At 43.8% G+C, this 131,294-nt stretch overlaps 1 protein-coding gene across 2 annotated transcripts; it reads right to left on the bottom strand.

Moving 5' to 3' along the window:
• Nucleotides 1-42,771: 42,771 nt before the first annotated feature.
• DNAAF11 (dynein axonemal assembly factor 11) lies at nucleotides 42,772-131,039 on the bottom strand. Of its 2 annotated transcripts, none has more exons than XM_066578780.1 (12): nucleotides 130,980-131,039; nucleotides 129,061-129,228; nucleotides 127,561-127,638; nucleotides 126,697-126,869; nucleotides 118,069-118,292; nucleotides 109,884-110,054; nucleotides 103,274-103,351; nucleotides 93,375-93,455; nucleotides 91,537-91,606; nucleotides 90,046-90,141; nucleotides 78,161-78,237; nucleotides 42,772-44,747 (listed from the first exon to the last, which is right to left on the bottom strand). In XM_066578780.1, exons 1-12 carry the CDS (start codon nucleotides 131,032-131,034, stop codon nucleotides 44,567-44,569), a joined length of 1,452 nt encoding a protein of 483 aa, XP_066434877.1. In that variant the 5' UTR covers nucleotides 131,035-131,039; the 3' UTR covers nucleotides 42,772-44,566. The 2 variants fall into 2 exon arrangements, with proteins under 2 accessions (XP_066434877.1, XP_066434878.1); XM_066578781.1 differs by having other exon boundaries at nucleotides 93,375-93,440.
• Between the last annotated feature and the right edge of the window lie 255 nt (nucleotides 131,040-131,294).

The raw sequence follows: 131,294 nt of genomic DNA, 5'->3' as shown, positions 1-131,294 counted from the left end.
CTTATGTACAAGAATATAACGACTATAATACTGCCCCCTATGTACAAGAATATAACTACTATAATACTGTCCCCTATGTACAAGAATATAACTACTATAATACTGCTCCTATGTACAAGAATATAACTACTATAATACTGCCTCCTATGTACAAGAATATAACTACTATAATACTGTCCCCTATGTACAAGAATATAACTACAATAATACTGCTCCAATGTACAAGGATATAACTACTATAATACTGCCCCCTATGTACAAGAGTATAACTACTATAATACTGCCCCCTATGTACAAGAATATAACTACTATAATACTGCCCCTATGTACAAGAATATAACTACTATAATACTGCCCCCTATGTACAAAAATATAACTATTATTATACTGCTTCTATGTACAAGAATATAACTACTATAATACTGCCTGCTATATAGAAAAATATTACTATTTAAATACTGCCCCCTAGGTACAAAAATTTAACTACTATAATACTGCTCCTATGTACAAGAATATAACTACTATAATACTGCCTCCTATGTCCAAGAATATAACTACTATATTACTGCTCCTATATACCAGAATATACCTACTGTAATACAGCCCCCCTATATACAAGAATATAACTACTATAATACTGCCTCCTATGTACAAGAATATAACTACAATAATACTGCCTCCTATATACAAGAATATCACTACTATAATACTGCCCCCTATGTACAAAAATATAAACTACTATAATACTGCCCTCTATGTACAAGAATATTACTACAATATTACTGTCCCCTATGTACAAGAATATAACTACTATAATACTGCCCCCTATGTGCAAGAATATAACTACTGTAATACTGTCCCCTATGTACAAGAATATAACTACTATAATACTGCCCCTATGTACAAGAATATAACTACTATAATACTGCTCCCTATGTACAAAAATATAACTACTATAATACTGCTCATTATGTACAAGAATATAACTACTATAATACTGCCCCTATGTACAAGAATACAGCTACTATAAAACTACCCCCTATATACAAGAATATAACTACTATAATACTGCCCCCTATGTACAAGAATATAACTACTATAATACTGCCCCCTATGTACAAAAATATAACTACTATAATACTGCTCTTTTGTACAAGAATATAACTACTATAATACTGCCCGCTATGTACAAAAATATTACTACTTAAATACTGCCCCCTATGTACAAAAATTTAACTACTATAATACTGCCCCAATGTACAAGAATATAACTACTATAATACTGCTCCTATGTACAAGAATATAACTACTATAATACTGCCCGCTATGTACAAAAATATTACTACTTAAATACTGTCCCCTATGTACAAAAATTTAACTACTATAATACTGCCCCTATGTACAAGAATATAACTACTATAATACTGCTCCTATGTACAAGAATATAACTACTATATTACTGCCTCCTATGTACAAGAATATAACTACTATATTACTGCTCCTATATACAAGAATATAACTATTGTAATACAGCCCCCTATATACAAGAATATAACTATTATAATACTGTTCCTATGTACAAGAATATAACTACAATAATACTGCCTCCTATATACAAGAATATCACTACTATAATACTGCCCCCTATGTACAAGAATACAACTACTATAATATTGCTCTCCTATGCACAAAAATATAACTACCATAAAACTGACTCCTAAGTGCAAGAATATAACTACTATAATACTGCTCCTATATACAAGAATATAACTACTATAATACTGCCCTAATGTACAAGAATATAACTACTATAATACTGCCCCCAAAGTACAAGAATATAACTACTATAATACTGCCCCCTATGTACAAAAATATAACAACTCTAATACTGCTCCTATATTCAAGAATATAACTAATATAATACTGCTCCTATGTACAAGAATATAACTATTATAATACTGCTCTCCTATGTACAAGAATATAACTACCATAAAACTGCCTCCTAAGTACAAGAATATAACTACTATAATACTGCCCCCTATATACAAGTATATAACTACTATTATACTGCTACTATGTACAAGAATATAACTACTATAATACTGCCCCTATGTACAAGAATGTAACTACTATTATACTGCTACTATGTACAAGAATATAACTACTATAATACTGATCCCTGGGTACAAGAATATAAGTGCTATAATATGGCCCTCCTATGTGCAAGAATATAACTACTATAATACTGCTCCCTATGTACAAGAAAATAACTACTATAATACTGCCAACTATTAACAGGAATATAACTACTATAATACTACCCTCCTATGTACAAGAATATATCTACTATAATACTGCTCCCTATGTACAAGAATATAACTACTATAATACTGCTCCCTATGTACAAGAATATAACTACTATAATACTGCCCCTATGTGCAAGAATATAACTAGTATAATACTGCTCCCTATGTACAAAAATATAACTACTATAATACTGCTCTTTTGTACAAGAATATAACTACAATAATACTGCCTCCAATATACAAGAATATCACTACTATAATACTGCCCCCTAAGTACAAGAATATAACTACTATAATACTGCCCCTAACTACAAGAATATTACAACTATAATACTGCCTCCTATGTACAAGAATATAACTACTATAATACTGTCCCCTATGTACAAGAATATAACTACTATAATACTGCCTCTTATGTACAAGAATATAACGACTATAATACTGCCCCCTATGTACAAGAATATAACTACTATAATACTGTCCCCTATGTACAAGAATATAACTACTATAATACTGCTCCTATGTACAAGAATATAACTACTATAATACTGCATCCTATGTACAAGAATATAACTACTATAATACTGCCTCCTATGTACAAGAATATAACTACTATAATACTGTCCCCTATGTACAAGAAGATAACTACAATAATACTGCTCCAATGTACAAGGATATAACTACTATAATACTGCCCCCTATGTACAAGAGTATAACTACTATAATACTGCCCCCTATGTACAAGAATATAACTACTATAATACTGCCCCTATGTACAAGAATATAACTACTATAATACTGCCCCCTATGTACAAAAATATAACTATTATTATACTGCTTCTATGTACAAGAATATAACTACTATAATACTGCCTGCTATATAGAAAAATATTACTATTTAAATACTGCCCCCTAGGTACAAAAATTTAACTACTATAATACTGCTCCTATGTACAAGAATATAACTACTATAATACTGCCTCCTATGTCCAAGAATATAACTACTATATTACTGCTCCTATATACCAGAATATACCTACTGTAATACAGCCCCCCTATATACAAGAATATAACTACTATAATACTGCCTCCTATGTACAAGAATATAACTACAATAATACTGCCTCCTATATACAAGAATATCACTACTATAATACTGCCCCCTATGTACAAAAATATAAACTACTATAATACTGCCCTCTATGTACAAGAATATTACTACAATATTACTGTCCCCTATGTACAAGAATATAACTACTATAATACTGCCCCCTATGTGCAAGAATATAACTACTGTAATACTGTCCCCTATGTACAAGAATATAACTACTATAATACTGCCCCTATGTACAAGAATATAACTACTATAATACTGCTCCCTATGTACAAAAATATAACTACTATAATACTGCTCATTATGTACAAGAATATAACTACTATAATACTGCCCCTATGTACAAGAATACAGCTACTATAAAACTACCCCCTATATACAAGAATATAACTACTATAATACTGCCCCCTATGTACAAGAATATAACTACTATAATACTGCCCCCTATGTACAAAAATATAACTACTATAATACTGCTCTTTTGTACAAGAATATAACTACTATAATACTGCCCGCTATGTACAAAAATATTACTACTTAAATACTGCCCCCTATGTACAAAAATTTAACTACTATAATACTGCCCCAATGTACAAGAATATAACTACTATAATACTGCTCCTATGTACAAGAATATAACTACTATAATACTGCCCGCTATGTACAAAAATATTACTACTTAAATACTGTCCCCTATGTACAAAAATTTAACTACTATAATACTGCCCCTATGTACAAGAATATAACTACTATAATACTGCTCCTATGTACAAGAATATAACTACTATATTACTGCCTCCTATGTACAAGAATATAACTACTATATTACTGCTCCTATATACAAGAATATAACTATTGTAATACAGCCCCCTATATACAAGAATATAACTATTATAATACTGTTCCTATGTACAAGAATATAACTACAATAATACTGCCTCCTATATACAAGAATATCACTACTATAATACTGCCCCCTATGTACAAGAATACAACTACTATAATATTGCTCTCCTATGCACAAAAATATAACTACCATAAAACTGACTCCTAAGTGCAAGAATATAACTACTATAATACTGCTCCTATATACAAGAATATAACTACTATAATACTGCCCTAATGTACAAGAATATAACTACTATAATACTGCCCCCAAAGTACAAGAATATAACTACTATAATACTGCCCCCTATGTACAAAAATATAACAACTCTAATACTGCTCCTATATTCAAGAATATAACTAATATAATACTGCTCCTATGTACAAGAATATAACTATTATAATACTGCTCTCCTATGTACAAGAATATAACTACCATAAAACTGCCTCCTAAGTACAAGAATATAACTACTATAATACTGCCCCCTATATACAAGTATATAACTACTATTATACTGCTACTATGTACAAGAATATAACTACTATAATACTGCCCCTATGTACAAGAATGTAACTACTATTATACTGCTACTATGTACAAGAATATAACTACTATAATACTGATCCCTGGGTACAAGAATATAAGTGCTATAATATGGCCCTCCTATGTGCAAGAATATAACTACTATAATACTGCTCCCTATGTACAAGAAAATAACTACTATAATACTGCCAACTATTAACAGGAATATAACTACTATAATACTACCCTCCTATGTACAAGAATATATCTACTATAATACTGCTCCCTATGTACAAGAATATAACTACTATAATACTGCTCCCTATGTACAAGAATATAACTACTATAATACTGCCCCTATGTGCAAGAATATAACTAGTATAATACTGCTCCCTATGTACAAAAATATAACTACTATAATACTGCTCTTTTGTACAAGAATATAACTACAATAATACTGCCTCCAATATACAAGAATATCACTACTATAATACTGCCCCCTAAGTACAAGAATATAACTACTATAATACTGCCCCTAACTACAAGAATATTACAACTATAATACTGCCTCCTATGTACAAGAATATAACTACTATAATACTGTCCCCTATGTACAAGAATATAACTACTATAATACTGCCTCTTATGTACAAGAATATAACGACTATAATACTGCCCCCTATGTACAAGAATATAACTACTATAATACTGTCCCCTATGTACAAGAATATAACTACTATAATACTGCTCCTATGTACAAGAATATAACTACTATAATACTGCATCCTATGTACAAGAATATAACTACTATAATACTGCCTCCTATGTACAAGAATATAACTACTATAATACTGTCCCCTATGTACAAGAAGATAACTACAATAATACTGCTCCAATGTACAAGGATATAACTACTATAATACTGCCCCCTATGTACAAGAGTATAACTACTATAATACTGCCCCCTATGTACAAGAATATAACTACTATAATACTGCCCCTATGTACAAGAATATAACTACTATAATACTGCCCCCTATGTACAAAAATATAACTATTATTATACTGCTTCTATGTACAAGAATATAACTACTATAATACTGCCTGCTATATAGAAAAATATTACTATTTAAATACTGCCCCCTAGGTACAAAAATTTAACTACTATAATACTGCTCCTATGTACAAGAATATAACTACTATAATACTGCCTCCTATGTCCAAGAATATAACTACTATATTACTGCTCCTATATACCAGAATATACCTACTGTAATACAGCCCCCCTATATACAAGAATATAACTACTATAATACTGCCTCCTATGTACAAGAATATAACTACAATAATACTGCCTCCTATATACAAGAATATCACTACTATAATACTGCCCCCTATGTACAAAAATATAAACTACTATAATACTGCCCTCTATGTACAAGAATATTACTACAATATTACTGTCCCCTATGTACAAGAATATAACTACTATAATACTGCCCCCTATGTGCAAGAATATAACTACTGTAATACTGTCCCCTATGTACAAGAATATAACTACTATAATACTGCCCCTATGTACAAGAATATAACTACTATAATACTGCTCCCTATGTACAAAAATATAACTACTATAATACTGCTCATTATGTACAAGAATATAACTACTATAATACTGCCCCTATGTACAAGAATACAGCTACTATAAAACTACCCCCTATATACAAGAATATAACTACTATAATACTGCCCCCTATGTACAAGAATATAACTACTATAATACTGCCCCCTATGTACAAAAATATAACTACTATAATACTGCTCTTTTGTACAAGAATATAACTACTATAATACTGCCCGCTATGTACAAAAATATTACTACTTAAATACTGCCCCCTATGTACAAAAATTTAACTACTATAATACTGCCCCAATGTACAAGAATATAACTACTATAATACTGCTCCTATGTACAAGAATATAACTACTATAATACTGCCCGCTATGTACAAAAATATTACTACTTAAATACTGTCCCCTATGTACAAAAATTTAACTACTATAATACTGCCCCTATGTACAAGAATATAACTACTATAATACTGCTCCTATGTACAAGAATATAACTACTATATTACTGCCTCCTATGTACAAGAATATAACTACTATATTACTGCTCCTATATACAAGAATATAACTATTGTAATACAGCCCCCTATATACAAGAATATAACTATTATAATACTGTTCCTATGTACAAGAATATAACTACAATAATACTGCCTCCTATATACAAGAATATCACTACTATAATACTGCCCCCTATGTACAAGAATACAACTACTATAATATTGCTCTCCTATGCACAAAAATATAACTACCATAAAACTGACTCCTAAGTGCAAGAATATAACTACTATAATACTGCTCCTATATACAAGAATATAACTACTATAATACTGCCCTAATGTACAAGAATATAACTACTATAATACTGCCCCCAAAGTACAAGAATATAACTACTATAATACTGCCCCCTATGTACAAAAATATAACAACTCTAATACTGCTCCTATATTCAAGAATATAACTAATATAATACTGCTCCTATGTACAAGAATATAACTATTATAATACTGCTCTCCTATGTACAAGAATATAACTACCATAAAACTGCCTCCTAAGTACAAGAATATAACTACTATAATACTGCCCCTATGTACAAGAATGTAACTACTATTATACTGCTACTATGTACAAGAATATAACTACTATAATACTGATCCCTGGGTACAAGAATATAAGTGCTATAATATGGCCCTCCTATGTGCAAGAATATAACTACTATAATACTGCTCCCTATGTACAAGAAAATAACTACTATAATACTGCCAACTATTAACAGGAATATAACTACTATAATACTACCCTCCTATGTACAAGAATATATCTACTATAATACTGCTCCCTATGTACAAGAATATAACTACTATAATACTGCTCCCTATGTACAAGAATATAACTACTATAATACTGCCCCTATGTGCAAGAATATAACTAGTATAATACTGCTCCCTATGTACAAAAATATAACTACTATAATACTGCTCTTTTGTACAAGAATATAACTACAATAATACTGCCTCCAATATACAAGAATATCACTACTATAATACTGCCCCCTAAGTACAAGAATATAACTACTATAATACTGCCCCTAACTACAAGAATATTACAACTATAATACTGCCTCCTATGTACAAGAATATAACTACTATAATACTGTCCCCTATGTACAAGAATATAACTACTATAATACTGCCTCTTATGTACAAGAATATAACGACTATAATACTGCCCCCTATGTACAAGAATATAACTACTATAATACTGTCCCCTATGTACAAGAATATAACTACTATAATACTGCTCCTATGTACAAGAATATAACTACTATAATACTGCATCCTATGTACAAGAATATAACTACTATAATACTGCCTCCTATGTACAAGAATATAACTACTATAATACTGTCCCCTATGTACAAGAAGATAACTACAATAATACTGCTCCAATGTACAAGGATATAACTACTATAATACTGCCCCCTATGTACAAGAGTATAACTACTATAATACTGCCCCCTATGTACAAGAATATAACTACTATAATACTGCCCCTATGTACAAGAATATAACTACTATAATACTGCCCCCTATGTACAAAAATATAACTATTATTATACTGCTTCTATGTACAAGAATATAACTACTATAATACTGCCTGCTATATAGAAAAATATTACTATTTAAATACTGCCCCCTAGGTACAAAAATTTAACTACTATAATACTGCTCCTATGTACAAGAATATAACTACTATAATACTGCCTCCTATGTACAAGAATATAACTACTATATTACTGCTCCTATATACCAGAATATACCTACTGTAATACAGCCCCCCTATATACAAGAATATAACTACTATAATACTGCCTCCTATGTACAAGAATATAACTACAATAATACTGCCTCCTATATACAAGAATATCACTACTATAATACTGCCCCCTATGTACAAAAATATAAACTACTATAATACTGCCCTCTATGTACAAGAATATTACTACAATATTACTGTCCCCTATGTACAAGAATATAACTACTATAATACTGCCCCCTATGTGCAAGAATATAACTACTGTAATACTGTCCCCTATGTACAAGAATATAACTACTATAATACTGCCCCTATGTACAAGAATATAACTACTATAATACTGCTCCCTATGTACAAAAATATAACTACTATAATACTGCTCATTATGTACAAGAATATAACTACTATAATACTGCCCCTATGTACAAGAATACAGCTACTATAAAACTACCCCCTATATACAAGAATATAACTACTATAATACTGCCCCCTATGTACAAGAATATAACTACTATAATACTGCCCCCTATGTACAAAAATATAACTACTATAATACTGCTCTTTTGTACAAGAATATAACTACTATAATACTGCCCGCTATGTACAAAAATATTACTACTTAAATACTGCCCCCTATGTACAAAAATTTAACTACTATAATACTGCCCCAATGTACAAGAATATAACTACTATAATACTGCTCCTATGTACAAGAATATAACTACTATAATACTGCCCGCTATGTACAAAAATATTACTACTTAAATACTGTCCCCTATGTACAAAAATTTAACTACTATAATACTGCCCCTATGTACAAGAATATAACTACTATAATACTGCTCCTATGTACAAGAATATAACTACTATATTACTGCCTCCTATGTACAAGAATATAACTACTATATTACTGCTCCTATATACAAGAATATAACTATTGTAATACAGCCCCCTATATACAAGAATATAACTATTATAATACTGTTCCTATGTACAAGAATATAACTACAATAATACTGCCTCCTATATACAAGAATATCACTACTATAATACTGCCCCCTATGTACAAGAATACAACTACTATAATATTGCTCTCCTATGCACAAAAATATAACTACCATAAAACTGACTCCTAAGTGCAAGAATATAACTACTATAATACTGCTCCTATATACAAGAATATAACTACTATAATACTGCCCTAATGTACAAGAATATAACTACTATAATACTGCCCCCAAAGTACAAGAATATAACTACTATAATACTGCCCCCTATGTACAAAAATATAACAACTCTAATACTGCTCCTATATTCAAGAATATAACTAATATAATACTGCTCCTATGTACAAGAATATAACTATTATAATACTGCTCTCCTATGTACAAGAATATAACTACCATAAAACTGCCTCCTAAGTACAAGAATATAACTACTATAATACTGCCCCCTATATACAAGTATATAACTACTATTATACTGCTACTATGTACAAGAATATAACTACTATAATACTGCCCCTATGTACAAGAATGTAACTACTATTATACTGCTACTATGTACAAGAATATAACTACTATAATACTGATCCCTGGGTACAAGAATATAAGTGCTATAATATGGCCCTCCTATGTGCAAGAATATAACTACTATAATACTGCTCCCTATGTACAAGAAAATAACTACTATAATACTGCCAACTATTAACAGGAATATAACTACTATAATACTACCCTCCTATGTACAAGAATATATCTACTATAATACTGCTCCCTATGTACAAGAATATAACTACTATAATACTGCTCCCTATGTACAAGAATATAACTACTATAATACTGCCCCTATGTGCAAGAATATAACTAGTATAATACTGCTCCCTATGTACAAAAATATAACTACTATAATACTGCTCTTTTGTACAAGAATATAACTACAATAATACTGCCTCCAATATACAAGAATATCACTACTATAATACTGCCCCCTATGTACAAAAATATAAGCTACTATAATACTGCCTCCTATGTACAAGAATACAACTACTATAATACTGCTCTCCTATGTACAAAAATATAACTACCATAAAACTGCCTCCTAAGTGCAAGAATATAACTACTATAATACTGCCCCTATATACAATTATATAACAACTACTATACTGCAACTATGTACAAGAATATAACTACTATAATACTGCCCCTATGTACAAGAATATAACTACTATTATACTGCTACTATGTACAAGAATATAACTACTATAATACTGATCCCTGGGTACAAGAATATAAGTGCTATAATACTGCCCTCCTATGTGCAAGAATATAACTACTATAATACTGCTCCCTATGTACAAGAATATAACTACTATAATACTGCCTCCTATGTACAAGAATATAACTACTATAATACTGCCTCTTTCGTACAAGAATATAACTACTATTAAACTGCTACTATGTACAAGAATATAACTACTGTAATACTGATCCCTGGGTACAAGAATATAATAGCTATAATACTGCCCTCCTATGTACAAGAATATAACTACTATAATACTGCCCCCTATGTACAAGAATATAACTACTGTAATACGGCTCATATGTACAAGAATATAACTACTATAATACTGCCCCCTATGTACAAGAATATAACTACTATAATACTGCCCCCTATGTACAAGAATATAACTACTATAATACTGCCCCCTATGTACAAGAATATAACTACTATAACACTGCCCCTAAGTACAAGAATATTACTACTATAATACTGCCTCCTATGTAAAAGAATATAAATACAATAATACTGCCCTGAATGTACAAGAATATAACTACTATAATACTGCCCCGGATGTACAAGAATATAACTACTATAATACTGCTCCCTATGTACAAGAATATACCTACTATAATACTGCCCCTATGTACAAGAATATAACTACTATAATACTGCCTGCTATGTACAAAAATATTACTACTTAAATACTGCCCCCTAGGTACAAAAATTTAACTACTATAATACTGCTCCTATGTACAAGAATATAACTACTATAATACTGCCTCCTATGTACTAGAATATAACTACTATATTTCTGCTCCTATATACAAGAATATAACTACTTTAATACGGCCCCCTATATACAAGAATATAACTACTATAATACTGCTCCTATGTACAAGAATATAATTACAATAATACTGCCTCCTATATACAAGAATATCACTACTATAATACTGAACCCTATGTACAAAAATATAAACTACTATAATACTGCTCCCTATGTACAAGAATACAACTACTATAATACTGTCTCCTATGTACAAAAATATAACTAACATAAAACGGCCTCCTAAGTGCAAGAATATAACTACTATAATACTGCCCCTATATACAAGTATATAACAACTATTATACTGCTACTATGTACAAGAATATAACTACTATAATACTGCCCCTATGTACAAGAATATAACTACTATTATACTGCTACTATGTACAAGAATATAACAACAATAATACTGATCCCTGGGTACAAGAATAAAAGTGCTATAATACTGCCCTCCTATGTGCAAGAATATAACTACTATAATACTGCCAAATATTTGCAGGAATATAACTACTATAATACTGCCCTCCTATGTACAAGAATATATCTACTATAATACTGCTCCCTATGTACATGAATATAACTACTATAACACTGCTCCCTATGTACAAGAATATAACTACTATAATACTGCCCCTATGTGCAAGAATATAACTAGTATAATACTGCCCCCTATGTACAAAAATATAACTACTTTAATGCTGCTCTTTTGTACAAAAATATAACTACAATAATACTGCCTCCTATATACAAGAATATCACTACTATAATACTGCCCCTATGTACAAAAATATAAACTAACATAATACTGCCTCTTATGTACAAGAATACAACTACTATAATACTGCTCTCCTTTGTACAAAAATATAACTACCATAAAACTGCCTCCTCAGTGCAAGAATATAACTACTATAATACTGCCCCTATATACAAGTATATAACAACTATTATACTGCTACTATGTACAAGAATATAACTACTATAATACTGCCCCTATGTACAAGAATACAACTACTATTATACTGCTACTATGTAAAAGAATATAACTACTATAATACTGATCCCTGTGTACAAGAATATAAGTGCTATAATACTGCCCTCCTATGTGTAAGAATATAACTACTATAATACTGCCTCCTATGTACAGGAATATAACTACTATTGAACTGATACTATGTACAAAAATATAACTACTATAATGCTGATCCCTGGGTACAAGAATATAAGTGCTATAAAACTGCCCTCCTATGTACAAGAATATAACTACTATAATACTGTCCCCTATGTACAAGAATATAACTAATATAATACTGCTCATATGTACAAGAATAAAAGTACTATAATACTGCCTCCTATGTACAAGAATATAACTACTATAATACTGCCCCTATGTACAAGAATATAACTACTATAATACTGCCACCTATGTACAAGAATATAACTACTATAATACTGCCCCCTATGTACAAAAATATAACTACTAAAATACTGCTCCCTATGTACAAGAATATACCTACTATAATACTGCCCCGATGTACAAGAATATAACTACTATAATACTGCCCCCTATGTACAAAAATATAACTACTAAAATACTGCTCTTTTGTACAAGAATATAACTACTATAATACTGCCCCTATGTACAAGAATATAACTACTATAATACTGCCCCTATGTACAAGAATATAACTACTATAATACTGCCACCTATGTACAAGAATATAACTACTATAATACTGCCCCCTATGTACAAAAATATAACTACTAAAATACTGCTCCCTATGTACAAGAATATACCTACTATAATACTGCCCCGATGTACAAGAATATAACTACTATAATACTGCCCCCTATGTACAAAAATATAACTACTAAAATACTGCTCTTTTGTACAAGAATATAACTACTATAATACTGCCCCTATGTACAAGAATATAACTACTATAATACTGCCACCTATGTACAATAATATAACTATTATTATACTGCTTCTATGTACAAGAATATAACTGCTATAATACTGCCCGCTATGTACAACAATATTACTACTTAAATACTGCCCCCTAGGTACAAAAATTTAACTACTATAATACTGCTCCTATGTACAAGAATATAACTACTATAATACTGCCTCCTATGTACAAGAATATAACTACTATATTACTGCTGCTATATACAAGAATATAACTACTGTAATACGGCCCCCTATATACAAGAATATAACTACTATAATACTGCTCCTATGTACAAGAATATAACTACAATAATACTGCCTCCTATATACAAGAATATCACTACTATAATACTGCCCCCTATGTACAAAAATATAAACTACTATAATACTGCCTCCTATGTACAAGAATACAACTACTATAATACTGTCTCCTTTGTACAAAAATATAACTAACATAAAACGGCCTCCTAAGTGCAAGAATTTAACTACTATAATACTGCTCCTATGTACAAGAATATAACTACTATAATACTGCCCCCTATGTACAAGAATATAACTACTATAATACTGCCCCCCAAGTACAAGAATATAACTACTATAATACTGCCCCCTATGTACAAAAATATAACAACTATAATATTGCTCCAATATACAAGAATATAACTAGTATAATACTGCTCCTATGTACAAGTATATAACTAATATAATACTGCCCCCTATGTTCAAGACTATAACTACTATAATACTGTCCCTCATGTACAAGGATAAAACTACTATAATACTGCCCCTATGTACAAGAATATAACTACTGTAATATCGCCTTATGTATAAGAATATAACTACTATAAAACTGCCCCTTATGTACAAGGATATAACTACTATAATACTGCCCCCATGTACAAGAATATAAGTACTATGGTACTGCCTCCCATTTACAAGAATATAACTACTATAATACAGCTCCAATGTACAAGAATATAACTACTATAATACTGCCTCATATGTACAAGAATATATCTACAATAATACTGCCCCCTATGTACAAGAATATAACTACTATAATACTGCCACTATGTACAAAAATATAACTACTATAATACTTCCCTTTATGTACAAGAATATAACTACTATAATACTGCCCCCTATGTACAAGAATATAACTACTATAATACTGCTCCTATGTACAAGAATATAACTACTATAATACTGCTCCTATGTACAAGAATATAACTACTATAATACTGCCCCCTATGTAAAAGAATATAACTACTATAATACTGCCACTATGTACAAAAATATAACTACTACATTAGTTCCCTTTATGTACAAGAATATAACTACTATAATACTGCCCCCTATGTACAAGAATATAACTACTATAATACTGCCCCGTATGTACAAAATTATAACTATTATTATAATGCTTCTATGTACAAGAATTTATCTACTATAATACTGACGGCTATGAACAAAAATATTACTACTTAAATACTGCCCCGTATGTACAAGAATATAACTACTATAATAATGCTTCTATGTGCAAGAATTTAACTACTATCATACTGCCCGCTATGTAAAAAAATATTACTACCTAAATACTGCCCCCTATGTACAAAATATTACTACTATAATACTGCCCCTATTTACAAGAATATAACTACTATAATACGGCTCCTTTGTACAAAAATATAACTACTATAATACTGCCTCCCATGTACAACAATATAACTAATATAATAATGTTTCTATGTACAAGTATATAACGACTATAATACTGCCCCCTATATACAAGAATATAACTACTATAATACTACCCCCTATGTACCAGAATATATCTACTATAATACTGCTCCTATGTACAAGAATATAACTACTTTATTACTGCCCCCTATGTACAAGAATATAACTACTATAATACTGCCTCCTATGTACAAGAATATAACTACTATAATACTGCCCCTATGTACAGGAATATATCTACTATAATACTGCCTCCTATATACAAGAATATAACTACTATAATACTGCCCCCTATGTACAAGAATATAACTACTATAATACTGCCCCCTATGTACAAGAATATAACTACTATAATACTGCCACTATGTACAGGAATATAACTACTATAATACTGCTCCTATGTGCAAGAATATAACTACTATAATACTGCCTCCTATGTACAAGAATATAACTACTATAATACTGCCTCCTATGTACAAGAATATAACTACTATAATACTGCCTCCTATGTACAAGAATATAACTACTATAATACTGTTTCCTATGTACAAGAATATAACTACTATAATAATGCCCCCTATGTACAAGAATATATCTACTATAATACTGCCGCCTATGTACAAGAATATAACTACTATAATACTGCCCCCTATGTACAATAATATAACTACTATAACACTGCCCTCTATGTACAAGAATATAACCACTATAATACGGCCTCCTATGTACAAGAATATAACTACTATAACACTGCCCCCTATGTACAAGAATATAACTACTATAATACTGCCCCCTATGTACAAGCATATAACTACTATAATACTGCCTCCTATGTACAAGCATATAACTACTATAATACTGCCTCCTATGTACAAGAATATAACTACTATAATACTGTCCTCCTATGTACAAGAATATAACTACTATAATACTGCCACCTATGTACAAGAATATAACTACTATAATACTGCCCCTATGTACAAGAATATAACTACTATAATATTGCCTCCTATGTACAAGAATATAACTGCTATAATACTGCCCCCTATGTACAAGAATATAACTACTCTAATACTGCTCCTATGTACAAGAATATAACTACTATAATACTGCCTCCTATGTACAAGAATATAACTACTATAATACTGCCTCCTATGTACAAGAATATAACTACTCTAATACTGCTCCTATGTACAAGAATATAACTACTATAATACTGCCTCCTATGTACAAGAATATAACTACTATAATACTGCCTCCTATGTACAAGAATATAACTACTCTAATACTGCTCCTATGTACAAGAATATAACTACTATAATACTGTCCTCCTATGTACAAGAATATAACTACTATAATATTGCCACCTATGTACAAGAATATAACTACTATGATACTGCCCCTATGTACAAGAATATAACTACTATAATATTGCCTCCTATGTACAAGAATATAACTGCTATAATACTGCCCCTATGTACAAGAATATAACTACTATAATAATGCCCCCTATGTACAAGAACATAACTACTATAATTCTGCCTCCTATATACAAGAATATAAGTTCTACAATACTGTCCCCTGTGTACAAGAATATAACTACTATAATACTGCCTCCTATGTACAAGAATATAACTACTATAATACTGCCCCTATGTACAGGAATATATCTGCTATAATACTGCTCCTATGTACAAGAATATAACTACTATAATACTGCCCCCTATGTACAAGAATATAACTACTATAATACTGCCACTATGTACAGGAATATAACTACTATAATACTGCTCCTATGTGCAAGAATATAACTACTATAATACTGCCTCCTATGTACAAGAATATAACTACTATAATACTGCCTCCTATGTACAAGAATATAACTACTATAATACTGCCTCCTATGTACAAGAATATAACTACTATAATACTGTTTCCTATGTAGAGAATATAACTACTATAATAATGCCCCCTATGTACAAGAATATATCTACTATAATACTGCCGCCTATGTACAAGAATATAACTACTATAATACTGCCCCCTATGTACAATAATATAACTACTATAACACTGCCCTCTATGTACAAGAATATAACCACTATAATACGGCCTCCTATGTACAAGAATATAACTACTATAACACTGCCCCCTATGTACAAGAATATAACTACTATAATACTGCCCCCTATGTACAAGCATATAACTACTATAATACTGCCTCCTATGTACAAGCATATAACTACTATAATACTGCCTCCTATGTACAAGAATATAACTACTATAATACTGTCCTCCTATGTACAAGAATATAACTACTATAATACTGCCACCTATGTACAAGAATATAACTACTATAATACTGCCCCTATGTACAAGAATATAACTACTATAATATTGCCTCCTATGTACAAGAATATAACTGCTATAATACTGCCCCCTATGTACAAGAATATAACTACTCTAATACTGCTCCTATGTACAAGAATATAACTACTATAATACTGCCTACTATGTACAAGAATATAACTACTATAATACTGCCTCCTATGTACAAGAATATAACTACTCTAATACTGCTCCTATGTACAAGAATATAACTACTATAATACTGCCTCCTATGTACAAGAATATAACTACTATAATACTGTCCTCCTATGTACAAGAATATAACTACTATAATATTGCCACCTATGTACAAGAATATAACTACTATAATACTGCCCCTATGTACAAGAATATAACTACTATAATATTGCCTCCTATGTACAAGAATATAACTGCTATAATACTGCCCCAATGTACAAGAATATAACTACTATAATAATGCCCCCTATGTACAAGAACATAACTACTATAATTCTGCCTCCTATATACAAGAATATAAGTTCTATAATACTGTCCCCTGTGTACAAGAATATAACTACTATAATACAGCTTCTATGTACAAGAATATAACTACTATAATACTGCCCCCTATGTACAAGAATATAACTACTATAATACTGTCCCCGATGTACAAGAATATAATTACTATAATACTGCCCCCTATGTACAAGAATATAACTACTATAATACTGCGTCCTATGTACAAGAATATAAATGCTATAATACTGCCCCTATGTACAAGAATATTACTACTCTAATATTGCTCCTATGTACAAGAATATAACTACTATAATACTGCCTCCTATGTACAAGAATATTACTACTCTAATATTGCTCCTATGTACAAGAATATAACTACTATAATACTGCCCCCTATGTGCAAGAATATAACTACTATAATACTGCCCCCTATGTACAAGAATATAACTACTATAATACTGCTCCCTATGTACAAGAATATAACTACTATAATACTGCTTCTATGTACAAGAATATAACTACTATAATACTGCTCCCTATGTACAAGAATATAACTACTATAATACTGCTTCTATGTAGAAGAGTATAACTACTATAATACTGTCCCCTATGTACAAGAATATAACTACAATAATACTGCCTCTATGTACAAGAATATAACTACTATAATACTGCCCTCTATGTACAACAATATAACTACTATAATACTGTCCCCTATATACAAGAATAAAACTACTATAATACTGCCCCCTACGTACAAGAATATAACTACTATAATACTGCCCCGTATGTACAAGAATATAACTACTATAATACTGCCCCCTATGTACAAGAATATAACTACTATAATACTGCCTCCTATGTACAAGAATATAACTGCTATAATGCTGCCCCTATGTACAAAAATATAACTACTATAATACTGCCCCCTATGTACAAGAATATTACTACTCTAATATTGCTCCTATGTACAAGAATATTACTACTCTAATATTGCTCCTATGTACAAGAATATAACTACTATAATACTGCCTCCTATGTACAAGAATATTACTACTCTAATATTGCTCCTATGTACAAGAATATAACTACTATAATACTGCCCCCTATGTGCAAGAATATAACTACTATAATACTGCCCCCTATGTACAAGAATATAACTACTATAATACTGCTCCCTATGTACAAGAATATAACTACTATAATACTGCTTCTATGTACAAGAATATAACTACTATAATACTGCTCCCTATGTACAAGAATATAACTACTATAATACTGCTTCTATGTAGAAGAGTATAACTACTATAATACTGTCCCCTATGTACAAGAATATAACTACAATAATACTGCCTCTATGTACAAGAATATAACTACTATAATACTGCCCTCTATGTACAACAATATAACTACTATAATACTGTCCCCTATATACAAGAATAAAACTACTATAATACTGCCCCCTACGTACAAGAATATAACTACTATAATACTGCCCCGTATGTACAAGAATATAACTACTATAATACTGCCCCCTATGTACAAGAATATAACTACTATAATACTGCCTCCTATGTACAAGAATATAACTGCTATAATGCTGCCCCTATGTACAAAAATATAACTACTATAATACTGCCCCCTATGTACAAGAATATTACTACTCTAATATTGCTCCTATGTACAAGAATATAACTACTATAATACTGCCTCCTATGTACAAGAATATTACTACTCTAATATTGCTCCTATGTACAAGAATATAACTACTATAATACTGCCCCCTATGTGCAAGAATATAACTACTATAATACTGCCCCCTATGTACAAGAATATAACTACTATATTACTGCTCCTATGTACAAGAATATAACTACTATAATACTGCTCCCTATGTACAAGAATATAACTACTATAATACTGCTTCTATGTAGAAGAGTATAACTACTATAATACTGTCCCCTATGTACAAGAATATAACTACAATAATACTGCCTCTATGTACAAGAATATAACTACTATAATACTGCCCTCTATGTACAACAATATAACTACTATAATACTGTCCCCTATATACAAGAATAAAACTACTATAATACTGCCCCCTACGTACAAGAATATAACTACTATAATACTGCCCCGTATGTACAAGAATATAACTACTATAATACTGCCCCGTATCTACAAGAATATAACTACTATAATACTGCCCCCCTATGTACAAGAATATAACTGCTATAATACTGCCCCCTACGTACAAGAATATAACTACTATAATACTGCCCCGTATGTACAAGAATATAACTACTATAATACTGCCCCCTATGTACAAGAATATAACTACTATAATACTGCCTCCTATGTACAAGAATATAACTGCTATAATACTGCCCCTATGTACAAAAAAAACTACTATAATACTGCCCCCTATGTACAAGAATATTACTACTCTAATATTGCTCCTATGTACAAGAATATAACTACTATAATACTGCCCCCTATGTGCAAGAATATAACTACTATAATACTGCCCCCTATGTACAAGAATATAACTACTATATTACTGCTCCTATGTACAAGAATATAACTACTATAATACTGCTCCCTATGTACAAGAATATAACTACTATAATACTGCTTCTATGTAGAAGAGTATAACTACTATAATACTGTCCCCTATGTACAAGAATATAACTACAATTTTACTGCCTCTATGTACAAGAATATAACTACTATAATACTGCCCTCTATGTACAACAATATAACTACTATAATACTGTCCCCTATATACAAGAATAAAACTACTATAATACTGCCCCCTACGTACAAGAATATAACTACTATAATACTGCCCCGTATGTACAAGAATATAACTACTATAATACTGCCCCCTATGTACAAGAATATAACTACTATAATACTGCCTCCTATGTACAAGAATATAACTGCTATAATACTGCCCCTATGTACAAAAATATAACTACTATAATACTGCCCCCTATGTACAAGCATATTACTACTCTAATATTGCTCCTATGTACAAGAATATAACTACTATAATACTGCTCCTATGTACAAGAATATTACTACTCTAATATTGCTCCTATGTACAAGTATATTACTACTCTAATATTGCTCCTATGTACAAGAATATAACTACTATAATACTGCCCCCTATGTACAAGAATATAACTACTATAATACTGCCTCCTATGTACAAGAATATAACTGCTATAATACTGCCCCTATGTACAAAAATATAACTACTATAATACTGCTCCTATGTACAAGAATATAACTACTATAATACTGTCCCCTATGTACAAGAATATAACTACAATAATACTGCCTCTATGTACAAGAATATAACTACTATAATACTGCCCTCTATGTACAACAATATAACTACTATAATACTGTCCCCTATATACAAGAATAAAACTACTATAATACTGCCCCCTACGTACAAGAATATAACTACTATAATACTGCCCCGTATGTACAAGAATATAACTACTATAATACTGCCCCGTATCTACAAGAATATAACTACTATAATACTGCCCCCCTATGTACAAGAATATAACTGCTATAATACTGCCCCCTACGTACAAGAATATAACTACTATAATACTGCCCCGTATGTACAAGAATATAACTACTATAATACTGCCCCCTATGTACAAGAATATAACTACTATAATACTGCCTCCTATGTACAAGAATATTACTGCTATAATACTGCCCCTATGTACAAAAATATAACTACTATAATACTGCCCCCTATGTACAAGCATATAAGTACTATAATACTGCCCCCTATGTACAAGAATATAACTACTATAATACTGCCCCCTATGTACAAGAATATTACTACTCTAATATTGCTCCTATGTACAAGAATATAACTACTATAATACTGCCTCCTATGTACAAGAATATTACTACTCTAATATTGCTCCTATGTACAAGAATATAACTACTATAATACTGCCCCCTATGTGCAAGAATATAACTACTATAATACTGCCCCCTATGTACAAGAATATAACTACTATATTACTGCTCCTATGTACAAGAATATAACTACTATAATACTGCTCCCTATGTACAAGAATATAACTACTATAATACTGCTTCTATGTAGAAGAGTATAACTACTATAATACTGTCCCCTATGTACAAGAATATAACTACAATAATACTGCCTCTATGTACAAGAATATAACTACTATAATACTGCCCTCTATGTACAACAATATAACTACTATAATACTGTCCCCTATATACAAGAATAAAACTACTATAATACTGCCCCCTATGTACAAGAATATAACTACTATAATACTGCCCCCTATGTACAAGAATATAACTACTATAATACTGCTCCTGTGTACAAGAATATAACTACTATAATACTGCCCCCTATGTACAAGAATATAACTACTCTAATACTGCCTCCTATGTACAAGAATATAACTACTATAATACTGCCCCCTACGTACAAGAATATAACTACTATAATACTGCCCCGTGTGTACAAGAATATAACTACTATAATACTGCCCCGTATCTACAAGAATATAACTACTATAATACTGCCCCCCTATGTACATGAATATAACTACTATAATACTGCCTCCCATTTACAAGTATATAACTACTATAATACTGCCTCCTATGTACAAGAATATAACTGCTATAATAGTGCCCCCTATGTACAAGAATATAACTACTATAATACTGCCCCCTATGTACAAGAATATAACTACTATAATACAGCCCCCTATGTACAAGAATATAACTACTATAATACTGCCCCCTATGTACAAGCATATAACTGCTATAATACTGCCCCCTATGTACAAGAATATAACTACTATAATACTGTTCCCTATGTACAAGAATATAACTGCTATAATGCTGCCTCCTATATACAAGAATATAACTACTATAATACTACCCCCTATGTACAAGAATATAACTACTATAATACTGCCCCCTATGTACAAGAATATAACTACTATAATACTGCCCCCTATGTACAAGAATATAACTACTATAATACAGCCTCCTATGTACAAGAATATAATTGCTATAATACTGCTGCTGTTGATTATGTTCAGAGGAGAGTAATAATTGTTTGTAACTTTACCAGAAATGTTGCTTTACTCTGAAGATGTACTGAGTAGTCTGAGGGTATAGATACAATTAAATTTGGTCATTGCTTGCAGCTTGAGACTCCGGATGGTAGGTATAAGATCTTGGGCTTGTGGCCGCGGTGCCAGATGTTAGCAGCACTGGACATGACATTAGTGGTAGAGTATTGTATATAATGTATGTTGATGAGTGTAGTTGGCCAGTTAGTCAGCGACTGACAGGATCTTCTAATCACTGGTTCAGAGTTACATGATTAGATTCCATCCACAAGATGATGAGTACCGTGTGGATGTGAATCCTCTATTTTCCTGACTTTGTTAAATCAGGTGCCAGCAGGTGCCGAGGCGTCACATGAAGGCAAACTTCCTTTCAGCTCTAATTAGCAGGCAGCCACAGACTGCCGCCCCCCGCTGAGTCCATCTATTCTGCACTGTAGTGACATTGGAGGCGCAGCCACATAATAACAGGTGAAACCTGCTGCATGTTGCCTCTTGTCTAACTGCGGCCGGTTGCCTCTTGTCCACCTGCGGCCGGTTGCATCTTGTCCACCTGCTGGAGATTGCCTCTTGTCCACCTGCGGCCGGTTGCCTCCTGTCCACCTGCGGCCGGTTGCGTCTTGTCCACCCGCTGCAGGTTGGCTCTTGTCCACCTGTTGCAGATTGCCTCTTGTCCACCTGCGGCCGCTTGCATCTTGTCCAACTGTGGCCAGTTGCCTCTTGTCCACCTGCGGCCGGTTGCCCCCTGTCCACCAGCGGCAGGTTGCCTCTTCTCCACCTGCGGCAGCTTGCCTCTTGTCCACCTGCGGCCGGTTGCCTCTTGTCCACCTGCAGCAGGTTGTCTCCTGTCCATCTGCGGCAGCTTGCCTCTTGTCCACCTGCGGCTGGTTGCCTCTTGTCCACCTGCTGCAGGTTGCCTATTGTTCACCTGCTGCAGATTGCCTCTTGTCCACCTGCGGCCGGTTGCCTCTTGTCCACCTGTGGCCGCTTGCCTCTTGTCCAACTGCGGCCGCTTGCCTCTTGTCCAACTGTGGCCAGTTGCCTCTTGTCCAACTGCGGCCGGTTGCCTCTTGTCCACCTGCGGCCGGTTGCCTCTTGTTCACCTGCGGCCGGTTGCTTCTTGTCTACCTGTGGCCGTTTGCGTCTTGTCCACCTGCTGCAGGTTGCCTCTTGTCTACCTGCTGCAGATTGCCTCTTGTCCACCTGCTGCAGGTTGCCTCTTGTCCACCTGTTGCAGATTGCCTCTTGTCCACCTGTGGCTGGTTGCCTCTTGTTCACCTGCGGCCGGTTGCCTCTTGTCCACCTGCGGCAGGTTGCCTCTTGTTCACCTGCGGCCGGTTGCCTCTTGTCCACCTGCGGCCGGTTGCCTCTTGTCCACCTGCGGCCTGTTGCCTATTGTCCACCTGCTGCAGATGGTTGCGTCTTGTCCACCTGCGGCCGGTTGAGTCTTGTCCACCTGCTGCAAATTGCCTCTTGTCCACCTGCTGCAGGTTGCCTCTTGTCCACCTGCTGCCGGTTGCCTCTTGTCCACCTGCAGCCGGTTGCCTCTTGTCCACCTGCGGCCGGTTGCCTCTTGTCCACCTGCAGCCGGTTGCCTCTTGTCCACCTGCAGACGGTTGCCTCTTGCCCACCTGCAGACGGTTGCCTCTTGCCAACCTGCTGCAGGTTGCCTCTTGTCCACCTGTGGCCGTTTACCTCTTGTCCACCTGCTGCCGGTTGCCCATTGTCCACCTGCTGCAGGTTGCCTCTTGTCCACCTGCTGCCGGTTGCCTATTGTCCACCTGCTGCCGGTTGCCTCTTGTCCACCTGCGGCCGGTTGCCTCTTGTCCACCTGCTGCCGGTTGCCTTTTGTCCACCTGCTGCCGATTGCCTCTTGTCCATCTGCGGCCAGTTGCCTCTTGTCCACCTGTGGCCGGTTTCCTCTTGTCCACCTGCAGACGGTTGTAAGGCACTTAAAGAGACAGAGAGCTCAAATAACAAAGGAAAAGCCCTGAGAAATCAGATCTTTTATTTTACGTCAAGTAACTCCCTCAGCATTGTGGGCTATTCTTGTTCTAAGGACATGACAATTTACGGGATTTTCTTCCCCAATTGTCAAGAGCCATAACTTTTTTTTTTCTCCGTCAATATGGCCGTGAGGGCTTGTTTTTGCGTGGTGAGCTGGAGCGTTTATTGGCACTATATTTTGGTTACATATAATGTATTGCATCTAGAGATGAGCGAGCACCAAAATGCTCGGGTGCTCGTTACTCGGGACGAAAATTTCGCGATGCTCGAGGGTTCGTTTCGAATAACGAACCCCATTGAAGTCAATGGGCAACCCGAGCATTTTTGTATTTCGCCGATGCTCGCTAAGGTTTCCATTTGTCAAAATCTGGGCAATTCAAGAAAGTGATGGGAACGACACAGCAACGGATAGGGCAGGCGAGGGGCTACATGTTGGGCTGCATCTCAAGTTCACAGGTCCCACTATTAAGCCACAATTGCGGCAAGAGTGGGCCCCCCCCCCCTCCCAACAATTTTTACTTCTGAAAAGCCCTCATTAGCAATGCATACCTTAGCTAAGCACCACACTACCTCCAACAAAGCACAATCACTGCCTGCATGACACTCCACTGCCACTTCTCCTGGGTTACATGCTGCCCAACCCCCCCCCCCTGCACGACCCAGTGTCCACAGCGCACACCAAATTGTCCCTGCGCAGCCTTCAGCTGCCCTCATGCCACACCACCCTCATGTCTATTTATAAGTGCGTCTGCCAGAGGAACCGCAGGCACACACTGCAGAGGGTTGGCACAGCTAGGCAGCAACCCTCTTTAAAAGGGGCGGGGCGATAGCCCACAATGCTGTACAGAAGCAATGAGAAATATAATCCTGTGCCACCGCCATCAGGAGCTGCACACGTGGGCATAGCAATGGGGAACCTATGTGCCACACACTATTCATTCTGTCAAGGTGTCTGCATGCCCCAGTCAGACCGCGGGTTTTTATAAATAGTCACAGGCAGGTACAACTGGGAATCCCCAACTCCGCAATGGGAATTCCGTGTGCACCCACAGCATGGGTGGCTCCCTGAAACCCACCGGCTGTACATAAATGTATCCCATTGCAGTGCCCTGGACAGCAGAGCTAACGTCAGATTAAATGCAGGTGGGCTTCGGCCCACACTGCATGCCCCAACCTGACCGGGCTTTTTAATTCATAGACACAGGCAGCTACAACTCCCTATTGTGAAGTCCCTGTGGACCGACAGCATGGGTGGGTGCCAGGAAGCCACCGGCGGCACATAAATATATCCCATAGCATTGCCCATCACAGCTGAGGTAATGTCATGTTTAATGCAGGTGGTCTTCGGCCCACACTGCATGCCCCAGTCAGACTGGGGTTCTTTAGAAGTGGACACATGTAGTTACAACTCCGTGTGGACCGACAGCATGGGTGGGTGCCAGGAAGCCACCGGCGGTACATAAAAATATCCCATTGCATTGCCCAACACAGCTGATGTTACGTGAGCTGTAATGCAGGTGGGCAAAAAATTAATTGGATTACACTGTAGGCGAGGGCCCCAAAAAATTGGTGTACCAACAGTACTAATGTACCTCAGAAAAATTGCCCATGCCCAACCAAGAGGGCAGGTGAAACCCATTAATCGCTTTGGTTAATGTGGCTTAATTGGTAACTAGGCCTGGAGGCAGCCCAGTTAAAATAAAAATTGGTTGAGGTGAAAGTTTCAACGCTTTAATGAGCATTGAAACGTATAAAAATTGTTTACAAAAATTATTTGAGTGAGCCTTGTGGGCCTAAGAAAAATTGCCCGTTCGGCGTGATTATGTGAGGTTTCAGGAGGAGGAGGAGCAGGAGGAGGAGGAGGAATATTATACACAGATTGATGAAGCAAAAAGGTCCACGTTTTCTATGGTGATAGAGAACGATGCTTCCATCCGCGGGTGCAGCCTACGTATTGCTTACGTATCGCTGCTGTCCGCTGGTGGAGAAGAGAAGTCTGGGGGAATCCAGGCTTTGTTCATCTTGATGAGTGTTAGCCTGTCGGCACTGTCGGTTGACAGGCGGGTACGCTTATCCGTGATGATTCCCCCAGCCGCACTAAACACCCTCTCTGACAAGACGCTAGCCGCAGGACAAGTAAGCACCTCCAGGGCATACAGCGCGAGTTCAGGCCACGTGTCCAGCTTCAACATCCAGTAGTTGTAGGGGGCAGAGGCGTCACCGAGGACGGTCGTGCGATCGGCTACGTACTCCCTCTCCATCCTTTTACAGTGCTCCCGCCAACTCAGCCTTGACTGGGGAGCGGTGACACAGTCTTGCTGGGGAGCCATAAAGCTGGCAAAGGCCTTGGAGAATGTTCCCCTGCCTGCGCTGTACATGCTGCCTGATCTCTGCGCCTCCCCTGCTACCTGGCCCTCGGAACTGCGCCTTCTGCCACTAGGCTGTCGGATGGGAATGTTACCATCAGTTTGTCCGCCAGGGTCCTGTGGTATAGCATCACTCTCGAACCCCTTTCCTCTTTGGGTATGAGAGTGGAAAGGTTCTCCTTATACCGTGGGTCGAGCAGTGTGTACACCCAGTAATCCGTAGTGGCCAGAATGCGTGTAACGCGAGGGTCATTAGAAAGGCATCCTAACATGAAGTCAGCCATGTGTGCCAGGGTACCTGTACGCAACACATGGCTGTCCTCACTAGGAAGATCACTTTCAGGATCCTCCTCCTCCTCCTCCGGCCATATACGCTGAAAGGATGACAGGCAAGCAGCATGGGTACCCTCAGCAGTGGGCCAAGCTGTCTCTTCCCCCTCCTCCTCATGCTCCTCCCCCTCCTCCTCCTCCTCAACGTGCTGAGATATAGACATGAGGGTGCTCTGACTATCCAGCGACATACTGTCTTCCCCTGCCTCCGTTTCCGAGTGCAAAGCGTCTGCCTTTATGCTTTGCAGGGAATTTCTCAAGAGGCATAGCAGAGGAATGGTGACGCTAATGATTGCAGCGTCCCCGCTCACCATCTGGGTAGACTCCTCAAAGTTTCCAAGGACCTGGCAGATGGCTGCCAACCAGGCCCACTCTTCTGTAAAGAATTGAGGAGGCTGACTCCCACTACGCCGCCCATGTTGGAGTTGGTATTCCACTATAGCTCTACGCTGCTCATAGAGTCTGGCCAACATGTGGAGCGTAGAGTTCCACCGTGTGGGCACGTCGCACAGCAGTCGGTGCACTGGCAGATTAAACCGATGTTGCAGGGTCCGCAGGGTGGCAGCGTCCGTCTTGGAGTTGCGGAAATGTGCGCTGACCCGGCGCACCTTTCCGAGCAGGTATGACAAGTGTGGGTAGCTTTTCAGAAAGCGCTGAACCACCAAATTAAAGACATGGGCCAGGCATGGCACGTGCGTGAGGTTGCCGAGCTGCAGAGCCGCCACCAGGTTACGGCCGTTGTCACACACGACCATGCCCGGTTGGAGGCTCAGCGGCGAAAGCCAGCGGTCGGTCTGCTCTGTCAGACCCTGCAGCAGTTCGTGGGCCGTGTGCCTCTTCTCTCCTAAGCTGAGAAGTTTCAGCACGGCCTGCTGACGCTTGCCCACCGCTGTGCTGCCACGCCGCGCGACAGCGACTGCTGGCGACGTGCTGCTGCTGACACATCTTGATTGCGAGACAGAGGTTGCGCTGGAGGAGGAGGAGGAGGAGGGTGGTTTAGTGGAGGAAGCATACACCGCCGCAGATACCACCACCGAGCTGGGGCCCGCAATTCTGGGGGTGGGTAGGACATGAGCGGTCCCAGGCTCTGACTCGGTCCCAGCCTCCACTAAATTCACCCAATGTGCCGTCAGGGAGATATAGTGGCCTTGCCCGCCTGTGCTTGTCCACGTGTCCGTTGTTAAGTGGACCTTGGCAGTAACCGCGTTGGTGAGGGCGCGTACAATGTTGCGGGAGACGTGGTCGTGCAGGGCTGGGACGGCACATCGGGAAAAGTAGTGGCAACTGGGAACCGAGTAGCGTGGGGCCGCCGCCGCCATCATGCTTTTGAAAGCCTCCGTTTCCACAAGCCTATACGGCAGCATCTCCAGGCTGATCAATTTGGCAATGTGCACGTTTAACGCTTGAGCGTGCGGGTGCGTGGCGGCGTACTTGCGCTCAAACAGTGGCGCTAGCGACGTCTGGACGCTGCGCTGAGAGACATTGCTGGATGGGGCCGAGAACAGCGGAGGTGAGGGTGTGGGTGCAGGCCAGGAGACGGTAGTGCCTGTGTCCTCAGAGGGGGGTTGGATCTCAGTGGCAGGTTGGGGCACAGGGGGAGAGGCAGTGGTGCAAACCAGAGGTGGTGAACGGCCTTCGTCCCACCTTGTGGGGTGCTTGGCCATCATATGCCTGCGCATGCTGGTGGTGGTGGCTCCCCGGCTGATCTTGGCGCGACAAAGGTTGCACACCACTGTTTGTCGGTCGTCAGGCATCTCTGTGAAAAACTGCCACACCGTAGAGCACCTTGACCTCTGCAGGGTGGCATGGTGCGAGGGGGCGCTTTGGGAAACAGTTGGTGGATTATTCGGTCTGGCCCTGCCTCTACCCCTGGCCACCGCACTGGCTCCGCCTGTGCCCACACCCTGACTTGGGCCTCCGCGTCCTCGCCTGTGTCCACGTCCTCTAGGCCTACCCCTACCCCTCAGCATGCTGTATTACCAGTAGTGCAGAAACAGAACGCTGTAATTAAATGTGCCGCTTATTGGCCTGTGGTTGGAGGCTGACTTCGCTTACGGAACGCACAGCAGAGCCAGGAAATAATTTTGCGCAAGCCTGCTGTAACACTTAGCTGGCTGCGTATGAATTAGGACAACTACCCCCAGCACAGACCCAGTACACTGAGGACGGTCACTGGCAGCCCAAATAGATTTTTTTTCCCAAATGTTTTTGGAAAGGCCCACTGCCTATATACACTGTATATGTCTTCTCTCTCTGCGTCTCCACTACTGGCCCTGGAGTATGTAAAATAACTGCAAACTGCTGCACTGTGGACTGGAATACAGCGGTGATGTAACAGCCAACACAGAGCCAGGAAATAATTTTGCGCAAGCCTGCTGTAACACTTAGCTGGCTGCGTATGAATTAGGACAACTACCCCCAGCACAGACCCAGTACACTGAGGACAGTCACAGGCAGCCCAAATAGATTTTTTTTCCCAAATGTTTTTGGAAAGGCCCGCTGCCTATATACACTAAATATGTCTTCTGTCCCTGCCTCACCACTACTGGCCCTGGACAATGTATAATTACTGCAGGGCGCAATGCTCTGCACGGCCGATATACAAAAAAAAAAAGTGCAACACTGGAAAAAGCAGCCTCCACACTACTGCACACGGTCAGATGTGGCCCTAAGAAGGACTGTTGGGGTTCTTGAAGCCTAAAATACTCCTAACGCTCTCCCTATAGCAGCTCCGGCACCAACAGCACTTTCCCTCCTCTATGTCAGAATGCATCTGTGGCGAGCCGCGGGAGGGGCCGATTTATATACTCGGGTGACACCTGATCTCGCCAGCCACTCACTGCAGGGGGGTGGTACAGGGCTTGAACGTCGCAGGGGGAAGTTGTAATGCCTTCCCTGTCTTTCTATTGGCCAGAAAAGCGCGCTAACGTCTCAGAGATGAAAGTGAAAGTAACTCGAACATCGCGTGGTACTCGCCTCTAGTAACGAGCATCTCGAACACGCTAATACTCGGATGAGTACGCTCGCTCATCTCTAATTGCATCATTTTTATAACATTTTTTTGAAAGTCTGAAAGAAAAAACACTTCAGTTCCACCATTGACTTTCTGTTGTTTTTTCTACACCTGGGAAGTGCGATATCGCGCTCGCCAGCTTTCGTCTCCGCGCCGATGTGAGGCATTATTCAGGCAAAACCTCCTGTAATCATTTCTGTGCAGTAGTGATCCTCCGGCGCAGCTGTCAGCCGTTATAGAGGACCGGCAAGTGTTTCCAATGGGAAAACTCACCTCACATCGCGAGGAGAACGCGCACCGTCTGATGTGTTTTACTGTCCCATCGAACACAATGGGCGATGCATTTTGAGGAACGCGAAAGGATAGGACATTCAGCAATTTTTTCCAGCACCGCATCACTCATGAATATGACTTCATTCAAAAGAATTAGAATCATATGCCCCCGTGATCTGGGCGTCTTGCAGCGCTCAAATCTCATGCGAGTTTATTGGCCGTGTGAAACCCGTCTTAATTAGGAAGCATAAATTATTTGTGAAATTTTTTTTTGTAGGTAAGTCCAATTATGAAAAGACCAAAGTTATACATTTTTTTAGCTTTTTCCACTTTTGCACAATTAACACGCCTTTTTTGGAAATTATTCTTTTTATTACATCAAAGTCCCATTGTTTTCTTTCCCCATGGGCGGAGCTTTGTGCGGGCTTGTGTGAGAAGCTGTAGTTTTTATTGGTGTGGGGTTTTTGATCCCTTTTTTTTTTTTTTGGGCAAATGAACAATAAAGCATTTTAACATCATTTGACATTATGCAGGATGACAAGTGTGATTAATTTATAGTATGGGACGTTACGGATGTGGCAATACCAAATGTAGGTTTTTTAACTTTTCTTTTAAACGAAGAGGGAAAGTGCGCAAAGGATTATTTTTTAAATTTCCTAATGTTTTTACATCTTTTTTTTTTTACTATTCATGTTTAGTTGTTTTACATTTTTTATGTCCATGTAGGAGACTTGAACCTGTGATGCTATGATAATATATTGCAGTACCTCTATACTGCAATGCATTATCGCTATTCATAGTGATCATAGAACATGCCAGATCCTATCGGCCCTCTGCAATTACATGATTGAGGGCCAATGATATCACACAGGTGGCGCTCTGTGAACCCTTTATATGCCGCAATCAGTATTGATCACAGCATATAATTAGTTCACAGTGTTCTCCTCGCTCTCTGCTGTTGCAGTGGGAGGCTGACTGTCGGCTTCTGAGCCCATGTCATCCATAGGACGTAAGTTTACATGTAAACTTACAGCATACAATTTGCGGGAATGCCTTCCCAGCCAGGACATAAACTTATGCCCTAGTGACGGAAAGTGGTTTTACGCTTTGATGACTTATTATTAGGATAGAAGATAAGCAGAGGTCCTCTGCTCTGATAATGTAATGGCCCCTCTTTAAGCCCTTAATGGCGCGGCCCTTTTTTTTCCCCATTTTCGTCTTTTCCTCCCCCCTTTAAAAACTCGTAACTCCTTTATTTATCCATCGATGTCACTGTATGAGGGCTTGTTGTTTTTTGCTGGACGAGTTGTATTTTTCAATGGTGCTATTTACTGTACCGTATAATGTACTGAAAAACTTAAAAAAAATTCTAAGTGGAGTAAAATGAAAAAAAAAACCAAAACACATTCCGCCATCCTTCAGTGCGTCTTGTTTCTACGGCGCACAAACTGCAACAAAAACTACATGATACCTTTATTCTATGGGGCGGTACGATTACTACGATACCAAACTTGTATGGGTTTTTTCCTTTTTTTTTTTTTCAAAGACATTTAATTTTTTTCAATTATTTTCTGCGGTCATCTTGCCGCAATAACTTTTTTATTTTTCCGTCGACGTAGTTCAGCGAGGGCTTATTTTTTGCGGAATGTCCTGTAGTTTCCTCCTCCCTGTCAGCTAAACTGTCTTTTACTTGCACGAACGAGTAAGCTGTATTCTGTAGTCTGATGTAAAGTTTGCCAGTCACTGCCCGTTCCCAGTGATTGAGGTTCTCAAATTTAACCGTGTGTGAGCTCTCTTCAGTAAGAAGGAATGGTGACGTCATGAGTGACAACTTCTACAGTCTACTACACACCTATACAGGTAACCTCTGCCTGAGAGTTGCCTGGAAGAGGCCTAGCAGTACCTTGACCGGGGTTGCATGTGTCCCTCCAAGGAGGAGTCTGTAGAGCCATTGTGACAAGTGCCATCTCTACCCCGCCAGCTCCTCAGCATAGGCCTCGTGTCTCGTTGCTGCGGGACATTACAGTAACCCTCTTCTTTTGGCGTCACCAACAGGATAAGACACCTCTGTGTCACATCTACGTTCTTGCGTTACCGCAAAGAATCAAGAAAATTTCTTCTCGTGAGTTTGGGGAAAAAGTTAAGTCTCCGTGTCACGTTTCTGCCATGTCTTTGCTTCTACTACAAGGAAATTCGTCTCTAGCTACAGTTGCTAGAAAATACTATGCCGTGAGAGATGATAATGTTGTTGGACCATGTGCATTTGCTAGACTTTATTGGAGAGCCCCACGTGAGTTCCAATATGGACACCCAAAATGGCGCTTAGTCTCCCTGCCTTCTTCCTTCACAGGGTGTTCCCGCCAAAAAGTTTCACCAAAAATCTCCCACCCAGAAGTTTCTGCCTTGGCTATCCATAAAGTAGGGGAGAGGCCTATCCCTAACAAAGTGTCTTGGCGCGAAACTCAGGACCACCCCCAGGAGGTGAAGTTGATTTCTAAATAAGAGCCACTGGATCTCTCAAGACAGAACACCTTCAGCCTCTCAGCAGCTAAGCTCCTCATTCCCCTCTGTTGGAGGGAAAAGGAACCCCCTCAAATTTCCCATTGGTTGGAAAGGGTTGAACAAATTTTCAGATTCAAGGAGGTTCTGGCTTGGGAATTGGGCTCAAGAGACGAATTTACAACCCTATGGGCCCCTTGGATCGGATACCGAGGTAAAAGGGACAACCCTCCCTAACAACCTTCTGAGTTGCCTAGAATTGTACAAGAGTTATTAGACCTACGCCTCTCTGCCTTTATTTGAAGAGTAAACAAACGCACTCGCTGTTTGTTATTCCCCCTTACTCACCCTTGCTCACCCCCCTCCCTTACCTACACCAAGGTTTTTTCTTGTCCTTTCCAAGTCTTACCTTTTCAACTTTGTTTTCTTTATTTTTAGAACTGCTGCTAGAGGATCCATATAACTTGCAGAATTGTTTTGGGTTGTTTTCTGGTCCTACTGGCTGAATGATTATGTTATTGTGCAGGTTCTATTGAGGTCCTGCGTGACCCAACTGTTTTAAATTGCTTTTCCTGCAATACTTTTCAATAAAAAGAGAATGTTTAAAAAAGAACACCTTCAGCCATCAAAGAGACCAGATGTTTCCCCCACGCAGAGAGCTCAGGCTACGCCCAGTCCAGGATGCACCATCTGGATTTCCCTCAAGGTGCACTCAATACTATTGGGGATAGGATCCGCAGCTTTTACCACTGCTGCCTCGGACTCACCCCCTTCCCCTCCACCGGAGGAGCACCTGAAAGAGCCTTCAGGGAGGAGCAAGTGCTGCTCCTGGGTCTGTCCACCCAATGTATGTTTTCAAAGTGCTGGAGGCCATCGTCCAGGCGGATCACCCTTCTTGGATCTTGATCCTCAGCAATAATGCTGCAGTGAAGGACTGCCTTCCAGAATTTCTAAAGTAGTTTGTCTACGAATATGTGGATCAGAATTTTTCATTCTACTTTATGGGAGCACGACACAGAGCGTCGAATCCTCCCATGCAACAGCCTCATCGTGGAGCTACCACCTTCCCTATTGTCATCAAAGACACTTCTTCCTCGGAGGAGGAATCCTTAGCTGGATCACACTCTACTTCCAGCTACGCTGTATCAGATGCTATGGATGAGTGCGACGAGGAGGTGCGTAGTATCACTCAACCCAGTTCTTCTGAAAGTTCAGTCAACAATGTGATGCAGCAGCCAAAAAGGCAAACACAATTCTGGGATGTATTAAGAGAAGCATAAAGTCTAGATCATGTGAGGTCATTATCCCCTCTACTCCTCCTTAGTCAGACCTCATCTGGAATACTGGGTCCAGTTCTGGGCACCCCACTTTAAAAAAGACAGACAAACTGGAGCAAGTTCAGAGAAGAGTTACCAAGATGGTGAGCGGTCTGCAAATCATGTCCTATGAGGAACGGTTAAAGGATCTGGGAATGTTTAGCAGAAGAGAAGGCTAAGGCCTCCTTCCCACGAACGGATTTACGCCGCGTAATTCGCGGCGAAAATCCGCTGCGTTGCCCGCTGCTATTAGGTTCTATTGAACCTAATAGCACAATGCTCACGATGCGGAATTCCACCGCGGAATTTCGCACCGTGAAATCTCCCGTCCTCACCCGCGGCATGCTCTATTTGCCGCAGGTGTACGCGCTGACGGCTTCCATTGCAGTCAATGGAAGCCGTCCGTTCACGCTATCTCCCGCTGTAACACAGCGGAAGATAGCGTCACGTGACACGGCCGGCCGCGTCATGTGACGCGGTGGGCGTGTCACATGACACGGTGGCGGTGGGTGGGGAAGCGTCTTCACGCTATCTTCCGCTGGTAAGTATGGGGTCTCTGGGGGGCGCCGTGACGGGCTTCGCTGAGGAATATTCCGCGGCGGAGCCCGTCACGCTCGTGTGAAGCCAGCCTAAGAGGAGACTTAATAGCTGTCTACAAATATCTGATGGGCTGTTACAGTGCAGAGGGATCAGCCCTATTCTCATCTGTATAAGGAAAGACTAGAAGCAATGGGATGAAACTGAAAGGGAGGAGACACAAATTAGATATTAGACAGTGAAGGGATCAATGAGTGGAACAGGTTGCCACGGGAGGTGGGGAGTTCTCCTTCAATGGAAGTGTTCAAACAAAAGCTAGACAGACATCTGTCTTGGATGATTTAGTGATCCTGCCCTGAGCAGGGGGTGGACCCGATGACCCTCGAGGTCCCTTCCAACTCTACTGTTCTAGGATTCTATGATAGTAGTGAGCTCTGGAGAGAGTCGTCCGACGCCGAATCAGTATTATCGATTTGGAGAGCGACGATTTCCAGCTAATTCTACTGCATCCAAGGAACTGTTTCCAGTTTTTTTAAAAAGTACTCTGTGTAAGAGACATTTTCCCCAGTTAAGCCCCCTTAATATTTAAGGACTGCTAAGTTTATACTTCCTCTTTTGCATAGCCCAATGCTATTATGCCATGTTTTTGTTATTTTCTATTGAAAATGTAATGCAACGTTTGGTTTAAGATAATGTGAGGAGGAGGAAAAAGTAAAGTAATTGTGGTTACAAAGCTCCTGACTGAATATGACCGTGTGAATGACATGAGTGATACGTGTGTAAATGGAGGTTTTGTTCCCTTCCCCCATCGCGTCTTTTGTGCGTGTCTGTCTACCATTCTAGTCTGTCTCAGTAGGCAGGGCATCCTTTTCACCTCATCTTCTAGTCCCGGACAAGGGGGACTTAAACTACTACCCAAAGTGATGGTCATTCCACTTGTCTCTTGTTTTTCCTACCAGTTGCTCTTCTCTATTTTGTAGTATTCCATTAGTGATGTATTCTCTTTTGTCAGAGGAAGTGATGTTCATTCCACTTGCCTCATATCTTTTGTCTTTTGGGAGAAGAGTCATGTAGTTGCCCCATAGCTATACTAGTGAATCCTGAATTCAGTTCAGCCTATTAGTAATCCTCTCATGGTTTTGGCCAAACCATTGCATACACACTGTCATTATAAAATGCCTTATCCAGAAAGCGACATTCCTAAAGTAGTCTCAGAACACCAGAATGGGTTAATCTTTTATATAAGTAACCGGAGGGTAGGAGCTGTGTTTACAGGTTCCGCCTTGCACACTCCGTGACTGTGTAGAGTTCCTAGAGGTGAACTGGAGTAGTACACTGAGATATCCCTTCTCCGGATATAACACTCTGTTTTAGAGGCGCAGGGGTCGGCTTATTTTAAGTAGGAGTGAACTGTAGTGGCCCGAAGTCTATATATCTGGCTCCTCCACAATTGCTATACATATCATGTCTTTTATGTGGATGCACTGTGAAAAATGTCTTGTCTGCTGTTATGTGTATTGCACAGCTTCAGCATGCAATAGGTTAATGTCTGAAAGTGGCTGGGATATGTCTGGAAAAGTATCAATATCTGTCTAGTCACGTGGTGTTGAATGATTAAAGGGGTTGTCCCGCGCCGAAACGTTTTTTTTTTAATTCAATAGGCCCCCCGTTCGGCGCGAGACAAACCCAATGCATGTGTTAAAAAAAAAAAACGTTTAGTACTTACCCGAATCCCCGCGCTGCCGCGACTTCTTCCTTACCTTAGCAAGATGGCCGCCGGGATCTTCACCCACGATGCACCGCGGGTCTTCTCCCATGGTGCACTGTGGGCTCTGTGCGGTCCATTGCCGATTCCAGCCTCCTGATTGGCTGGAATCGGCACACGTGACGGGCCGGAGCTACGAGGACCAGCTCTCCGGCATGAGCGGCCCCATTCACCAGGGAGAAGACCGGACTGCGCAAGCGCGTTTAATCGGGTGATTAGACGCTGAAATTAGACGGCACCATGGCGACGGGGACGCTAGCAACGGAGCAGGTAAGTGAATAACTTTTGTATGGCTCATAATTAATGCACGATGTACATTACAAAGTGCATTAATATGGCCATACAGAAGTGTATAGACCCACTTGCTTTCGCGGGACAACACCTCTAAATATATGAGTAAGTTCAGTGAAAAGGAGTCTGTCATCTTCAATGGTTAGGAGTGGAGTGAGAGCGCCGGCCACTTCTCCTGTGGTGAAGTGATGGAAGCAGAAGAAAGGTATTCTGACGTTCCAAATACCAGGAACCACATGTGAGGAGAGTGAGAGAGAAAGAAGAGCAAGTGTTCACCGTGCAGCAATTTACCTGTCAAGCTTCGAGTGAGTGTCTGCGGAGTGTTGCATCCCCCTCCGGTGTTTTTCTGCATTCCGCAGTGTGTGGCTCCAGGAGTGGAACTTTACAGATAACGAGACTGCTATTGATGACCTATCCTAAGGATAGCCATCAATAGGGCTGCCATCGGGCTGGTAGACCACCGACCCAGCCAGTAAGTTCTAGAGACCAGTGCCGGTATTTATGGCTTACCAGCAGGGTTCATTTCTGGTAAAAAAGAAATTAGTTCAATGGCCAGGTAGCAGTACTTTAGTCTTGAGGGTCCACTCCCTGCTCTTTGACAATGCTAGGATGCGTTCACTGTCACACAGATCTGCTGCATGACGTCAAACTCTTCTAGTCACAGTATAATGACTCCTCCCCCTGGAGTAACATGGCGGCAGGAGACTGGGGGAGGAGTCTTGTTATGCTGTGAACAGAACAGAGAGGCTTAAAGTCACAGCATTTCCATGTAACAATGAATGCGTCCCAATGATTCTGGATTGCAGGAATCCAGGCTTGGCAACCCAGGGTGTGGGAACTATACTGAAGTGGGGCCATAGAAGGGGGAACTATTCCTTGCTAGGGCCACAGAAGGGAGCACTATTTTATCATGAGGTCACAGAAGAGTGCCACTATTACCTAAGTGGACCATAGAAGATGGAACTGTTGCTTTGTATGGTAACAGAAGAGCGTATTATTTCTTCTAGGGGTTAGAGAAGGGGGCAGTATTACTTTAGTGGGCTACAGAAGGGGGCACTATTATTTAAGTGGGCCACAGAGGGGAGACACTATTACTTAAGTGGGCCACAGAGGGGAGACACTATTATTTAAGTGGCCGCAGAAGACAATATTTCTTTGTGGGATCACAGAAAGGGGCACTAGTGTTATGCGTAGGTAAAAGGGGTAGTAGCAGGATAGAGAAAGTGTGTTCAGACGAGTCATGGTGGTGTGGGCTGAGATAGTGAAGAAAACTGATAGTAAATGTTGGAAAAGACATGCCGCCCATAAAATCCCGTGCTGTTAAGCCACACCCACAAACCACACTCCATTTTACCCTGGCCAGTATTTTCTGGTGAAAAAGGTTAGCCATCAGTTCTGTTCACCCAGAAGCCCCTTTAATTTCTTAGTTGTGGGTAAATACTAGGACTAATGTCATTACAGCTCCCAGTGGGGTTCACAGTTTGAAGAAAACCATCATCAGCGTCATCTAGCGCCGGCGTGAAATAAGCGATCGGACACAATTAAAGAAGCGATGTCTGTGTTGATCTTCTTCTGGATATTGTGTCACGTAATAGAACGTTGTTGGGCCTTTGATAAACTCATTCCATATCGTTAAAGCGATGAGTCAACAGGGTAAGAGCGTTACAGCGGACATTATTGTGGTTGTGGGTCACAATGGGCCTCGTATATAAACCAATGCAGCGGCCGGTCAGATGGCTGGACAATATCAGCAGCACCGGTGACAACGTCTATATGATCAGCAGCTTCTTCCACTCCGCCGCTGTCCCAGGTTCACACAGAGCAGTTTTTAGGCCGATTCTTGAACATTTCCATACTTGTAGATAGCTAAGACCACCTGAAGCAAGGTCCTGCCCGAGGAGCTCCATAAGGATATGTGCAGGCAGCAGAAGTTTCCATTCATCTGATGGATGTGATTTTTTTGTGGCAATCACAAAGATTTCTGCAAGCTCCATTCAGAAGAACGGGACTGACAGAAATTTCTGCAACAAATGACTATTGCAGTAGCACTGCAGGAAGCCGAGTACCTCCTGCTCTACCATTTCATCCCTTCTGCATTGACGTCCTCCAGTGGCCTGCCAGAAAAGGACAGGGCAGACTATGGGGGACACTGTGGGAGCCTAATGGAAGGGAGTTTATTATTTTATGGAGCTCAGCTGGGCCTTATTTATTACCAAGAGGGCCTGGTGAGGCCTATAAATTGCTACACAGGAACAGCAGGGCTTATAAAATTACTGAACAGGAACAATGGGGCCTATAAATATTAACAGGGCACAACGGGGTCTTTAAATTACTAAGCGAGTACAGTGGGGCCATAAATTATTTAGGGGGCAAAACAGAGACTATATATTACTAAGTGAGCACAATGGGCCCTACAAACTACTAACCTGGCACAGTGGCTCCTATACATTAGTAAGTGAGCACAGCAGGGTCTATAAAGTACTAAACAGAACTACCGCGACTATTGCCCATAAACCTGAAGCCAGCACTTGCTTCACTCCATCAGTGATCACATCCAGAGCTTCACCCTCTGCTCATTTATCACATCGAGACCTTCAATTACCCCACTCGAGGAATCACATCCAGAGTTTAATCATCCATCCCAGTAATCACATTCCAAGAAGTGACCATACCTACACCGATCATGCCAGAAGGTAGACAGCAGTGCGGACACTCAATATGTAGTAGTAGCCATGCCTCTCAGCTCACCTTGTTCAGGGGTGGTCCTGCTGGCAGATGGCCCTACTGTGTGGCATCCTGAGAGGGTTCGTATTGTAGTGACCCCGTACATCATCCTGGTCCCCTCCATAAATGTCATACATGTTTGTCCTATGTAGATGCACTGTGCAAAGCTTGTCCTGTCATATCCAGTGTGGGTGTTGCACAGCTGCCTGCATGTAGATGTATCAGTCTGTCATGTCATGTGCTATGAGAGAAGGTATAAATAGGAGGGCATGAGAGCAGGAAAGGGTCTTCAATCTAGGGTTGAGCTCCATCTTCAGTGATAGTTCCTGACCTAACACAGAGCCATATGGAAGCACCTTCAGCTTCCTTGTAGTGAAGATGGAGTAGAAGGAGAGATATCCCGTAGCGACTAAAATCTGGATGTGAGTGGAGCAAGTCCCAAAACCGTAAGAGAGAGCATTCGGAAGTAATTTTGTATAAAGAGACACATCATAAAGGTACTAATTCAGATTACAAGTTGTTCCTGCGCGGCCGTCCAAAGCTAGTATCACTGCGTAGAAGTACGCTACAAGTCACAGCCACGCGTCTCCAGTGCGGGGTGTTAATGCTAGTCCTTTAAGTAAATAATTGCTACATAATAGGACGTGCTGCGTTTTTTTTCACGTGACCGAATTACGCGTGTCTGAATAACCCAATACAAATCAGTGGGCTTTATTCTGCGCCCAATACGCTCCGTAAATACGCCCGTGTGAATGAGCCCTTAGGGTAAAAGCACATGGGCGTATGAGCAGCGACGCTCTCTGCTACGGAGGGGAGTTGTGCGCGAACCAGGTTTTGTTAGTTTTTTTCTCACAATATTCAAACTCCGCGCCATAGTGAGCAAGTTTGAAAAAGAAGAGCGGGAAGAGAGGTCCTGCCTTACATGTCCGGCACGTAGTATTAACGGGCAAGAATACCACTAATGAGAGCAAAACCATTGAAATCAGTGTTTGTAACGTCCTATTATGCAGCCATGATCATCACAGCCGCATAACAGGTAGAACACGCCATGTGAAGCAGCCTCATAGGGCGGTCTCTTCCATCATGTGAACGCCCCATTATGTAAGGCCCTTGTTCGCACCGTGCAGCAGCGCAGACGCAGAGACATCTACTGACAGACAGCAGCGGCTTCCCCAATGACTTACAGCCAGCAGGAGGCGCATTTCCCATCAGCTGCAGATTTGTGGGAGAATCATGGCAGCTGCGTCTGAAGACCCCCAATATACATGTTCATCGCAGGCCTGCAGATCCGCAGCTTCCGTGGAGGGATAAGACATCTGCAGAAGGGCCCTGAGGTTATGGGGCTTTGCTATGACCCCAAGATCATGCATGACATAAAAGCTATTGTCATGCATCAACTTAGGGTCCCACATCCGGCCGTGTGAGTCCGGCATTATCCAGATTGCTACCTGTAATACGTAATTGTAAGAAGCCCCCGGGAACGCTCACCTTCCTGCAGTTCCAGGAGCAGCTTGTTGAGCGCCTTCTGTGTGAGACCTAGAATAATGTCAAGAAAAAGAAATTCTGCGCTCATATGAAGACAGCAAAAAGGAAAGAGGAGTGAACAACTCCCATATCAGTAATACCAAATGGACACCTACTTGAAAAGGAGGGGGATGTAATCAACAGATGCCCCGTCCTCTGAGTGTTATCCACAAGTATCCAAGTACACAGACCTCCAAGTGTACACTGAAGGAAAAAACTTTATTCGGTGGCAACGCGTTTCGGTGCATAAACACGCACCTTTCTCAAGCCATCTATAATTCTGACACCTATGAGCCTTTGCCATCTTGCTTGGTGCAGGAAAACAAAGTGTTCCTCAAAATCTTAACAATTAATGTTACATTTGTCGTCTCCTAAATGGTTAAAAAACCCTAAAGTTTCTCAAATGTGCGTCCAGAATAAAGTAAACTGATGGAAATATGTATCTTATCAAAAATGTGTACAGTATGTTCTCACATATTTGAGATATTGCAGTTGAAAATGTGAACAAATGATAATTTTTTCAAAATTTTCCCAATTTTGGCACTTTTAATAAATATAGACACATTACATCGTTGATGGGGGAAGGGGCATTAGGGAGCAATAAATTAGGTTCCTGAGCAAAAATCTTTAGGCTCCTCAGTGATCTATGATATCTGCAGACTTAGATCAGGCAGTTGATCTTTTATGTTTGGCTATGAGAAGCACTTTGACATATCAAGCATATCACGGGGCTGGCCCGCTGTGAGACAAGCTGTGCCTCACTACAACTATTCCTGCAGAATCTATCCCGGAGTGTCTATAGAGATGCCTATACTATCACGGGGTGTCCTCAGATATGACCTATCATTATAGGGGCATCTTTGATGCTATCTGATTCATTGTGGCTCCTATAATCTGGGTAATTGAGAAGCCTTCCGATTAACAGATATTGGTGCCCTTAGATTTTTAGTGGTGGTGCCAAAATAAAAGGGGGTCATTTAATTTGAGCGCACAGGTATTCCATCATCCCCGTGACCAGACCTTGAGAGTGGTCTAGCTAGGTATCAATATCTGGGTTTGAATCGAGGGCCTCCTATACCTCCATACATCTGTGTGCAGTGGATACACTGTATTAATAGTAGGGAATGCACATATCCATGCGTCTGGAGGGCGCATCATCAGAAGTCTTTCACCAGTCGCATTTAAGACCCTGATGTTACTCCTTATACATTTGAGCTGTATGAAAGGACAGCAGAGCCGCCCAGAGAGTGACTAGAAGTTTATGTCAGGGGGAAGAAAGATATTAAATCGTTAAAAGGAGGCTGAATGATACAACTGGTGTTAGGAGTTATTATGTACGGCTCAACTGGGTAATAATATTCTATGAAGGAGTATGCTCTAACTACCTGATATCTGCGGGATAGGGTCCAATACAGGAGCATCCCTCCAGATATGCTGGGCCATTATGGAGTGAGGAGTTACCTGCGGTCACTTAATAAATATATACACATAGCTTCACCGAATTTAATATATTTAATAAAGGTTATATTTTATTTTAGGCTTTCATTCCCTTCGGTGAATTCTAGCTTTTTGGGGGGAATCTTTCTGCCAACGGTGACTTACCTAGATTCCATCACCACCTAAATGAAGTACAATATGTGGCGAAAAAGCGCTATCAGAATCACTTGGACATGCAAAACCTTTATGGAGTTGCTCTATGTTACAGTTACATATGTCAGATTTCCAAAATTTGGCTTGGTCATTAATGCCCAAACAGGCTTGGTCACTAAGGAGTTAAAGAGGTTGTCTTTCTGTAGCCTGCACTTAGGATAGGTCATAAATAATTATAATAGATCGGCATTGGTCCCTTGTCAGAAAACCCCACCAATCAGCTGTCCGCAGGGCCAGTGTGCTCATGAGCTGCAGGAAGCAGACAGCTCCATTCTTACTGCAGTGGCCAGGCTTGGTATTGCATGCCAGGCTTTCATTGAAGTAAATTGGAATTTTACCTCTAATACCAGGCCTGGCCATAGCAGTGGGAGCAAAGCAGTCTGTCTTCTGCAGAAATCAGCTTAGTGCATTAGCAGACTGGCCCCGTGATCAGTGGAGGTCCTGTGCTACAGACCTCTTTCAATTTACTATGGACATCCCCTTTAAGTACATGGGTTTTATTGATCGAGACCCAATGTGCAATTTAAATGTTGTCCCTATTGTTAGGCCACACCCCTAGTCATTATAATACAACAATACAGATGAAGGAGACAATGAGATAGTGAGAGGAAATGCATTAATAACCCAGACATCAGGGGTGTAATATAAAACAGGCAGTAACAGAGTGGTTCTCATATAAGAGGTGGGACCTCCGAGTCTTCTGTGAAATCTCCCCCATTCTCGCTCCCATCTCGGGGTCTGCAGCCGCTCAGTACAAGGGGTCCTTGGGCTCTCCTCTCCTGGATGATGTTCGCCACGTCGGGGCACGAGCGTGCCTTTGGATCCACTTCAAGTCTCTCAGTTCTCCTTGAACTGTGGAAAATATAATAGAGGCAGAAATCAGTGAGAGCCGCAACGGTTCCTGGAAGGAGCGAGGAAGGCGATACAGCGAGATGACAGAGAGCAATCACCTCCCAAGTGTCAGGCAGCTTTACTACAGAGACTGATGGTGGTGATGAGAGCGATCACCCTCATCTCTGGGGACATTACAGCCTGCCAAAAATGAGGAGGTCGTCGCTAATAGGAGTTCTAATTAGACAAAGGGTTGTAATTAGATGAAAATTCACATCAGAACCCGCAGTGTCTAGGTAATGCCATCAGAACCTGCACGATAATAGGTGAGGACATCAGAAGGTGTATTTTATCGGTTATGACATCAGAACCTGTAGATTATAAGTGATGACATCAGAAGGTGTAGTTTATAGGTTATGACATCAGAACCTGTAGATAATAAGTGATGACATCAGAAGGTGTAGTTTATAGGTAATAATCTCAGAAACCGCAGTGTATGGGTGATAACATCAGAAACTGTATTTTATAGTTGATGACCTCACGGCTCTCAGTGTACAGGTGATGATATCAGAACTTGTAGTTTAAGGACATACTCGTCGACCAATCATAGGAAACAATCATAACGGGTCAGCCAATCTACATGGCAATCACACTGAGCGCTCACCAATCAGGGCACGCCGCTAATAACGTGCGAAAAGTCCAATTTCACACCAGAGAAAAATGATGGCGCGTGCGCAGAGCGAGCGCCTGACTAAACTAAGACCATAAACGGTCTCACAAACACGTCACGCAGGCGCGTAGGGGGACACAAAGTATTCCCCACATGCCTGCTCAATGCAGACCAGGAGGGAAATACAGACAAAAGAGGAGAGAAAGAAAAAAAAAAGAACAAATTGAAAAGTTATGAGAAACAAATCATCGCTACAGCCCCATAGTAGAAAGTATGCGAAACAATAAGAGTGGACACAAAAGAAGTGTGTATATATGAGCCATGTGGAACAAAGGGGAGTATAATAAGTATCAGCACATAGAGGAGAAGACATATTCAAACACGCAAAAGTTTCAAAAAATGAGTAGTTAAAACATTCCACAGTAAATACAGTAAAATCTATTTCTATCAGCAGCGTAATAATATGACAAGATACCATAAAGGAGAATAACAGATAGGAAAATAACATGGGAAGCAACAGACCTGAAGGAAGACTAAGCGAAAAAGATGAAAGATGAAGCCAATAAACTGAAAGGGATCCACCCCAAAGCCTAAAAATCACTTCCCAACCGTACACCCAACTACAAGAAGAGTCAATCTACACACTACATGACTGTCACCTGGAGAGTACACAGTCTATACACCGGATGACCGTCACCTGGAGAGTGCAGTGTCTATACACCGGACGACTGTCACCTAGAGAGTACAGCGTCTATACACCGGATGATCGTCACCTGGAGAGTACACAGTCTATACACCGGACGACCGTCACCTAGAGAGTACAGCGTCTATACACCGGACGACCGTCACCTAGAGAGTACAGCGTCTATACACCGGATGACCGTCACCTGGAGAGTACAGCGTCTATACACCGGATGACCGTCACCTAGAGAGTACAGCGTCTATACACTGGATGACCGTCACCTGGAGAGTACACAGTCTATACACCGGACGACCGTCACCTAGAGAGTACAGCGTCTATACACCGGATGACCGTCACCTGGAGAGTACAGTGTCTATACACCGGACGATCGTCACCTGGAGAGTACACAGTCTATACACCGGATGACCGTCACCTGGAGAGTGCAGTGTCTATACACCGGACGACTGTCACCTGGAGAGTACACAGTTTATACACCGAACGACCGTCACCTGCAGAGTACAGTGTCTATACACCAGATGACTGTCACCTGGAGAGTACACAGTCTATACACCGGATGACTGTCACCTGGAGAGTACACAGTTTATATACCGGACGACTGTCACCTGGAAAGCACGGTGTCTATACACTGGATGACTGTCACCTGGAAAGTACGGTGTCTATACACTGGATGACTGTCACCTGGAAAGTACGGTGTCTATACACCGGATGACCCTCACCTGGAGAGTACAGTGTCTATACACCGGATGACCATCAACTGGAGAATACAGTTTATACACCGGACGACCGTCAACAGGAGAGTACACAGTTTATACCCCGGATGACTGTCACCTTGAAAGTACAGTGTCTATACACCGGACGACTGTCACCTGGAGAGTACAGTGTCTATACACCGGACAACCGTCACCTGGAGAGTACAGTGTCTATACACCGGACGACTGTCACCTGGAGAGTACAGTGTCTATACACCGGATAACTGTCACCTGGAGAGTATAGTGTCTATACACCGGACGACTGTCACCTGGAGAGTACAGTGTCTATACACCGGACGACTGTCACCTGGAGAGTACACAGTTCATACACCGAACGACTGTCACCTGGAGAGTACAATGTCTATACACCAGGTGACAGTCATCTGGAGAGTACACAGTCTATACACCGGATGACTGTCACCTGGAGAGTACACAGTTTATATACCGGACGACTGTCACCTGGAGAGTAAAGTGTCTATACACCGGATGACTGTCACCTGGAAAGTACGGTGTCTATACACCGGATGACAGTCACCTGGAAAGTACAGTGTCTATACACCGGATGACAGTCACCTGGAAAGTACAGTGTCTATATACCGGATGACTGTCACCTGCAAAGTACACAGTCTATACACCGGACGACTGTCACCTGCAGAGTACACAGTCTATACACCGGACGACTGTCACCTGCAGAGTACACAGTCTATACACCGGACGACTGTCACCTGCAGAGTACACAGTCTATACACCGGACGACTGTCACCTGCAGAGTACACAGTCTATACACCGGACGACTGTCACCTGCAGAGTACACAGTCTATACACCGGACGACTGTCACCTGCAGAGTACACAGTCTATACACCGGACGACTGTCACCTGCAGAGTACACAGTCTATACACCGGACGACTGTCACCTGCAGAGTACACAGTCTATACACCGGACGACTGTCACCTGCAGAGTACACAGTCTATACACCGGACGACTGTCACCTGCAGAGTACACAGTCTATACACCGGACGACTGTCACCTGCAGAGTACACAGTCTATACACCGGACGACTGTCACCTGCAGAGTACACAGTCTATACACCGGACGACTGTCACCTGCAGAGTACACAGTCTATACACCGGACGACTGTCACCTGCAGAGTACACAGTCTATACACCGGACGACTGTCACCTGCAGAGTACACAGTCTATACACCGGACGACTGTCACCTGCAGAGTACACAGTCTATACACCGGACGACTGTCACCTGCAGAGTACACAGTCTATACACCGGACGACTGTCACCTGCAGAGTACACAGTCTATACACCGGACGACTGTCACCTGCAGAGTACACAGTCTATACACCGGACGACTGTCACCTGCAGAGTACACAGTCTATACACCGGACGACTGTCACCTGCAGAGTACACAGTCTATACACCGGACGACTGTCACCTGCAGAGTACACAGTCTATACACCGGACGACTGTCACCTGCAGAGTACACAGTCTATACACCGGACGACTGTCACCTGCAGAGTACACAGTCTATACACCGGACGACTGTCACCTGCAGAGTACACAGTCTATACACCGGACGACTGTCACCTGCAGAGTACACAGTCTATACACCGGACGACTGTCACCTGCAGAGTACACAGTCTATACACCGGACGACTGTCACCTGCAGAGTACACAGTCTATACACCGGACGACTGTCACCTGCAGAGTACACAGTCTATACACCGGACGACTGTCACCTGCAGAGTACACAGTCTATACACCGGACGACTGTCACCTGCAGAGTACACAGTCTATACACCGGACGACTGTCACCTGCAGAGTACACAGTCTATACACCGGACGACTGTCACCTGCAGAGTACACAGTCTATACACCGGACGACTGTCACCTGCAGAGTACACAGTCTATACACCGGACGACTGTCACCTGCAGAGTACACAGTCTATACACCGGACGACTGTCACCTGCAGAGTACACAGTCTATACACCAGACGACTGTCACCTGCAGAGTACAGTGTCTATACACCAGACGACCATCACCTGCAGAGTACAGTGTCTATACACCGGATGACTGTCACCTGCAGAGTACACAGTCTATACACTGGACGACCGTCACCTGCAGAGTACACAGTCTATACACCGGACGACCGTCACCTGAAGAGTACACAGTCTATACACCGGACGACTGTCACCTGCAGAGTACATAGTCTATACACCGGACGACTGTCACCTGCAGAGTACACAGTCTATACACTGGACGACCGTCACCTGCAGAGTACACAGTCTATACACCGGACGACCGTCACCTGAAGAGTACACAGTCTATACACCGGACGACTGTCACCTGGAGAGAACTTCTAAGACAGTAAATAACTGTTCAGCTCGAAAAGAAAGTTCTTCCCAAGAAACTAATAAAGATGATAGAATAGTAAGAATGATCACACTACATGTACATTACCTGAAGTAAGATGGCCGATAAAGTTAAACTTCATACCTGTGTCGATCACACTAGGAGCGCTTAATATGAATGGCATCGGTATGAAATTTATCCTTGATCTTCAAAGGTGCCATCAATATCATCGGGAGCGGGGAGGGGGGTCTCACATCCAGGATGTGGTGGATATGGATCTGACCTTCCTCCATGATCACAGAACACAGCGCCCCCAATGCTCTCTTGTATTTGTGCACAAGGAAGGGTAGGGGGCCGCAGCACAACGAAGATGCCGCAGCCCCCCCCCCCCCTCTATCTTTCCCTCCCAGCACCCCTGGGACCTTCTCACGACACACCAAGGTGGCCCGGTGCCCTGGTTGGGAATCACTGCTCTATAGTATGATCTCTCTGTATTCCACCTCTACGTCTCCCTCTATATTATGATGTCTCTTTCTCACTTTTTCGTCTACGTTCCTCTCTAGAGACGGTAATAGAGTTACTTTGCTCACATGATAGCGCACAAGTGGAGATGGAATCTAAGTGGTGGGTATTCTCTCTTCAGTTAGACAGGGTCCCATGTTATTATATGGAGCATTCCTGCCTTTAGATTGCAAGCTCTGTGGTTTATGTTTTAGCAGTAGTCAGAAGAATAGATTTCATACAAGGGGGTGAGGCTTCTCTCACATTTTGTTCGTCTGTCCAGCCCCATGTCAGGCTTTCATCTCCATGCAGTTATATGTATAAAAGAGATGGAGTCGGACAGAAAAACGAGATGTGGAGGAAGCCTAACCGACTGCCACCCTCGGGACCAGGAGGGAACTAGTTTTATCCTGAGGCTCCGTTCTCCAGCGCTTTTTTTCGCCTTCCTCTGGATGACTGGAGTTGTGGCTCTTATCTCAGGACCTATTATTGAAAATGTCACAAAGTAGCAGAAACCTGTGAAGACCTATTGGTCTTCATTAATGCAATGACAGTTTCCTTTCAGGTCCCGTCCAGGGGTGCAGTTTTCAGATTTTTAAATTGAAAGTCAATGGTACAACTAGATGGAAACCCGAATAGGATGGGAACAAGCCTTATAGTTCTAATACATGTATGCATGTACCTTCATGGATCACCCACCCCTTTTACTGCTGGGTGGGAGACCCTGTGCAGGACTCTAGGAGTCGTCTCCCCAGAGGATGGGGACTTGTGCCCAGTGGAAAGGTAAAAGTGGGTATCCTAAAGGATCCCCTCTCCTACTTACACCTCGGCCCAGTCGCTTCATTTCAGTCTCCATTCTTCTATTAGTTCATGGAAAAGCAGCTCTTGTGCTTCTGAGGCATGAAGTTCTCCTGGCTGAGAGGCGGGCGGCGGCGGCGCTGCCAGCGTTATTATTTTAATTGTGAAATGAATGAGTGGCGAGGTGATTATGTGGAGTCATGATCCCAGCGAGCAGCGGCAGTCACGCAAATAAATGTGAGATGTTGTGTATGCCTCGGTCCCGTTGGGATAATTACCAGGGCATTATTAGCAACAAAGGACTCCGGCTTCAGAATGAGCCCCAGGAGCACATGTGGAAATGGTGAAATGTTCCCATTCATACGGGATCTAATGCCAGAAAAATAGGGTATGAATAACACGTATTTATGTCTCATTAGCCGTGTGTTGTACCGGCGCAGCACAAGTCAACGTGGGCTTTAAACAGATATACAGTACACGGATCTGTGGAGTCAGGCGAGGCTCCATCAGTGTAATTCACACTGCACTTCCTTCGCTGGCCAGCAGGGGCTCTTTCCACCACCTCCCTTTTCCCACCACCAGCAGAAGTCTCAGTCGGGGGTTGATTTGAAGGCGTTTTCTGCAGAAATGCATCAGGTTCATAATTTTGTGCACTAATGCTAGAATTAATGTGTTTGCCCCAACAGACAAGGGAGCTGCCCCAACTATCGGTAGGAGGAGCTGGGGGCGTTCACACATTTGGCATGAGGTATAATGAAAGGGCGCGTTGATTCCACAGGTCGAGTGCGCACGTTTCTAGTGGCTCCTGATGAAGGATACCAAGATGGATCAGCGCTTCCCTCTACGACGTTGATACCCCTTATTAGACAGTCGGGACATCCCCCATTAGAGGGCTTGTCCCACTTTATGCCTCATTTCTCCTTTCAGTTTTATACTCTACACCTACAAACTCTATAAAGTAATGTCCCAGCCGGCGTTTTGTTGTTCTTCTGATCCAAGACACAATCATGGCTCCCATCCTTCTGGTTGGTGGCACTTCTGTGACATCTCAGACATCGTTGTCCTTTATTAGTTCCGGCCTATCACTAGTGATGTAGCACTGTTACTGCCGGCCCGATGCTTAGTGCTGTACCCCTTGTACACCTGCAGTCTTGTACATCAGGCTGCCCAAGGACTGGTCGGGAGCCTAGCCATCCGCTATCATTGCACCTGCGCCCGCCTGGGTGTAGAGGTTGGGGCTATAATGAACGGATGGGACAATGTAGCGAGTGGAAGTAGTGCAGGCGTAGAAGGGTGCTGACCTTGGCTGGAGTCAGAAGTGCCACGGCTTGAGGTCCTACACCACAGGAAAGCAGGTGAATGGCTGAAAGTGCAGCTATAATGGCATGGATGGCAGAACAAGGTGGAAAAAGGACTTGGGAGGATCCCTAAAAGACTGGGAAGACTATCGGGGAGGTACAAAAAAAAATCTCAGGAAGCAGGAACATCTCTTTAACCCCTTCCCTCCCCAGCATGTAATCATATGTCCTTGGTGGCTAGCGGTTCCCACAAATGGACTTACATTCATTTCCTATGGATGGCATAGGCTCAGAAGCTCTCTGCGCCATTTGCACCAGGAGCCAGTGGTGACTGATAGGCAGCCAGCACTAGAAGGGATTAGTGAGAACACCGATCAATGCTGTTAACCCCTTACATGCCACAATCAATGTTAATCATGGCATGTAAAGGATTCACAGAGGGAGAGCGCTCCCTCGGTGACGTCATCTGTACTTCGCTTTATAATTGTAGAGTGCTTATAGGTCACCATGGCAACTGGACACCAGACAATGGCTTCCAGGTCTGCCATGGCCTACGATTGCTGCTATTAGCGATAGCACATTGTAGTACAAAAGTATTGCAATGTATTATTATCACGATCCTGGCATCACAGGTTCAAATCCCCTACAGAGACAGAAAATATGTAAAAAACTAAAAATTGTAAAAAAAGAAAAATCACACATAATAAAATTAGTGATTAAAAAAACATTTTGCACACTTTCCCTTCTTTGTTAAAAGGAAAAAAAAAACACACATTTAGCATTGTCACATCCATAAAGACCTTTACAATACCTTGGACCCACTATTTGTCCTGCATGGCAACCGTTGTAAAAAAAAAAAAAGTACTAAAGCAGAGCCGTTATGCTTTACATTTTCATTTCACCTCCTATGAAATGCAATAAAAGTGATCCAAAAAGTTATAAGTACCCCAAAATGGTACTACTACAAACTACAGCTGGTGTCATACAAAACAAGCCGCCACAGAGCTCCATCAATAGAAAAACAATAAAATGATGGCACTTTGAGTGCAGCGATACAATACAAAATATATTTTTTAAAAAGGGGTTATTATTGTGCAAAAGTGGAAAAACCTAAAAAAAATATATGGCATGAGCATATTTTAGGTCCTAAATAGAAAAAGTAAAGGGGTTGCAACTTGATTATTCAATGCTAAGAATCTGCCTCACCTCTATGTGCAGATACTGAGGAGAATCTACCTTATCTCTCTGTGTATATACTGAGGAGAATCTGCCTCACCTCTACGTGTAGATACTGAGGAGAATCTACCTCCCCTCTCTGTGTATATACTGAGGAGAATCTACCTCCCCTCTCTGTGTATATACTGAGGAGAATCTACCTCCCCTCTCTGTGTATATACTGAGGAGAATCTACCTCCCCTCTCTGTGTATATACTGAGGAGAATCTACCTCCCCTCTACGTGTATATACTGAGGAGAATCTACCTCACCTCTACGTGTATATACTGAGGAGAATCTACCTCCCCTCTCTGTGTATATACTGAGGAGAATCTACCTCCCCTCTCTGTGTATATACTGAGGAGAATCTACCTCCCCTCTCTGTGTATATACTGAGGAGAATCTACCTCCCCTCTCTGTGTATATACTGAGGAGAATCTACCTCCCCTCTCTGTGTATATACTGAGGAGAATCTACCTCCCCTCTCTGTGTATATACTGAGGAGAATCTACCTCCTCTCTGTGTATATACTGAGGAGAATCTACCTCCCCTCTCTGTGTATATACTGAGGAGAATCTACCTCCCCTCTCTGTGTATATACTGAGGAGAATCTACCTCCCCTCTCTGTGTATATACTGAGGAGAATCTACCTCCCCTCTCTGTGTATATACTGAGGAGAATCTACCTCCCCTCTCTGTGTATATACTGAGGAGAATCTACCTCCCCTCTCTGTGTATATACTGAGGAGAATCTACCTCCCCTCTCTGTGTATATACTGAGGAGAATCTACCTCCCCTCTCTGTGTATATACTGAGGAGAATCTACCTCACCTCTCTGTGTATATACTGAGGAGAATCTACCTCCCCTCTCTGTGTATATACTGAGGAGAATCTACCTCACCTGTCTGTGTGTATATGCTGAGGAGAATCTACCTCCCCTCTCTGTGTATATACTGAGGAGAATCTACCTCACCTCTCTGTGTATATACTGAGGAGAATCTACCTCCCCTCTCTGTGTATATACTGAGGAGAATCTACCTCCCCTCTCTGTGTATATACTGAGGAGAATCTACCTCACCTCTCTGTGTATATACTGAGGAGAATCTACCTCCCCTCTCTGTGTATATACTGAGGAGAATCTACCTCACCTGTCTGTGTGTATATGCTGAGGAGAATCTACCTCCCCTCTCTGTGTATATACTGAGGAGAATCTACCTCCCCTCTCTGTGTATACACTGGGGAGAATCTACCTCACCTGTCTGTGTGTATATGCTGAGGAGAATCTACCTCCCCTCTCTGTGTATACACTGAGGAGACTCTACCTCACTTCTATGTGTATATGCTGAGGAGAATCTACCTCACCCCTATGTGTATATACTGAGGAGAATCTACCTCCCCTCTCTGTGTATATACTGAGGAGAATCTACCTCCCCTCTCTGTGTGTATACTGAGGAGAATCTACCTCCCCTCTCTGTGTGTATACTGAGGAGAATCTACCTCCCCTCTCTGTGTGTATACTGAGGAGAATCTACCTTACCCCTATGTGTATATACTGAGGAGAATCTACCTTACCCCTCTCTGTGTATATACTGAGGAGAATCTACCTCCCCTCTCTGTGTATATACTGAGGAGAATCTACCTCCCCTCTCTGTGTATATACTGAGGAGAATCTACCTCCCCTCTCTGTGTATATACTGAGGAGAATCTACCTCCCCTCTCTGTGTATATACTGAGGAGAATCTACCTCCCCTCTCTGTGTATATACTGAGGAGAATCTACCTCCCCTCTCTGTGTGTATATGCTGAGGAGAATCTACCTCGACTCTGTGTATATCCTGAGGAGAATAATGTCTAGCTGCTCGGAGGATAGCGCCAAAAAAAATTCAGAAGGCAAGTAGAGGAGCAAGAGATACTGATCACAAACTAACATGTTTCTACACAAATGCACAGAGCTGGGAAACAAACAACAAGAATTGGAGCTCCTAACACAGGAAGAGAAATATGATGTCATCGGCATCACGGACACCTGGTGGGATGATACACATGATTGGATACAAGGCTTGAAGGATACAATGTATTTATAAGATACAGACCTAATACAAGGGGAAGAGGTGTGTTGTATGTTAAGAGAACATTCATCTCCATAGAGATTCAAGCTTCAGAGCTGGGAGTTCTGTAGAAACTGTTTGGGTAAGAATACAAGGAGAGAACAACAGAAAGGACACCATTGTAGGCATTTACTATAGGCCGCCTGGACCAGCAGAAGATATGGAGGAACCCTTTCTACATCAGGTGGCCAAGTTCTAAGGGAAGCCCAACATAGTGATCATGGGAGATTTTACCCATCCAGACATTTGTTGGGAATCTCTCTCAGGTAAAAGTAATGGATCCAACAGATTCTTATCCGCTCTTGCTGACAACTTTATCTTCCAAAGGGTATAACATAAAACAAGGGGATCTGCTATCTTGGACCCAATTCTTACCAACAGGGAGGGAATGGTTGAGGAAGTAAGGGTGGCTGGGTCCTTAGGAGGCAGTGATCATGATATCCTTGGATGTTGGATAACAAGGGGAGGAAGACCTGAGAAAACTCAGATCTCAAGGTTGGATTTCAGAAAGGCAGATTTTAATGAACTCGTTAACTCAGACTCACTGGAGGGCAAGGCGGCCAGACCCAGAGTCACCGGAGGGCAAGGCGGCCAGACCCAGAGTCACCGGAGGGCAAGGCGGCCAGACCCAGAGTCACCGGAGGGCAAGACGGCCAGACCCAGAGTCACTGGAGGGCAAGACGGCCAGACCCAGAGTCACTGGAGGGCAAGACGGCCAGACCCAGAGTCACTGGAGGGCAAGACGGCCAGACCCAGAGTCACTGGAGGGCAAGACGGCCAGACCCAGAGTCACTGGAGGGCAAGACGGCCAGACCCAGAGTCACCGGAGGGCAAGACGGCCAGACCCAGAGTCACTGGAGGGCAAGACGGCCAGACTAGCAAGTTGTTGAAATTTTCATTATAGAACTAAAGGGATTGTTTGCTCTAATGCCTCTTCATAGTCCGTATTTGTATTAGGGCTTATAGATGTAATAGAAAGGGAAACCACTTCAATTAACTGCGGAGGTACTGCTTGTGCAGGGCCCAGCCTGTAATACATGGTTGGCTCATTGATGTCAATGAGGAGATGGTGGCAGAAAGAATAGGTCATCAGCTTATAGTCAAGATACCCGTCCCACAGGAAAGGGTTGCCAAAAAAAGACTTAAATTTTATTTATGCAAGAGAATTTTTTTTTTTAATTTTTGGTTCTACTCGATTTCCTCTTACCTCACGTTATGTATCTCAAACCCAGATTCCACAATTCTCCTTGTAACATATAGATGTGTAATGTATCACCAGCAATACTGAAGAGGCACAGTGGTGTTTTTAAATACGTATTTTAGCTGGCATTATCAATAAAACTTGAAATACTCTAACATCACTTATGTATGTGCAGGTCCATTAAAGGGGCGCGTCCTCACTGCAGCGCCCCCGCTGAGGTAGCTCAACTCCTATCTCTGCACCATATTCTGTAAGTTTTATCTCAGACCCCATTAAAAGTGTTTGTCAAGCCTGAACAATCTTTTTTGTGCTCACAGATTCCCCATTGACCCCGATGGACACCTCCCCACATACAGGTATTAGAGCCAAAGAAATCCCTCGCTGCAGGGAAAACAGGTTTCAGTCCCATTATAACTATGGAGACCAGACATCCTCCGGAGCAAGAAAAGACACTCTTGGTAGTGGCGTGCTGCCAATGAAAGACCTGTGGGGCATGAGGACGCCAAGGTTGAATAGCCCTGCCCCTTGTCCCACCTGATGACTGACCAGGCTCTCGTAACTCTGCCGGATGTGGCACAGCGATGTGCAGTACATAGCCTGAATCCCCCTTCCATCGCTTGCTCTGTATACGGAGAGCAGGAGACATGGAAAATATTCAAGCTATTTACTGCATGGAGCCATGTGATGTCTGGCAGTACTGTAGAGAGGTTTGCTGCTGCCCATGGGCACTATTTATTTGTGGGGCCACAGAAGGTGGCACTATTCACAGTTTTGGGGTGACAAAGCTTTGTACATTTGTATGGCCACAGAGGGGACACTATTATTTTATGTAGCTAGAGAGGGGGCATATTCAGCTGTAGGGCTACTACTCAATTGTGAAGCCACAATGGAGGCACTATTCACTGTTGGGGTAACAAAGGCAGTCCTATTCATTTGTGGTGCCACATAGGGGGAACTACTAGTTAATGCAGCCACAGAGGGGGCATTATTAAACTGTGGTGCCACTATTCAATCATGGGGTGTCAGAAGGGGCACTATTCAGCTGTGAGGCCATAGAAGAGACACTTTTCATTTGTAGAGTCACCAAGTCAGCACTATTCAGTTCTGGGGTCATAGAGGATGCATTATTCAGTTTTGGGGACCCACCATCTATTAGCTGGAGCAGAGAGGTGCTGCAAAGAAAATTTCTCACTCTTCAGAATCAGGACATCCATGCATTACACAAACCACATTCTCATTTCAATGGCCAGTGTGTAATGCTGTCCTTCCCCTGCGGGGGCACTGCAGAAGAAATTAAGACCTTTCCACAGATCACAGCTGATCATAGGTTATCCCAGTTAAAGGGTCTCCTGTGTCCAGCTGATCATCAAGGACCCTTCAGAGCAAAAAGGAATTTAACAAACATTGTCTGCAAGTTCCTGTGCACCATCTGCTGGAACCGTAAAAAAGGTGCGGGGTCAGGTGGGTGCGATCACCTGAGCTCCAGGGCCAAAAATAAAGTGCAATCAATATTCCTGGGATTCCTCATACATCATTTATAAGCTGCTTAATTCTTCTTAATTGCAAATTTACTCGAATGCCTTAAGATACAAACTAAACAGTGGGAGGAGGAAATCAGCGCGGTAATTAGCGGGGAAACACATTATAAGGTTTATTACGGAGAGGATGTGAGGAACACGCTCTTCAGTCTTACAGGGAAGCACTCTGGATTCAAAATAAATTCAGCTAGTTTCAATTTGGAGCACTTCTCTCTCATCCGTAGCAAAAATACAACTCCCATCATGCCCTGCCAGCTGCAGTAGTTACAGTCAAAACCTAAAGAATATTAACTTTATAAATACTTTGTGATATTTATTGCATACCTACATCATGTCTCAAACTCTACACACATCCAGAGCTGCTTTCAAAATCCTGCTGTGTGACTCCACCAGCAGAATAGTGAGTGCAGCTCTGCAGTATAATACAGGATGGAACTCAGGAGCAGTACAGGATAAGTAATGTATGTATACAGTGACTCCACCAGCAGAATAGTGAGTGCAGCTCTGGAGTATAATACAGGATGTAACTCAGGGTCAGTACAGGATAAGTAATGTATGTACACAGTGACTCCACCAGCAGAATAGTGAGTGCAGCTCTGGGGTATAATACAAGATGTAACTCAGGATCAGTACAGGATAAGTAATGTATGTACACAGTGACTCCACCAGCAGAACAGTGAGTGCAGCTCTGCAGTATAATACAGGATGTAACTCAGGAGCAGTACAGGATAAGTAATCTATGTACACACTGACTCCACCAGCAGAATAGGGAGTGCAGCTCTGGAGTATAATACAGGATGTAACTCAGGGTCAGTACAGGATAAGTAATGTATGTACACAGTGACTCCACCAGCAGAATAGTGAGTGCAGCTCTGGAGTATAATACAGGATGTAACTCAGGATCAGTACAGGATAAGTAATGTATGTACACAGTGACTCCACCAGCAGAATAGCGAGTGCAGCTCTGGAGTATAATACAGGATGTAACTCAGGATCAGTACAGGATAAGTAATGTATGTACACAGTGACTCCACCAGCAGAATAGTGAGTGCTGCTCTGGAGTATAATACAGGATGTAACTCAGGATCAGTACAGGATAAGTAATGTATGTACACAGTGACTCCACCAGCAGAATAGTGAGTGCAGCTCTGGAGTATAATACAGGATGTAACTCAGGACCAGTACAGGATAAGTAATGTATGTACACAGTGACTCCACCAGCAGAATAGTGAGTGCAACTCTGGAGTAAGGTGTGGTTTGTTGGAGCTCCTCAGAGAACCAGGGTGTGGTTGCAGTCCCAGCTGGAAGCCTGTTTTGGAGCCCAGGATCAGAGCACGTAGGTGGGCTTCTTGTTCTATGGAGTCCCGCAATTCCCCCCCCCCCCCCCCGGCTTCGGTCGAAGGGGGGGAGTGCTGAGAAGGCAGCGACAACACCATCAGCGGCGCTGGCGGCATACGTGGTTTCAGCAGCAACAACCAGGAAAGCCGGAGCAGCTAGTAAAGCTGCGAAGAGAGAGGGTCCGGGTCGCAGGCGGAGTGACATGGCCCAGCAGGTTGGTACAGCCGCATCTGACAGCGCCGGAAGCGAGATGATGACCCGCAGTCAAACTCGCGGCCAAACGCTCAGCAAAGGAGGTAAGCCACAGTGGAGTGAGCGTCGGAAAGGGGAGTCTGTGGTAGAGCTGGCCTCCCGTCTGGCCACCAGCATGGCGGATTATGAGCGAGCGGGGAGAGAAATCCTTCTGCAGAAGGAGAAGCTGCGGTCAGCCAGGTCGCTAAAGGAGCAGACCGCCGCTAAATGCAAGAAAGATGCAATCAGCAAGTCCATACAGGACTGTAAAAACTGCATACAAAGGTGCAAGGAGGAGAGGGACAGGATTCTGGAGCAAAGTGGTCCCTTTAGGGAAAAATTAATAAACACTGACAGATTTTCCAAAATGGCGTCAGGACACAGCGGTCACAAAAAGGCTGATCACTCCAGCGATGGAGACAGCAGTGGTGACTGTTCTGAGGAGGACACCTACCAGGACAGTCTGAGGGAGCAGCCTGTCTGCTCAGGAGAGCAGATCCAGAGTGGCACTACATCCACCAGCAGCCTCCGGCCGGAGCAGGTTGCGCTGCCTCTAACTTCCGGGGATTCTGATCCAGAAGAAGATAAAAGCGATGGGGGCGCTTTAATAATGCAGCAGATAAGGCTGTTGGAATCCCCCCCTAATATGAGCGGCCTTAAGTTTGGTGATGATTTACCAGAAGAGGATGTGAAAATCAAGACAAAAAAAGGGAAAAAAAAGAATTTGGTGCAGGAGAAATTTGTGTATGTGACGGGGGGCGCTGGTTTGGCTGCAAAGTCGGATCAGGGCACCCCCACCCTGAGAACCCCGGTTTCTGACTCTGCAGTGGGTTTTGAACATGGGAACAGGGATAAAGGAGTTAAACTGGCCGGGTCCTCTGTCCCTGTTTCAGTTAGTGCAGTGACAGAAACAGCCAGCAGGGCGGCCAGCACAGGACAAGGCAAGGTGGCAAAGGATTATGGCAGTGGTAGAACTGCCAGCGCCAGTAAGGCCAGTGATGCGGAGGGTGCTGCGGGGTCGGGATCGGGGGTCCCCCGTGCGACAGGTCGGTCTGCAGGGGTCCCTCAGTCTAGGTCCCAGTCTAGGTCCCAGGCACCCAGTGATGTGGAGGCTGCTGGCAAAAGTAAAGAAAAAAGCAAAAATAAAAATACTAAAAGTGCTGGAATGCAGAGTGCTGACCATGGGGGGGGTCATTACGGTGGTTGCAGCTGCGCAAGATGGGGCAGCAGTGCCACCCCCCAGGTCTACCAAGGCCCAAAATAAAAAAGCTGCTTCCAACCCCAAGTCTGGTCCAGAGGGTCTTGGTATGAAAGGTCTTGGTATGAAAGGTGTGGATGTGTCTGGTGCAGCCCGCGTGTCTGATACTACGACGCACTCGGAGGCACGGGCTGCAGCTACTGTTCCCGGCACAGGGGCACCTACTGTAAATATAGGCACAGGTTCTAGGGATGGTCAGGGCACATCACAGGTTCCAGTCGCCCCTCCGGCGGCGACCACAGCTGGTAGGAGTTATGCCAGTGTCGCCGCTGGAGGGGAGGGATCCTCCTTGTCTCCAGGCTCTAGAGAGGGCGTATTGCAACAGCGCCTCCTGGGGGCTCTACGGAAGGGGGAGAGTTCAATCACAGTTGGAGGAAGAGAGGTGAACCTATCTCTTTGGACAGAGAGACACGGCTTAGGAGCCTTCCGAGAGCAAAGGGGGGAGACCAACACCCGGGCAGGACGCAGGTCGTAGGAATGTGGTCCGTCTTCGTTGGAGGGGCAATGATACATGCCCCCCGAGGGCGAGAGTAGTGGAGCTTCTACTGAAGATGGGCTTCAGGGCGGTTGACATCTTTGCCCTGATCCATCCCTTCGGCACGTCTGAGTTTGACATCAGCTTCGTTCGCCCAGAGGGTCTAGAACTCTTCTGGGGGAATTACGAGCTGATGAAAAGCGAGCCCGGCTGGCGAGACTTTGCCGTCCAGGTGGTGTCTCGCCAGAACGAAGTCAAGAAGGTGACCGTTTTGACTCGTAACGAGTCGCTTTCTTGTTTTGATATAATGACGTGGCTTGGTCGATACGGAGAGGTGACAGACATGCCCAGAAAGAACAGGGATGAGCACGGCATCTGGTCCGGGGCCTGGACGTTCATGGTCAAGCTGAAGCGTTCAGGAAACTCAGTGGCACACATACCATCTGCAGCCTTCCTCGGCAGGGATCGTATCTTGGCCTTTTACCAGGGGCAGCCGAAGCTCTGCCACAGGTGCGGCGACCCCTCACACTTGAGCGCCGCTTGTAAGACCTTGAAGTGCGCTCTGTGTGGGGGTGTGGGTCATCTAGCCGCCTCCTGTACAGAGATTAGGTGTAACCTGTGTGGTGACCTTGGTCACCCATTCAGTCGCTGTCCACGCTCCATTGCCAATGCGGTCTCAGCAACTACGGATGGGGGCCATGGTGCGGCCTCTGGGGGTGAGGGGACTAGCAGAGGTGGAGGAGCTCAGGAGCCAGGGAAGAACCGGCAAAAGACGCCTGCTGAGCAGAGGCGTCAGGACAAGCGCAGACGGAGCAGGGAGCTGACAGGAGCGCCCACAGCAGGTGGATCAATGGTGGCCCCTGTTCCTGAAGCAAATCTCGCGGCTGAGGCTTTGAGGGACAGCGAAGTGGATGAAGAGGACAGGAGGATCCAGAGGGAGGAGGGAAAGACCAACTCTTCAGATTCCTCCCACTATGAGAGTGTGGATGAGGAAGGAAAGAGGTGGTTAGAGAAACGGCGTAAGCTAGGTGCCACTAGGAGAAAGCGAAGGGGGGATTCAAGATCTTCTCCCACCCCGGGCCAAGTACTGGAAGGAGGAGCCTGCTCGCCTCCAGTTGGACTCTCCAATAGGTACCGGGCCCTTCAAGACATCTCTTCCTCCTCTGAGGGGGAAGCGAAGGGCAAGGTGCCTGGGGCAAAGAAAGGGTCAATAGGGGGCACTGAGTCTCCTCCTCATGAAGGCCTAGTTCCTTCCGGGGAGGGGGCTACTCTGGAGCCTGGAAACAAGGACGATGGGGTCGGGGGATGCCCTGCTATGGACACATCTGTGTCCAAAAAAAGAAGCAAGGGGCTTTCCTCCGACCCCAAAGAAGCGGGTGTGAGGAAGAAAGCCATCTAATTTAATCACTCATGATGGCGGCACCCACTCCGCTGACTCTGGCATCAATTAACGTTGCCAGCATTAAGTCAGATACGGCTAGATTTGCGGCCTTTGATTTTCTCGGCCGCGTTGAAGCCGACATTTTATTTTTGCAGGAGACCAGGCTGTCTGATTTGGCAGCCATACATAAGGCAAAAAGGGAGTGGAGGTCAGGCCCTTCCTACTGGTCTCTTGCGGCCGAGCCGTATAGCGGAGTGGCGGTCCTTTTTACCGCAGCGGTCGAATGCCGACGAGTAATCGAATTAGAAATGGGAAGGTGCCTGATCTTAGATGTCCTCATGAAGGGACAAGAATTGAGACTTGTAAACATCTATGGTCCCCAGTCAAAAAAGGACAGGAAGAGTCTCTTTATGAGGATCAAGCCCTACCTTTTTACCAGCCGCCAAGTTGTCTTTGGAGGTGACTTTAATACAGTCACAAGAGCCCGCGATAGGGGAGGCTCTGGAGACAGGCGGTTGACTTTTGATGGCGTCGCACTTAATAGTGTAGCTAGCGAGGCTCGCCTGGTGGATGTCCACATCCGGCACACCCCAGGCCACGAGGGGTTCACCTATTATAGAGGTCAGAGCAGGTCTAGAATAGACATGTTTTATTTGAAGGAGGAAGCCATCTCTTCACCAGTGTCCGTTGTTGAGGTGGAATTCTCCGACCACTGTCTGATTTTGTTTTCTCTGAATGTTGCAGAGACCCCCCAGATGGGCAGAGGTTTGTGGAGACTGAATTCATCACTCCTGGAGGAAGCAGAGATAAGACAGTCCTTTGAGGATTTTCTGCAGAGCCAGGTACCATTACTGGATCTCTGTAGCAGTAAGTCAGAGTGGTGGGAGATGTTCAAGAGGAGGGCGGCGAGGTTCTTCCGTGAGCTCTCCAACCTCAGATGCCTGGACAGGTACCGCCTGTACAATGGCCTGAGGAGGAAACTCGAACATCTCGTTTCGACTGGAGGTAGCCGCAAGGAGATCTCCAGAGTGAAATCTTTACTCAAGACGTGCCAGTATGACAGACACGCATCCTTGGTTTTTGAGAGGGATTTCGGGAAGTACCGCTCGCCCGACCCTTACAGAAACTGTAGGATGTCAGTGAATAGTTAAGTGGTCACTGGACTGATTGACAGTACGGGGTCCTTGAATCGATCCAGATCAGGGATTCTGGAGGTCGTCAGATCCTACTACTCGCAACTCTTGGGAAAGAGGGATCTAGATTCGGAAGTGATGTCGGCTTTCCTGGCTGAAACTGTCCCTGGGCCAGGGATAGACACCTCTCTTGGCGTTTTGACAGAAGAGATCAGAGAAGAGGAAGTTAGACTGGCGATTGATGGGCTCCGGCCTAAAAAGTCGCCAGGTCCGGATGGATTAACATCTGAGTATTATAAGACCTTCAAGGACCTCTTGAGTCCCCTCTTGACGGAGGTATTAAATGAGTGTCTTTCCTCGGGCACTCTGCCAAAGCCAATGAGGAGGTCGGCCTTGATCATTCTGTCAAAAGGTAAAGACTCGAGCCGTATTGAGAACTGGCGTCCCATAGCGCTTCTCAATACGGACAGGAAGGTTCTGGCAAAAGTGCTGTTTAATCGGCTGGTCAAGTTTGCACCCCGGCTCCTCTCGGGGGCGCAGCATTGCTCTGTTCCAGGCCGTAGCACCTTTAGTGCTGTTCTCGGTGTCCGGGAGGCAGTGGAGCAGGGTAGGGCTGGTCACTGGGAGGGGTACCTGCTGTCCTTGGATCAGGCCAAAGCGTTTGATCGGGTTAATCACGAGTACCTCTGGTCAGTCCTTCTGAGATACGGCCTGCCAGTGGGGTTTGTTGATTGGCTGCGAACATTGTATGCAGGGGCTGAGACTTTCCCGCTGGTGAACGGTTGGCCCGGCCGCCCTTTTGAGGTGGGGTCCGGCGTCCGTCAGGGCTGTCCTCTAAGTCCCCTGTTGTATGCGTTTGCGATAGATCCCTTCCTTAGGAGGGTTGATTGTGGACCTATAGCAGGGGTCGGGATGGACCGGGCGGTGCCGGAGGCTACCCTGAGGGCAGTGGCATACGCCGATGATGTCACGCTCTTCGTGTCCTCGAGAGAGGAGGCGGAGTTTGTGGTGTCGGAGGTGGACCGCTACTCGGAAGCTTCCGGGTCTATGGTCAACTGGGATAAGTGTGAAAGTCTCTGGTTAGGAAGGGGGGGATCCTACGTTTGATCTCCCGGACACCCTTCCGGTGCCCCAAACTTCAGCAAAAGTACTTGGCATCAAATTCGGCCAGGGGGATTACCCCATGCAAAATTGGGTGGACAGGCTGGATGGTGCAACTCACAAGGTAAACCAGTGGAAGGGTTGGTCTTTGACCCTTCGGGAAAGAATTAGCCTGATCAAAACATACCTGCTCCCGTTATTCATCTACCTGGGCAGCGTATGCATTTTGCCAGAACCTCTCTGGACCCGGGTCTACAACCTGTTCTTCCTAATGTTGTGGGGGAATAGGTTGAACCTGATCAGGAGAGATGTTACATACCGCACGAGGAGACTAGGGGGGTTGTCTATGGTCAACCCCGTGGTGTTTCTTGTAAACACTTTTTTTAAGATCAACATAGGCAACCTCTGGCAAGAGAGGGCTCCTCCGTGGGTCTACTCCTGCCGGGGATGGCTTCAGCCTTTCTTCCAGGAATGGGAGACAGGAGGGCGAGTGAAGGACCTTCGCACGCAGCACGGACATCTCCCGGCTTACGCTACCTTGGTTCTGAAGGTGATACGCCGGTGGGGTCTGGGGATGTGGGAGATCAGGACTCTGACGAGGAGGCTCCTCGACGAAAGAGTTCTGTTGACCCATTTCCAGAAGCCGCTGGCACTCAAGGACTGCCCAAGTCGGGACCTGGAGGGAGGGTTACGTTTACTGAATTCAACCCGGGTCCCCTCGAAGTTTTGGGACTTGGCTTGGCGCTGCTTTCACGGGAGACTGTATGTAAGGGGTAACTTGAAGAGCAGGCCTCTGATTGACAGGGGTTGCCCCCGTCAGGAGTGCAGCGACGTGCTGGAAAGCATGGAGCATTTCCTGCTTCAGTGCCCCTTTAATACAGAGGTATACCAACGGGTAGGGGTCTCCATAGGCTGGCGTCAGCTGGCACACCTCTCCTATGCGGAGTGGGCTTATGGAGCCTTCAGAGGTCTTGGTGGCAGGGACCGTTGCACTTTTTTTCTAGTTAGCCTAGTGGTCAGGTTCCACATCTGGAGTGCACGGTGTTTAATCTCGACGGAGCTGAAAGTCCTCCCCGTGGATACGGTATGTAGGAACATCCTGGGTGACCTGGTGAAGGTGCGTTCTTTGGAGTATGAGAGGCTGGGCACATCTAAAGCTTCTCTCCTATGGAGAGGGCTTGTATTTCGTTAGGGACAGTTTGTTTTTCTTAATTTTCTAGGGGCAGAGTAGGGAGAGAGGAGGGACAGGATAGGGAGAGAGGAGGGATAGGGCAGGGACAGGTTTCCATTAAGGGTCAGACTGAGGGGCAGACTAAGGACAGTCTAGGGCAAATTAGGGAAAGAATAGGGAGAAAATGCAAGGGATAGTACATTGTGATGTCTGTGCCCGGCTTATCACCTCCAATCCCGGTGGCGGGCTGTGAGTGCACCATAAAGCTTTTTGTTTTGATTTGGGCAAAATGGAGTGAAGTAGGGCTGCAGGTGAGCCGAGCTTAGGCTTTCGGGTTATGTTAATATATATCGTGTATGTCATGTATATTGGTTAGTGTATGTTTATATGTATATATTCACGTTCTGGGTGGTAGTTAGGTTGGGTGGGGGGTTGGGGGGGAGTGGTTTCACGCCTTGAGCTGTAGCCTGGCACGTCCCGAACATTGAACTCTGGGCACGGACTGGTGGAGCGGGCATGGCCCCCAGGCTGCGGCAGGCAGAGTGTTGTACAGTTTATATATATTAAAAAAAAACAAAAACCCTGGTGTGGCTTGGCACGTCCTGAACTTTAGAACTCTGGGCACGGACTGATGGAGCAGGCATGGCCCCCGAGCTGCACTGGGGACCCAAAAAAAAAAAAAAAAATTAAAAAATTTTTGAAAAACAATTTCTTTAGTTATTTTTGTATGCCGGTTGGCTTGGTCTTTATTTTCATATTTAGTTAATTATTGGTATATATATATGTTATGTTTACGTTATTGCCTAATTTTGTTTATGATGGGGTTTCAGTGCGGTACGGCTGGACCTGTAGCTTTAGTTTTAGTTTTCTCTTCTGGATAGCTGGATGCTCTTCTTTTGGGTATATTGTGTTGAGTGTGTGTGCGAGTGTGCGGCAGGGGGGAGGGGAGTCCAGACATGGGGTTTCTTTTGTTTGTGGACCATGGACTCTGGGTGAAGGGCCTTATCTCTGTATACGGTTGTATTATTATTATTTACTATTGTTACAGTTTGCTTTTATTGTTATGTTTCATACTTTTATAATAAAAGATCTACAGGATGTAAATCAGTATCAGTACAGGATAAGTAATGTATGTACACAGTGACTCCACCAGCAGAATAGTGAGTGCAGCTCTGGAGTATAATACAGGATGTAACTCAGGATCAGTACAGGATAAGTAATGTATGTACACAGTGACTCCACCAGCAGAATAGTGAGTGCAGCTCTGGAGTATAATACAGGATGTAACTCAGGATCAGTACAGGATAAGTAATGTATGTACACAGTGACTCCACCAGCAGAATAGTGAGTGCATCTCTGGAGTAAGGTGTGGTTTGTTGGAGCTCCTCAGAGAACCAGGGTGTGGTTGCAGTCCCAGCTGGAAGCCTGTTTTGGAGCCCAGGATCAGAGCACGTAGCTGGGCTTCTTGTTCTATGGAGTCCCGCAATTCCCCCTCCCCCGGCTTCGGTCGGAGGGGGGGGGGAGTGCTGAGAAGGCAGCGACAACACCATCAGCGGCGCTGGCGGCATACGTGGTTTCAGCAGCAACAACCAGGAAAGCCGGAGCAGCTAGTAAAGCTGCGAAGAGAGAGGGTCCGGGTCGCAGGCGCAGTGACATGGCCCAGCAGGTTGGTGCAGCCGCATCTGACAGCGCCGGAAGCGAAATGATGACCCGCAGTCAGACTCGCAGCCAAACGCTCAGCAAAGAAGGTAAGCCACAGTGGAGTGAGCGTCGGAAAGGGGAGTCTGTGGTAGAGCTGGCCTCCCGTCTGGCCACCAGCATGGCGGATTATGAGCGAGCGGGGAGAGAAATCCTCCTGCAGAAGGAGAAGCTGCGGTTGGCCAGGTCACTGAAGGACCAGACCGCCGCTAAAGGAAAAAGAGATGCAATCAGCAAGTCCATACAAGACTGTAAAGATTGCATACAGAGCTGCAAGGAAGAGAGGGACAGGATTCTTGAGCAAAGTGGCCCCTTTAGGGAAAAATTAATAAACAGTGATAGGTTCTCCAAGATGGCGTCAGGACACAGCGGTCACAAGGAGGCTGATCACTCCAGCGATGGAGACAGCAGTGGTGACTGTTCTGAGGAGGACACCTACCAGGACAGTCTGAGGGAGCAGCCTGTCTGCTCAGGAGAGCAGACCCAGAGTGGCACTACAACCACCAGCAGCCTCCGGCCGGAGCAGGTTGCGCTGCCTCTAACCTCCGGGGATTCTGATCCAGAAGAAGATAAAAGTGATGGGGGCGCTTTAATAATGCAGCAGATAAGGCTGTTGGAATCCCCCCCTAATATGAGCAGCCTTAAGTTTGGTGATGATTTACCAGAGGAGGAAGTGAAAATCAAGGCGAAAAAAGGAAAAAAAAAGAATTTGGTGCAGGAGAAATTTGTGTATGTGACGGGGGGCGCTGGTTTGGCTGCAAAGTCGGATCAGGGCACCCCCACCCTGAGAACCCCGGTTTCTGACTCTGCAGTGGGTTTTGAACATGGGAACAGGGATAAAGGAGTTAAACTGGCCGGGTCCTCTGTCCCTGTTTCAGTTAGTGCAGTGACAGAAACAGCCAGCAGGGCGGCCAGCACAGGACAAGGCAAGGTGGCAAAAGAGTTTGGCAGTGGCGGAACTGCCAGCGCCAGTAAGGCCAGTGATGCGGAGGGTGCTGCGGGATCGGGGGTCCCCCGTGCGACAGGTCGGTCTACAGGGGTCCCTCAGTCTAGGTCCCAGCCTAGGTCCCAGGCACCCAGTGATGTGGAGGCTGCTGGCAAATGTAAAGGAAAAAGCAAAAATAAAAATGTTAATACTGCCGGAATGCAGAGTGCTGACCATGGGGGGGTCATTACGGTGGTTGCAGCTGCGCAAGATGGGGCAGCAGTGCCACCCCCCAGGTCTACCAAGGCCGAAAATAAAAAAGCTGCTTCTAACCCCAAGTCCGGTCCAGAGGGTCTTGGAATGAAAGGTCTTGGTATGAAAGGTGTGGATGTGTCTGGTGCAGCCCGCGAGTCTGATGCTCCGACGCACTCGGAGGTACGGGCTGAAGCTACTGTTCTCAGCACAGGGGAACCTACTGTAAATATAGGCACAGGTTCTGGGGATAGTCAGGGCACATCACAGGTTCCAGTCGCCCCTCCGGCGGCGACGACAGCTGGTAGGAGTTATGCCAGTGTCGCCGCTGGAGGGGAAGGGTCCTCCTTGTCTCCAGGCTCTAGAGAGGGCGTATTGCAACAGCGCCTCCTGGGGGCTCTACGGAAGGGGGAGAGTTCAATCACAGTTGGAGGAAGAGAGGTGAACCTATCTCTTTGGACAGAGAGACACGGCTTAGGAGCCTTCCGAGAGCAAAGGGGGGAGACCGTATGGTCCCTACCAACACCCGGGCAGGACGCAGGTCGTAGGAATGTGGTCCGTCTTCGTTGGAGGGGCAATGATACATGCCCCCCGAGGGCGAGGGTAGTGGAGCTTCTACTGAAGATGGGCTTTAGGGCGGTTGACATCTTTGCCCTAATCCATCCCTTCGGCACGTCTGAGTTTGACATCAGCTTCGTTCGCCCAGAGGGCCTAGAACTCTTCTGGGGGAATTACGAGCTGATGAAAAGCGAGCCCGGCTGGCGAGACTTTGCCGTCCAGGTGGTGTCTCGCCAGAACGAAGTCAAGAAGGTGACCGTTTTGACTCGTAACGAGTCACTTTCTTGTTTTGATATAATGACGTGGCTCGGTCGATACGGAGAGGTGACAGACATGCCCAGAAAGAACAGGGATGAGCACGGCATATGGTCCGGGGCCTGGACGTTTATGGTCAAGCTGAAGCGTTCAGGTAACTCAGTGGCACACATTCCATCTGCAGCCTTCCTCGGCAGGGATCGTATCCTGGCCTTTTACCAGGGGCAGCCGAAGCTCTGCCACAGGTGCGGCGACCCCTCACACTTGAGCGCCGCTTGTAAGACCTTGAAGTGCGCTCTGTGTGGGGGCCTGGGTCATCTAGCCGCCTCCTGTGCGGAGATTAGGTGTAACCTGTGTGGTGATCTCGGTCACCCATTCAGTCGCTGTCCACGCTCCTTTGCCAATGCGGTGTCAGCCCCTACGGATGGGGGCCATGGTGCGGCCTCCGGGGGTGAGGGGACTAGCAGAGGTGGAGGAGCTCAGGAGCCAGGGAAGAACCGGCAAAAGACGCCTGCTGAGCAGAGGCGTCAGGACAAACGCAGACGGAGCAGGGAGCTGACAGGAGCGCCCACAGCAGGTGGGTCAATGGTGGCCCCTGTTCCTGAAGCAAATTGTGCGGCTGAGGCCTTGAGGGACAGCGAAGTGGATGAAGAGGACAGGAGGATCCAGAGGGAGGAGAGAAATACCAACTCTTCAGATTCCTCCCACTATGAGAGTGTGGATGAGGAAGGAAAGAGGTGGTTAGAGAAACGGCGTAAGCTAGGTGCCACTAGGAGAAAGCGAAGGGGGGATTCAAGATCTTCTCCCACCCCTGGCAAAGTACTGGAAGGAGAAGCCAGCTCGCCTCCAGTTGGACTCTCCAACAGGTACCGGGCCCTTCAAGACATCTCTTCCTCCTCTGAGGGGGAAGCGAAGGGCAAGGTGCCTGGGGCAAAGAAAGGGTCAACAGGGGGCGCTGAGTCTCCTACTCGTGGAGGCATAGTTCCTTCCGGGGAGGGGGCTACTCTGGAGCCTGGAAACAAGGACGATGGGGTCGGGGGATCCCCTGCTATGGACACATCTGTGTCCAAAAAAAGAAGCAAGGGGCTTTCCTCTGACCCCGAAGAAGCGGGTGTGAGGAAGAAAGCCATCTAATTTAATCACTCATGATGGCGGCACCCACTCCGCTGACTCTGGCATCAATTAACGTTGCCAGCATTAAGTCGGATACGGCTAGATTTGCGGCCTTTGATTTTCTCGGCCGCGTTGAAGCCGACATTTTATTCTTGCAGGAGACCAGGCTGTCCGATTTGGCAGCCATACATAAGGCAAAAAGGGAGTGGAGGTCAGGCCCTTCCTACTGGTCTCTTGCGGCCGAGCCGTATAGCGGAGTGGCGGTCCTTTTTACCGCAGCGGTCGAATGCCGACGAGTTATTGAATTAGAAATGGGAAGGTGCCTGATCTTAGATGTCCTCATGAAGGGACAAGAATTGAGACTTGTAAACATCTACGGTCCCCAGTCAAAAAAGGACAGGAAGAGTCTCTTTATGAGGATCAAGCCCTACCTTTTTACCAGCCGCCAAGTTGTCTTTGGAGGTGACTTTAATGCAGTCACAAGAGCCCGCGATAGGGGAGGCTCTGGAGACAGGCGGTTGACTTTTGACAGCGTCGCACTTAATAGCATAGCTAGCGAGGCTCGCCTGGTGGATGTCCACATCCGGCACACCCCAGGCCACGAGGGATTCACCTTTTATAGGGGTCAGAGCAGGTCTAGAATAGACAGGTTTTATTTGAAGGAGGAAGCCATCTCTTCACCAGTGTCCGTTGTTGAGGTGGAATTCTCCGATCACTGTCTAATATTGTTTTCTCTGAATGTTGCAGAGACCCCCCGGATGGGTAGAGGTTTGTGGAGACTGAATTCATCACTGCTGGAGGAAGCAGAGATAAGACAGTCCTTTGAGGATTTTCTGCAGAGCCAGGTACCATTACTGGATCTCTGTAGCAGTAAGTCAGAGTGGTGGGAGATGTTCAAGAGGAGGGCGGCGAGGTTCTTCCGTGAGCTCTCCAACCTCAGATGCCTGGACAGGTACCGCCTGTACAACGGCCTGAGGAGGAAACTCGAACATCTCGTTTCGACTGGAGGTAGCCGCGAGGAGATCTCCAGAGTGAAATCTTTACTCAAGACGTGCCAGTATGACAGACACGCATCCTTGGTTTTTGAGAGGGATTTCGGGAAGTACCGCTCGCCCGACCCTTACAGAAACTGTAGGATGTCAGTGAATAGTAAAGTGGTCACTGGACTGATTGACAGTACGGGGTCCCTGAATCGATCCAGATCAGGGATTCTGGAGGTCATCAGATCCTACTACTCGCAACTCTTGGGAAAGAGGGATCTAGATTCGGAAGTGATGTCGGCTTTCCTGGCTGAAGCTGTCCCTGGGCCAGGGGTAGACACCTCTCTTGGCGTTTTGACAGAAGAGATCAGAGAAGAGGAAGTTAGACTGGCGATTGATGGGCTCCGGCCCAAAAAGTCGCCAGGTCCGGATGGATTAACATCCGAGTATTATAAGACCTTCAAGGACCTCTTGAGTCCCCTCTTGACGGAGGTATTAAATGAGTGTCTTTCCTCGGGCACTCTGCCAAAGTCAATGAGGAGGTCGGCCTTGATCATTCTGTCAAAAGGTAAAGACTCGAGCCGTATTGAGAACTGGCGTCCCATAGCGCTTCTCAATACGGACAGGAAGGTTCTGGCAAAAGTGCTGTTTAATCGGCTGGTCAAGTTTGCACCCCGGCTCCTCTCGGGGGCGCAGCATTGCTCTGTTCCAGGCCGTAGCACCTTTAGCGCTGTTCTCGGTGTCCGGGAGGCAGTGGAGCAGGGTAGGGCTGGTCACTGGGAGGGGTACCTGCTGTCCTTGGATCAGGCCAAAGCGTTTGATCGGGTTAATCACGAGTACCTCTGGTCCGTCCTTCTGAGATACGGCCTGCCAGTGGGGTTTGTTGATTGGCTGCGAACATTGTATGCAGGGGCTGAGACTTTCCCGCTGGTGAACGGTTGGCCCGGCCGCCCTTTTGAGGTGGGGTCCGGCGTCCGTCAGGGCTGTCCTCTAAGCCCCCTGTTGTATGCGTTTGCGATAGATCCCTTCCTTAGGAGGGTTGATTGTGGACCTATAGCAGGGGTCGGGATGGACCGGGCGGTGCCGGAGGCTACCCTGAGGGCAGTGGCATACGCCGATGATGTCACGCTCTTCGTGTCCTCGAGAGAGGAGGCGGAGTTTGTGGTGTCGGAGGTGGACCGCTACTCGGAAGCTTCCGGGTCTATGGTCAACTGGGATAAGTGTGAAAGTCTCTGGTTAGGAAGGGGGGATCCTACGTTTGATCTCCCGGACACCCTTCCGGTGCCCCAAACTTCAGCAAAAGTACTTGGCATCAAATTCGGCCAGGGGGATTACCCCATGCAAAATTGGGTGGACAGGCTGGATGGTGCAACTCACAAGGTAAATCAGTGGAAGGGTTGGTCTTTGACCCTTCGGGAAAGAATTAGCCTGATCAAAACATACCTGCTCCCGTTATTCATCTACCTGGGCAGCGTATGCATTTTGCCAGAACCTCTCTGGACTCGGGTCTACAACCTGTTCTTCCTAATGTTGTGGGGGAATAGGTTGAACCTGATCAGGAGAGATGTTACATACCGCACGAGGAGACTAGGGGGGTTGTCTATGGTCAACCCCGTGGTGTTTCTTGTAAACACTTTTTTTAAGATCAACATAGGCAACCTCTGGCAAGAGAGGGCTCCTCCGTGGGTCTACTCCTGCAGGGGATGGTTTCGGGCCTTCTTCCAGGAATGGGAGACAGGAGGGCGAGTGAAGGACCTTCGCACGCAGCACGGACATCTCCCGGCTTACGCTACCTTGGTTCTGAAGGTGATACGCCGGTGGGGTCTGGGGATGTGGGAGATCAGGACTCTGACGAGGAGGCTCCTCGACGAAAGAGTCCTGTTGACCCATTTCCAGAAGCCCCTGGCGCTCAAGGACTGCCCAAGTCGGGACCTGGAGGGAGGGTTACGTTTACTGAATTCAACCCGGGTCCCCTCGAAGTTTTGGGACTTGGCTTGGCGCTGCTTTCACGGGAGACTGTATGTAAGGGGTAACTTGAAGAGCAGGCCTCTGATTGACAGGGGTTGCCCCCGTCAGGAGTGCAGCGACGTGCTGGAAAGCATGGAGCATTTCCTGCTTCAGTGCCCCTTTAATACAGAGGTATACCAACGGGTAGGGGTCTCCATAGGCTGGCCTCAGCTGGCACACCTCTCCTATGCGGAGTGGGCTTATGGAGCGTTCAGAGGCCTTGGTGGCAGGGACCGCTGCACTTTATTTCTAGTTAGCCTAGTGGTCAGGTTCCACATCTGGAGTGCACGGTGTTTAATCTCGACGGAGCTGAAAGTCCTCCCCGTGGATACGGTATGTAGGAACATCCTGGGTGACCTGGTGAAGGTGCGTTCTTTGGAGTATGAGAGGCTGGGCACATCTAAAGCTTCTCTCCTATGGAGAGGGCTTGTATTTCGTTAGGGACAGTTTGTTTTTCTTAATTTTCTAGGGGCAGAGTAGGGAGAGAATAGGGACAGGATAGGGAGAGAGGAGGGATAGGGCAGGGACAGTTTTCCATGAAGGGTCAGACTGAGGGGCAGACTAAGGACAGTCTAGGGCAAATTAGGGAAAGAATAGGGAGAAAATGCAAGGGATAGTACATTGTGATATCTGTGCCCGGCTTATCACCTCCAATCCCGGTGGCGGGCTGTGAGTACACCATAAAGCTTTTTGTTTTGATTTGGGCAAAATGGAGTGAAGTAGGGCTGCAGGAGAGCCGACCTTAGGCTTTCGGGTTATGTTAATATATATCGTGTATGTCATGTATATTGGTTATTGTATTTTTATATGTATATATTCACGTTCTGGGTGGTAGTTAGGTTGGGTGGGGGGTTGGGGGGAGTGGTTTCACGCCTTGAGCCGTAGCCTGGCACGTCCCGAACATTGAACTCTGGGCACGGACTGGTGGAGCGGGCATGGCCCCCAGGCTGCGGCAGGCAGAGTGTTGTACAGTTTATATATATTTAAAAAAAAAAAAAAACCCTGGTGTGGCTTGGCACGTCCTGAACTTTAGAACTCTGGGCACGGACTGATGGAGCAGGCATGGCCCCCGAGCTGCACTGGGGACCCAAAAAAAAAAAAAAAAAAAAAAAAAAAAAAAATTTTTGAAAAACTATTTCTTTAGTTATTTTTCTTTGCCGGTTGGCTTGGTCTTTATTTTCATATTTAGTTAATTATTGGTATATATATATATGTTATGTTTACGTTATTGCCTAATTTTGTTTATGATGGGGTTTCAGTGCGGTACGGCTGGACCTGTAGTTTTAGTTTTAGTTTTCTCTTCTGGATAGCTGGATGCTCTTCTTTTAGGTATATTGTGTTTTGCTTTGAGTGTGTGTGCGAGTGTGCGGCAGGGGGGAGGGGAGTCCAGACATGGGGTTTCTTTTGTTTATGGACCATGGACTCTGGGTGAAGGGCCTTATCTCTGTATACGGTTGTATTATTATTATTTACTATTGTTACAGTTTGCTTTTATTGTTATGTTTCATACTTTTATAATAAAAGATCTACAGGATGTAACTCAGGATCAGTACAGGATAAGTAATGTATGTAGAGAGTGACTCCACCAGCAGAATAGTGAGCGCAGCTCTGGAGTATAATACAGGACGTAACTCAGGAGCAGTACAGGATAAGTAATGTATGTACATAGTGACTCCACCAGCAGAATACTGAGTGCAGCTCTGGAGTATAATACAGGATGTAACTCAGGAGCAGTACAGGATAAGTAATGTATGTACACACTGACTCCACCAGCAGAATAGTGAGTGCAGCTCTGGAGTATAATACAGGATGTAACTCAGGAGCAGTACAGGATAATTAATGTATGTACACAGTGACTCCACCAGCAGAATAGTGAGTGCAGCTCTGCAGTATAATACATGATGTAACTCAGGATCAGTACAGGGTAAGTAATGTATGTACAACGTGACTCCACCAGCAGAATCGTGAGTGCAGCTCTGGAGTATAATACAGGATATAACTCAGGAGCAGTACAGGATAATTAATGTATGTACACAGTGACTCCACCAGCAGAATAGTGAGTGCAGCTCTGGAGTATAATTTAGGATGTAACTCAGGATCAGTACAGGATAAGTAATGTATGTACACAGTGACTCCACCAGCAGAATAGTGAGTGCAGCTCTGCAGTATAATACATGATGTAACTCAGGATCAGTACAGGGTAAGTAATGTATGTACAACGTGACTCCACCAGCAGAATCCTGAGTGCAGCTCTGGAGTATAATACAGGATATAACTCAGGAGCAGTACAGGATAAGTAATGTATGTACATAGTGACTCCACCAGCAGAATAGTGAGTGCAGCTCTGGAGTATAATACAGGATGTAACTCAGGATCAGTACAGGATAAGTAATGTATGTACACACTGACTCCACCAGCAGAATAGTGAGTGCAGCTCTGGAGTATAATACAGGATGTAACTCAGGATCAGTACAGGATAAGTAATGTATGTACACACTGACTCCACCAGCAGAATAGTGAGTGCAGCTCTGGAGTATAATACAGGATGTAGCTCAGGATCAGTACAGGATAAGTAATGTATGTACACCATGACTCCACCAGCAGAATAGGGAGTACAGCTCTGGAGTATAATACAGGATGTAACTCAGGGGCAGTACAGGATAAGTAATGTATGTACACAGTGACTCCACCAGCAGAATAGTGAGTGCAGCTCTGCAGTATAATACAGGATGTAACTCAGGATCAGTACCGGATAAGTAATGTATGTACACAGTGACTCCACCAGCAGAATAGTGAGTGCAGCTCTGGAGTATAATTTAGGATGTAACTCAGGATCAGTACAGGATAAGTATGTATGTACTCTTTCTTTCTGTAATTAGCCAATCGTTATAGAAGAAATAAAGATATTTTTTAAAGGATTTCTTGCTTTTGCTTCTGAGTGTCAGAGAAGTATTCCCAGCTAGTGTATGACGGTATAGGAGGGGTACAGCGGAGCTCACTGTGGCGCAGCCTGAATGAGTCTTTAGCTTATTATCCGCAGTTATTATGTCTTTAGTGAGCAGCAGGTAATGCAGATATAATTGATTAGTGGAAGGACAGACGGCACATCCTCAGAACCGCTTCACGGGCAGAGCAGACGCAGGCTGAAGTGTGCGCTGCAAAGTTTATTTCATCAGAGCTGCATTTCTGCTTGCTAAGAGCAATATCTCCCTAGCGTTTAATGCAGCGGTGGAGACAAGAAGAAGGGGGTGGAGCTCCTCTGATGAGGATCCGGTGTGGAGGGGAGCCGAGTGCAGCTTCCAGTGGGTGATGCCTTTTAGTAAATAGTGACGAGAGCTGCGGACATCTCTAGTCCTGGTGCTGCAGGTCAGTGACCGTGCAACCTGTTAGGGTTGGCCAGTGGAGACGGAGAGAAGAAAAACCACTCATGTAATGGAGCTACCTTTTGGGACAGACGAGCAGAAGCTGGAATTGTTGAGGGAAAATGGATTTTCTTTTAATGAAAGCCAGCAAATATTTAAAGAAAATAAGTTTTCCCTCAAAAATTCCATCTTATGTTCGGAGAAGATGCGACCGGGCTGACAGTGCGGGAGAGGTGATGTATGTGTATTTTTTATTTTTGCCTGCAGTTAGGGCTTAAGCTATTGATATGGCAGTAGGATTTCCTACCGCCAAAGTTGCATCGTACCGCACGAAAACGCAGTTTTCGTGCGATGTGATGCAACAGAGAAGAAGGCTCCATAGGGAAACATGGGCTACAAAACCTCACGAGTCGGTTTTTGTGTCGGGTTGTTGTATGCTACAAAACATCATATGTGTGAAGGAACCCGTAGGAAAGCATGGGCGGCGCATACATGTGATTTGTAGAATTGTAGCAACGCTACAAAATCGTGCGACTTTGTCGCCCGTGTGAAGGAGGCCTTCGTTTGGCGCTCTTCACTCCAGGGCTTTCCTTACCCAGACTGCTGTAGAAAGCTCTGCTCTAAGTACATTTTTGCCTTGGAGTGAAAGTGTAAATGTACTTTCCAAAACCGTCCCCTCAGGTGTGGAGACTTTCACTGATCACTAGAATGAGGCAGCAGAAGTGCTCATCAGTGTGGTTACAGTGCCTCTGCTGCTTCATTGTAGCGATGGGTGAGGGTCTTTGCACATGGATCCCTGCCAATGAAAACTTTTGGCATGTCCATGTCCTATGACACATCAACGGTTTTGGTAGAGTACAATTACACTTTACATGATACAATTGGGTCTGCCTGCAACCACCACTAAGGCGAGCTCAGAAGCATATTGCATGCTGTTTATACATTGAACTGTATGATAAATGTGTATACGGTAAGCTCCTGAGCTCCCCCTAGTGGTGGATGCAGAGAGACAGAATCTTAAATGCAATGGTGTAAGACTTAACCCCATCTTACCTGTTTTGCACCTTAGTGGAGTTCTGGCTTTGTACTGCAGATGAGGTTTTCCTCGGTTTCTGAATCAGTTCAGAGGCCTGGAAGACAAAATGCATCTGTGATTTATTTAGTCTGCGAGCCGAGCTCCGTAATTACAGGGCTAAATAGCTTCTTCTGCTGCAACCAAGTACCAGGAAATCTTACGTACACTTGAAATAAGCCGGCACTCCATGGTGGGGATATACTGCATGGGATTGTGTGAAGGAAATTGGATAAGGGACCTCAATTGGACTTTTGCAATGGCAAAATCGTGGCTGACTGATAGGCCTGCGCTGCACAGTCATCCCACAGATGGTTATCGCGCACAGTCTTACACCACCGTTCACAGGCGCATGCCATGACAGCACACGTGGAATCACCATTGTAGTTGTTTTTGACTGCAATTTGCAAAATAACAGAAATTGCCGCAAAAGAAAACCCCACAACAAACCCGTTAAACCCCGACGGTCCACATACAGTGCGCATGTACCCTCAAGTCTACATATTGCTCTTGGTCAGACCTCCCAGAACGTGGGCTGATGCACCAACAGGACTGTACATCGCTGCACACCAGGGGTTCACAACGTGAGCCTCTCCTCCAAGTCCCCGTGTCCTAGGGGAGCCGCCGGCTGCGGGTCACGCTGGCCGAGGGCTTGTAGTGTTACTATAGTTAGTACCTACAAGCAGGCCACGATCACATGATGCAGACATGCTGCCTGTTTGTTGCAGGACCTCTGCAACATGTTAGCGTTGCCGTACGGTTACAGCAGAACATCCGCATCGCTTCTTCTGCACGTGAACAGGATTAGCTTTAATCACATTCACTTTAATAGTAAAGATTTCGGCTGCGGTTTCCCGTAATGTGTGAACGCCCTCGTAGGGCTCAGTCAGACGAGCGGTTACATGGGAGACTGTTAGGTCAGACCCAATCTTTGTCAGGTTCACCTATCTTTGGCTTGCGCTGCACAGGAGTTTGCATCGACTCCTATGGGAGCTGGAGTTCATTGGAAACTCCTGTGCAGGGAATAGATTCCCCACTGCAACAGCAGAGCATTTCAAAGGTGATGCCCAAAAGCACATCTTAAATGTCCTGTTGTAAACTCCTGTTAGTCCCCGCGGGGATAAGGGGATTCCCCGAGCATTCCATTAAATTCCAGCAGGACTAACAGGAATGGGCAGCACCTTTAAACCTTTTCCAATCCACTGTCTGACGTCTTCCAACATGCTGACTGAAGCCTGTACAGCTCCGATGTCAGAAGACGTCTGGCAGGATATTCTTACAGTATATTAGTGGCCGCTCTGTTGTTGGGGGGCCTCTCCGGTATGTCACATACTGCAATACTGGCTCTAGCCAGCAGATGGCACCATTGTAAAATGGCAGAAAGAGAAAGCCCCCTAGGAAACCCTGAATCCAAAATTGAATTACAAAGGGTTAAATGCCCTGCTGTAAGCAGTGGGGTATTCCTCTTGCCCCCCTCCTGGGCAATTCCCCAGCAGCGGCGGGCAGTAGGAGACTCCTTTCCCCTCTCTCCCCAAGGGTTTTTTCCTATAGTGGGAGACAGAAGGGGGCGGGGTTACAGGGCTTTCCTCGAGGGTTTCTCCAAGAACGTGGGAGGAGGAGGCGTGAATAGAGGAATCCAACAGTTAGCCCTGATTCTCTAGCTCCTCCCCCTCTATATTTGCTATAGGGATTCTCTGTGAGAAGCCCTATAACCCCACCCACTCTCTCTGTGCTATGGGGATATCTCTCGGGCATCCCCATAGCAAGGAGAGAGAGTGGAGCTATTGTGGATTAACCCATAGCAGGGAAAGACAGAGCGGGGCTATGGGTTAATCCCCCATAGCCGTACTCTCTCTCCCTGCTATGGGGAAAACCAAAAGCCCTGCGGGGCTTCTTCGCTCTCTCCTCCTGGAGCAGCGACGCTTTTTAAAGTGCCGCTGCTCCAGTGAATGGGTGATTTTCGCATGAAGCTCGGGTCTTCTGTGCATTAAACATTTCCCGTTAATGCGATTTAGACACATGGGAGCGGTGATTTTTTTTTTGTGACTATTGGGGTGCAAAAAAACTGCTCGTCTGACGAAGGCCTTAAAGGGTTCTCTGGGACATAAAAAAAATTAAAAGTAGAGATGAGCAAGCACGCTCAGATAAAGCAGTTACTCGAGCAAGCATGGCTCTCACTCATCCCCCACCCCCCACCCGAGCACGCTCGGACCAGTAAGCAGTTACTCGAGAAGAGCGATGCTCACTCATCTCTAGTTAAAAGGGATTAAAATGAGCTAAAATTGAATAGCGTAGATCAGTGAAAACAGCTGCTCTGCGGTGAGCTCGGACTGCAATCCTTCCTATTTGCAGTTTTCCACTATGGAGCGCCTTTTTAATTCATAACCCAAAAGTTAAATATTCCAGCAGCTCCCCATCCAGCACTACAGCCCTGATGCCCGCTGCATGGACACTAGAAGAAACGGCGGGCGATCATGTGCCATTCATTGTACACCCGACCGCTCATCCATTCCCAGGCTTCAGAGGCCATAGAAGAGTCACTGATGAAGCCTGTGAGTGGCTGAGCGGTCGTTTGCACAATGTACGGCATATGATCGCCCGCCGCCTCTTCCGGGTTCTATGCGGTGAACACTGAGGCTGCAGCGCCCGATGGAGAGCGACCAGGGTAGGTGAATATTCAATTTTAGAGCAAAGAAATAAATAGGCGCTCCGTAGAGTTAGGCCTTTCTCACACAGGCGCTTTTAACCGTGATTTATGCGGCGTTTTGAAAGCCGCGTTAATCGCGGTATAGTTCTTCCATTACAATCAATGGGACCTCGCATACATGCGTTCAAATGCGGTGCTGGATGGTGCTGGACAGCGCTTTCCAGCGCTGCGATTTTCGGGAACAGCATGTTAATTGTCTGTTTAGTGCACCTCATCAACCATCACAATGATGGGGTGCGCTAAAACACGCTGTAGGCTGCAGGGAGCTGCGGCAAAAAGGGAAATTAATATGGCAAAGTGCCGTGCTCATGTGTGAGAGTGGCCTTAAACGGCAAATAATAAGAATTAGGGTGGCTTCACACGAGCGTGTTTTTGCGCATACATAGGTGCGCACCCATGTACGTGCAAAAACACCCGTGGTCTGCCGGACTCCTGCATTCTTTTTCAGGGAAGAGCTTTACATATAAGCTCCTCCCTGAACAAGAAACATTTTAGTGTGAAAAAAAAAATACAAATATACTTACCCTCCGCCTTTGCCGTGAACCCCGTGAGGATGAAGAACACAGCTACCGCAAGCCGCAGATGTTTCCTTCATCCCCCCCTAGTAAAAAGAATTCCCTGCTGCTACATCTGCCACATCTGTGGCAGATGCAGCAGAGGAATTCTTCAATTCTCTATCACAGCTGTCACACGTCAGCTGCGGTAGAGGATTCTGCTGCCAGAAATTGATTTCAGGGAAGGGCTTTGAATATAAAAGTGATTAAAAAAAAACCAAAACAAAATAGATACTCACCTCCCTTCACCTGCTGTGGCTCAGCTGCATATTCTCCTGCTGTCCCCTGCTCTGTGGTGCTGATCTATCAGCAACCGGGGATTTAAAATCCCCGCCGGCTGAAAGAGCTGTTTGTGATTGTCATTCATTCGGCGAGAGCTGCCTGTGATTGGCTGAAATCTTTCTTTTTCAGGGAAGAGCTTATATGTAAAGCCCTTCCCTGAAAAAGAATGCAGGGGTGCTGGCAGACCATTGTTCTCAATGGAGCCGCCAGCAGCAGCCATGGCTCCATTGAAAACAATGCGTGCATTCCCTATGGTGCACGCATGTCCTATCTTTGCAGGCACACGCCTGTAAAGCACGGACATGTGAACACACCATAGGGAATGCAATGTTGCAAATAGAAGCGTGTTTTTGTGCGTGCATATGCACGCACAAAAACACGCTCGTGTAAAGCCACCCTTACAGTCCATCCTCACCGCATAGCAGCTATTTTCCCTGATTTAGCTCATCTTATGTCTGTTTAGCTTTTGTTATGTTCTAGAAAACCCCTTCAAATATATTCAACTAAATAAAAGATGTGCACATTAAATAAATACATTAATATACGGACACTAATTATACCCAGGACTGTAACAAGGGGGCGCTCTAATAACTATGTATAGATATATCAGGGGTCAGTACAGACATCTCTCCCATCATCTATTATACCCAGGACTGTAACAAGGGGGCGCTCTAATAACTATGTATAATATATCAGGGGTTAGTACAGAGATCTCTCCCATCATCTACTATACCCAGGACTGTAACAAGGGAGTGCTCTAATAACTATGTATAGATATATCAGGGGTCAGTACATAGATCTCTCCCATCATCTATTATACCCAGGACTGTAACAAGGGGGGCGCTGTAATAACTATGTATAGATATATCAGGGGTCAGTACAGAGATCTCCCCCATCATCTATTATACCCAGGACTGTAACAAGGGAGTGCTCTAATAACAATGTATAATATATCAGGGGTTAGTACAGAGATCTCTCCCATCATCTATTATACCCAGGACTGTAACAAGGGGGCACTCTAATAATTATGTATAATATATTAGGGGTTAGTACAGAGATCTCTCCCACCATCTATTATACCCAGGACTGTAACAAGGGAGTGCTCTAATAACTATGTATAGATATATCAGGGGTCAGTACAGAGATCTCTCCCATCATCTATTATACCCAGGACTGTAACAAGGGGGGTGCTCTAATAACTATGTATAGATATATCAGGGGTCAGTACAGAGATCTCTCCCATCATCTATTATACCCAGGACAGTAACAAGGGGGCGCTATAATAACTATGTATAATATATCAGGGGTCAGGACAGAGATCTCTTCCATCATCTATTATACCCAGGACTGTAACAAGGGGGTGCTCTAATAACTATGTGTAGATATATCATGTGTCAGTACAGAGATCTCTTCCATCATCTATTATACCCAGGATTGTAACAATGGGGCGCTCTAATAACTATGTATAATATATATCAGGAGTCAGTACAGAGATCTCTCTTAGCATCTATTTATACCCAGAACTGTAACAAGGTGGCGCTCTAATAACTATGTATAGATATATCAGGGGTCAGTATAGAGGTCTCTCCCATCATCTATAATACCCAGGACTGTAACAAGGGGGCGCTCTAATAACTATGTATAGATATATCATGTGTCAGTACAGAGATCTCTTCCATCATCTATTTATACCCAGGACTGTAACGAGGGGGCGCTCTAATAACTATGTATAGATATATCAGGGGTCAGTACAGAGGTCTCTCCCATCATCTATAATACCCAGGACTGTAACAAGGGGGCGCTCTAATAACTATGTATAGATATATCAGCGGTCAATACAGAGATCTCTCCCCTCATCTATTTATACCCAGGACTGTAACGAGGGGGCGCTCTAATAACTATGTATAATATATCAGGGGTCAGTACAGAGATCTCTCCCATCATCTATTTATACCCAGGACTGTAACAAGGGGGCGCTCTAATAACTATGTATAATTAATCAGGAGTCAGTACAGAGATCTCTCCCACCATCTATTATACCCAGGACTATAACAAGGTGGCGCTCTAATAACTATGTATAGATATATCAGGGGTCAGTAGAGAGGTCTCTCCCATCATCTATAATACCCAGGACTGTAAGAAGGGGTCGCTCTAATAACTATGTATAGATATATCAGGGGTCAATACAGAGATCTCTCTTAGCATCTATTTATACCCAGAACTGTAACAAGGGGGCGCTCTAATAACTATGTATAGATATATCAGGGGTCATTACAGAGATCTCTCCCATCATCTTTTATACCTAGGACTGTAACAAGGGGCGCTCTAATAACTATGTATAATATATCAGGGGTCAGTACAGAGATCTCTCCCATCATCTATTATACCTAGGACTGTAAGAAGGGGGCGCTCTAATAACTATGTATAATATATCAAGAGTCAGTACAGAGATCTCTCCCATCATCTATTATACCCAGGACTGTAACAAGCGGGCGCGCTAATAACTATGTATAATATATCAAGAGTCAGTACAGAGATCTCTCCCATCATCTATTTATACCCAGGACTGTAACAGGGGGGTGATCTCTACAGCTAGAGCATTGGTTCCCAAAGTGGTCTATATGGACCCCCAGGGGTCGATTTTGACTGGTCCACGTCAACAATAAAACAATTTGGGGGTGCGTGAGATGTAAACGGGAGTCCACGTGAGCGGACCTCATTTAGGCAGGTCATCATGAACATTCAGGCGTTCTGTAAATGACATAATCCACCTTCCACAGATTGTACATCATACTTATAACAGACATAGAAGTTACTGACCTCTTCGATATTTCATACATTTGTTTATGTAGAGTTCACACAAAATCTGTTGGGCTCCAGCGATGGACAAGCAGACCTGCGCAGCCGCTGATTTACCTATGACGTTTCTACTGTGTATGGTTTTCACGTGATCCGCCAGAGCCCAGGAGGTGTTGAGCGATCTGTACCCATCTGCTGTGTGATGCGCTATGCTGATGTGGCAGTATTTACAAGTTCTCACACCGGCAGCGACGCATCGCGTGCGGACCCGTGGCTTATTCCATCTTCATACGCCATGGAAAGGGGTTTAGCGCGGCGCCAATCTTCTTACGAAAAAAAGAAATCGAATGCAAATCACTGGAGGCGTGAGACTAAACCTCACTGATGTGAAGCCAAATATTGACCAATTGCTCTCAGAGCGTCCGGCTCCTCCCCCTTTACCGGCATTATTTGTGGATTATATGTAAGAACTTTACCAGGTTCTGATTTGTTTCGTCCCAAATCCAAATATTTACTTGCATTTTGTGTCTTTTCAATAAAGATGTTACGGCACTCTGCCCCCCGAGCGCCAGGTGGGGTGCCCTGATCTTCCCCACCCCACTGTCCCTGCCTACTTGCCTCGGCTCTGGCTAACCCCAGGCGGACAACTGGGCGGCGGTCCCTGCTCTGGCTAGGGACCTGGCGACTACCTAGATGGAACTACTAACAGGGGACAGAGTGCCGACAGAAGAGGCAGGTGGAACAGACCAACAGAACTTACAAGCAGAGTAAGGCTGGAGATGGAGCTCACAGGCAAACTGACAGGATACTGATGAGCAACTAGAGCAGACAGAGACAGACCTGACTAGAGGCTAGCAGAACCAATAACTGGCAGTGAGCTCAGGTCACTGCCAGCCTTTTGACTTAAAGCCTCTGCCCAGGGGCGGAGAGTGGGAGGAGCCGACTCTCCCATTGTTGCATATGGAAGGTGGAGGAGAGCGGGCGGCACCCTACGGGCGGACACGCCCATGCCGCTGCACGCTGGCTGCTCCACGCCGCCAGGAGAGCCCCGACAGCAGAGCTCCAGGACGCCGGAGCCGACATCGGAGCGGCGCGTGCCGGCCGCGGGACCCAGCGCCGCCCTGCATGGTAACAAAAGATTTGAATAAAAATTGTACAAGTGTTTTTATTTTTTACAATTGTCCCCACTACAAAAAGCCTTAAATCTTAGTGAGCAGCACCCTGTCCGCCGGGAAAACCATGTGACTTTAATAAGTTAAGGAAAATTCAATATTAGGTCGGCTGAACACGGCCGGATTGGCACTGCGGTATCGGGCGTCCGCCTCTGGATTCTGCAGCAAATACCGCCCACAACATGCTAATGAAAAATGCTTTTTCCTGCATGAGTGGAAATCAATGGAGGCCAATAGAAGCCATCTGACCCGCAGCGCGTCCGCAATTGACATTAAGGTCATGGATTTCGCGTCATCGCTAAGCGATAACGCAGGAAAAGTAGAGGTTTACAAAAAATCCGTACTGCGCATGTCCAACGGCAAGCCATGCGGACCATTTACAGTACCGAAAAGAAGAAGAAATGACAGGTAATCACGGATGCCAGCAGGGCACAGGGTCGGATTCCACTGAGGGCTTCCGCATGCAGAATCCCAGCCAGTCATATGCAGCCGGCCTTAGGCAGGCAGGGGGTCTATGGAAAACAAAAAAATTGCTAAGTGGTCTTTGGGGCAAAAAAGTTTGGGAACCTCTGGACTAGAGGAAGGGTTTCTACATAGACATAGGGGGTTCTCTACTGTAAGAGCAGTGAGACTGTGGAACTCTCTGCCACAGGATGTGGTGATGGTGAACTGACTGAAAGAGTACAAGAGGGGCCCGGAGTGCAGTAATATTACATGTTACACCACAGACTGCTCAGGTTGGTCGGTGATTCGGGGATTGTTCTCACTCTTAGACTTGGAGTTGGGATGGAATTTTTTACCCTAAAATGAGGAAAACTGGCTTCTTCCTCAGGGGGGCGGAAGTTTACCTTCTTCTGGATCCACACTTCTGGATAATAGGCTGAACTGGATGGATGGAGGGTTTCTTACTAACATATTTTATAGTGTAGACGGCCAGATGTGTAAATGTAAATGTTTTTCCGGGATGATCCAGAGATATCACCCCTGCTGTGTCCCTGGATTTTGACATCTCCTGCAGCCCCACTGAAGTGAATGGCGTAGTGACGCGCATGCGCGACCACCAATGTCAGATTTTCAGGACACCCTGGAGGTGATTTCTCTGGATGGGTGGAGGTCCCAGTGGTCTGACCACAAGTTACCATGATGGGAATATCCCTTAAATGCTCCTGGTCCCCAATGCTTAAACTATAATAGGGACCCCAACAATCATGTGTTGCTTATAATAAACGAGCAATGCGGAATACGCCTATGGATTCCCACCGTGGGAGTACCGCGATTCAAAACAAAAAAGTGCCAGCAAGTGATCGCGTCTTTTCACGGTCTCCATTTCTTGATATTAATGGAGCCCTCCTGCTGCGGAAATGCGCGGTAAAAAAGAACATGCCGCTATTTTTTCCTGCTGTGGAAATCCTCCTGTGTGCGTTGGCAAGCAGAGCCATTAGCTTCAATAGAACCTTGCCAGTGCGGAATTCACGCGCAGATTTCCGCCACGGGAAACGCGGTGCAAATCCATTCATGGGCATTCATCCTTATGCGGCAGAGAGGATCTGGGCCCTTTGGGTATCGGAGCCCGGATGGGTCTGCTATTTCCACACCCACGACAGCTACACCCCTGCGCAGGGCATGCTGGGAGAAAGTTTCAATATGTAGAGTATTCAGTCTCCTCCCTAACACCTCTTTGCCGATGACCTTTGGTTTTAGAGGGAAGCGCACTAATGAGCAGCTCTTAAACAGTCCGCATCACTTGCACATTGGCCCTTTGGTCGTGACTTTTCATTCCCTCTTAGATCTGATAATAAAGTGCAGCGCCTCCCGCTGTGGTCTACTGCGGTTTACAGAGTAATGTGTGTGTGGGATAGAAATGCTGATGAGCAGGAATAATCTGGTGCGCTCCTCTGACTCCGCGATAATGGCTTGTGATGAATTATTGATGGCGCAGATCTTAGGGCCCGGATCAGATGTTCACCACCCCGGGATCGCAGCCACTGGAGACGCACAACGTTGGCATTACTGACTGACAAGAGATTTCTGTGTGATGATCCGGCTCTTCTGTAATTAGCAGATACATACAGATGGAGCAAAATGTAACTTGACGCATTAAATAAGCTGCAGGAGAACTTGTTGCAGCAAGTCATCAGCAAGGGACATCGCGGGCCTGAAGAGAGGCAGCAGTGCTCATCACAGGTGGATAGTGGGGGTCTGGGGTAACAGACCCCCACCAGTCGGACACGGATGACCTCTCTAACCCCTTCCCGGCCCATAGCATAAACGTAGGCCCTGGCTGGGAAGTAGTTCCTGCGAATGGACATGGATTTACGTCCTGTGGGCGGCCCAGAATCAGAAGCTGAGCCCACACCATCCACAGCAGGAAGCGGCTGTGACCGATCGCCAGTCTCTCGCTGTTAACCCCTTACAGTCTGCGATCAGCGTGTAAAGGTTTACAAAGGGCCCGCACTGCCTTTGTGACGTCATCGGCTTTCCGTCATGTAATCACATAGATTTCCATGGTGTCCGGGTTCAGGTCTGCCATAGCCTGTTATCGCTAGGATTAGAAGTACTGCATTGTATAATCAGTGCAATTAAAGGATTGCAAGTTCAAGTTCCCTACAGGGTAATAAACAAAGTATAAATAAATAAAATAAAGATGTTAAAAAAAAGCATGCAAAAAATAGTAAAGAAAAAACAAACCTTTTATCTGCACTTTCCTCTTTTTATTTAAATAAATAAATAAATAAATATATATTAAAAAACGCGTTTGCTGTCGTCGTATCTGTAACAACCCGGACAATAAATTCAACACACTTTTTATCCTGCACGGCAAATTCTATTAAAAAAACCCCAAAGGAATAGAGCCAAAATGCTTTTTTTGTTCATTTTGTCTCCCAAAAAAACACAATAAAAGTGATCAAAAAAGCCATATGCACCCCAAAAATGGTACCAATAAAAATTACAGCTAGTCACACAAAAAGTAGGTCCTCTCAGAGCCCTAGGGCTTCCGGATTTGCCATGGCCTTTGAAAGCTATTAGCCGGCGGCTCTATTGAAGACAATGGTCTGCCAGCCCCCTGCATTGTTTTTCAGGGAAGAGCTTTACATATAAGCCCTTCCCTGAAAAAGAAACATTTTAGTGTAAAATATACACTAAACGTGTGTGTGCGTGTATGTATAATATACGTGTGTGTGTATACATACATATACATATATATATTATATATATACACACACACACACACACACACATATACACACACTATTATATATATACATATACACACACACATTACATATATATATATATATATATATATATATATATATATATATATATATATATATATATATATATATATATATATATATATACATATACATATACATATACACACACACACACACGTCGTGTCCCAAGCGGGGATGAAGAATTCCTTGCTGCACTTTCCACATCTGCGACAGATGTGGCAAAGGAGTTCTAAATTCTCTCAGACCTTCACCGACCATAGTTATCCTCTAAGCCATTAATAGGGGAGGACTTTATATTTTGGCACAGAAGGCAGAATAGGGAACAGATGCCTTCCATGTCTAGGGGAGATGTATCGCAGTGCCCCTTACTCTAACCTAGAACGATCAACAAGTCCTAGAATAATGACCCAATGATACCTGAGGCACACAACAGGCTTCAAGAATCAAAGCTGCAGTCAAGTCTTACATCTAAACACTTGTGATATCACTAGCTCTTGGAAGGTACTGGTTCTCCTTGTAGAGATCCAACTGGTGTAGGAAGTCTTACAAGCAATGCTTTCTGGGAAAAAATATGCAAATTAGTTCACCTCCAGAAGAAAGAAAATGGTGTCTCTAGTGCTGCCTATAGGTCTCTCTAGTGCTCTACTATACAAACGTTTACTCTCCTCTGTAATACTGCCATATAGAATATTCAGGGGCACAGTGATGTATACAGTACATGCATATACTAGAAGCTATATAGACAGACGTAGTGGGACGCACATAGAAGGTGATTTTATTCCCAATACTTTGTCCATATAGTGTATGTACCATTAGGATCCCCTCTAACCTCATGACTGATCGCTATCCTGCAAGGTGACGTTACCCTACATAGATCAGACCACGATGGATCATAAACCTCCTGACTCGGCCGGAGGACCTGGAGAGCCTCAGAACTCAGCACTACTTGGGAGATCCCAGCAGACACAGCCGTCATGAAGGATGTCGGCTGCCGATCCATCACTATTATGGACACCATAGGATTCTTTATAGCATAGCGCTGAGCATTCTCGGCTATCCAGCCTGTAAGGACGGAGTACAACCACACCCAATATCTGGAGGGTGAGCAGGTACCTTCGGCATAGTGACCACTAAATGCCCCGTTGTTTGTGACCTCCTGGCAGAACTGCTGTCCGGCTTCACCTCTTCAGGAAGGACGAGCTGAAAGGCCTGAAGAGGAACAAGATGCAAAGTGAATGAAGGCCAGTGATACGTGAGAACACAGAGGTAGTGGGGTCCGGAGCTAGGAGCCCCCCAGTACACGGATGAAGGAGACGCATCCACTGATCAGAGTAGAAGAGCTGATAGCAGAAGAATCGTTATTTCTACAGCAAGAACATATTCCAGCAGAACGATCAGAGGGAACGGGAAAGACAAAATGACACAATACGTACGGTATGACAATGACACACAGGAGCTTACAGTCTACGAGGGCAGAGGAGGGCACCAGAGGCAGCAGTGCGTGTTCTGTATGATGGTCGGCCATTTGGTGTATATATATTACCCCCATGTAAACCCAAACCCCCTCACCCCACTGTATCCCCCAGTGCCCCCGCATACACCTCATATCTACTCATACAGCTTCATGTATACTTTATGTAGGCGATTTTCATTTTTAGTATATTGTATTTCTGCCACAGGCAATGCTATAAGGGTATATATGGTTGAATATCTGGCAGCCCTGGGAGTGTTCACTAGGCCCAGGGCTAATATGGCAACCACCATCATATCACGGATGTAATATAACACCTCCTGGGGGGCATTCACATGTTTTTGGGTTTTTTTTATTTGACATTTTTCCCCTGTAGCTGGGGCATCCATAGGAGCCGCAGTTACAGGAAAAAACATCCCCTGTAGTGACATTAATTACTGGCAGAGCTGATCAGGATCTTCTAGGACCCTGTAGCTCTGCTGTAGCAGGGAACCTCGGCGGTCATGTGACCCCCAGCCTCCCGTAGTGAAATTAACACTTCTGCTTTCACTTTTCAGTACACAGTGCTCATTGAGCGCTGTGTACTCGGGAAAGGAGCAGGCAGAAAGGGTTAAAAACCCCTCCTGCCTTCTCCTCTGGGTTATCAGCTGTTCCTAACAGAAGGCTTGAATCCTCGCCGTAATTTTACATACGGCTGGGCTTTAAGCTCAGGACCAGGCGCCATAGGTTTACAGTGCCTGGTCCTAAACGGGTTAATAGTGCACCCCTTTAGTGGCCCCAGTGGTAACAGTGCACCCCTTAGTGTCCCCAATGGTCATAATGTCCCCCATAGTGGCGACTGTAGTAAAAGTGCCTCCCCATAGTGGTGACTGTAGTAAAAGTGCCCTCTTTAGTGTCTCCAGTGTTAGTAGTGTACGTCATAGAGAGGGTAGGGGTTAATACCGTTACTGTGTCTGTACAATGTTAGGTGGGTGGCACACTATCCATTCATATGATGCCAGGGCTCGAGTACCCAGCAGAACATTGCCCAACCCGCTGCCTTCCCCCATCCTGCATCCTGTGGGTGTCCTGGGCTGAAAGCAATCGTTAAACAAGTTCTTGCATAGTTTTTAGTGATTACATTCTGCAGTTACCTTGTTCTTGACCAGAACTCTTACATAGTTGGGATGAACATCGACATCAACAAGAGAGGTGTCCAAGTGTCTGCAAGCAAGCATCATATAAACTATTACATGCAGGGATATAACAGATGATCCTCCTGGTGTGACCCTCATAACGCTCATTTAATGACACGCAGATGCAGAAGTTTGAGATCAATGGAAAATCAAAAGTTTCATGTAGCAAAACTATCTAATGGAAAAACTGCCCTTGTTGACCAGAGCAGCCAATCACAGCGCAGCTTTCATTTCTCAAGCTGCTGAAGTGAGATAAAAGCTGCGCTGTGATTGGTTGCTATGGGCAACAAGGAAGTCTTACTGTTAGACAGTGAGCAAAAGTTTTTTCCTGCCAGTATCGTCACTAGCGGGATATCAGAAAAAATGTCTGTTAATGAAGACAGGAGAGCGTTTTGTGTCCTTGATTTCCACATCTACCAGTCTGTCATCAGTGTGCAACGCCATTTTCATACAAAGTTTGGTGAAGCTCCGCCCAGTGGGGGCTCAATTCGTAAGCGGTACTCCGATGTTAAGGAAAAAGGTTACATCTGTAAATGAAGATAATCCGGCCGTCCACCAGTAAGTGCGGACCCAGCGGAGCGTCCCGGAGAGTTTCAGAAATTCTCAGTCAGCGAGCAGAGAATCGGGCGTCCCGCTGCCAACCGTGGGCAAGATTCTGCGCCAATGTTTGTGACGTTATCGCTACTGACTGCGATTGTTACCGGCCCCAGAGGAAAGGCGATAAAGCGCGGCGACATTCTTTCTGTAAAAGTACGCAAACTGTAACGGAAAGCGAAGGTTTCATGGAGAGTTTAGTGATGAAGCCGCCTTCCACAATTCTAGAGTCTGAGGAGGGAAATCTCCTCCGCAGTGAATGAGTTCTGCGCTGTAACCTGCAGCAAAGTGTAGCGCCCCTTCTGTCGCCATGAGGAAACAATCCCGGGGGATTCATCCCCGGACGCTACAGATATGGAACAGAAAATCCCATCAGGATGGGCAAGTGGTGATGACAGGAGCCTCCTCCTTGGACTCCATGTTTCCCAGACCTGACGCCTTGTTATTAGAGTCTACATGGCCCCATTAGCCCCCCCACCATGATCTGCAACGAATCATCCCAGAAGCCATTGCATCAGTCAGTCGCGATACGCCACAACACGTACGGCATGAACCTGACGACAGGCTCCATGTGTGCTGAGAGACAAAGGGGCCACATTAACACTCTTAATGGGGAGAACATTTTTTATGTTCTGCAACAAGACTTTTTGAGTTTCTATTGACATCAAATTTCTGCATCTGAGTGCCAAGAAAGGGGAGTCAAGGATTTTACTTCAGGAAGACCATCTGTGATAACCGGTATAACATGCTAAGACTCATGTATGTATAATGTACGGGCGGACCCTCTCTTACTATACGTGGATCTTACTCTAAGGGTTTTTTAATAGATTCTGTATAATTCTGAAGGAAAAAGAGCGGGCTTCTCCATCAGCTTCCATGGACTCCCAGCTATAAAGAAGCATTGCTTCCAGTGGAGACGTTCTTTGTAAGAGAGCCATGAACCTCCATATATAATGCCGATAGTCTGTCATCTATGTAGAGGTTTTCTTCACTTTGCCAATGTCGTAAATCATTCAGCTGCCTTGTACTGTCATAATCTTGTTTGGTTGAAGAACTTCAGCATTGAATTTACATCCACGAATATGCAATATTTAAGTAATTTAGAGATTTTTATAAAGCTGATATAACTTCCATCCACAGATATATACAGTATGAGCTACTGTATGATATAATATAGGAAATTATAGGAATACTATACATACCTGTAGATCCCGAGGTCTAAGATGATCTGATTGTTCTCCTCATCATCAACCAAAGAGAAATCCAACCTGCACATAAGATTGCTAATAAATAATATTAGGAGGTAGAACAATCATTTTATCATTAAATATATTTCTTAGCACTCCCCCCTGTGTACAAGAATATACCTACTATAATACTGCCCCCTATGTACAAGAATATAACTACTATAATACTGCCCCTATGTACAAGAATATAACTACTATAATACTGCTCCTATGTACAAGAATATAACTACTATAATACTGCCCCCTATGTACAAGAATATAACTACTATAATACTGCCTCCTATGTACAAGAATATAACTACTATAATACTGCCTCCTATGTACAAGAATATAACTACTATAATACTGCCCCCTATGTACAAGAATATAACTACTATAATACTGCCCCCTATGTACAAGAATATAACTACTATAATACTGCCCCCTATGTACAAGAATATAACTACTATAATACTGCCCCCTATGTACAAGAATATAACTACTATAATACTGCTCCTATGTACAAGAATATAATTACTATAATACTGCTCCTATGTACAAGAATATAACTACTATAATACTGCTCCTATGTACAAGAATATAACTACTATAATACTGCCCCCTATGTACAAGAATATAAGTACTATAATACTGCCCCCTATGTACAAGAATATAACTACTATAATACTGCTCCTATGTACAAGAATATAAGTACTATAATACTGCCCCCTATGTACAAGAATATAACTACTATAATACTGCCCCTATGTACAAGAATATAACTACTATAATACTGCCTCCTATGTACAAGAATATAACTACTATAATACTGCTCCTATGTACAAGAATATAACTACTATAATACTGCCTCCTATGTACAAGAATATAACTACAATAATACTGCCCCCTATGTACAAGAATATAACTACTATAATACTGCCCCCTATGTACAAGAATATAACTACTATTATACTGCCCCCTATGTACAAGAATATAACTACTGTAATACTGTCCCCTATGTACAAGAATATAACTACTATAATACTGCCTCCTATGTACAAGAATATAACGACTATAATACTACCCTGCTATGTACAAGAATATAACTACAATAATACTGCCCCCTGTGTACAAGAATATAACTACTATAATACTGCCTCCTATGTACAAGAATATAACTACTATAATACTGCCCCCTATGTACAAGAATATAACTACTATAATACTGCCCCCTATGTACAAGAATATAACTACTATAATACTGCCCCCTATGTACAAGAATATAACTACTATAATACTGCCCCTATGCACAAGAATATAACTACTATAATACTGCCCCTATGTACAAGAATAAAACTACCATAATACTGCCCCCTATGTACTAGACTATAACTACTATAATACTGCCCCCTATGTATAAGAATATAACTACTATAATACTGTCCCTATGTACAAAAATATAACTACTATAATACTACCCCGTAAGTACAAGAATATAACTGCTATAATACTGCCCCCTATGTACAAGAATATAACTACTATAATACTGCCCCCTACATACAAGAATATAACTACTATAATACTACCCCGTAAGTACAAGAATATAACTGCTATAATACTGCCCCCTATGTACAAAAATATAACTACTATAATACTACCCCGTAAGTACAAGAATATAACTGCTATAATACTGCCCCCTATGTACAAGAATATAACTACTATAATACTGCCTCCTATGTACAAGAATATAACTACTATAATACTGCCCCCTATGTACAAGAATATAACTACTATAATACTGCCCCCTATGTACAAGAATATAACTACTATAATACTGCCCCTATGTACAAGAATAAAACTACCATAATACTGCCCCCTATGTACAAGACTATAACTACTATAATACTGCCCCCTATGTATAAGAATATAACTACTATAATACTGTCCCTATGTACAAAAATATAACTACTATAATACTACCCCCTATGTACAAGAATATGAGTACTATAATACTGCCCCCTATGTACAAAAATATAACTACTATAATACTGCCCCCTATGTACAAGAATATAACTACTATAATAATGCCCCATATGTACAAGAATATAACTACTATAATACTGCCCCTATGTACAAGAATAAAACTACCATAATACTGCCCCCTATGTACAAGACTATAACTACTATAATACTGCCCCCTATGTATAAGAATATAACTACTATAATACTGTCCCTATGTACAAAAATATAACTACTATAATACTACCCTCCTATGTACAAGAATATAACTACAATAATACTCCCCCTGTGTACAAGAATATAACTACTATAATACTACCCCTATGAAGAGGAATATAACTACTATAATACTGCCCCTATGTACAAGAATACAACTACTATAATACTGCTCCTATGTACAAGAATGTAACTACTATAATACTGCTCCTATGTACAAGAATATAACTACTATAATACTGCCCCCTATGTACAAGAATATAACTACTATAATATTGCCCCCTATGTACAAGAATACAACTACCATAATACTGCTCCTATGTACAAGAATATAACTACTATAATACTACTCCTATGTACAATAATATAACTACTATAATACTGCCCCCTATGTACAAGAATATAAGTACTATAATACTGCCCCCTATGTACAAGAATATAACTACTATAATACTGCCCCTATGTACAAGAATATAACTACTATAATACTGCCTCCTATGTACAAGGATATAACTACTATAATACTGCCTCCTATGTACAAGAATATAACTACTATAATACTGCCCCCTATGTACAAGAATATAACTACTATAATACTGCCCCCTATGTACAAGAATATAACTACTATAATACTGCCCCCTATGTACAAGAATATAACTACTATAATACTGCCCCCTATGTACAAGAATATAACTACTATAATACTGCTCCTATGTACAAGAATATAATTACTATAATACTGCTCCTATGTACAAGAATATAACTACTATAATACTGCTCCTATGTACAAGAATATAACTACTATAATACTGCCCCCTATGTACAAGAATATAACTACTATAATACTGCTCCTATGTACAAGAATATAAGTACTATAATACTGCCCCCTATGTACAAGAATATAACTACTATAATACTGCCCCTATGTACAAGAATATAACTACTATAATACTGCCTCCTATGTACAAGAATATAACTACTATAATACTGCTCCTATGTACAAGAATATAACTACTATAATACTGCCTCCTATGTACAAGAATATAACTACAATAATACTGCCCCCTATGTACAAGAATATAACTACTATAATACTGCCCCCTATGTACAAGAATATAACTACTATTATACTGCCCCCTATGTACAAGAATATAACTACTGTAATACTGTCCCCTATGTACAAGAATATAACTACTATAATACTGCCTCCTATGTACAAGAATATAACTACTATAATACTACCCTGCTATGTACAAGAATATAACTACAATAATACTGCCCCCTGTGTACAAGAATATAACTACTATAATACTGCCTCCTATGTACAAGAATATAACTACTATAATACTGCCCCCTATGTACAAGAATATAACTACTATAATACTGCCCCCTATGTACAAGAATATAACTACTATAATACTGCCCCCTATGTACAAGAATATAACTACTATAATACTGCCCCTATGCACAAGAATATAACTACTATAATACTGCCCCTATGTACAAGAATAAAACTACCATAATACTGCCCCCTATGTACTAGACTATAACTACTATAATACTGCCCCCTATGTATAAGAATATAACTACTATAATACTGTCCCTATGTACAAAAATATAACTACTATAATACTACCCCGTAAGTACAAGAATATAACTGCTATAATACTGCCCCCTATGTACAAGAATATAACTACTATAATACTGCCCCCTACATACAAGAATATAACTACTATAATACTACCCCGTAAGTACAAGAATATAACTGCTATAATACTGCCCCCTATGTACAAAAATATAACTACTATAATACTACCCCGTAAGTACAAGAATATAACTGCTATAATACTGCCCCCTATGTACAAGAATATAACTACTATAATACTGCCTCCTATGTACAAGAATATAACTACTATAATACTGCCCCCTATGTACAAGAATATAACTACTATAATACTGCCCCCTATGTACAAGAATATAACTACTATAATACTGCCCCTATGTACAAGAATAAAACTACCATAATACTGCCCCCTATGTACAAGACTATAACTACTATAATACTGCCCCCTATGTATAAGAATATAACTACTATAATACTGTCCCTATGTACAAAAATATAACTACTATAATACTACCCCCTATGTACAAGAATATGAGTACTATAATACTGCCCCCTATGTACAAGAATATAACTACTATAATACTGCCCCCTATGTACAAGAATATAACTACTATAATAATGCCCCATATGTACAAGAATATAACTACTATAATACTGCCCCTATGTACAAGAATAAAACTACCATAATACTGCCCCCTATGTACAAGACTATAACTACTATAATACTGCCCCCTATGTATAAGAATATAACTACTATAATACTGTCCCTATGTACAAAAATATAACTACTATAATACTACCCTCCTATGTACAAGAATATAACTACAATAATACTCCCCCTGTGTACAAGAATATAACTACTATAATACTACCCCTATGAAGAGGAATATAACTACTATAATACTGCCCCTATGTACAAGAATACAACTACTATAATACTGCTCCTATGTACAAGAATGTAACTACTATAATACTGCTCCTATGTACAAGAATATAACTACTATAATACTGCCCCCTATGTACAAGAATATAACTACTATAATATTGCCCCCTATGTACAAGAATACAACTACCATAATACTGCTCCTATGTACAAGAATATAACTACTATAATACTACTCCTATGTACAATAATATAACTACTATAATACTGCCCCCTATGTACAATAATATAACTACTATAATACTGCCCCTATGTACAAGAATATAACTACTATAATACTGCCCCCTATGTACAAGAATATAACTACTATAATACTGCTCCCTATGAACAAGAATATAACTACTATAATACTGCTCCTATGTACAAGAATATAACTATTATAATACTGCCCCCTATGTACAAGAATATAACTACTATAATACTCCTCCTATGTACAAGAATATAACTACTATAATACCGCTCCTTATGTACAAGAATATAACTACTATAATACTGCCCCCTATGTACAAGGATATAACTACAATAATACCGCTCCTTATGTACAAGAATATAACTACTATAATACTGCCCCGTATGTACAAGAATATAACTACTATAATACTGCCCCTATGTACAAGAATATAACTAATATAATACTGCCGCTATGTACAAGAATATAACTACTATAATACTGCCCCCTATGTACAAGAATATAACTACTATAATACTGCCCCTATGTACAAGAATATAACTACTATAATACTGCCCCCTATGTACAAGAACATAACTACTATAATACTGCCCCCAATGTACAAGAACATAACTACTATAATACTGCCCCCTATGTACAAGAATATAACTACTATAATACTGCCTCCTATGTACAGGAATATAACTACTATAATACTGCCCCCTATGTACAAGAATATAACTACTATAATACTGCTCCTATGTACAAGAATATAACTACTATAATACTGCTCCTATGTACAAGAATATAATTACTATAATACTGCCCCTATGTGCAAGAATATGACTACTATAATACTGCCTTCTATGTACAAGAATATAACTACTATAATACTGCCTCCTATGTACAAGAATATAACTACTATAATACTGCCCCCTATGTACAAGAATATAACTACTATAATACTGCCTTCTATGTACAAGAATATAACTACTATAATACTGCCTCCTATGTACAAGAATATAACTACTATAATACTGTCCTCTATGTACAAGAATATAACTACTATAATACTGCCTCCTATGTACATGAGTATAACTACTATAATACTGCTCCTATGTACAGGAATATTACTACTATAATACAGCCTCCTATGTACAAGAATATAACTACTATAATACTGCCTCCTATGTACAAGAATATAACTACTATAATACTGTCATCTGTGTACAAGAATATAACTACTATAATACTGCCTCCTATGTACAAGAATATAACTACTATAATACTGCCCCCTATGTACAAGAATATAACTACTATAATACTGTTCCTATGTACAAGAATATAACTAGTATAATACTGCTCCCTATATACAAGAATATAACTACTATAATACTGCCTCCTATGTACAAGAATATAACTACTATAATACTGGCCCCTATGTACAAGAATATAACTACTATAATACTGCCTCCTATGTACAAGAATATAACTACTATAATACTGCTCCTATGTACAAGAATATAACAACTATAATACTGCCTCCTATGTACAAGAATATAACTACTATAATACTGCTCCTATGTACAAGAATATAACAACTATAATACTGTCCCCTATGTACAAGAATATAACTACTATAATACTGTCCCCTATGTACAAGAATATAACTACTATAATACTGCCCCCTATGTACAAGAATATAACTACTATAATACTGCCCCTTATGTACAAGAATATAACTACTATAATACTGCCTCCTATGTACAAGAATATAACTACTATAATACTGCTCCTATGTACAAGAATATAACAACTATAATACTGTCCCCTATGTACAAGAATATAACTACTATTATACTGCCTCCTATGTACAAGAATATAACTACTATAATACTGCCCCCTATGTACAAGAATATAACTACTATAATACTGCCTCCTATGTACAAGAATATAACTACTATAATATTGCCCACTATGTACAAGAATATAACTACTATAATACTGTTCCTATGTACAAGAATATAACTACTATAATACTGCTTCTATGTACAAGAATATAACTACTATAATACTGCTCCCTATATACAAGAATATAACTACTATAATACTGCTCCCTATGTACAAGAATATAACTACTATAATACTGCCTCCTATGTACAAGAATATAACTACTATAATACTGCCCCCTATGTACAAGATTATAACTACTATAATATTGCCCCTTATGTACAAGAATATAACTACTATAATACTGCCTCCTATGTACAAGAATATAACAACTATAATACTGTCCCTTATGTACAAGAATATAACTACTATAATACTGCCTCCTATGTACAAGAATATAACTACTATAATACTGCCCCCTATGTACAAGAATATAACTACTATAATACTGCCCCTTATGTACAAGAATATAACTACTATAATACTGCCCCTTATGTACAAGAATATAACTACTATAATACTGCCTCCTATGTACAAGAAAATAACTACCATAATACTGCCCCCTATGTACAAGAATATAACTACTATAATACTGCTCCCTATATACAAGAATATAACTACTATAATACTGCCTCCTATGTACAAGAATATAACTACTATAATACTGCTCCCTATATACAAGAATATAACTACTATAATACTGCCCCCTATGTACAAGAATATAACTACTATAATATTGCCCACTATGTACAAGAATATAACTACTATAATACTGCCTCCTATGTACAAGAATATAACTACTATAATACTGCTCCCTATATACAAGAATATAACTACTATAATACTGCCCCCTATGTACAAGAATATAACTACTATAATATTGCCCACTATGTACAAGAATATAACTACTATAATACTGCCTCCTATGTACAAGAATATAACTACTATAATACTGCTCCCTATATACAAGAATATAACTACTATAATACTGCCCCCTATGTACAAGAATATAACTACTATAATACTGCTCCCTATATACAAGAATATAACTACTATAATACTGCCTCCTATGTACAAGAATATAACTACTATAATACTGCTCCCTATATACAAGAATATAACTACTATAATACTGCCCCCTATGTACAAGAATATAACTACTATAATATTGCCCACTATGTACAAGAATATAACTACTATAATACTGCCTCCTATGTACAAGAATATAACTACTATAATACTGCCTCCTATGTACAAGAATATAACTACTATAATACTGCCTCCTATGTACAAGAATATAACTACTATAATACTGCTCCTATGTACAAGAATATAACTACTATAATACTGCCTCCTATGTACAAGAATATAACTACTATAATACTGCCCCCTATGTACAAGAATATAACTACTATAATATTGCCCACTATGTACAAGAATATAACTACTATAATACTGCCCCCTATGTACAAGAATATAACTACTATAATATTGCCCACTATGTACAAGAATATAACTACTATAATACTGCCTCCTATGTACAAGAATATAATTACTATAATACTGCTCCCTATGTACAAGAATATAACTAATATAATACTGCCTCCTATGTACAAGAATATAACTAATATAATACTGCCTCCTATGTACAAGAATATAACTACTATAATACTGCCCCCTATGTACAAGAATATAACTACTATAATACTGCCCTCATGTACAAGAATATAACTACTATAATACTGCCCCCTATGTACAAGAATATAACTACTATAATACTGCCCCCTATGTACAAGAATATAACTACTATAATACTGCCCCCTATGTAGAAGTATATAACTACTATAACACTGCCTTCTATGTACAAGAATATAACTACTATAATACTGCCCCCTATGTACAAGAATATAACTACTATAATACTGCTCCTATGTACAAGAATATAACTACTATAATACTGCCCCTATGTACAAGAATATAACTACTATAACACTGCCTTCTATGTACAAGAATATAACTACTATAATACTGCCCCCTATGTACAAGAATATAACTACTATAATACTGCCCCCTATGTACAAGAATATAACTACTATAATACTGCTCCTATGTACAAGAATATAACTACTATAATACTGCCCCTATGTACAAGAATATAACTACTATAATACTGCCCCTCTATGTACAAGAATATAACTACTATAATACTGTCCTCTATGTACAAGAATATAACTACTATAATACTGCCTCCTATGTACAAGAATATAACTACTATAATACTGTCCTCTATGTACAAGAATATAACTACTATAATACTGCCCCTCTATGTACAAGAATATAACTACTATAATACTGTCCTCTATGTACAAGAATATAACTACTATAATACTGCCCCTATGTACAAGAATATAACTACTATAATACTGACCCTTGTGTACAAAAATATAACTACTATAATACTGCCCCCTATGTAGAGGAATATAACTACTATAATGCTGCCCCCTATGGCCAATATTAACCATTCACTATTCTAAACAGTTAGTTAATGACTAGTTCCTTTCTGTCAGTTCTGATTTGTTAGGACACTACGAGATTCGGATTAGCAGTCTGATAAATATCGCCTCCTAATTAGCGCTTTATAGATGCATCCGCAGTGATCTGCAGCATATGAATCTGCCAAATGTTCTGTTCTGTTTGCATAGAAGTTCCCATGAAGCGGTGGAGACTTATTTCTCACATCAGTGTTTACCATGAATGATAATTCCCCGGTTGCCTGGTTCCAGGCCGTGACTATAATTAACGGGGAAGCTCAGCGAGGCGTGAGGCGGCGCACATTGTTACAGATCTGTCAGACTGTTCTTGAATGGAGCTTGTAGAGCGGCTCACAGCACAACAGGCCGTCATTAAAGCTCGCACAAAGTTTGCCGGCTCGGTGTGTTGGGTTAGTCACTTACTTGGGTTCGTTGACATTCAGTACACGGCCGTCCTCGGCGATCAGCGTCCTCGCAGGTTTTACTTTCCTTTTGTCCTCACTGAAGGAAAAAATAAGGGAGAAAGAAAAATCATGCCCTGAGCCCGCAATCCTGAGATCATCATCACATCGGGGTCATTACGGGGTCCTTCATCTGCAACAACCAACAACCTACATGAGATGTGCAGGACTGGCAGGGCTGCCGGCCCGGGACAGACATGGCTGCCAGGTCCTGTGTTCTCTGTCTGTCTACATACACTGAATGGCGCCCTTTTAGACCCCCCAGCACTCTCATGATTCGCGCTTGATATAGAGTTTCTCCCCGTGACCCCGGAGTGCAGCATAAAATCACGTGACCAGTTTCCGTGGATCAGTTTCAAGGTGAATCCACATTAGATGGGAAAATCCGTCGATCGGAGCGACTTCCAACGAGACCAGGTCATCGGTGCTAGACTAGCCGGGGCCTGACTGCTGACCACGGGGGGGCTTCTCGTGTAACGGTGTGGAGAGTATACCAAGAATGGCGCGATCGAGGGAAAACATCCAGTAAAGGGGATCCTGCGGACGGAAACAACTCCTCACTGAAAGGGGTCGGAGGAGGATGTCAGGAATCGTTCTGACCAACAGGCTGCACAGTCAGCTGAATACAACGCTGGAGCTCCAACTAACGTGTCCGAACGCACAACTCGCCGTTCCTCCGTACGGATGATATAACAGCAGACGACCAGTTTTAGCACCATTGTGTCTAAGAGAAACAAAAAGACTCCAGCGGGCAAAAGAGCGCAAAACTTGTATCACTGAGCAGCGGGAAAACATCTCCTGGTCAGATGGGTCCAGATTTATGTTGCTGATAAGAGGTCAGAATTTGGTACAAGCAGCATGAATCGCTGACCCCTTCCTGTCAGGCGGTCAGAACATGTCAGCACCGTCATCTAATCTGCAGCAACTACAAGAAGCTTCCTGTCCGGATGGGCCGATATTCCTGCAAAACAATGTCATCACCCAGTGGAATCATCACCACAACCAATTTCTGTGGTTGACTGACAGACAACCTACTGCTGCAACAGCAGGGATAGGGGAAAACACTGATCATTGCTGTTAACCTTTTACATGCCGCGATCAATGTTTATTGCGGCATGTAAAGAATTCACAGAGGAGGGCATTCCCACCATGATGTCACTATATAATCACGAAGGGCCAATGGGTTGCCATGGCAACCAGATGCCAGAAAGCAGTGTCCAGGTCTGCTATGGCCTGTGATAGCTATGATTAACAACAATACATTGCTGTACAGAAGTACTGCAGTGTATTATCAGTGTGATCGTAGCATCACAGGTTCAAGTCCCCTAGAGGGACATAAAATGTTTAAAAAAAGAAAAAAATGAAAAATTGTCAGAAAAGGAAATTTAAAAAGTAATAAAAAAAAAAATCTTCTTTGCATACTCTCCCCTTTGTTTAAAAAAATACCCAAACAAACAACCATTCCCCCATACATTCGGTATCGTCACATTTGTATTGACTTTTTATTCTGCAAGACAAATGCCAAAAAAAGCCTAAAAAACTAAAACACGAAGCCAAAATGCTTTTTTTGTTCATTTTGCTTCCCAGAAAAACACAATAAAAGTGATTGAAAAAGATATATGTACCCGAAAATGGTATTAGTAAAAGCTACAGTTCGTCAAGGAAAAAACAAGCCCCCATAGAGCTCCAATGGAAATCTAAAGAATGTATGGGACTTTGAACGTAGCGATGTAAAAAAAAAAAAAAAAAGAGAGGTGGGGGGTTATTGTGTAAGGGCTCAGGCAGACAAGTGATTTTTTTCTTGCGCACCCATGTGTGCAAAAAAAAATGCGCTCCACACATGCTGAAAATGCGCCTGACCACAGCTTTGTGCCCGTTGCTTTCAATAGGGCAGATGCTACTGCTGCCCCATTGAAAGCAATGGGATGCAAGCAACCCCCGCAGTGATTTTCCTGGAAGGGCTTGAAATATGAGCCCTTCCCTGAAAATCATCTATAGCTGCTATAAAAAATATATACTTCACTTCTGCATTGCTGTCGGGGCACTAGCGAGTCTGGTCGCTCTTTCTCCTGCTGGGGATTTAAAAATCCCTGCCTCCTGAAAGTGCTGGGTCTGATTGGCTGAGAGCTCAGCCACTCACAGGCAGCGCCCAGGCATTCATTGAATGAGAGCTGAGTGCTGCCTGTGATTGGTCACAGCGCTCAGCCAATCAGAGGCAGTGTTCAGCTATTCATTGAATTCATGGTTTGTAGCTTACCCCGGACAACAATGCATTGGTCCCCCTCCCCCATCTGAAAGCGAGGCGCCCATAATTGCTGGATGTAGAGAAATAGCAAAATAGAAAAAAATAATTTGCAGCTGTGTGAAAATATCCGCAAGCGAAAGAGATAAAAGGCTGACAAGATACAAAAAGTACAAAGCTGGCGATGTTAGACGGATCCCAGGAGTGACACGCAGCTTTACTGCCGGCTATTAGCAGAGAAACGTCTGCATTCACGGACAGCGCTGCCCTCCGCGGACAAACGCCATTTACTGTTAGCTCTACGGTGACACGTGAAGGCCGCCATGTCTTAGTGGAACGCCGAGTGCAGAAGCAAAGATTCCCCAGATGAAGGATACTCCATAGCTTTTACTTCTTAAGAGCATGAAATAAAGAAATCGAAGACTGAAGACCCCCGTAGTCGCAGCGCTAGTCCATTTAACCCTTTAAGACCGGAGAGTTCTCTTCATCCTTGTCTCCAATAGCCTTCATTCTGCCATTAGACACGGACGCATCAGGGCTTGTTTTTTTCTGTTGCAGTAGTACCATTTAAAGGTGTCAAGTTCTAAAGTCATCCCCTATACACAGGATATGGTTGATGGGAGCCCAAAATCTGGGACCCCTACACAGCCGGAGTACGAGCCAATGGTGGGGAGGTTGCACAGCCAGGCTGCTGCTGCGTTCACGTCAATGGCAGCGCCGGAGCTCGCTGAAGCGCTTGAGGTAGGTAATCTGTCATTACAATGAATGGAGCGGCAGAGCGCCTCCACCGCAATCACTCGGAGAATAACCGGACCCCCTTCTCGGGATCCCAGCGGTTGGACCCCCGCCGATCATAAAGTTATCCTGTGGATAGGGAATAGCTTTATAACTCGGCATGCCCCCACACCCTTCAACGTTGGGAGAATTGCACCATTCTTGGGGCAAGATTTTTTTCTATCTGACAGTGTTCACAGGGTATTAACCCCTTAGGGACGCGGCCTTTTTTGGGCTTAAGGACGCAACGATTTTTGGCATTTTTTTATCTCCATTTTTCCAAAGTCATAACTTTTTTATTTTTCCGTCGACGCGGCCGTATAAGGGTTTGTTTTTTACATCCCAAACTGTAGTTTTTGATGGTGCCATTTTTGGGTACATGGACTATATTGTGAAAGTTTTATCATTTTTTTATGATAGCAGGGAGAGAAAATGCATCAGTTCTGCCATAGATTTCTGTGTTTTTTTTTTACAGCGTTAATCATGCAGCATAAATGACACAATATATTTTTTCTGCGGGTCGGTACGATTACAACGATACCAAAATTCTTATATTTCGGGCGGAGGGGGGCGGGGGGGGGCACTTTTCCGCAATAAAAACCTTTTTTTTGGAAAAAAAAGTTTTCTAAATTTCTGCATTCAAAGTCCTATAACTTTACTTTTCCATGGACCGGGCTCTGTGAGGGCTTATTTTTAGCGAGACGAGCTGTAGTTTTTATTGGTATCATTTTGGGGGTACATACGGGTTTTTTTTATCACTTTTATTGCGTTTTTTTTGAGGAGTTTTTTAGTGTCTTTTTATGCTTTTTACCATGCAGGATAAGAAGTGTGTTCAATTTGTTGTGTGGGTCGTTATGGATACGATAATACCAAATATGTGGGATTTTAGTTTAAAAATTTTTTTTATGTGAATATGGTAAAAAGCACAAAAAAGTTGTTTTTTTTTAAACACTTTTTATATTCCTGAGGGGGACTTGTACAATCACACCTATGATTGCTATGATAAGGCATTGCAGAACTTCTGTCCGAGTCCGATGACGTCAGAGAGGGAGCATGCTCCCTCTGTAAACCCTTTACATGCGATCTACATAGATCGTGGCGTGTAAGGGGTTAACAGCGGGGTTCCCTGTCCCGATGCACCCCTGCTGTTGCAAAGGGAGGCCAGCTATCAGTGACAGCCGGCTCCCGCTGCGGGATAGTGTGAGATCTCCTATGATCTCACGCTATCCCCAGGGCGTATCTGAACGCCCTGTTGCGCTAAGTACCCCTCTGTCAGGACGTACAGTTACAGCCCGTGGCGGGAAGGGGTTAAATATGAGTGTTCTCCGTATTCTGCGGATCAGTGTGATTACAGCGATACCACATTTATACACGCTGCATTAGTGTTTGGGGAAACAGAGGGGTAGAAAAATTACAATTCTGCTGTGTTTTCTTTCTGACTGCATTCACCATGCAGGATAAATAATGCAATATTTTAATAGATCAGACTTTATGGGCGGGGCATCACCAATGGTCATTTTTTATTTTATTTATTTGTATGCGAATACCAAGAAAATGGTTGTTTGGAACTTTCATTATCTCTTATTACTTTAAGAGAAAGGGGGGGGGGTCACTATTACTACTGGGGCCACAAAGGGGGTCGCTATTACTACTGGGGCCACAAAGGGGAGTCACTATTACTACCGGGGCCACAAAGGGGAGTCACTATTACTACCGGGGCCACAAAGGGGAGTCACTATTACTACCGGGGCCACAAAGGGGAGTCACTATTACTACCGGGGCCACAAAGGGGAGTCACTATTACTACCGGGGCCACAAAGGGGAGTCACTATTACTACCGGGGCCACAAAGGGGAGTCACTATTACTACCGGGGCCACAAAGGGGAGTCACTATTACTACCGGGGCCACAAAGGGGAGTCACTATTACTACCGGGGCCACAAAGGGGAGTCACTATTACTACCGGGACCACAAAGGGGAGTCACTATTACTACCGGGACCACAAAGGGGAGTCACTATTACTACTGGGGCCACAAAGGGGAGTCACTATTACTACTGGGGCCACAAAGGGGAGTCACTATTACTACTGGGGCCACAAAGGGGGTCACTATTACTACTGGGGCCACAAAGGGGGTCACTATTACTACTGGGGCCACAAAGGGGGTCACTATTACTACTGGGGCCACAAAGGGGGTCACTATTACTACTGGGGCCACAAAGGGGGTCACTATTACTACTGGGGCCACAAAGGGGGTCACTATTACTACTTAAGCCACAAAGGGGGGGGGGGGTCACTAGAACTACTGGGGCCACAATGGGGGTCACTATTACTACTGGGGCCAGAAAAAGGGTCACTATTACTACTGGGGCCACAAAGGGGGGGGGGGTCACTGGAACTACTCATCTCTATGATCAGTGTATGGAGAGCCAGGACTATGCCATGTAAGAGTAACCCTGCCAATGTCCTAAGACCACCACGGATTTGGACATTAACTCTTTCTGGACCACCAGAGATGGCATGAACTCATTCTCTGTCCTGGACCACCACTGAAAGCTCCAGCCCGCCACACAACAAACATCCCCATACGGCCGTGTGGGAAGAAAAATAAAAGAGTGGAGGTCAAAAACAAACAAAAAAAAATTGTAATGTCCTTAGAAAAAAAAATACGCCGCGGCACTAAGGGGTTAAAGGACACTTCATGCAAAACCGATACATTGTGTTCTGCCTTCAGGTGGCTATGAAATTGTGTAACTTCTAGCAATATGCGCCAAACCTATCCCACAGCGTGCGCCACCGTGATGGCTTTGGTGCACCTTCCAGCTCCCTCGCCCAAGTACATGCTGTGTAAATCTGCGGCGGTCTATCACTTTTATCCGGACGGCTCCCTTAATTCCCTTGGTTATGAGGCAGTGGGGCCCTATTCTGATTTTTGGCATAGGGCTATAGCTTACCCCAGCCAAGAATAAATGTCGGACCCCAGGAGATTGCAGTCCAGCTGTGCAGGTCTGCCCCCGACACGAGGGGTGGCAGCATGTATTTTAGGGCGTGTAGGCCTGTGTGGGGTGTGATTTATGCCCCATCTTGCACCAATGGTGAGATTGAGGGAATGGAGGTAGATCAGCCCCTGCGCTGGTGCCTACCTCACATGGCAAATCGGGCAGTAAAGTGACACAGTGGTTGGCACTGTTGTCCTGCCGCGCCGCATCCTGGCTTTATATCCAAGCACAGGTGACTTCTGCATGGCGTTTGTATGTTCCGCATATGTACCCGATCAGCGCTGCGTCTCCCACAGGAGCCAGTTTAGGGGTGACTGAATGATTGTGTGTCGCTATATCAGAGATCTGCCTAGTGAGGCGCGGATAACTAAGAGCCGGACTGTAAGTTCTGCCGACCTCTCATTGCGGAGAAGCTTTGGCCGGAGATCATCTACATTGCGACAGGTTCATATATTCTCTTTCTGTACGGCGTTGAGGATACAATTGGTGTAACATGAATAGGGAATGATAATTCTCCACCCGCCGTCCCCCACGTCCTGACGCTCCTGCGTCGTCTTTACCTCCTGCTTTCTTTAGATTTGCGCTTCTCCTCCATGTATCTGTGAGTTTCTAATCTACTTTCTGGCGTGTAATGTGACGGCTGCTGCCAAAACGCTGCGTCCTCCTCATCGCTCTTCACTCGCCCGTCTCCTGGGTTCACTTCAGGACAGTTTTCTTGGTTTTCCGCAGATCTGAAAAATAACGGACAGCAAGAACCACATCAATATGTAGATATGTACAGAACAGCCCGCGGTCCTTGGACCGCCGCCTCTCTATGTACAGGCACAGCAAACGTGACATTTAACGCATTACCATAATGCAAAGGGGTTGTACCAGAATTACAAGTTACCTCCTCACCCAAAGGATACGGAATATGAAGCGATTCAGGGGGTCTCACCGCTGAGACCCCCACCGATCCCAAGAACGGGGATCCTGTGTCGCTCCCGCCTCCTCACTGCCCCCTCACACTGAGGAATGAATGCATGGAATGACAGTCATGCCAGCGCCGCCCCGCTATTCATTTTCAATGCGACTGCGGAGATAGGCTAGCGCTCAGCTACTTCTGTCTGGTCCATTGGAATGGAAGGAGCGCCATCCGTGCGTGTTCGGCCAGCACTCCCTTCCTTGTGACGTCACTGCGGGTGGGAGAGTGTAACACGGGACCCACATTCTCACTGGTGAGACCCCCACCAATCAGTTAGTTATCCCCTATCCTGTGAATAACTTGTAATTCTGGTACAACCTCTTTAACTACGGTGCTCTATGATGACATAAATTGGGGTTAACGCAATGCGCCAGTCATGTTAACGATTGCTGCATCTGTATTATATGCAAAGCGAGATGGAAAAATGCCTCTGTAGCGCCACCCATTGGAAGGAAGCTTCCCCACAGACCTAGATCAATTCCAGCACCAGAGAACCTCCATTATAAGTGCCAGCCCCACAATAACTGTGCCAGGCATTCTGCTCTCCTATGTCACGATAGCCGCATACCAGTGCCAGCCACTTGCCCTCTTCCTGTTGCCACGCTTCCTTCTAACACTAGTAGGCAAGTGGTGCTTTGCCTGTACATAACCTTGCCAGCCATAGTGACCCAAAGCGCCCTCCATTCCAGTGCCAACTGCCAACCAAACACCAAGGGCAGCCACATGTCCACCTTTAGGGGATGTCGCCAATTATCGGATTTGGTGCAGGAAATTCAGGAAACCCCACAGCGGCAGATCCATAACTTACCTTTTGTCATTCCGAAGCAGATATTGACATTGCTGTCCTTAATGATCCCCACCGCAGCACATGGACATCTCACCCACTAAGCTGCTGGTGTGGAGTTTACATCTGCGAGTCCGTACAGAAGTTTTGCGGCATTTATGTGCCATGTCAACGAACCCCAGAAGTGCCGACCACAGCAGTAAGAGCCACTACTGTGCCTGGAGCAGCCAGGGGGTCCCCACCATAAGGCGACCTAACCTGCTGCCTCAGGCGGCAGTCTGCAGAACCTCAGGGGGTTGGCAGCGGTTGGCACCTGGCCAGTAAGTCACCAGCCTGGTTGGTATTTATTTTTTATTGGATATGGCCTGTAAAAAATAATTGCCAGCTGTGAACCGACCGGGTAGCAACCAGACAAGCATTTCACTCACTCCATCTATAGCTCAGCTGCCTCTGCGGTCATCAATCTGTGACTCCTGACTTCTCTCCCCGGCGTCTGTGTTCCTGTACACAGATGCTGTCATGTATGCAGTGCAGACGCCGGGCAGAGGTCAGGGGTCACAGACTGGTGACAGCAGCACAGCCAAAGCTACCGATGCAGTGAGTGAAATGCTTGCTGGGTTGCTGCACAACTAAAGGTTCACTATTACTACTGGGGCCACTAACGGGGGTCACTATTACTACTGGGCCACAAAGGGAGTCACTATTACTACTGGGCCACAAAGGGAGTCACTATTACTACTGGAGCCACTAACAGGGGTCACTATTACTAATGGGTCCATTATGGGGGTAACTATTACTACTGTGGCCACTATGTTTGTAAGCATTACTACAGGGGCCATTATGAGGGAAATTACTATTACTGCTGGGGCCACTGTTATTACTGGGACCACTAAGGGGACACTAACTATTGGAGGCACTATTGGGTCACTTCAGACAAGCCTCAATGGTTCAGATATGTGTTGGGTATCTCGCCTATTGGCGCTTTGAATGCCTGTAAAATGAGTGTTTTTTGTGAAGGGGGCGCCATTTCATACTTTCTTGCAGGTAACATAAAGGCTTGGGGCCCCCTGAGCGCAGCGGCATAACAATCACACATACACACACAATGCTTTCAGTCCATGTGCCGCCTGCAGCGCGCGGAGCTGTGGTAGTCACTGCGCCAAAACACGGACAAGCTTTTTGGTTTTTTTACAGGAACAGACTGCCTGTCAGGCACTTCTCTGATCCGAACTGCAGTCGAGACTCAAGTCACTGAGGGCTAAAACAAACTGACAACGCCCGGACGCGGCCTGGCCGCTACGAGTATTTCATGAGTTCGCTACTAAAAAATGCTGAAGAAGACAATAAGGGTTTCCGTTTCTTCTGGTGGAAGTCAAAAACAAATGCCATTCTGAAGTAAAACCCGGCCCCCGGAGGGGAGGCGGAGCGCGTGGGGGGGGGGGGGTCCGCTGTGGATACAACACTCAGGTATGTACACACTCAAGTGTCTTTGGCGTAAGGCCTGATTTACACTAGCGTGTTTGATTTGGGTCTGTGTAGAGGGGTGGGTTATAATCCATGTGTTATCCGTGTTGCTCCCGTGTGCGCGGCTTCTGGCCGCTGCTTTTGTGTGCAAAAGAAAAAAAATCTTAAAGAAGGTGCAACTTTTTTCTAGCAATGATTTGTGATGGAGAACATGTGGATGTCATCTGTGTGCGCTCGGCTTGTTTTGCAAACGGCAGATGGAACAATGCCTCTGCAGCGCCACCTATTGGAAGGCAACATTTCTGCAAGTCAGTGTCTGACTTTTTAACGAGCCTTGTAACAATGACTGCGAATATAAGCCAAAGCCGGGGGCTTCTCCAGCAGGTGAAGATCACCGTGTGCAGACAGTTTTTGCCCCTCATCAAGTATGCATGGCTTTATAAGACTCCTCACGCAGAAACTTTACCCCCTGCCACCCGCTTTTTTTGGGTACCTATGGAATTGATTGGGTGACTGCTGTTCAAAAAGTTTGGCCAGAATAGGGCTTTCTGTGATTTTTTTATATAGTCCATGTAAACAAATAGTCCAACACGTAGCAGGCAGCAGTTGCCGAACTTTCCGACACATATCCTGGGGTGTGAGGAATAAACCTTGGGCCCCAGTGAGGGACGCTATGACATAAGAGGTATACAGGGATCCCACTGTATTGTCCAGAGCTGCTGCAAGGAGAACCCGTCTGAGCTCACCAGTGCTGGTGTAATTCTTCTCCTTCCTACAAGGGGCATCCAAGTCTTGAGGTCTCCTCATTTTTTTCTAAAAAACTACTTACCCCCAGAAAGCTGAAAGTATTGTCCCTCTCAACATACACAGTTTTCCCAACATGGCTGCCCTGACGGCGTGGCCACTGCAAACACTTCTTTGGGGGTCAGTTTTGCTGACTGGAAAAAAAATCGGTGTTGCAAAGTCGGCATGACCAGAAAAGGCGCGACTGCGGGGGTGTCCTTCTGGAAAATGACATCTACATCACATACATTGCAACAGCTGACAGAATGAAGGCACCATTCATACCATCATCACATGTCACGATCGCCTGCCACATTGCATGCAGCCTTGTGATCGTTGGTCAACATTCGTGGGACCCATCTGGAGGAAGCTTTCGGCATCTTCAGGTCTTCACGCAGAATGGTGTGCGCAGAAGCTACGGAAATACCAACTGTGCAGGCGACCTCTTCCACCACCATCAGCGCTCCTCCATGACCACTTGCTCCACTCCTGCAGTCATGTTGCTGGACTAGCTGGTGCGTGGCCAAGGCTCGTCCGGTTCCTGCCCATGCGACATTCCACCTTCTTTGACACCTTCTCCCCATGTCTCACCCAACTGATGATGAATCTTGATGGGTGTCATTCTTCACAAGAGAAGGAAACGGATGATTACACGCTGTTCTTGGAACGTGAATGCCACCGTTATAAGTAGTGCAAACGCTTCTAACGCCAGTCGCGGTCATGTGGGTTCTGTGCACCACCCGATGCCCCATCTGTCTCACTCATCTCCAAGAAATGCCGGCGTCTTCTACAATGTGTCACATGTTTCTAATAGCTCCTTAAAGCTGAATGCACCTCATACAAGACAACAGGAGACGTGCCAAGTAGACAAGCTGTATGAAGTTGAATTAGGCGAAGTGAAGAGATTCTCCGCCGGTCGCCGTTTCCCGGGTGACACAACGTCTCAGCTCTGTAGGGAATTTCTTAAGAGCTGAAGAAGCGGCCAAGGAAACATTCTGTCCTAAGAACCAATTTGCTGCATTATAAGGTGAGTCTTGGGAGAGATCTGAAATGCAGCAGAGATTTGGGACGTCTCCGGCTGCAGAGCACAACAAGCCGCCTCATCCTTTCCTCACGCACGATCCGTCTACATAGTAATCGGTGCGGCAGAATGTGACCCCGGTAGTCACGACCAATACACACCTTTACTGACCTCACTGATGGGCTTTAACCCTTTCCAATCCACTGTCTGACATCTTAAGACATTATGATTTAAGGCTGTACAGCTCCAATGTTGGAAGACATCCGTCGGGGTTCTCTTACTGTATATTGCCAGCCTCTCTGCTGTCGGAGCCTATCCAACGTGTCACCTCATGCAGTACTGGCTTTAGCCAGCAGATAGCGCTGTAGTATAACAGCAGAAAAAGAGTAAGCCCCCTAGGAAAACCAGGATACAAATTGGATTGGAAAGGGTTAAACCTGCGCAGTCATCTTTTTAAGGCGGTGGCTTGGCTGACTACTGACAGCGAGGCCCCTGCTGTAACCACAGTAGCCAAGACACCTCAGATCCTGGCAGTTTAACCCCTTACATGCTGCAATCAACAGCAACTGCATCATGTAAGGCTCCTTCTGTCACCCATCAGCAGCCCACAGTAGGATTTCATAGCTGGAAGCCTGACAAAGGCCTCCATGTCTGCCATGTAACTCATCCTATTAGGCCCCGCCTCCGGCGGAGTCTGCTGATGTCATAGGCCGGTCTCACCAGGCGGATATGGGCAGTAGAATCTGTGGTTGGCGTCAGAGGATCAGCGGCATATGGCATGTAGTGAAGGTATGTGAAAGTCCCTTTTTCCTTCACACTTGTAAAAACAAATTGCCATTTCCACAAGCGGAGGAAAGATCGCAGCAGGCTGTATTTAGCTGCGGACTCCGCACAAATGGCCTCCACTGAGGTCAGGTACCAGCGGCATCGTCTAGCCACGGAAGGGGAAGAACAAATATATATCGTTTTTAACATCTGTACTGTGCAGGACGATGGCGAGCGTCCGCGGTCATCGGCAGGACAAGAAAAGAAGGGGTCAGAGCCGGACTGCACTGTGGCATCCAACCGGCCTTAGAATACACTGCGGACGTAATGCAGTGTACTATCCTAGAGAGCAAACCATCACATTAAGGCCCCTTGATGGGCTAAGAAAAATAAACCGCATCAAAAAAAGTTCAATAAAGTTTATTTTAAAGGAAAAAAACCCAGTTTGAAAAATGTTCCCACAAAACCCCCTTTTAAATGACTGCTGCTTTTTTAAAACTATTTTCTTTAAATTTCAGATAATCAGTATTACCGCGTTCACAACAACACAAACAATTTACATATTTCGTTATTTACCTCACTTGGTGAACCCCGGTAAAACTATTGTAAAGCCAGAATTGTTGTTTTTCTTCTGCTCTCAAAAAAACATAATAAAAGCATAATAAAGCGTCCAGAAGCCCCGAGTCCCTCAAACTGGTACTAAAACACTCCAACTCTCCCCGCGACCAGCACGCCCGGCAGAGCTCTGTGAAAGGGGCGGGATCTTAGAAGGCCGCCAAACACATTCAATTCTTCTTTAAAAACTTTTTTTTTTGTGCAAAAGTCATAAAAAAATACAAAATCCCCATAAACCTCGTACCGCAGTAATCGTGCCAATCAGATAAGAAAGTTACCGGGTTATGGTTACCGAATGGGGAACGCTGGAGTCACGCTGCAACATGTGACCTAAGACGACCGCGACACAACAGTCTCAAAAGATGGGAAATGTAAATGGTAGGCCACACGAGACTTCATGGTAGAGCGCAAGGAGAACGGCGCGCAACTGCAACTGCTCTGCGATGTAACCAAGTCATGTGACCCCAGAATTAGTCGAATTAGTCTGCAGCTTCTGTCTTAGGGCCCGCACACACTGGCGGTTTTTAACACTGACATCGCTACGGTTTTTTAACGGCATTGTCAGTGGGAAACGCATCGCACAAAAATCCCAAAGCACCAACTTGTGATGCGTTTTCGACATTAGAAAGTCCCATTGACAATCGCGCTAAAGAAACGCAGTGATATCGCAGCGTTAAAAAAAGGCAAGTGTGTGGGGGCGCTTAGAGTTGGGATTTAGCTATTCAAAATATAGCCAAATCCCCGAGGGGTCGCAGGCGAGCAGTTGCTGCACACGGCGTACGTTGGAGTCTATGATGGAAAGTCAGGTGTGACTTGGGACCAATATCCAACAGTTTGGGAGTTTTTGTAACTGTTGTGTCGCAGTTGGTCGTAACACGATCCCGCGGACAATCATCAGATGTGAGGTTAGTGCGATACGGTCCATGTAGCCCCAGCTGAGCGCAGACTTATAATGGAGACCCTCTTGTTACAATGGACCCTCTGCTTACAATGGACCCTCGTTACAATGGACCCTCTTGTTACAATGGACCCTCTGCTTACAATGGAGACCCTCTTGTTACAATGGACCCTCGTTACAATGGACCCTCTTGTTACAATGGACCCTCTTGTTACAATGGACCCTCTTGTTACAATGGACCCTCTTGTTACAATGGAGACCCTCTTGTTACAATGGAGACCCTCTTGTTACAATGGAGACCCTCTTGTTACAATGGAGACCCTCTTGTTACAATGGAGACCCTCTTGCTACAATGGAGACCCTCTTGTTACAATGGAGACCCTCTTGTTACAATGGAGACCCTCTTGTTAAACCGGCATAGGACTGCATACACCCTTGTGGCTCCCTCTCACACAGGACACTACTGCAGTGCGGTGATCTTCAGAAGCTCCTGCAGCGGCCCTGTAAGACTCCCACAAGACGACCAGCAGCTAAACCTAATGTCAGCGCTGACCAGGACTGGATTAACCCCTTATTGATTCGGCCTTTTGTTTTTTCCCAGTTTTGCTTTCTCCACCCCACTTTATATAATCCTGTCCCTTTTATTGATGCATCGGCGTCGCTGTCGCTCGCTGCGGGACGAGTTGTACTTTTCAGAAATAATATTTTTATATACCGTATAACGTACTGAAAAACTTTTAAGTGGAGTAGAGTGGAAAAAAAGTATGTGTGCCATCTTTGAGTGGTGGGGGATCTTGTTTTCATGGTGTATGGCCTGCTGGGTCGGTATGATACGGTGACGCCACCTTTATACTGGTTTATTGCGCTGCTACTTTTAAATAATAACATATCTTTGGAAAAAAATTATTTTAGTTTCTGCCGCCGTCTTCAGACCGCCACGATTTTTACTATCAACATAGTTGTGTGGGAAAGGGACTTGTTATTTGTACAGCGCCAACTTATATTGCAGCGCTTTCAGGTAATTTGTTTATTACCCCCCACCAAAGCTGGGTGCTTATTTTACCGACCTTGGAAGGATGGAGGGCTGAGTCAACCTTGAACCGGCTACCTGAGCCACACGGGGATTGAACTCACAACCTTCAGGCGTGAGCGAGAGCTTAACACGCATTACAGGACAGGACTTCTCACGGCTGACCGTCCGGTAATTCTACACTTTCCCTACAGCGGCCATGGGAATCATCGGATTATTGGGAACGCCAAGAGCAGCGCGTGGGGCGATGTGGGAGGTGTTGTTCATGTGACACAGCCCCATGTGAATACGCCCCTCTACACAGTCTCCGTAAACAACGAGACGGTGCGGTGGGGTCATTTCAACCTTTCCCCCAGGAACACTAAGTTGAGCATTATTCCCCGATGGACAAACCAAGTGAGACACTGGCGGCCGTACGTACAATGTGTTGTCGGTGTACCAGCGCCCGTCATTGCCAGCGGCTTTCCCTTTGGCGTGTTTGGCGTCGGTCTGCTGCGCGCGGGATTGATTCTGCGCCTCCTGCCGCTCGCCGCTTCTCTTCAGGAGATAAGCCTCCTCCTGTTCCATGATCCGCTGCTGTACCTGCTGGTAGTCCTGCAGGGCCCGGATCCGCTCCGATCGCTCGATCTGCTTCCCATCCAGCCACTGCAACACAAAACAAGGCTTCAATCCGAGAAACGGAGGAAGGGAAAAATCCTTCACTGACATTAACCCATTAATTACCAGTTCTTAATGACCAACAATTTGTTTCTCCCAGCTTTGTGGATGGTCGGCGAAAAGGCTTTATTTTTTAATAAGCTACCAAAATATTTATGGCGCGTCGGGTGTTTTTAGTTCTTTGTTTTAAAGGTTTTTTTTATCCTTTCTTCATAGTTTTGTTTTATATTTCCAGTCTATAATTGTTTACATTTCCACATTGACATTATATAACACAGATACATAATATATATCGTTTCTGCTAATTAGCCAGGATCAATGATTAAATATTCTAATGTTTATTTACTTTTCTCTCTCTGCATTTTTTTATATACATTCTTTACAATTATGTTTGTTCACACTTTTAAGCATAAAATGACATTCAGTCTTTCAAGGTGTTGTCCAGTTACAAGCTATAGGCCATCAATAGAAGACCGGCGGTGATCCCATGCCTGGGATCCACTCTGATGAGCTGTTCTCTCAGCTGCTGCACTTACGCACTGCACTGATTTCTGCACGAAGCAGACAGCTCCATTCCCACTGCAGTGGCCAGGCTTGGTATTACATGTACAGTTCCTATTTACTTCAATGACTGTAAAACCAAGCCTGGCCACTGCAATGGGAACGGAGCTGTCCGCCTTCCTGCAGGAATCAGCTCAGTGCACCAGCACACTGGGCCAGCAGAGAGCAGATGAGTGGGGGTCCTAGGTGGCAGACCTCCACTCATCTACTAATGATGACCTATCCTAAGGGTAGGCCATCAATTCTTTATAGCTGGGCAACCCTTCAAGGCCCTGTTCACATGGTGTAATTACGTTGCGGACACTGGCACAGATTTTGCGCCCAAATCTGCACAATTTGAGCATTGTATTGAGTCCTACTGAAATCCACAATGTAGTTCAAGTGGCAAAAAATTTTTCTGCATGTGGATTATGCCGGATAATTGGGAGAGCCACATGAAAATCTGCGGCAGAACTCCTAGGCCAGCCTGGGGTCTGCTGCGGAATAAATCCGACGCGGTGCTGGCGGCTCAAGCAGCGTGTGAACGAGGTCTAAGGTTATGTCCACAAAGCTGAAATATGGATCAGATCTTCGAATGAAAAATGGCTGCAGCAATCCGTGTGCTTGCATGCAGATTTCCAGCACGGATTCGCATTACAGTGGCCGTTACAACTCGGATTAGCATTCCAAATGATGGATAACGTATTTGACCCCCAGTGGATGCAGAACCCGGGTGGATTCCATGACCTATGCATATTTATTGGGCATTCAAGCTAGAGGAGAAACAGTCCACGTGGTGCCATTAGTCACTGGCAGAGCTGATCTACATCTGCTGAAACCAAAGAGCTCTGCCATGCCAGGTGGGCACCCTGCAATCACTAGACATCGGGTCCATTAGCCGCGGAGGTGCTGCTGCTTCCTGTGTAGCCCCAACCTAGGATGGAGGGTATCTGAGGGACTTGGTAGACAGTAGGAGCAGGAGCGTGACGCTGCACCCCAACTGGTGAACTGGGAGATCTGCAGCACTTAGGAACCACGATGAGCTGCTGACCAGAGCCTCATAACACGCGGCGCTGGCCGGCAGCCACTTAAGGCTCTTCCAGTCACCAATCATGCCTAGTAATCGCTGTATAATAAACGTTCAGCAACTCCCTAACATGCTTTATGCTTCAGTTCCTCATCGTTTTCTAGACGCTTGCTGCCTGTAAATGGAAAGTCTTACTTATATCCAAGAATTGATAATGTGAACACTTCTCATACCTTGGGGTTCGGCGGCACAGATCTCGCTCCTGTCCTCACAATGTGCTATCAGTATCACCCAAACGACTCCCTAATCTGACTACATACAACTGGAACAACTCTATTAGGACTCCACTATGTTGACACAAATACTGGGACGCTGGTAGATGGGAAGAAAACTAGATTTTATTCCCATTTTCCCATCCGGTGTTGGCCCCTGTGTCCTCAACCCCCTCAGCGTCCGCTCTCCACCAGGTCCCCATAGATGTGTGGAGGGATTGACCTCCATTCCTGGAGGAGCCTCAAATAATGATGGGGGATGATGGGTGTGTTGGGCGCACGGATACGGCGTTCTAGTTCATCCCGCTCAATGGGGTTGAGATCCGGACTTTGGGCGGCCAATGAAGTCTTCAGACATTCTGCTCCTCCACACTGCGTTCTGTATGACATGGCGCTCGGTCATTTTGAGACATGGAGCTGTACCAGAGTATTACCACAGGGGAGGCGATGCCACATTGTCCGGGATGTCTCTGCACCCATTGGTGTTAAGGGTGGACTTCACTATGACTAATGGCCCCAGTTCTTCGTAGCAGAAACATCCCCAACACCATAAGAGAACTTCCTCCAAACCTCACTGTTGGGATGATGCGTCACATAGAAACCTCCAGGCAACCGCCACACCCAAGTGCCGCCATACGAACAGATGATGGTGTACTGTGATTCATCTGTCCACAACACTTGCTTCCACTCACTTACAGTCCGTCACTCCAAGCCCCATCGCAGGCGCCGCTGTGCAGTCACTACTGTGATGTTGTGTGCCGCCGCTCGTCCATGGTAACCCTTCACATGCTGTTCCCTATGGAGGGTTCTGGTACTAATGGATGTCCCAATGGCCTGTGAAACCCCATGAGCGAGGGTAGACGATGTGTGTGATGTCTTCACACCTTGCACAAGGCTTCGTTATCCACGGTGTGCCAGTTTACGAGGTCTCCCTGAACGTGGCGGCAGCGAACACAACAGATGGCTTCTAGCTCCTAAGAACATGGCCAACAGTGGACACTGGAAGGTCCAGAAGCTGTGATGTGCCGTACTGATTGATTAGTGACATCCCCCCAATAGACACCAATGTCAGCTCTACACCTGGAGACACCCCCCCACCAGACCCCGTTGTCAGCTCTACAGCTGGTGACACCCCCCCACTAGACCCTGTTGTCAGCTCTACACCTGGGTGTAATACTGCCCCCTATGTACAAGTATATAACTACTATAATACTGCCCCCTATGTACAAGAATAAACCTACTACAATACTGCCCCTATGTACAAGAATATAACTACTATAATACTGCCCCCTATGTACAAGAATATAACTACTATAATACTGCCCCCTATGTACAGGAATATAACTACTATAATACTGCTCCTATGTACAAGAATATAACTACTATAATACTGCCCTCTATGTACAAGAATATAACTACTATAATACTGCCCCCTATGTACAAGAATATAACTACTATAATACTGCCCCCTATGTACAAGAATATAACTACTATAATACTGCCTCCTATGTACAAGAATATAACTACTATAATACTGCCCCCTATGTACAAGAATATAACTACTATAATACTGCTCCTATGTACAAGAATATAACTACTATAATACTGCCCCCTATGTACAAGAATATAACTACTATAATACTGCCCCCTATGTACAAGAATATAACTACTATAATACTGCCCCCTATGTACAAGAATATAACTACTATAATACTGCCCCCTATGTACAAGAATATAACTACTATAATACTGCTCCTATGTACAAGAATATAACTACTATAATACTGCCCCCTATGTACAAGAATATAACTACTATAATACTGCCCCCTATGTACAAGAATATAACTACTATAATACTGCCCCCTATGTACAAGAATATAACTACTATAATACTGCCCCCTATGTACAAGAATATAACTACTATAATACTGCCTCCTATATACAAGAATATAACTACTATAATACTGCCCCCTATGTACATGAATATAACTGCTATAATACTGCCTCCTATGTACAAGAATATAACTACAATAATACTGCCCCCTATGTACAAGAATATAACTGCTATAATACTGCCCCCTATGTACAAGAATATAACTACTATAATACTGCTCCTATGTACAAGAATATAACTACTATAATACTGCCCCCTATGTACAAGAATATAACTACTATAATACCGCCCCCTATGTACAAGAATATAACTGCTATAATACTGCCCCCTATGTACAAGAATATAACTACTATAATACTGCCCCCTATGTACAAGACTATAACTACTATAATACTGCCCCCTATGTACAAGAATATAACTACTATAATACTGCCCCCTATGTACAAGACTATAACTACTATAATACCGCCCCCTATGTACAAGAATATAACTGCTATAATACTGCCCCCTATGTACAAGAATATAACTACTATAATACTGCTCCCTATGTACAAGGCTATAACTACTATAATACTGCCCCCTATGTACAAGAATATAACTACTATAATACTGCCCCCTATGTACAAGAATATAACTACTATAATACTGCCCCCTATGTACAAGACTATAACTACTATAATACTGCTCCCCTATGTACAAGAATATAACTACTATAATACTGCCCCCTATGTACAAGAATATAACTACTATAATACTGCCCCCTATGTACAAGAATATAACTACTATAATACTGCTCCTATGTACAAGAATATAACTACTATAATACTGCCCCCTATGTACAAGAATATAACTACTATAATACTGCCCCCTATGTACAAGAATATAACTACTATAATACTGCCCCCTATGTACAAGAATATAACTACTATAATACTGCCCCCTATGTACAAGAATATAACTACTATAATACTGCCTCCTATATACAAGAATATAACTACTATAATACTGCCCCCTATGTACATGAATATAACTGCTATAATACTGCCTCCTATGTACAAGAATATAACTACAATAATACTGCCCCCTATGTACAAGAATATAACTGCTATAATACTGCCCCCTATGTACAAGAATATAACTACTATAATACTGCTCCTATGTACAAGAATATAACTACTATAATACTGCCCCCTATGTACAAGAATATAACTACTATAATACCGCCCCCTATGTACAAGAATATAACTGCTATAATACTGCCCCCTATGTACAAGAATATAACTACTATAATACTGCCCCCTATGTACAAGACTATAACTACTATAATACTGCCCCCTATGTACAAGAATATAACTACTATAATACTGCCCCCTATGTACAAGACTATAACTACTATAATACCGCCCCCTATGTACAAGAATATAACTGCAATAATACTGCCCCCTATGTACAAGAATATAACTACTATAATACTGCTCCCTATGTACAAGGCTATAACTACTATAATACTGCCCCCTATGTACAAGAATATAACTACTATAATACTGCCCCCTATGTACAAGAATATAACTACTATAATACTGCCCCCTATGTACAAGACTATAACTACTATAATACTGCTCCCCTATGTACAAGAATATAACTACTATAATACTGCCCCCTATGTACATGAATATAACTACTATAATACTGCTCCTATGTTCAAGAATATAACTACTATAATACTGCTCCTATGTACAAGAATATAACTACTATAATACTGCCCCCTATGTACAAGAATATAACTACTATAATACTGCCCCCTATGTACAAGACTATAACTACTATAATACCGCCCCCTATGTACAAGAATATAACTGCTATAATACTGCCCCCTATGTACAAGAATATAACTACTATAATACTGCCCCCTATGTACAAGAATATAACTATTATAATACTGCCCCCTATGTACAAGAATATAACTACTATAATACTGCCCCCTATGTACAAGAATATAACTACTATAATACTGCCTCCTATGTACAAGAATATAAATACTATAATACTGCCCCCGATGTACAAGAATATAACTACTATAATACTGCCCCCTATGTACAAGAATATAACTACTATAATACTGCTCCTATGTACAAGATCATAACTACTATAATACTGCCTCCTATATACAAGAATATAACTACTATAATACTGCTCCCTATGTACTAGAATATAACTACTATAATACTGCCCCCTATGTACAAGAATATAACTACTATAATACTGCCCCTATGTACAAGAATATAACTACTATAATACTGCCCCTATGTACAAGAATATAACTACTATAATACTGCCCCCTATGTACAAGAATATAACTATTATAATACTGCCCCCTATGTACTAGAATATAACTACTATAATACTGCCCCCTATGTACAAGAATATAACTACTATAATACTGCCTCCTATGTACAAGAATATAACTACTATAATACTGCTCCCTATGTACAAGAATATAACTACTATAATACTGCTCCGTATGTACAAGAATATAACTACTATAATACTGCTCCTATGTACAAGATCATAACTACTATAATACTGCCTCCTATATACAAGAATATAACTACTATAATACTGCTCCCTATGTACTAGAATATAACTACTATAATACTGCCCCCTATGTACAAGAATATAACTACTATAATACTGCCTCCTATGTACAAGAATATAACTACTATAATACTGCTCCGTATGTACAAGAATATAACTACTATAATACTGCTCCCTATGTACAAGAATATAACTACTATAATACTGCCCCCTGTGTACAAGAATATAACTACTATAATACTGCCCCCTGTGTACAAGAATATAACTACTATAATACTGCTCCCTATGTACAAGAATATAACTACTATAATACTGTCTCCTATGTACAAGAATATAACTACTATAATACTGCTCCTATGTACAAGATCATAACTACTATAATACTGCCTCCTATATACAAGAATATAACTACTATAATACTGCTCCCTATGTACTAGAATATAACTACTATAATACTGCCCCCTATGTACAAGAATATAACTACTATAATACTGCCTCCTATGTACAAGAATATAACTACTATAATACTGCTCCTATGTACAAGAATATAACTACTATAATACTGCTCCGTATGTACAAGAATATAACTACTATAATACTGCTCCCTATGTACAAGAATATAACTACTATAATACTGCCCCCTATGTACAAGAATATAACTACTATAATACTGTCTCCTATGTACAATAATATAACTATTATAATACTGTCTCCTATGTACAATAATATAACTATTATAATACTGCTCCGTATGTACAAGAATATAACTACTATAATACTGTCTCCTATGTACAATAATATAACTATTATAATACTGTCTCCTATGTACAATAATATAACTACTATAATACTGCTCCTATGTACAAGAATATAACTACTATAATACTGCCCCCTATGTACAAGAATATAACTACTATAATACTGCCCCCTATGTACAAGAATATAACTACTATAATACTGTCTCCTATGTACAATAATATAACTATTATAATACTGCCCCTATGTAGCTTCCAATAGGTTCCCCTGGCAGCCACAGCTGCCATGTAACTCAATATGTTTGACTCCACGTTTGGTAGAGTCTGGCAGGATGCTGTCATAGGCTTAGTAGGACGTATTTCATAAGTAATGCAGTGTACTATTTTAGCTATAGAACTATCACATCTTCAAGTCCCCAATTGGCATCAGAAACAGGGAACACTAGACATTTCAGGGTGCTTTTCTTTAAAAATAGGTTTTTATTGTGCAAAGTAATTTTAAAACCTAAGAACCTTCTCTAGGTTGCGCCCAAAGCACAGATACGCTCACACCGGCGGGTCTTAATGCTGTTATGGTGAGAGGTTTTCCATGCCAGGCGGCACGGGGTGTTGATGTTATGGGCACTTTGGATGAACACTGTGGCTAATATTGCACTTTACGTATAGTAACGCCTGCTGCTCCTAGCATGGACTCCAGGGGGCAGTATAGTGCTGATACTCTATAGCTGTGGCATTGGCATGAACACATATTCCATAGTAAGTTGTGGCCACATCTGGTCACCTGATGCAGGTGTACTATCAGGTCACAATTGTGGATCTCCACGGTGGGCAGCTCTGCAGCCCGCACGATCCTCCACACTGTGGGATTACAACAGGATGAGCAATGAACAATTACTTTATAGATTGTGAGTGCTGAAGGACTATTTGTTGGTGTTTCCTCCTATTGCGGCATGCCACGGCACATCTTACTAGGCAATCATTCATGGCAGGCCTAGGGCCTTCAGAGGATTCCGAGCGGCCATGACACACAAAGGGCCATTCTGGATATCACAATCCTGAGCGCTCTATTGAAATGCCGCTGTCAGAACTGATCCCTGATCACGGCTGTTGCGGGCGGCTGTCAGGTCCATGTGCAGAGTGGGCATCATGCCAGGACATCCGATGTGCACCGTACATGTATGGCACATGTTGAGAAGGGATGAAGGAACCACTGTGATCGGTGATTCCAGCTTAGTGGGGCTGTCTGTAGTCGGAGGGGGTTTAACATCTACTCTATGACTCGGTCACTTGACCCGCGCCCTTACCGTACCTTCAGCCGTGGAAGCGACGCCACCACATACTGCCGGTAGCCTTCGAACTGTGCGCAGGGGTTTCCGACCAGGTAAAGTTCCCGCAGATGAATGTTGGCATTAAGGCTCCGGACGCTGGACAACTCCCCAACAAAGTTCACTGTCAGGTCCAACTTCTGTAGAGATTCACAGCCTGACGGACGGAAATAGCGCGGTTACACGTAGCACCACAGATCACTTACAGGGGTTGTCCCACCACACAAGTATTCAAATATCCACAGGACAGGGCATAACTAGCTGATTAGTGGGGGTCTGACCGCTGGGGCCCCCTCTGATCCCAACAACAAGGGTCCCAAAAGCCCCCACATCAGTTAGGCAGCGGTGAAGCATGCGGCTGTTCCCACCACCAGCGGTCCTTTCATCTCTATGGGGCTGCTGGTGAAACCCAAGAGTTCTACTCCGTCACCTCCAGCAGCCCCATAGAGATGAATGGAGAGTGAGTGCGGATATAGGACCACCTGGAGGCTGCAGGACCCTTGTTGTCGTGACCATGGGGGGTCCCCCAACAATCAGACACTTATCCCCCAATGGGTTCGCTGTCACTCTCCATAGAGGTGAATGGACGTTACAGGGACGGCGCAGCACACCGCGCTGTAGCGCTTCCGGAGCTTGGGAGCCGAGCCGTTCGCCGCTTCCATAACTTCTACTGGAGCCACGCAGGGCATTTGGGTGTTTCCATCAGTCCCCAGCTCCTCATATTTGGGGCCGGCGGCGGTGGGTTCTACTATCAGAGGTTTACGACATATCCCGTGGATCGCCATGACAGTCACGATGTGAACACCCCTTTAACCTCGCGGTCGCTGACTAGTCCAGCCACAACTTACCTTCCAGGTTCTCAATCTTTTCAATGTTGTTCAAGGCTAAATTCAGATATTCCAGTTTCTTCAGACGGCCGACGTTTTCTGCAACAGAAAAACAAGTGTTCAGACCGGCGCGGGAATCAGAAACGCCGCGTTACATCCGTGATGAGCGTTTACGCACCGTGCCCGGCCTGGCCGCAGGACAATGTTCACACCGGACAATAAACATCTGTAGGTCCCACGTAAAGCACCACAAACCAGGGGGAACAAGGGGAGCTCTAGCCCCACAGCCAGAAGAGGGGAAAGCCCCTGCGTAAAGTGGAGCAATCGCCCTGATAGGAACGACCCCACGCTGGAACCTAGGGGCCACCTAGGATATATACAGCCCCCTCAAAGAGATTGGCCAGCCGGGGACACACATATACCACTCCCAATGACCCTTCATCAACGATAGGGAAACCCAAGGGGATAACAAACGTACAACCACAAAGGTGTCCTAACGAGGCTTGGACTGGCCAAGTACTGCCAGTGTGCTTCCGACTCGCGGACGGTAGACTACGGCGGTTTTCTGCTGCAGATCTGCACACTGAACTCGCCCCGTCACTGAGCAGAATCCACATGTGGAGTTCCAACGCAGGAATTCGTGTTTCTGCAGAATTCCACATTACATGTTACTTCTTGACACGGAAATGCATGTTTGTCACGTTGGTCACGTTGGCATTCTTTATGGGGATTTTGCCCATTGGCAGAGGAAATTCTGTATGTGAATGTGCCACAAACCATGGCATAGAGCCGCGGACACATACGTCCTGGTGTGGGGGGTTTGTATGGTGCAGGATGGGGAGCAGATCGCGCTCCGTACACGGCCGGTAGAAGCGGTCCTTGGAGCTGTGATTAGCGCTAACGCCAGTCCATCGCAGCTGTTAAGCTTTTGCAGCATTGAATGCCCCAGTCAGCGGTCCCAAACGGAGACTGTGAGGCGCCGTCCAGCTGTCATAGCAGCTCAGAGCCCCCAGGGCTGCCATGTGTTTCTGCCTCTTAGGACGTGCCTGTGGCCTCTCTTAATAGAATGCCGGCAGAAACACCAAAACTGCAATACTGAAGTACTGCAGTATATGATGAGTAATGAAGCAATTACAGGTTCACGGCCCCTCCGGAGAATAAGCAAAAAGGAAAGAAAGAAAAAAAATAACCTAGTGAAAAAAAAGGGTTTCTATTATAGTAAAAAGTAAAAGCAAAACATTTCCTCATATTTATAACAAAGATATTTGTTCTCGCTGCGTCCGTAACAGTCGGGTCCATCAACATGATGCGGTATAATCCTGCCCGGTGAACGCCCGCAGAGGGATACACACTAGAATGTCAGTGATTGGCAGCTCATGTGTTCTCGCCCAACGGGAAGGCCGCCGGTCATTAGAGGGACCGCCCCCAAGGTCAAGTCGGGCCATTACAATATACTAAACACGGCAGACCACAGGCAGGCGAGGCATGCTGGGATTTGTAGTCCCGCCAGACAGAACCCACCTATTCTGGGGATGAGGTTGTTCTGCAGGTAGAGGATCTTCAGCTGGCGGCACCACTTGTCCAGGTGATCGATCCGCTCCACATCCTGCTGGTGAAGGGAGACTTCCTCCAAGGAGAAGATCTCGCAGTCGTTGTGTTCGGCGCGTCTTCTGATCAGATCTTCTGTGACTGAAAAACAAACGTCAGAAGCGGCGCTCAGACCGCAGCGAATACGTGACAGAGCGGAAGACCGGTGACACCATGAATTAGCAAAACTGCATCAGAGTCTGGCTGGTAGGACATCCACCTCTGGTCCTGTCCTTCCGTCTCTCATGCTTTACACTGCAGCTCTGCTGCACACAGGTGTCAGCTGACTGCTTCCCAGCACACCCGATATGATGTCCTCGATCACCGATCACTCTGTCAGCATCATAGTTTTTATACATTTGCATCCCATTCAGTGGACACTTTTACATCCCTCTAGTCTATAAGACGACGCCCACTTTTAGGCAACTCTTTATAGGCCACGCCCACTGTGGCCCTTACATTGAACTATCCTGTGGAAAGCAAGTTTATTTCAACACGCAGACAGACATTGTGAGTTTAGGTCTGTTTTTAACCCTGGAGGCGGCGGGTGGACGTTGCGTTGTACCCCGGCCTGTTCCCCCTCACAGATTGTTATAGCACTTGTAAGGGACCCCTGAAAATAAACTGATCAGCGGGTGTCCTGCTACAGAGACCCCCAGTGATCAACTGTAATCCAATCAGGAGTCCTGCTGCATAGATTTAATTTTCCTGCAGTGCCCCCAGAGGTGAAATGAAGTATTACACAGTGCTCAGTGAAATCAATGGGCGATGTGATGAACAAACGTCCCGGGTCCCCCCAAAGGAGAGACTAGAGGACGTTGGTCCCGGGGGGCCGTCTGGAGCCCCCGCAGCAGATCCACCACGAGACCCCGGATGACACAACGTGCTGCACTACTTCATCCAGGAAAGTCCCTGCTGGCATACTGGAGGCTTGATGGAGCCCATCAGAGTCAGCGGGTCCGGGACTCATCAGAGATGGACAAGTGTGACTGTGGCGGAGGCCTCACGCAGGCGGTGTAATTCTGTCCGTGTTTACTAACATAATCCGGACAGCCCGCGACGCCTTCGTACCGCCGAGTTCAGATGTGCGGTTTTTACATACGGTAAAAGAAACAAATGGCGGCTTCTGCTATTCTGGTTCGTATCGCAGACAGGATTCAGCCGTTAGAGTCTGCGGCGTCGCGCCAAAGCGCAGCAAATACGCAGTTATGTGCGCACTGCTTATTTACGCATGTTGCCGGGAGACAGCGGGAAAAAGTGGCATCAGTTGGACCCGACATGAAAAACGCAGCGACTACAGATGAACACGGATGTAAGAACACGTATGTGCACCAAGACCGCACGTACAGACGTGACATGGGTGCGTTGTCACGGCCCAGAAGTGTGTCCGCCGCGTGCGTGAGGCTCCGTCACACAACCGCCCAAAACTGCCAGCAACAAGCTGCGCCATTTTATCTGCAGGGCGCCATCGCATCTATTTGGCTCCATTATAGTAGCTGAGCAGCGCCAGGTCCGGCACACCACAATTGCGCTAGATGGACCCAGCGGGCTATAATGGGGCTGTCCAGCGCCGCCTGGTGTCCGGGACGCAGCAGCGCAGCGTGCGGAACTGTTTTCTGCAGGATTTCAGCCCATTGGCTAAAACCAACAGCCGCCCAAAGTACAAAGAGCCCGCCGTGTTCGCAGCGCGTCTTATACGTCAGCTGGGGACGCCAACGAGGCATTTCCTGAAACGTTTTTTTGTAGAGGCGGCTCCCTACAATAACAAGCGCTCTTGTAGCTGAAATCCCCTAATGGGTGGAACTACAAGTCCCAGCAGTCCAGCTGCACACAGAGGACGGGCAGATACTCACTGAGCACCATGGCGGACGGCGTGCGCTCCACAGACAGACGCGGCTCTGTAACCATGACAACCGGAGAAGACGGCGGCGGAGACGGGACAAAAGTCTGCAACGTGCGACGCGAACACCCGCGATGTACGAGACGTCCGGCAGAGGGCGCTGAGTACACACGTGATCTACGTACAGCGAGTCTGCTGCTCCCTGCTGACGGCACAGAGCGGCTCCGCGGCCTCCTGGCGGCAGTCATAGATTACAGCGGCGATAGGGGGCGCTGTCCTCAGGGACGCTGACCTCAGGAAGGGGACTGTCACACCGGCCTCGGGGGGG

This window comes from Eleutherodactylus coqui, chromosome 9, assembly GCF_035609145.1.
Source record: "Eleutherodactylus coqui strain aEleCoq1 chromosome 9, aEleCoq1.hap1, whole genome shotgun sequence".
In the NCBI taxonomy this organism is placed as follows: domain Eukaryota; kingdom Metazoa; phylum Chordata; class Amphibia; order Anura; family Eleutherodactylidae; genus Eleutherodactylus; species Eleutherodactylus coqui.
This window is presented reverse-complemented; position numbering and strand designations above follow the sequence as displayed.

Coding starts and splice junctions, on each gene's coding strand:
- DNAAF11 (XM_066578780.1), bottom strand. CDS start 131,034: ATGGTTACAGAGCCGCGTCTGTCTGTGGAGCGCACGCCGTCCGCCATG. Junction 127,639..129,060: donor CAACCTCATCCCCAGAATAG/GTGGGTTCTGTC, acceptor TTTCTGTTGCAG/AAAACGTCGGCCGTCTGAAG. Junction 126,870..127,560: donor AAAGATTGAGAACCTGGAAG/GTAAGTTGTGGC, acceptor TCCGTCCGTCAG/GCTGTGAATCTCTACAGAAG.